Source organism: Trachinotus anak, unplaced genomic scaffold (assembly GCF_046630095.1).
Source record: "Trachinotus anak isolate AG129_WGS33_773 ecotype Australia unplaced genomic scaffold, CSIRO_AGI_Tana_v1 ptg000016l, whole genome shotgun sequence".
NCBI lineage: Eukaryota > Metazoa > Chordata > Actinopteri > Carangiformes > Carangidae > Trachinotus > Trachinotus anak.
In genome coordinates, this window is record NW_027273867.1 from 16,231,238 (window position 1) to 16,344,082 (window position 112,845).

The 112,845-nt window shown below is 40.2% G+C and overlaps 4 protein-coding genes and 7 non-coding genes across 23 annotated transcripts; 5 read left to right on the plus strand and 6 right to left on the minus strand.

The window, feature by feature from the left end:
• The first annotated feature begins 321 nt into the window (after positions 1–321).
• Positions 322–393, plus strand: trnah-gug (transfer RNA histidin (anticodon GUG)). The gene has a single exon. It is a non-coding gene; the product is annotated as a tRNA-His (tRNA).
• Positions 394–2,194: 1,801 nt separating this feature from the next.
• clptm1l (CLPTM1 like) lies at positions 2,195–10,596 on the plus strand. The gene is made up of 18 exons (XM_071500303.1): positions 2,195–2,456; positions 3,291–3,510; positions 3,699–3,793; positions 4,178–4,367; positions 4,613–4,800; positions 5,049–5,127; positions 5,463–5,580; positions 5,699–5,793; positions 5,968–6,052; positions 6,614–6,717; positions 6,979–7,044; positions 7,441–7,491; positions 7,594–7,676; positions 7,786–7,820; positions 7,925–7,980; positions 8,202–8,246; positions 8,397–8,512; positions 8,604–10,596. The coding sequence occupies exons 2-18, from the start codon at positions 3,346–3,348 to the stop codon at positions 8,686–8,688; spliced, it is 1,656 nt and encodes a 551-aa protein (XP_071356404.1). The 5' UTR covers positions 2,195–2,456; positions 3,291–3,345; the 3' UTR covers positions 8,689–10,596.
• A 686-nt stretch (positions 10,597–11,282) lies between these two features.
• On the plus strand, positions 11,283–13,981 carry rplp1 (ribosomal protein lateral stalk subunit P1). The gene is made up of 4 exons (XM_071499265.1): positions 11,283–11,493; positions 12,564–12,638; positions 13,377–13,488; positions 13,855–13,981. The coding sequence occupies exons 1-4, from the start codon at positions 11,422–11,424 to the stop codon at positions 13,935–13,937; spliced, it is 342 nt and encodes a 113-aa protein (XP_071355366.1). The 5' UTR covers positions 11,283–11,421; the 3' UTR covers positions 13,938–13,981.
• Positions 13,982–14,994: 1,013 nt separating this feature from the next.
• On the plus strand, positions 14,995–15,067 carry trnav-cac (transfer RNA valine (anticodon CAC)). The gene has a single exon. It is a non-coding gene; the product is annotated as a tRNA-Val (tRNA).
• Positions 15,068–16,637: 1,570 nt separating this feature from the next.
• ptk2aa (protein tyrosine kinase 2aa) lies at positions 16,638–81,536 on the minus strand. Of its 12 annotated transcripts, XM_071499259.1 has the most exons (36): positions 81,381–81,520; positions 63,868–63,894; positions 57,131–57,375; positions 55,370–55,539; positions 53,970–54,057; positions 53,647–53,726; positions 53,142–53,204; positions 51,026–51,080; positions 46,292–46,432; positions 45,969–46,046; positions 45,594–45,701; positions 44,165–44,282; positions 43,700–43,730; positions 41,840–41,904; positions 41,384–41,470; positions 38,731–38,748; positions 35,982–36,038; positions 34,919–34,939; positions 33,066–33,163; positions 32,610–32,694; positions 32,408–32,508; positions 32,020–32,135; positions 31,128–31,228; positions 30,543–30,632; positions 30,191–30,395; positions 29,752–29,863; positions 29,557–29,631; positions 27,409–27,516; positions 26,979–27,083; positions 22,614–22,676; positions 21,731–21,770; positions 21,046–21,149; positions 19,544–19,699; positions 19,263–19,343; positions 18,631–18,716; positions 16,638–18,541 (listed from the first exon to the last, which is right to left on the minus strand). In XM_071499259.1, exons 3-36 carry the CDS (start codon positions 57,329–57,331, stop codon positions 18,415–18,417), a joined length of 3,234 nt encoding a protein of 1,077 aa, XP_071355360.1. In that variant the 5' UTR covers positions 57,332–57,375; positions 63,868–63,894; positions 81,381–81,520; the 3' UTR covers positions 16,638–18,414. The 12 variants fall into 12 exon arrangements, with proteins under 12 accessions (XP_071355360.1, XP_071355353.1, XP_071355355.1 ...); XM_071499252.1 differs by lacking the exons at positions 63,868–63,894; positions 81,381–81,520 and adding an exon at positions 59,304–59,525; XM_071499254.1 differs by lacking the exons at positions 41,384–41,470; positions 63,868–63,894; positions 81,381–81,520 and adding an exon at positions 59,304–59,523.
• A 1,933-nt stretch (positions 81,537–83,469) lies between these two features.
• Positions 83,470–83,541, minus strand: trnah-gug (transfer RNA histidin (anticodon GUG)). The gene has a single exon. It is a non-coding gene; the product is annotated as a tRNA-His (tRNA).
• A 218-nt stretch (positions 83,542–83,759) lies between these two features.
• trnah-gug (transfer RNA histidin (anticodon GUG)) lies at positions 83,760–83,831 on the minus strand. The gene has a single exon. It is a non-coding gene; the product is annotated as a tRNA-His (tRNA).
• A 229-nt stretch (positions 83,832–84,060) lies between these two features.
• trnah-gug (transfer RNA histidin (anticodon GUG)) lies at positions 84,061–84,132 on the minus strand. Its single transcript has one exon. It is a non-coding gene; the product is annotated as a tRNA-His (tRNA).
• A 441-nt stretch (positions 84,133–84,573) lies between these two features.
• Positions 84,574–84,645, minus strand: trnah-gug (transfer RNA histidin (anticodon GUG)). The gene has a single exon. It is a non-coding gene; the product is annotated as a tRNA-His (tRNA).
• A 439-nt stretch (positions 84,646–85,084) lies between these two features.
• Positions 85,085–85,156, minus strand: trnah-gug (transfer RNA histidin (anticodon GUG)). The gene has a single exon. It is a non-coding gene; the product is annotated as a tRNA-His (tRNA).
• A 638-nt stretch (positions 85,157–85,794) lies between these two features.
• On the plus strand, positions 85,795–108,775 carry dennd3a (DENN/MADD domain containing 3a). 2 transcript variants are annotated; one of them, XM_071500268.1, is made up of 30 exons: positions 85,795–85,947; positions 88,886–88,987; positions 89,619–89,774; positions 90,000–90,135; positions 90,862–90,977; positions 91,092–91,222; positions 91,329–91,440; positions 91,581–91,700; positions 92,190–92,288; positions 92,427–92,546; positions 93,217–93,332; positions 93,915–94,070; positions 94,218–94,314; positions 94,397–94,500; positions 95,321–95,526; positions 95,610–95,769; positions 96,314–96,470; positions 96,786–97,008; positions 98,574–98,653; positions 98,925–99,104; positions 99,351–99,521; positions 100,752–100,881; positions 101,106–101,213; positions 103,591–103,688; positions 105,394–105,548; positions 106,024–106,090; positions 106,299–106,371; positions 106,506–106,624; positions 106,765–106,902; positions 107,026–108,775. In XM_071500268.1, the coding sequence occupies exons 2-30, from the start codon at positions 88,907–88,909 to the stop codon at positions 107,218–107,220; spliced, it is 3,804 nt and encodes a 1,267-aa protein (XP_071356369.1). In that variant the 5' UTR covers positions 85,795–85,947; positions 88,886–88,906; the 3' UTR covers positions 107,221–108,775. The 2 variants fall into 2 exon arrangements, with proteins under 2 accessions (XP_071356369.1, XP_071356370.1); XM_071500269.1 differs by having other exon boundaries at positions 85,809–85,947; positions 88,889–88,987; positions 107,026–107,352.
• The last annotated feature ends 4,070 nt before the right edge of the window (positions 108,776–112,845 follow it).

Sequence of the window (112,845 nt, forward strand, 5' to 3'; positions counted from 1 at the left end):
GCAGCGTGGATGCTTTGCGCTCAGAGGCACAAATGTATGAGCCAAAAGATCAAGTAAGACTTAGTAATAATAACAGACGTTCACACGGAAAAAACTAACCATGAGTAATATTTTTTATTTATTTATTTATTTTTACCGCATTTCACCTAAAGAAATCTGCACAATGAGAGAAATCTGCTCTTTTTTCTGAATTAACGAGATTATAATGATCTGTTCCTTCAGAAAAACAGAGCAGATTTTATGCACCACGCTTCCGTGCAACAGAGACTCTGTGATCTGTGAATCATATGTCGGCAGGAGCTCTGTCAGGCTGGGTGGCGAGCCGTGATCGTATAGTGGTTAGTACTCTGCGTTGTGGCCGCAGCAACCCCGGTTCGAATCCGGGTCACGGCAGTCTGTTTTGAACACCACCCGGATGATGCTGGTATTTCTGTGCAAGAAAAAGACTCATTAACAAAACTGCTACATCAAAGTGACAGCGGCTGTTGTTGACACTGGGACTCAGGTGAGTCCAGCGAGTTTAACGTCAGACTGACACAACCAGGAGCACGAATGAAACAGGTGACATCGGTGGCCTTCATAACGACCAGGCAGGGGTTTAATACCTGCGTCTCCTCATCAGTCAGTCAGATCTGAAGAAGCCTCTTTGATGAGAGGTGAAACGTGTTCAGGTATCTACAACCAAGTCCAGTTGCCCTCAATTCAACTTTTCTTGGATAACCATGACCTGGATGATTGAGAATCTCCACTGTCATCATGATTGTCCCAACCTGGCTCAAAAGGACAAGAGGGTCCATACATGCTTTGCATGCATGCAGGCTGAATGAACCAAAGGCAATGTAGAGTATATTAATCAGTAATAAGAAGACTGATTTAATCCACAAGCTTATATAACTGCCAGCAGGGGTGTTAGACCTCATACAGATACACTTCCTGCTTCACTCCCAAAACTGCAAAATGGACCGCTCACAAGGGTCAGCCCAAACCAGAGGGGAAGACGGCCATCACAGTGTCACCCAAAGATTCAGCCTCATCTGTGTTTGCTGTATTAACTGATTGGTTTGACTACCATCGCAATTAATAAATATGTTAGTTCATTCAACTTTCATTCACAGAGTGGTCCAGTCAGAGCAGTTTCACTGTCTGTTTCACAGATGCCTTGTGCACACAGAGCCACAGCAATACAGTTCTGATGAGCAGAAACCATACACTGAGACAAACACACTCACAACTTATGAACTGCAGCTAAGAGATAAGAATAAATGGTAAAAGGATAAGAGGAATTATGCTAATATTAAACACAGTTAACCCCATTGAAGATTGAATCAAGCCAAGGCAATCTTACACTTATAAAGAGATAAAAGATAAGGATAAAATATATACACTTGAACAGAAAATGGGATCTACACTTCAGTCAGGTCTCTCCAAATAGGGCGCAGTCAGCGGAGGACTCAATAAAAAATTTAAATCTGCCAAAGAAACCATCTGATCCATTTTCAGATCCTGGATGCAGTGTATTCTGTCTTGATCTTGTAGAGGAACTCTGAGTTAAAACCTGTCAAGACCTAATTTGTTTTATTTTGTGTTTATTAAATTGCTAGATTTCATTTGGTCAAGTAATTAACATAAAGATAAGATTGGATAATATAGTAGTCCATCATAGGAGAACATAAACTGCAGCTGAACATAATCTTTAGTCTTACACTAATTCTTTGATTGATTGTTTAGTGAATAAAATGTCATAAAATGTCATAACATGCCCAAACTTATTTCCCTGAAGACCAACTGAGTACTAATTTGATGTTTTGTTTGACCAACAGTGAAAACCCCAAAGATATTGAGATGACTCTAATTTAAAATTACGAAACTGACATCATCATATTTGACAAGCTGTCAAATGGTACCAGTGAGTTTAATTATAATTTCTCCTGTATTGTACTGGATGGTTTCTGGGTGCCAGGGGAAATGAAGCTACACATTCATATGCTCCTGCCTGTGTGTGTAGCCTACTTGTGTTTACCCTGTTTTTCTAACTTAAAATAAATAAATAATTAACTGTACTGAAAAGTCTGATAAATGTTAATAATTTGTATTATTCGGGCTAAATAACAATCTCTTCAAACGCAGTCCACATGAGCGTGTCTCGGTGACGTCAAGTCTCGCGTTAATACACCTAATCTCGTCCAGGGAAAACAAACCAGGAAGTGAATGGCGGAAATATAGATCCACATCACGCTTTCAGTTCACAATTTTTGGCCAGACCTGTTTTTCCCTTCAATGGAGAGGTCAGAGGAGTGAGGAGAGGAGAGGAGGCAGATGTCTTCAGGTGAAAGCGGTGGGCGGTTTTGAAGAAACGATGTCGTCCCGTTTAACTACCTGGCAGAAACGGTGAAGTGAATGGACGGATAGCCACCAGCCAAGGTCCTGTGACTAACAACCTGCAGGATTAAACACCGGTATGTTTAACTTTAAAGTCTCACTTTTACCTCTATTATATGCAACAACGTATGAAAGGAGAAACAAGGATAAAAAAAATAAAAAAAAATCCGATGACGCTGACGCTACATTGGATGAGTTGAAGACTGCAGATTTCTAGAAACATCAGAAACGACCTGCGACCCAGGAAAAGCAACCATATGGACAACTTTACCGCAGGTTTCTCAGAGTTTAAGTAACTTTGAGGACCTTTAATTGTGTCAAGCTATCAGTCACCACAAGCATCAAATAACTGGTGGCTATTTACTGTAACCTCAGGCAAATGAGTCATGAATCTGTGGTATATTAGTCTGTCTATAACTCAACCGATGTGCTCACAATAAGTCTGTTTCTTTGAAACGACAGCTGCATAAATCCATGTGAATATGATTTTTCTGTCAATGTCAGGCCTACACTCTGTATGATTAGATGTTGGGCCCTGCTGTCAATTCATCTTTCATTTTTAGCCAGTGGCCTACAGTATACCTACCTTTCTACATACCTCTGGGCTGATAATGAATAAATAAATGTACCTTTTACTGGACACCTGACACTGACAAACAGTGAAAAGGGGGTAGAAAGAGGGGTTAATGAACAAATGCTTACTCTCGCCTCCATGCTTTCATCCGAGTATGAATTTTCTTCTGTTAATTCTCCAAGCCCACGCCAGGAAACTTAAGTGATGTAATTTAGGAATTTTTCTCAACTCAGCAAATCTCGATTCGTGGCTTCGTTAAGTCATGTCAAATCATATCAGATCCCATTTAAACATCATACTACACACTAATCCTCCATCTGTGGTGCCTCATTCACAGACATATGGCCCTGCTCCTCAGCTAGCCAAGGGAGACAACGACACAGCGCAACATCATGTTTCTGAAAACATCGTTCACCTCCCTGATCGTGGGGGTGTTTGTAGTATACGTACTCCACACCTGCTGGGTGATGTACGGGATAGTGTACACCAAACCCTGCGACAGCCCCAGAGTTGACAACTGTATCACGCCCTACCTGGCAGGGAACCCGAAACTGCAGGTCAGTATCTCATCAGTTTCTGATTGATCAGTTTTGATTCCTGTTTGTCTTCTGTTCAGCTGTGCGTGTGTGGGTGGTTTGGTTTGAGTGGCGGTGGGTAGGAACAATGCTAGTTTGAATAATCATTGTAATATGTTAAAAAGATAATGTAATAATAGCTGTGATCTATCTCTCTTCGTGTTTACTAGTTGAGTATCTACACTGCACTGCGGCCCAATGGAGAGGGAGGACATACCCTGATCCACAAAGAGGAGAAATTTGATGTCGATAGCAAGTTTGAGAGGTTGGTGCAGCTCACATTGAAATTAATTGTTCCTGTCCTCAGATCTGATGTGTTAAGTGAAAAATGTTGTAACAGTGGTGTTGCCTAAATTCATTATAACAATGAGTTGTAAAACACATGCAGATCAATATTTCAGGTTTTTAAAGACACAATACAATACATAAGCATGCAGTTTATCTGAAATGACACCAGTGTAATGCATGCATAACCATAAGACATATTCTGACATGTAGTATATCCATATAAATCTTAAGATTATGCTATTTTTGCAATAGTATCACACGGGGCTTTATAGCAGCTGTCGGTCAAAGTCCATTGTAGACTAAATTATGAAACTGTTTTAAACATATTAACTTAATCTTCTTTCCTCTCTCTTTCCCCCAGGGCAGTCAATGTCTCCCTCCCTAAGAAGACCCGTAACAATGGAACTTTATATGCACTAATATTTGTCCATCAGGCTGGCATCACTCCTTGGGAGGATCAACGACAGGTCCACTTGGTGGCTAAGCTCACCACATACATGGTCCCTAAACCGCCTGAAATCTCTTTGATATCTGGAGAGGATATAACACAGGTATGTGTTACAGGTGATCAGGTTTTCTGAATAAATACATGGATGTAGAAGGAGAGCAGGACCACTTTATCTGTCAGAAAGATACCGAATATGCTTAAACACTTGCTTTCACATAGGTTATGATTGCAGTGTTTCCTTTGTTGTTTGTTAACTTTGTTCTAATCTCTTTTTGATGTTGTTCTGAGGATACTTAAGAATTTGATTACAAATCTAAACTTTTTTTTTGTATTTTCTACATGATGCAGGGTCAGAGAGAAGAAACTCAGCGGAAGAAACACGGTGATGGTAACTCTGCAGCAGAGGGTGGAGCCGCTTCCACTTCAGATCACCCAGTTGCACACTGGCGTTCCCGTCTGACACTCAACATTGTCAGCGACCACTTCCTGTTTGACAGAGAATACCTGCCAAGTGATGTCCACAGATACCTCAGAGTGTAAGATCATAAATAAACAAGCACACACACAGACACACAGTGCTCTCAAAGAATGAAAAAGCATTGGTCTGGGCATGTTTTAGGAAGTACAAGGAATGTTAAATACAATGCACACTGGTAGATTCAGTCAATTTTGGACAGAATACAGATTTGAATGACGTGGTTATACTGGGGTTTTGGTTATACTACTAATGGATTACCCAGACTCCAAAAGACATCAGAGGATGTTTTGTTTTTCTGTGTTTCAGATTCCAAAATGGGAAAAAGATGGTGTATCTACCTCTGCTGTTTGTTGATGAGCTCAGCAACCGGGTCAAGGACCTTGTGGTAAGTTTGAACTTTTAAATAAATATTATGAAATACACTGCGACAGTCTGTCCGGTAGTTTCCCAAAGGCTGGTTTTAAATTCACAGTTTTTGCCTTTCTTGTTAAACTTTATTAGAGTAATATGCAAAAACTTGTTCACTAACTCCACGATTCAAGGCTGGTATCCCAATGTGTTTTCAACGCCCTCAGCCATGAACTGCTTCCTGCCTCAGGATAATATACAGTACTTGATGAACTGTTTTGTGTGTGTGTGTGTGTGTGTATGTATGTATGTGTGTGTGTGTGTGTGTGTGTATGTGTGTGTATGTGTGTGTGTGTGTGTGTGTGTGTATAGGAGATCAACAGTACCTCCACATCGCTCCCACTGACCATCTCTTATGACTCCATCTCTCTGGGGAGACTACGCTTCTGGATCCACATGCAGGACGCTGTTTACTCTCTGCAGCAGTTTGGTATGCTGCTCGCTCTCTTTCACACACCCACACATGTACACAACACAAACATAGCTCTGTATCGGTGCCCTGGTCTCTTAATACCATGTATTTCTGTCTGTCTATGTCCATGCTGCAGGTTTCACAGAGAAGGATGCTGATGAGATTAAAGGGATCTTTGTGGATACCAACCTGTACTTCCTGGCTCTGACCTTCTTTGTTGCTGCCTTCCATGTCAGTCTGACTTCAGAGCTCTACATCACATCATGCTTAAATAGAATAACACTCAGAAAAATGCAAATATTGTAACGTTGCCCAATTTTCCAACTTGTAAAACGTTTACCCATTCAATTTACAACCTCAAAATAAAAGAAGGACAAACATGTGACCTGTCGCTTGCTTTTTCAGCTTCTCTTTGACTTCCTGGCCTTCAAGAACGACATCAGCTTCTGGAAACAGAAGAAAAGCATGGTGGGAATGTCAAGCAAAGCGGGTAGGTCACCTTGCAAAAAACACAATATAGGACAGGGAACAAAATGCTAAACAGAAACCTTATGAAAATTGTGTAAAACAAGTGACTCTACAAGAAACCAGGCATCATCTGTGTGTTGTTGTATTATCTGACTCAGTGAATCAGGGCTGCTGAGTGGCCAGATGTTGCATCCTGCATCCTTCTACTCACCTTGACAATCTCAAATGCATTAAAATCGGCAGCAGAGTAAGAGATGCTCTTGCACATTTGCTGACAGCTAAAGGCAAGAATTAGCCATCTGCAAAATGTTCTGTCTGTACTTTATGATTCTGAATAGTTTAGCCAGACTTCTCTCCTGCGCTGGAACTGTGTTATTCCACAGGTCTGGTCTTGTGAGATGCTTGATTTATGGATATTGATTGTTTTAAGTCAGGACAAGAATATTGGAATGGACAGAGTATGATACGCTGGATTAAGTGTTACCCATACAAAGTCTAGACCAAATGATTCATCAGCAATGTTTCACAAATATTGGCAAAGCCGTGACAGTATAAAACTTTGTGTTTGTGTTCTGTCTTTCAGTGCTGTGGCGATGTTTCAGCACCATAGTGATTTTCCTCTATTTGTTTGATGAGCAGACCAGCCTGCTTGTCCTTGTACCTGCTGGGATCGGCACTATCATTGAAGTAAGCGCATATATACTGGAAACACATGCTCGTAAATCTAATACTTCCATAACTACACAGAGACATTAACATTATATTGGCCTTTGCATTACTTGTGGCTGATACAGCTGAAAATTATTTTTTTTAAAAATATTTTGAATGCAGGGTTAACTACAATGAGGTCAAGTGTTTTGTGAATTGAATGCCATCTTAAACACCAAAATTAATATTTAATATTTTCCACATTAGGACAGAGCTGAATTTTGTTTTATTTTTTTGCAGGTGTGGAAAGTGAAGAAGGCCTTTAAGATTCAGGTTTTCTGGAAAGGAGGCAAACCAACATTCCTGGTAGGTCTAGCCTATGTAGTTTTCCTTCGAGGTAAATTAATTGTTATGAGGACCATCAGAGTGACACTACTTTCTATCAGTAGATTTTGTGCATTGTTCATTTACTGCAGCTGCAATAAAGCTTTCTTCTTACTTATTAGTTACTTATTACTATGGACTGAAGTAAAATCAAAGATCAGCTACAGGAAATACAGTCACAAAAAAAAACATGTTGACGTCAGTGATTGGCCTTGTTATGAATTTAAGTGGAAAATGCTACAATGGACAATGCCTCTAATTAACAGATAGTGTGTGTTATTGTCTCTGATTTTTTCCCATATCTACTGACTTCAGTTTTGCAGATTTAAAAAATGTATGTATGTAAAAGTATGTGTCCGTGTCTTTTCTGTGCAACAGTTTGGGAAATTAGATGAATCAGAGAGGAGAACGGAAGAGTACGATACTCTGGTAAGATACAGGCTCACACATGCATAGACACCTAACCATAAATAAATAATCATATAGGGCAGGCACGTAAGCTAATCACCACATGCCTTGTGATCTCTGTAGGCCATGAAGTATCTGTCATACCTCTTGTACCCACTGTGTATTGGAGGGGCTGTATATGCTCTAATATTCCTACGATATAAGAGGTAGGTGTGTGTATGTAACCAGCACAATTTTTACTAATAATGTAATAATGCCATGTGTCTTCCAGTCGTTACCTGTGACCTTGATTGTATGTCTCTCTCCCTCTCATAGCTGGTACTCATGGTTGATCAACAGTTTAGTGAATGGTAAGATAAAACTCCTTTTATCTAATCAATGAATTACTTTTTCCATTGCTTTATGTTATTTAATTATGAAGAAAATGTTAATCAATACGTTCTGTAATTTACAGGTGTATATGCCTTCGGCTTCCTCTTCATGCTTCCTCAACTGTTTGTCAACTATAAGGTCAGTTTATCAGACACTGTGTTATCCTCCATACTATTTTAAAAAGGGGTAATAGATAAAATAAACAGTCACATATGATTTCAGAGGGAGACAAAAGGATGACATTGCCAAAACAAATGCTAATGCTGGCAAAACACAACATTGTTCAGATGTTTCTTCCAATTCTTAGAAACCAAACACACGGTAAACTAACCTTTTCTTCTCTGTTCTTTATTGAACAGCTGAAATCTGTGGCCCACCTGCCCTGGAAAGCTTTTATGTACAAGGTGAGAGCAAAATTAGATTAGTTAAAGGACTGCTGAACATGTTTTTACCAGTGGCTCAGAGAGCTGCTGTTATATTGTTGACTGATGATTTTGTCACAGGTGATTGAGCAACATGTTGAATATTAATTGATGTTAACTGATCATTACCAGGCCTTCAATACCTTCATCGACGACGTGTTTGCCTTCATCATCACCATGCCAACGTCTCACAGACTGGCCTGTTTCAGAGATGATGTCGTGTTTCTCATTTACCTCTACCAGAGATGGTACATGGACTCACACACACACCAAAAGTTGCCGGCAAAATATTCCCAACAATTTTCCAGTCTAAATCTCTGCTACTGTCTCCCTCCCCAGGCTCTACCCAGTGGACAAGACAAGAGTAAATGAATATGGGGTTTCTTACGACGAAAAGCCCAAAGGAAAGACTCACAAGGACTAGAGAGGAAGGACAGGTTATTTGGCTTCCATGATGTGGTATCTGCAGGTTTTGTCTCCTGCCCAGTGGTCTCCACTGATCTCATCTGGCATCAACTGAGCTGGTTTAATGGTCCGGGTGCAAAGGGGAAAAATGTTGTTTCTGGTCAGTTAGTTGTAAATGGTCCAGGTGCATTGACATCCTTGTGGTTTGTGACTTTTTCACCCCGTCCCATAGTGCAAAGTGTTCAAAGGGAAGGTCAACAATAAGCTCAATCTATAACTCCATTTAAACTGACGCAACAACATGGAAGAAATGTGTTTGTGATTAGTGTGAGTGGCCAGCACCCTGCTCAAGACCTGAGTCTACAACAGGTCAGGCGCTGCTCAATTCTGATATGAAATAGTACACTGATAACTATAGTAACTTTACTATAGTAAATATCTGTGGCAACTTTGAGCCCTCTTGGCCATATACTCTGCTCTCAGCTTTATTCCACACATCATGTCAGCTCACAACACTAGCCACATTCCTTGTCTGTTGTAATGCCTCTTTAGAACCGCTGTAGATATTGTATTTTTAGAATTTTAATTGACTTGTCAAAAAGGGATTATTATCATTTTAAACAATTTCATGTTCATAAATTCCGGTTGACTGACAGAGTACATTTTGAGAGGAGCCTGGTTCAGACTGTTTTGAGGAACTGACACTGAAACCACTATTAACCGTACACCATAAAACAAGAGCTGCTTGGTTCATCTGAGAGGCTTAATTCATCAAAACTACATAATCCAACTGTGTGTTTTACACCAGCCAGGATGACTGAAAAGATAACTTTCATATCAACTCAACATGGGTGTAACTGCAGGGAGCTAAAAATACTGTGCTTTGACAAGTATATCCCTATTGTTTCCTTTTTCAGGCACTACCATATTATTATTCCATAAGCACCAAGTCTGATACACCAGAGCTCTCTGAAAAATCAGTTTACCAGTCCTAATTATAGCTTGGATGTTGAAGTGAGTGCTATGTGCAAATGGAAACTGGTAATTATGGTAACTCCAATATAACATGAAAACTGCATTAGGAAAAGGTGGACAGTACTGAAACATGAGTGGATGTATTGTTAGCTGAGTTAAATGCAGAATTTGAGTGTTTTCCTAGAAATTATATGAAATTGTGCTGAAATTATTTATGTTTAAATGTTGCTCACTGAAAAGGCTGTTAACGATGTGCTTCTTAGAAAGCGTCAGTGTGTAGAAATTTCAAAATTTCAAAAAGTGAGAGTATATATCTGCTTAAAAATGACTTAGGCAGGAATTAAGGGAAAAAGTCACATTTAAAAAAAAAAAAAATCACAAAAATAGTCAAAAATTTCAAATACATCCTTTGATTTTAAGATTTTTAGTAATGTACCTTCCACCTACGGACATAACATCGCTGCAGGAGAAGTACAATAGAAGATTCTGTTGCCAGGGAGAAGAATGAATTGCCTGAACATTCCAGAATCTGCTGAGTTGAGCTGTCTGTCTCTTGCTATGTCCACAAGTTGAATGACACTGACATTTATTACACTGGAGAGTACCACCGAAAGCCATACTGTCCTTTACATCCATTCTAGTTTTGTAGTTTTACCTGCTTGAGTATTTTTTTACATATCAGGGCCAAGAAATCTGTCTGTGCCAAATGTGAGAATGATTCTTTGAATTGTTTGTGAGCTTTGAAATGGTCCATCTGATGTTTTTGAATAGATACTGACATTGTGAGGGGAAACAGTAAATGGTAAGACTTGTGGAAAGTATTACTGCATCTGGATTTACACAGTCACATTTTGATTTTTCTGCCATAGTTCTAATCTTATGTTCAGCCTAATGGTTTTACCTGTTGTGATGTTTGTTTTCGATTGAGATGAAATAAAATTAACTGACTCAACATGTTATCTGCAGTGTATTTATTATTATTATTATTATTTTTTTTTGGTTTTTGAAAAATTCTTAAGTACATGATGTATTCTTCAGTTTTAATTTTAAGCGATAATAATATATAGACTGACACAGTGTCAAATTCCTAAATATATAATAACTTCATCTTGTGGTTTGATCAAGTGCACCATATGCACATGTTCTGATTTTTAATACATATTGCTGACAAGTTTTCAACTGAAAATTCATTTGTTTAGAAGAAATTTGTGTAATTTTATAATTTATAAATAAATGTATAATTTATAAACGCATTTAAAAATGTATGCACATATTGTATTTTATTATCACATTTATTCTTGTCGCTAAATCAATGATGCGAGACTAAAAAATTGTTTACATACTATTATACACACACACACACACAAAGATTAAACAAACAACTACTACAGTATTATTTGAATGAATTGGAATAATGTTTGGCCACTTCAATTATTTTTTATTTTAATTTAGTTTGTTTGTTGTTTCAATTTAACGGAAAAAATCCATTCATGTTTAGGGAAGAAGAAAGTTTGAGCTGTCAAGATTGAAAGGCGACCCTATTTCAATTTGAACTACGTCTGTCGTCACTTTGTGTGCGTACTGACGTCACAGTCACGCAGCCCTGACGCAGAGTATATTTTTCAAGCTCCCGCCCTTCCCCCTTCCTTTTCCGCTGTAAGAAGTTATCGTGCCTAAGGTGCTCGGTTCTTCATCCGAAGCTAAGGCCCACAATCCGGCGACTAGCACCGTCAAATTTAGGCATCCGACGCTACAAATATAAAACCAACCATCTACAATGGCCTCCGTGTCCGAGCTCGCCTGCATTTACTCCGCTCTGATCCTCCACGACGATGAAGTCACCGTCACCGTAAGTGTCCCGGCGTTATCCCGACAGCTCAGCCGCCATGTCTTCAGTGGCCGCAGGGGAATATTGTGCTGGTGGCGAAAGCCTAACGAAAATCCGAGACAATGAGAACTTCACTGACTGAATGGGATATCTGTTAAAATACAAGATAAATACGAGTTAAAGTGTGTAGCTGTCCACTCAGCCCTGACTACCGGCCAAAATGGCGGCGCGCTTGTTGCCAACGTTAGACCACGTTTCTGTATCGGGAGCCCTCATGTTAGTTTTATGACACATGTGTTTAAAACGTACAACATGTGGCTCAAACTTTCAATACTCGCCGCATGTCTTTAACATCCTGACTGATAGCAGAGTTTGTAGATGTGCCCTTCGCTCAGTGGCAGGTGCTAGCTAATGCTAACTCCCCAACAGCACACAATGCTTTTATTACCAGAAGAAGAAGTTCAGTGTTTTTAGATTATTCGTGTGTCTTTCCTCTGCTTCATTCATGTTAATGCTGTAGTTAGTTACCTGGTGTTATCCTGACAGGTTGGTGCATGGATGCTGCCCAACATCAGTATGAAAGTACATAGGCACACAGCGTGATGTTGTATTTTAGCAATAAATAATAGAGTAGAGCCTCAAAGATCAGTTGATTAATCATTCAACCGATGAATCAACAATTTTAAGTTATTGGTCCCCAGCCTCTCAAACGTGACAACCTGAAGCATTTCTTTGTAGGACATGACAGTAAACCTAATATCTTTGAATGTCATTTAAATATGTTACATTGGGCTGCTGGAAATTATAACAGGAAATTTTCACCATTATATTTTGTAGAGGACAGTTGAAAATTAACTGACTAGTCAGGGATTAAAATGATGATTTTAATGATTGAAGTCTTGCCCAGATATTTAGAAACCATGTGACGTTAAAAGAGCAAACGTGAATTGATGTAATGTTAGGCAAATTAATGTGAAGCATGAATTAAAAATTTGGCTTACTAGCTTCCAATATATTTTGTGTACTGATAATAAGCTTAAACATGGTACAAGCTGTATAATTTTGCAATGATTACTGTCTTCTGTCTGCAGGAGGACAAGCTGAATGCTCTGATCAAGGCTGCTGGAGTCACTGTGGAGCCCTTCTGGCCAAGTCTGTTCGCCAAGGTGAGGGATGGACAGCAATTTCACATGCTGTTGTGCCTTGATGATTAATGTTAATTAAACCAGGGATGCTGCAGGTTTTTGGAGTAGTCTCTGCTGACTCAGATTTAACAGATAACACTCCTGTATACGGTAGAATAGACAAGTCGGGACAGTGTGTCTCTTTGCAGTTATCGAGAGCAAGAGATCAGTCGTTGCACCTGTAGTAGATCATTATGTGTGGGACTTGATGACGTAATGGCTCTGTAGTGTGTGAATTTCCTACATGTTACTTATATTTACAATCTCAAGCTCCTGTCTGTCATCAGTATCAGGTTTACTGCCAAAGAGGTTTTTACATTTGAGGAATTGGCTTTGGTAGTTTGGTGCATAATATAGACAGAAGGAAAATCTAAAAGATAAAGCAAACACAAGTACAGGTCAGGTAGCTTCAAATATGAATAGAATATTTTGAAGTCACCACTTTCTGAAGTAATGTGTGCGTGAGATGGTTTTACATTCAGGTACTGGTGGCTTAAAACATTTAAAATGACACTTGAAGTACTGATGGTATGTATAGAAATGTAGGAAATTAGGTTTTCTGTGTATTTGAGTTTGTACATGGATACTGTTGACTGACAGTACTACTCTATGTAGAGTAACCACAGTATCATGCCTAAAATTATCCAGCTCTCTGCATCACTCCAAAGAACAAGCACTTATGAATAACGTGACAGTGACATGTGGATGTTTTGCTTGTAGGCTCTGTCCAGCATTGACATCGGCAGCCTGATCTGCAACGTTGGAGCCGGAGGTGGTGCTCCCGCTGGAGCCGCAGCTGCTGGAGCTGCTGCTTCTGCTGGAGACGCCCCAGGTAACTAGACATGTTCATTTAGTCAGGGTTCTCCAGGGCCTTCAAATTTTCCATAGATTGTAAGTTAAGTGATTTTTGTTACTGGAACATTAAATTATGTGCTTACAGCCTGAAAAGACTGATCAATTTGCTAACTGGTATGAGACCTTGCTTGATTCAAAGAGAAAACCTTTCAGACAGGTTTTACCATGTAGGAGCTCCCTGCATACTCTGATCTTTTTGGAGCGTTGAGGGATAACTCGTCTCACATTTTTGGTCATGTGTCTGAATTGTCAGAAATATCAGAGCTCAACTGCAAAGGCGTTTGTGTGTATTATCTACATCTTTAACTGTGTTAACCATTGATCCTTTTTCTTGCCCCTGCAGCCAAGGAGGAGGAGAAGAAAGAGGAGAAGAAGGAAGAGTCCGAGGAGTCCGATGACGACATGGGCTTCGGTCTCTTCGACTAAAACAGCTGTTTTTGTAACAAAACACAATAAAAGTACAAAAATGAGCTGACTTGTTTGTGTTCTCTGCTTTGATCATGTCTGGTAAAGGCAAGGGTCACTTTTTGTCTATGAAGAAAATTTAACATGTTACATTAAGAAAAAAAATATATATATTTTTTCAGCACATGAAACTTCAGAGTGGTGGATGAATTGAGATTATAGCAGTATTTATATTCTGTAATTGTAGGACATTGATCAGTAGGGAAGCATAATTTATGCTCAGTGAGCAGTGTCAAGATGAGGTTTGTGCCAAAGCTAAGAAAATAAAATGCACAATAAGAAGTGAGCTGAGATAATCAAAGGACAGCATATAGACTTGATGCTGGCCCAGTGTAAGATTGCGGTAGTATGTCTATAATTAGTGGATAGACAATCAGAACAATAGTATTTTGGGTTTTTGTATTTTTGTCCTTCCCTCTAAATCACAGTAACAAGAGCTGACATGTCAATTGAATGATAAAGACTGGTGACACCTTCCCGTCGGACAGGTGCACCTGGAGCTGATCCTGGGCTCAGTACTGTATGGGACGGTGTAAAATCTGGTGAAGGTGTGTGGCTCGGCTCAGCTCAGCTCAGCTCAGCTCGCAGCCGCACAAACCTCCTCCACAGAGACACCCCGAAAAAGAGCCCATGATGCAGCCATTACCACGCGTGGAAAGGCTCCTGGGGGTTGCAAACCTTTACTATCATAAACCATTGGTAACAGCCTCTACGGTCCAGCGTGACAAACACTGCTTCGTATTAGCAGGCACCGGGCTCTGGAAAGCCACCACACCGATCCTCAAAGGCCCTGGCGCCCCGAAGCCCGGCAGGTTCACCCTTTCACAGGCCAGGCCCACAGCGCCAGGGCTCTGGATGAAGATGGAGGCAACATGAGATCCCCGCTGAGAGGGAGCTAAACATTTGATCGCTAGCTTTTATTTCTTATAATACTATAGAGCAATTTGTACCCACTACAACTAGCTGATGTTAAAAGTTGACAGGATTTATTCTCTTTCTCTCCCCTATTGAAACACAGGTTTCCGTAGTGTAGTGGTTATCACGTTCGCCTCACACGCGAAAGGTCCCCGGTTCGAAACCGGGCGGAAACATGTTTTTCATTTTTATTAATTATTTTTTTCAATTCTGCTGTGAAACCAAAGAAAGAACCGGTGAAAACGCTCCATTTTCCCCTAAAGTGCTAAATGAAACCAACCGGCTGCTCATAATGTACACATTAATATTATCTGTAAATGCATGAGTCCAGCTTCTCATCACACAGCTCAATCACCACACAAACTTTTTTTTTCCTTTTTTTTTTAGAGTCAGTTTTAACCACTAAATGTGAAATTAACATACTGTCAATGAAAAACGTTTTATTAGAGCCTCTGAGTCCAGCAGGTCAAACTATGACATTACACACATTTAAAATCCCTTTACGCCGTTTTGTCTCAGAATATCTCATTTCCTTTCCGGACTTAGGAAGTATTTTTTTTTTTCTGTTCAGCTATAACCTTGACATCAGCTAAAGTCCACTTTCCAGCTTTTTCCCAAGCTTTCAACAGCTCAGCAGATGTTTGCTTGGCTGTGGGAATAGTTGAATGATCTGGATAAAGGTAGCAAGTGGACCAAGTAAGTCCAACTACTCCTGTCAAGAATGAACCTTAACACTCAAACTACTCAGTGAAGTGTCTGGCCTACCATAATATGTGCAATAGTCTTTTGTTCTGTATTAATAAATGTATTTTTAAGTCAATGAAAATAATTCCCTCCATTCAAATCATTTGAATTTGGTCACTTACAATTTAACATACAATATGCCCAGCGTGTCAATATTCAGTATAATACTATTTGTATAATACTGTTTGTTACTATGTGGCCTGTGGGTAGACAAGTCTTTGCCATGTCTAATCAGACACTGCTTAATTCTATTTAGCCAAAATCTAAATAATTGTAGTGGTAAATCAGGTTTTTTTGAATGACTGAGAATGACACCTTGGTGCTTTACCTGGATCCAGAGCAGGAGGCAGAGTCAAGAACTGTGTGGAGACGGTTTTTCCATCTTCTAGCGGTGCTTTGTTTGGAGCTCTGTCCGAAGAGTTCAGTTTTCGTCTCGACAGGAGAATCTTTTTCCTCGTACTCTCTCCTTTACTCAAAGCGGTTTTCGTCCAGCTGCTCTACCATAAAGGCCTTGATGGACAGCTGCTGAGATGGTCGTCCTTCCAGGAGGTTTTCCCATCTCTGTGACCATTTGGTTCTCGGTCATCTCCCTGACTGAGACCCTTCTTGTCCAGTTACTCATTTTGGCTTCATGGCCAACTCCGGGAAAAGGTAGATCCAAACTTCTTCTATTTTGCCACCATAGAGGCCACTGTACCACTACGTCACAGCAGCGTATGTCTTGGTTTTTGTCCTGACCTACAGTGTGAACCGAGGGCCCTTATATACACAGGTGTGTGCCTTTCTAAACCATGTCCAATCAGTTCAATTTTAAACAGGTGGGCTCCAGTCAAGTTTTAATGAAGACACACAGAATACACCTGACCACAGTCTATCTTTCGTAAAATCTACAACACAGTGTTCAAAAAGTTTAGAAATGTCTATCATCTTCACAGGGGATATAAAGGCAGACAGAGACACAGGGAGTTAAAATGCTCCAAAAAAAGATGACTGCTAGCCACATTTCTTTAAAATGATAACAGTGTTTTTATTTGCTTGGTTTAGCAACTGTACATGTGGCTCCTTCCTGAGAATACTGCTCACCTCAGGGGAGAGGAAACAGCGGAAAGGAGAGAGAATCAGAGAGGGAGGAGAGGAGGAGAGAGCAATGGCAATAGAGGAAGAAAAAGAAGAAATGCACAGTGGCAGATCAGAAGGAGAGGGAATAAAGGTATAAATAACTCCAGGGAACGATAGAGGACGACAAGAAGACTGGTGGAGGAGAGATGAAGATCAAATCATGTTGCACATAAAGATTTCCTGGTTTTGTGAAGAGTTTACGATGCAACTATTTCAATGCAGACAAAAACAAAAAATAAAATGATGTAAATGAAACTGCAACTGAAATAATAATAAAAACTAAAAGATTATTATCACTGTTGAATTCTGCTTGAAATACGAACCAAACGTTTTGTAAAGTGTTTCAAAGTTCCTGAAGATCAAATTCCTGGATCAAATAAAACTGAAGGAAATTTGACAGAGAGAGTTTCACTGAAATCTTGCACATTGTTGAGTGAACATTTATGTGAAGACAAACAGGATAAAAGGATCCAAAAAACACGACTGATGCAACAACACATTTGGCTCAAACAGACAATGCAAACAACAAAGTGACCAGTCTGAGTTTTACACTGCATTGCTGCTAAAAACAATAAACCAGAATTTTGAGTGAAATGTTCCTTTTTTCGTCAATTGCAGTTCATTTGGCACAGGGCAACCTGCTATACAGTGTAATTAGCACCTCCATGGAAACTTAAGAATGACCCTTCCTCCACCTCTCACCCCTCCATCCCCTCACTCTCCCCCCAGTTCATCCCTCCCCCTTATTCACTAACGACTCATGCCTCAGAAACGTGTTAAAAATATAGCTTCTTTGTATATTTACTATGTAGTTAACTTAAAAAGTGGCCTGTGGCAGTTTTTTTTTAAAATGTTTTTTTCCATAAAAAGACATTTAGTTTGTTCTTCAAAATTCAGCTTTCATATTTCATTTTTATGCCATATCTTGATGCCTGAGATAGAGAGAACTAGGGAGGAAGATGGAAAAAAAGAGAGATGAATTATGACTTTTATGAGCAGCTCTACTGTCATTTTTGCTCATACAAGTTTCAAGATGAAGACTGAGAAACTGACACAGATATACTGTAAGAGTCAAGGCTGAAAGTAGTAGTAGTAATAATAATAATAATTAATAATGATATAAAAGCATGTTTAAACAACAACTTTATGAAATCATCTTCATTATCCTCCTGATTCTGGCTCTTCAGTTCCAGTTGTTACATCCTGCATGTGGAGAGTGTTAATCTTGTGTTCATGTGGCAAGTTACGATGCGTCCATTCCCCAAAATATCTGTCCGGTCCTGCAAACGAGCCTCTGATCTCCTGTTTAATTCATTTTCTTCAAAGATTAAAAAGTAGTGATGAATGACTCTTGAGGATACGTGATGGGGGAGAGGAGTGTTTCTCTGGAAACAAAAGCAAGATAATGCAACAAAAGTACAAAACAACACAATATTGACCAAAACGACTGTTGCTGGAGAGAAAAGGAAGCGATCAACGGTTGAGGGAGGAGAAGAGGGAGCTGATTGTTTCAGTCAGTCGTGTCCGCTGTTCATCAGTCAATTTTTTTTATCCATCACTGATATCCATCTAAATGTTCTCTTCCTCTGCACTCTCTGTCTCCATAGCAACATAATTTCCTGGCCCCCGCCGCCATCTCCGGGCTTGATCAGATCCTGGGCTAATGCGGGCGGGTCTGGGTGATCATCTTGAGTCGCGATTGGTCGATGACGTCCAGCAGGTTTTTGGCGTCGACTGCGAGGGCGTGAGCTGCCATTAGCATCTGTTTCTTGTAGTCCTTTTGTAAACTGTGCAGAGAACAGAGAGCAACTGTGTGACCATCGCTGTGAAACCACATCATTGATCAACAGAACACATACAGTGTATTTGTACCCACCTTGTCATGACATACTGTTGGGCCAGTTTCATCTTTGCTATCAACTCTGCCAGATCTGAATTCAACAACTTCTGGGCCATCTCGATCTGTGATGATACAGACAAAACAGCAGCTTCTGAGTCACCTCAACCAATTTCAGAAATAACTACGAATAGAGAACTCTATCCTTCCTCAGTCCCTATACACTTTCTTCTCTGCGAACTACACTTCCCATAATTCAGCAGATGGAACCTTTCAAGACTGTTGCTCATGCTCACACCCACGTCAGCTGTTAGCTAAGACACAGCCATCAGGTTACATGTTTGTCTTTCACAGTTCAGACACTGTTTTGCCTTTGTAACAATATTTGGGAGCTAGAAGTGACACAAGGCTGTTTTCCACGCAGTATTTGACTTGATAGCATGAGAAACCTTTTTTTTATTTTATTCTAATTTTACTTGCTGCTCGTCGCTCTCTTGTTTTGACCCATCTGTTGCCTCTGACATATAACTAGTTTGCCTGTGAGTTTTGAAGTTGTGTACATGGACTGGATAAGCTGCAAAGCAATGACCCATCTTGGTATTCATAAAGCTGTCTGAATCTGAATCTGAGTGAGAAAAAAACTATTATTAAGTGTGTGTGTGTGTGTTTACCTCTCTGTGTGTGCTGGCTGGCAGCACAGGAATTGTCTCATCTACTGTCGCTAGGAGAGTCCTCAGAGCCAGACCCACCTCCTACCGCAAACACACACATTTTTATGTCAGTCTTCAGTTAACATGCACACACAAGGTGTTTAAATGTACCTTGTTTCTCAGTACTTTAAAAAAAGATGAATTAAACAGTGTTCGACAAAGCTCATGTTTCAGTTAGGACACAGATGCTCGTCACAGTTGCAGCTTCTTTTTCTATCTCAGAGACTGAATATGAATCCTACCTTGACCATGGGGACATACTCCTCTGGTGCTGCAGGCTGAATCCTGTTGGACATCTCTATCACAGCTTTAACCAATCCTGTCACATTCTCATACACTTTGTCGTTAGAACGGTCCAAGTTGGCGGTGGGAGGTGGGCTGATCTCTTGAGGCTGCAACTGGACCAGAGGAGAGAGATTTCATTTTTTTTGTAAATAACTTACAGTGAAAATATTTTTCTCTTTTTCAATTAATTTATTTTTCTATTTCCTCTGGTTTTTCACATTATTATTTATGACAAATTTCTGCTGACAGTGTCAATATAGGTAAGTGTAGTTACACAGACACAACACTGGGAGGCAGCATCTGACTACACAAAAACTAGAGGCACAAAGGAAGATTTACACTCTCTCAAACACACACACACACACACACACACGCACACACACACACTCCCAGATCTCACTGACCTCTGATTACTACCATCTACATGCATTTCTACCTACATACTAGATACCTCGACTTTTCTACTGTGACAGATGAGTGTCGGCTGTTAGTACAAAGTGGCCTATAACCAGTTAATGACAGGAAATAACAGCTTCCTTCTAAGGACGATGGACACACACACACTGTCCTAGAGTCAGTCTGCTGAGCATCTATTAATCTGTGCTACAACACCCACAGTTTAGCTTTATTTTTCTCCACCAGAAATGTTTCTTCAGCTTTTTCGCCAAATGATTTATCATAAAAAGATCCCCCCATATATAACCAGTAGCTCATTAGTATGTATCTGGTGATATCTTTAACTGTTAATGGGAACTGGAGGAAAACTGCAAACAATGTTTTCTTTGAATTTTTCTGAAAAGCCCAACAATGATGTTTTGTTCTATCACTGGTGAAGAAAACATAATTTTGCCTCACTGCAAAGTGATGATAACTATGAGCTAACTAACTCTACAGTGATAACAGACACACACAGATCATCTTACCCTCCACGGCTATGGGGAGGTTCAAGAGAGGAGAGAGAGGTGGGGGCAGGTGGATGGGGGTTTGACAAGGAAGAGGGAAGAGGGTGACGAGGAGTGTGCAAAAATGGGGGGGGGGGGAGTGTTTGGTGGATGGATTGGTGGATGCAGAGTAAAAAAAGAGAGAAAGAGGAGGATATGGAATAAGAACAAGGCGATGTGTGTTTAAGGAAACACAGGATGGAGGGATGTTAAGGACACAGGGGGAGAAGAAGTAAATGGGGGAGAGAAGAGGGACAGCACATTAGGCCTTAGCAAACCACAGGCAAGGCATGACATGGCACAGCATGCAACCCATCAGCACAATGCCAAATAGTTTTCAAGTCAAATCAGAAACTATACCCCAGAGTGGAACTGTCCAAACCAAGCATGCAAAATTAACACAATTCAGACTTCCACGATGAAAGAGGCTTAATAAGAGCACAGTGAAGGAATTATTTTATGTAATTATTTTAAACTGTCCCCTTTTGAGCTTCTGCATATGTAGTGTATATATATACCTTCACCCCCTCGTTGTAGCTGTCCACAGGGCACAGACTGGCCAGGTTGCCAAGGTGACAAGGAGCTCCAGGGCGGGGCGGCTTCTTAGGAGGAGCCACATGTTCTGGAAAAAACCAGTATGCTAGTATCACTGGTATGGAGTGGTCCAGCAGGCCAAGTAGGATGCATGTTAATAGGTACTTTATTCAGTATGCAGTGTTGTAAAGTATGTAACTCAAGCACTGTACTTTTAAGGTACTTGTACTTTGAGTTTCTCCATTTTATACAACTTTAAACTCCCACTTCACTGCATTTAAGTGTTATGTATTGTACTTTTAAGTGAAATATTGTAGTTTTTACAGATATACAGTAGTTAATGTGTACCTACCTATGTGATCAGTTTATTTATATGAGATTAAATTACCCAATAGTATATTAACTAGTTGAAATATGTGTACAATCAATGTCCTATAATAATAAAATGATGCTTACATGTTAAGACGTCAAGAATAATGCAATAATACAGGTCAAAGTCTAAAAGGGCAAATCTGTATAATGAGTACTTTTACTTTTGGTACATTTTACTGATGATACTTTAATTGAATGCAGGACAGTGTGTTATTACTACTTTCACTGAACTACAGAATCTGAATTCTTATTCCACCATTGCTGGTATGGAGGATTTCAGTGTGACGGTTCCCTCACCTGGTTTCCCGACAGGCTGGTAGATGTGTTGGCTTCCACCCTGTGCAGAGACAGAACCGCACAAGTTAAAGCTGGGCAACTTTTGTTTTGTAATGTAAAACTTCCAATAGCCTCTAATCATGAAATAATCAAAAACTCAGACAAAAATCCTTTAAATTTGACAACTCACGTTCTGTAATTTCGCCAACAAGTTAATAAAATACTAATTTCACATGCTGAGTTAAAGAAAACTGCATTTACAGCTTCTGTTGTGTAGCGAGCAGCCCCTCCAGCAATGGCCATAGTCAGCTGATACAGTGCAGAGAGATGATCAGGGTAAAGCTGAGAACTTGCCTTAGCTTTTGGATATAATAACCCTGCTTTGCAGTAAGATGGGACTGCAGTGCTTCTGGGTTTAAAGTTCCCATGAGCCTTCTGTGGTCATGTGGTTGGTGTGTAGGCAGTGCCCTCCCTGGCACACAGACAGAAATACTTTCCCTCCTTCTCCCAGCGTCTGTATTTCCTCTCTCCGTCTGTCTGTCAGGCTCAGAGCTTCCCTCTGCCTCCCTCCTGCACTTTTTCTTTTAGTCTTTCTCCTCTTTTGCTAAAATCTCTCCGCTAATTTGTCCGTCCTCCTTCCTCTTTTCCTTTTCTTAAGCACTCCCAACTCTACTTCACCTGATTCACCTTAGCATTCATTCTTCCATCAATATCCATGTGTTTCTGTGATTGACAAGTTAATCCATCTTCCTTACAGCTCCACGAAACCAATTCACCAGTGAATTTACTTAAAATGTGAGTACCATCAAAGCGGTCTCTCACACACACACACACACACACACACACACACACACACACACACACACACACACACACACACACACACACACACAGAGTGACTGACCGGTGCTTGTAGTGTGCCGTCCTCTCTGTCGATGCTTCCTCTGCTGTTTCTGGCCTCAGTCTTCTGCAAGGAAGAGACAGAGACACACAATTAATGGAGAGAATTAAACATAAAAAACAAGCATGTGTTTCGATAACTGTGACATTATAGTCATGTTTTTCCAGGTAGGTCCAGTTTGGCAAATCACTCAGGTAAGACAGCTTTGTTTCCAGACCATTAATGTTTCATATAAGACTCCACAAGCGAAGAGTGTGTAAGACCAAACCCAGCCAGCACAGGGTTTATCAGTCACCTGCAGCTTACCGAAATATCCTGCAGAAATAACCAGAATTTCAACAGAAAAAAGCACAATTTAACCAGCAAGATGATTTTCCAGACTTTAAACTCCACCAGTTACTATGACCTGCAGCAGCTTCTCATTTTTTCATCTACTTTGCATAAAAAAAACATCATCATTCAGCATCATCATCATCATCAAGTCAGTCAGGATGAAGAGCAGCAGATCAGCACAACCGAGGTCACATACAGATAACGTTATGACTGCAGTCTCCTCACACATTAACTCTAACAGAAAGCAACATCACAAAGTCTGCTATCTCCCCCTCCCTCTTTGTCTCTGTTTCAGTACCGTCTTGGTGAAGCACGCCTTGAAGAGATGCATCCTGGGAGAACAGTGCCTGAAGAAGATGGGAGGAGGAACGCAGAGAGCGGTGGCCATCGAAAGAAGGGCGGAGATAGGGATGGAAAGTATGAGAGAGAGAGGGAGAAAGAGAGAGATGGAAGCAAAGGAAAACTTAAGACATGAAGAGAAAGAGCGACTGAGAAATCAGAAAGGGAACAAGAAGCAGAGAAACTGCTGCAGACAGAAAACCAAGAGCGTAGAGGAATGTTTGCAGAGACTGAATGAAATGAACTGAGAAAGACAGAAAAACTGAGTCAGGGAAGAATGGAGGGTGAGGAAAAGACAGAGAGAGAAAGAGGGAAAGTTTTTCCAGAGGAGGAAAAGCTCCACTGAGCCACAGAGACAAAATCCTGGGGAGGAAAGATCCAACCGCCTCACTCTCCTCTCTGTTTCTCTCCTTCAGTCTGTTTCTCCCTCCCACTCTTTCCATCTCTCTGCATCTCCCTCTCTCCGTCTCTCCCTCTCTCTGATGGGTGACTCCTTGCTCGTTCCTCCCTCTCCATCACTCTTGCCAATCCCACTTCCTTTCTCCCTCCTTCTGTCCTCCACTTTCGTTCCTCCTCACAAATTTTCACCTCTTTCTTTTCAGGCTTTACTTTCCTTCTCCCTCTTTGCTTTCTCTTTGCACTTTTTTCATTCTCCAGTTGATCCTCCTTTCATTTATCATAAAGTTTACTTTCATATTTCCCCAGCAACGATTTACTCCTCTGCCCTATAATATTCCAACACATGCTGTGGATTAGTTAAACTCCATTTTGCTTAATCCCTCATCCCTCATTTGTCTCAAGGATAAAAATCCAACTTGTCTCTTTCCTTCCTGAAAGTGGATTTTGAGGGAAACTGAAATGAAACAAAAGCTTTCATGCGGATTTTCCTACTAAATGTGTTTTAAAAAAAGACCATGTTAGAGTCAGGACACACACAGCATAAACAGCTACTTTTTGTTATTAAAGCTCAATGACACTGAAGTTTAAGACACATTTATCACATCATAACTCACTCCTACTGAGAGCCAAGCATAGAAGTAACCTTCAGGAGTGACTCTCAAGTGATCACGATTGATCGCATGTATGCTCTGAGCAGGAACAGCCAATCAGAGGCAAGTATTTAACTTCTATCTGTCCAGTTGTTTATTTCTTTAAAGAGATCTTTGTTATTTCTGTGTATGAAATCTTGAGTGTCTTCAGGAGCAAATAACAATAATCTGATATAGTTACAGGTAGATATCAAGATTAAAGCAGCAGCAGCAGCAGCAGTCTTGTATTTCAAAACACATTACATAAATGACTTATTTTCTTAAGTTTGCAAGTAGGAGAAAAAATAAAGTATTTTCAGTCTTATCTTTCACCCAACTCTTAAATTTCATTTGGAGCAGTTTAATAAATACGAGCCCTGGACTTGACACTTGTGTTGAAAGAAACTTGGTGAGTTCAACATTTGGGTGTATTTTAAAATAAAATTATGTGTTACTTAAAACTGTTATTGCCATTACCCATCTGTGGGTTTTATAGCTGTTTATGCAAGACTTTAAGTGTTACTTAAGGGTTCATGGCGGGGACGAGGAGTTGAGGACTCTTTAAAACTAAAAACTCTAGGCCATGCATGTGAAAATACTCCATACTAATACAAACGCATGAAGATGCTCTTTGTAATATTGTCAGCACACTGACTGAGACTGTACTAGACACAAATTCCTTGACTGGAAACAGTGGGCTACAATCTACAGCTCTGTTCATAAACCACACGGCCTCATAAAATAACCCGCTCACAATTTGTCTTTGTGGTGAGATCAGCTGAGTGTCATATCTGATTGTCGGTGATAGTTTAGTCTATGGCTTCGTTTTCAGCTGCTAGAACCGTGACAGTATCAGATTAGACCAAGATTAGCAGAGACTTGAATTCACCGCACTGACTTTCTTGTTTGTATGAAAGGACTTGTGGTCTTAAATGATGGAGCATCCAGGGAAATGGAAAGAAATCCCAGAGCAGTGGTTTTCATTAGTCCCTCTAAGATGTATCAAGTGTAAGGACTGTGGTTAATGATGAGTCTTTTTGATATTTCATCAGTTCCTGTGAGGGAAGTTTCCTCTCACTGTCCATTTCTGCAGGGATCTAAGGTCAGGGTCAGCTACAACAGTGCTGCTGAAGATGCTGGTGATTTGCCACTGAGCAATTGGTGTTTTGTGTCTGAGCTGAAACAAATGGGTCTCACCATGTGTTTGTGAAGGTGGGTGCAGAGAAGAATGGGTGCATCAAGAAAACACACAAGCAAGAAAAAACAAAGCTATTCCCTTGGTTTAACAAATAACACATAAGATATTAGCGATGTTAAGTCATAAATCTGCCTTTTAAACATGGCGAACTGACTGGTACCAGATGCACCAGTAAAAAGGATCATAAATAAAGAGAGGCGACATTGCTCCCCAACATTCGTCACTCATCTATATTTTTCCCTCTTTTTATCTGTTAGCTCCCCCGCTCCTGGCTCAGAAATGAAAATGCTACATCAAGGCAAGAGGAAAAACAACCTGACCTGAAGAGAGAAGAAAAACAGGCAGTGATTTGGCTGCTTTTGTGCCTGATGAGATAAATCAAGCAACGCTGAGCCAGGTCAAAAACCTGAAAAAGATATTCATCAGCTCAACTGGCAACAATGATACACACAGAGATGCTTTACTTAGTGGAAAAAGTTCAGACCAAACCGACTTTTCATGCCTACACTTCAACATTTATTGTTTTTGTTGATTACTGATTCGGTCATGACAACTACACAGTGTGACACGTTTGCAACAGCCAGTGGACTCTGTAACTAATACATGTGATTTTCTTCCAGATGTTTTATGATATCTATTTCTCTGAAGATCTTTTTTTCAGTTGCTCTCTTTAATAAAGGAAGCCACTAACTTCTGCAAACTATAAGCAAATGACGACAACAGTACCACAGGCAGTGAACCCCACTTGGCATCAAATGTGTGTCACCTCCTTTCGTTGCCAGAAAGCTTTGGTAATGTGTGCTGTTGTTTTTCCACACACAGCGCACTTGAGATCGAGAGCGGGGATATCCCCACTTAGCCTCTCCAGCTAAACACAATCAAGACTTTAGATTTCCATCAGCCACCGACCTTAAACTGTAGAATAATTATCAATAACAGCAGCAAATTGATTTTTATGAGTTTATGCAGGATTATATTAATTATTAAGTTACTTGGTGCCGATGAAACCACACTTTTTTTCTGCTGCCAGCAGGTGGGGCTGTGCCTCACTGGCACCAAGTGATCCATCGCCCCTCGAATTACCAGTGCTGACCATTTGATAATCAGCTATTGATTTCTTGAAACTCCTTGGAAGACACTGACGTAAACACATCTTCTCTCTTTAGCTCCTGCTTCTTTAGCACACATGCTACATCATCAGCCTCACACATATAAACAAACCAGTATGTGCTGATGAATAGGCAGCAACTCATCCATAAAGCTGACAATGGAGGTGACAAAGTGCAAAGTTTGCAAGACCCATAGTCAAACTATTGAAAAAAACCCACAGTGAAAAATACCAGAATTCCCTTTAAAGTGGTCTTTTTTAGAGGAGATTTTTCTCATAATATTGCAGCAGCCCACAGACACAAAGTGTCAAGATTTGCTTGCGTATGAATATTTCTGATTGTATGTATGTACGAGTCTTACCATGAAGCTCTCCTCCTGCTCCAGCCACCGCTGGTCATCCTCCATCTGCTGCTGCTGCATCATCAGCCTCTCCTCCATCATAGCCTGTCCAACACATCCACCATCCTGTAGGAAACATGGCTGCTTCAGTTGGCATTCTTGCTGTTTTTTCTTTAAAATGTTGTCACGCTACATAATAATTATAATGTCGAAAATGCATAACAACAACTTCTCTGTATTATTTTTTTCAGTTGCAGAAATGCAACATGGAGCTTTAATATTAGGATTAAAGGTCAAAGCCAAACTGAATGTTGCAGCACCTGTGCTTCACTGATGGTCACAATATGATTCCAGTGAAAATATGAAAACGTATGCTCTAACCCATTCATTGGAAAATATCATACATGTAATTTCAGTGTGTTTTCAGTGTGAAATGAATGTGTACACCTACCTCCATGCTGGGGTTCCACAGTGCAGTGTGTTCAGGTCTGTGCTGATTCCAGGAGTCGGTTGGAGGGTAGCTGCCTCCTACTCCCCCCACACCACCATGGGCTGATGGCTGGAGGTGGACAGACAGAGAGAGGAAGAGAGGGACGGACAGTCAGAGAAAACAGCGAAAATATAATGTAATGCACAAACAGTGTAATGCTCCTTCTCTTTTACATACTTGATTTTTCTTAACAATTCTGCAACACAGAACAAGAGCAATTTGTTCTATATGACTAAGACAGAGAGATCGAATGAGCTTATAAAAAAGAAGAAATCACATTAACGGATCAATCCATGGTTCCTGCTTTCATAATGTGCATAACAAATTTAACACAACTTAATTTGAAATATTTTTGCTTTTATATGGTTTGCTTGCTGTTTTTCATCTCCAATACCACTGATGTTGATCAAATCAAATCAAATCAAGTTTTATTTATATAGTGCCAAATCACAACAGAAGTTATCTCAAGGCACTTTCCAATTGGAGGAGGTCAAGACCTTCTCTATAAAGTAGTTGATGTTTGGGATGAAAAAAACTGGATGCAATAAAAAGAGAAAATGTGCGACATACATACAAAGCTCTACCTAGTAAACAAATATAGTAACTTGAAAAAAGCAAGAACACATCAGAGAGTGTAAACTTTAATCCATTTATTCTTTTTCTGCAAGTTACTCTAATTGTTTGGTTTGGTTCTCCTCCCCTGCAGAGATTATTGTTACGACTGTGAAAATTATCTGATATTTCTGATGAGACTACATCAAATTCCTGGGTGACCATTAAACAGAGAAAAAAAGGAAAAAAAATTAAATAAATTGCTTTAGTAGTCACTTATTACACAGAGTGGGAGATACAACTTCAAACAGACACATACCAATCAAGTCATACTAGAATCAACATTATTATTATTATTAAATAATAACATTTATATTAACACTTGATACATAACAAGCCATGATTTGGCAGATTTGGCATGGGCCATCAAAGAATCTTGTGAGCACTTCAGGTGAAGTCTAGTGTGTCATATATGTTACCATAACATATGGATGTTATTCTGACACGTGATATGATGTATGACTTAAACAGCAGTTAAAATGATGCTCTCCATATAAGGTCAGGTGAGAGAGAGAGAGAGAGAGAGAGCAGCTTATTGCCATAAAAGCTGAAGAACGGCTTTGATTTGTGTGTGTGTGTGTGTGTATGTGTGTGTGTGTGTGTGTGTGTGTGTGTGTGTGTGTGTGTGTGTGCCTGTGTGTGTGAGAGAGTGGCTTTTAGCACATACAGGAAATGCCTGCTGTCGGCTCAGTTTATGAGGAAGGAGTAACTCCAAAGTCTCTGAAAGTCTCTCTCATTTTCTCTCCCTTCACATTTCTCTGTCTGACTTTGACACATGCAGCACACACTTCCTGTCTTCCAACACAGTCTTTCCTGACATGACTCACACTCAATACCGAGTCTACAGGGTTGACCTGTATTGTGATGGCAGTGTTCAACCTGGAATTTCAGAGCCCAAGATCAACTCAGATCATCTTTTTAACTACCTTAGAAAGATGTTTTATAGAAGCTGACAAGATATTTTCCCAGTAATGTGGGAGAGAAATTTATTGAGTTGTTTTTAAGATTTGTGATTAATGCATCTTTCTAAAAATGACATTCTTGATTTAATATTTTTCCTGCACTTCTTCCAGACCTTATCTTCTTTGCTGGATTTAAGGAGCTTAGTCAGTTTTTCGATGATTCCCATGCTGCCCAGTCTCTACCAGGACGCATTCTCTTTGCATCAACATGATCATTTATCTTTGCATCCAATAAAGTGGAAATGGCAGATTCTGTGTATGTCTTCAACAACAACATTCTATTCACCTCCAAACTCTTCCATTTGTTTTGCAATGGCTAACAGTGTAAAATGACCTGAATGGGACATAAACTATATAACATCAATGTCTAATGTTACTCATTCGAGGCGACACTGACTTTCCTCATCTTGCACTTATCCAACAATATATACTCGTTTCTGTGCTTAATACGATTGATCTTTCCTAAATGAGCATCAGTGGAGTGAGTGTGTGTGTGTGTGTGTGTGTGTGCGTGTCTGTGTGTGCGTGTCCGTACCGGAAAGTGGTTGTGTTGGGGGCTGGAGAAGAAGCCCTCACTGGAGCGAGGACTGGGGTAACCTGGTCTACTGGGCTGCAGACAGAAAGATAAGTGTTTGTTTGTTTACTACCAAAACACATGTACTAAAATACAAAAATAAATAAATAATGAGAATCAGCAAAGCAGGTCTTGAAGAAAGTGTCTGAGTCTTACTTTAGGTGGTGCTTCATCAGACCCTCCAGAGTCCCAGGACACAGTGACTTGTCTCCTCATCTCCATTCGAAGTCTCTCCTCTTGTTGAAGCTTCTCTTCCTCCAGTATGGTGCTGCACAAATTGTACACAACACTGATGGTCGATATTTGCATTTTATTCACAATCAAAAGTCAGGACTCCTCTTACTAAACCGACTCTTCTTAATTCATCGTATTCATCTTAGCAGGTGTATGCTCCAACATGATCTTCAGTAATATGGTAATAAGACCATAGTATTGCTACTAGATGCTGTTCGCGTGCACATTAATCAAATGTGATATGCATGTGAGCACATTTACAGTACTGCACATAGTTCATACTCAGCACTTAAAGAAATACACATTAGCACTTGTTTCCACATACCTGTATACACACACATAAACAAAAACATGTTCTTACCTGAGCTGTGTTTTGAGTTCAGTGAATCGCGGTCTCTTGCTGGGGTCATACGACCAACACTTGGTCATCAAGCTGTAGAGGGTGGGCGGGCACTGAGGAGGCATAGCCAGCCGCTCTCCGTTCTCTATCCTGCCAATCACATCATTATTCTTCACCCCCTGGAAGGGCTTGATGCCGTACATCAAGATCTCCCACATGCACACACCTACAAGGACACAGAGACAAGCAGGCAAGCCCAAAAGATATTAGCAGCTGTGGAAGAAACAGTGCAGTAAAGGATTGTTTCTCAGATGATGGACTGTAAAAACATTTTTGACAGAAAATAATGAACACACAAATGATCTCATCTTACCAAACATCCACACATCACTGGCAGAGGTGAATCTTCTGAAGTTGATGGATTCAGGTGCCATCCACTTAATGGGAAGTTTACCTTTAGAAGCTGAAACAAAGACAGATGCGAGTGACTTCAAATTCCCTGCAGAATCAAGAGTATCTATAGACTCCAGAGTAGTTTTATATCTAAAATCTGTAATTGGTTTAATGGTGAATTTTGCATCCACCAGTGAGAAGGTTAGAGATGAGAAGAGGGAACCGTTAAATTACAATGCCAAATAGGTGACTCCTTGTAGTAGCTCTATGTCACCAGTAGATGGTGATAAAGTACAAGCAACAACAAAACACTGGCAACTGCACACAACTGGAAATGTTACAGTGACTAGAGATACAGGCTGGTCTCAGGTCAGCACTGTTTCCTCCTATTAACCAACAACATGACATAGACAAGGTGTTTAGGTGATAACAGTGTGGAAAGCTGGGACATTAAAAATGATCTTGGATACATTCAGAATATTGATGAATCAATGTTCTGTCTCATAACAAAGCTGTGCACTGTTTGTGTGTGTGGGGGGTTTTTAGTGTGCAGGTGTTTCATTACCTTTGTAGTAAGAGCTGTCCTCCATGTATCGTGACAGACCAAAGTCTCCGAGCATCACACAGTCGACTGAAGAGACCAACACATTACGGGCTGCGATGTCCCTATAAAACAAATGGCTGCGGTCAGGCTCTGAATCATTGATGTCATTTGCTGTTGTTTTTTTTTTCATGCCAAATATCCACCAGATGCACTGTGAATCACCACGGCTGTGCCTGAAAAAGTGCAAATACGTGTCCTTTATGTCACTTTATTTGAATGAATTCCACATGTAAAATAAATGCAGGATATATTGCCCTCAAACATTCACACAACAGAACGATATTCTGCTTTTGATAGATGTGAAAGTTAGTTATGCAACACTCTCAGTGATGACGCACAATGATGACTGATGAGTGTCTGAAATATCAATTTACTGCTCACTACAGAGTTTAAAGTAACATCTCTCAGATGCGCTGGGATGCATCCTCAGTGATGTTCCTGGGGTCATGGGAGGTCATTGGAGGGTTTGGGTCTTTTGGGTCCCCTTGCCCAGGTGACCTAACTGGTCCTGACTTGCATCCCAGCAGATGCAAAACTATTGAGTGTCTATTATATAGTGAATAGTGAATGAGTGAACAAGGGCATGCTGTCATACCAAAGCAAAATGATATTGTTCTGCTTATTTTTACCATGGAAACCAAAATCCTTGAGCCCGCCCTGGTGGATTAGTAAAAACCTTTACATCAACTCTGGTAATAAAAATATGAAATCAGTGCAAACACATAATGTGAGCTCACAGTTATTCCTCAATCAGGGTTTATCTCATCTTTCTTGTGTGTGTGTGTGTGTGTGTGTGTGTGTGTGTGTGTGTGTGTGTGTGTGTGTGTGTGTGTGTGTATGTGAGCATGTTTACCTGTGTACAAAGCGTTTGCTCTCCAGATAGGCCAGCGCCGTACTGAGCTGGTAGGCAAACAGAATCAGAGTGGCCAGGTCCAGACTGTACTTCCTCACCTGCAGGAATGATCGCAGCTGCAGACAGAGAAAGAATAATGGACAGAAACACAGCGATGTCATATTAAGGCACTTGGTTTTGTAGAGTTTAGATAATCATACACATCCCCACACACTCACAATGGCCTATCAGCGAAACCTTGTTTCACTGAAGTATTTCAAGCATGAGGGTACAGGGATTTCTTTTCTAATTATAAGGGCTTTTTCAGCTTTTCAAAACTAACACTCAACAGCTTCCTTTGTATAATGACAAGAAGTCAAACACACTCTCTGTCACACAAAGAGCGTACCTCTCCGAGCGTACAGAGCTCCATGATGATCCACACCGGGTTCTCTGTGATCACTCCGATCAGCTTGACAATGTGAGGGTGGTCAAACTGACGCATGGTCACTGCAGAGAAGAACACATACACATTCACACATAAACCTCAGTAAGCATGAAATAAGTGATAGCTTTCTAACGTGTCGAGTGTGAGGTGTGCGTGGTCTTACATGCTTCTTGTAGGAACTTTTCTCGGACGCTGTCTGAGGTACAGTTCTTACAGGTTTTAATGGCGACAGGTAGACCTGGTTTGTCCTGCACAACACACAGTAATTTTGTTTACTTTTGTTTACAATTTGCTTGGAAAAATTAATTTAGACAACAACAACTTATGAATGACGACAAAGGATGTTCATCTCAATATGCAGTTTCAACAAACAATTAACAGTGAATTTCCCTGCCTTTATGTAGAAGGTGTATATACAGTATCGTCATAAGCAGTAGGTAATCTGATATTGTACTTGTTGTAAAGGTGTACACTTGAGAATATATATAATTTTTCATTTCAATGGTTTGTTTTAGTTGGATAATACACTGACTGTCAGATAGCAAAACTGTCTCGTTAATTATTGGTGTGCATATACAAAAAGTGTGCCTGAGCTTGAGTGTTTGTGTGCTCTACATACCGGGCTGTTATAGACTCCTTGGTGTACATCTCCAAACTGACCCTCTCCAATGCAGCGACCTAACTCTATCCTGTCCCTCTGGATCTCATAGTCCCGCGCTGAGAGAGAGGACGAGAAAAGAAAAGAGAAAAGAAGTAGAGAAAGTGAGACGGGTCCATTCACCTGCTGTTTTTCATACTCCGGAAACACTGGAAAGACCCAACACATTTTACATGCTTCTCTCTTAGACCACACAGGCGGGGCTTACCAGGACAGGACAGTTTGGATCGTATCACATAATTGTTTTAAATAACAGACAAAAACCTTTAATATACTTTGAAATGATTTTTAACTTTGTAGCAATCCATTTTTTGTCCTTTTTGGTAAACCCCATCCACTGGAAACAGAGTCGTACTAAAATAAACCCTTCATGATACGTACACATATATTTTAACCCAGGTTTGTAAATCCAGAGTAAATTCCCTTCCCCGAACACCTTTAACAACACAAACCTTGACATGACATGCACACTGCAATACAGCACTGCAAACATACCAACTTATAGTAAACCCATTTTACAAGCAAATGTAAGGTTCATAAACACTCTGCCCTCCATGCACACCAGAGTCCCGTTATCATTTCTGTTTCTGCCTGCACTGACATAGCGAGAAGAGGGAAAACACAAACAAGTACTTCTGAATGAGATCATTAATTGAGGTAAAAACCTGGAGCACTCAATACTTGTAAACATCAAGAGCCCATCTGTAAAGCAGAGAAGGCGGCCTGTTCAACACACTTATATAAACTCATTCATTGGATCAAGTGTGTTCAGTGTGGTCTTTGCTTTGAAGTATTTTTTATATTCAGTACGTCCAAAAGAATCTAAATGAACAGTTGCAACTGACATCCACATGCTTTGACATTTCACTTTGACATTTATGTGTAAATCAATATTTCCGCCTAGTCAGGAAGGTCATGAGGCCTTTCTACAGAGGTCCATTAATGTCAGCTGCCAAACAACTTTAGTAAAAATGGACTTCAAAACTGAGTTCAAGAGGTTTATGCAGGACATTGAGCATCATGAACTCATCATGTAAAAGTTTACTTCTCTGTTGGACTTAAACAAAGTCAGACTACTTAACTCAACCAGCAGATAAACACGGCAAAGTCACAAATGCCAACAGCATAACCAAAATACATTCCTTTAGAGGGAGATTTACTGCAATTAATCCATACTGCAATTCACTTGCAGGAAATTAATAACTGCTTCAAAGGAAAAGAACCCACAGAGTACAAAAAGAAAAAGAAAAACATACGACCACAATACTAAATCACAACAAAGAAATAAAAATGTCACAACCAACAAGATGGTGAAATGAGAACCAAGCCAATACACAGCACAAATATACTGTGGAGAAGTTTAGCTTGTTTTCAGTTCTGATTCAACCATTAATAAAGTAACATCTTGCACTGTTTATGGATTGGCTCTCCTTTTCATTTCCAACACTAAACCCAAATGAACTGCACTCTACAAAAACACCAACTACCACAAGTCAACAACAAACTGGACATTAGATACCTTGAGTCTTTGTATTTTTCTTTGCCAGGTACAAATGAGGAAAGAAAATATCCTCTACTGGTTCCCAAATTTTAAAAAAACAACCACAGATATCACTGATACAGTTTTGCTCATGTAAATCAGTGGGTATTTTTTGGATTAAGTGAACAAAATAAGTTCCAGCAAATTTTTTCATGGAGCAGGATAATAATAATTTGAGAAGTGCCAGGCAAAGAAAAACAACTAAAAAAAAAAAAAACTTAAAATATCAAGGCATTTTGCTAGAACAGAATGAGACAGAGACAGGCAGTTTTACCTTCAACTACTCCATAGCTCACTGTGGTGGCGATGGGAGAAAGAGGAAGAAAGAGAGATGAAGAGAGGGGGAAGAGCCAGACAGCTGCTTTAAGATTGAAAATAGCTCAGAAAACACACACACACACGCACACACACACACACATACACACTGTATACAGACAAAGACAAGTGACCCATTCAATTCTTTATCAAATGTTTAGTTAATACATAAGTTAATTAATGAAAAACTGACCTGATGCTGCCACAGAATTATTAAAAGACTCTCTGAGTTTGTTTTAGAGCCATTGAAAGTTATACAGCTTCATTTATACATGGAGCAGACAGTATGACATGAACACACAAACTCAGTCACGGAGCAGGAAAATATGTCAAAAGTCCGCTTAGAGGAAGTTTGCTTAGAGAACAACAAAAAAAAAAAAAAGCAAAGAGACATAGAAATAAAGCCTGATAAATATAGCAGGACAGCGAAAGATAGAAAAAGACTGTGGGAAGAAAGAAGAACACAGTCCATTTTCAATGTTGGCCCCCGTAATCAAATACACGAGTAAACTGCACTGGACCAAAACATCTACTTAAAAAAGTTTTGGAACAGAGGGCTACAGCCGCCATTTTTAACAGGGCTATAGTCAAACTCACCAACACAGTCAGGGATTTGACTAACATGTGAATGAATTTGACAGATGTAATATGTCTGAACCACATGTATAGCGTTGTAGCCTGTGTGACCTCCAGCCAATGTCTCCACTGTTTATATAAGACAGTGAAACTGGCCCGACTTTGATTAACCGCTACCTAACCCAATGTGCTTTAATGCAACTTCTCCTACTCCTCATGTGTGTGTGTGTGTGTGTGTTTCTTGGAAAAGATTCAGACCAAACTCATTTCATAAGATAGCAGAACGAAATTAAGGTTTGTTTGAGAGCGTAAGCGTCTGACAGAAGAAACAGTGAAACAGTGACTGTACAGTTCTCTTGTGCCAGTGCAACAGAAGCCAGTTTCTTCAGTAGAAATATTTTAGTTGGTAGATGAGGCTGAAAGACGAGATGGAATAAGTTACTTACTGGAGGGCATGGTGTATGTGTCCTCTTCATCAACTATCTCTGCATAGTCGTCAGTCTCTGTAACATCACACATATACAAACAGTGTTAACATGAGAACGATAACAGAAAACACACACTGGCATGTGTCTAAAATAACACAGATACACAAACAAAACATTGGTGCACATGTTGCTTGATTTACCGTATGTCCACTATGGTACGAAGGGTTCCTGATACAAACAGTCACACGTGTGTGCAGCGAAAAAATAAAAGTGCACAAAAAACTTCAAAATAAAGCTGCTAACTCTTAAATATGATCTCAGTTTCGTCAACTCCAGCGCAAAGCTACACCCACGTAGCTCCTCTCTCTCCCTCTCCCCCCTCTTTCTCTCTCTCTCTCTCTCTCTCTCTCTCACACACACACTTGGCGGAGAATGTCAGCTGAGCATGTGTTGTGCATATCTGTCTGTGTGAGAGCAGCTGGGGTGCAGGGAGTAGCTGTGGTGTTGATGGAAACAAAGACAGAAAGGAGAGACAGGGGGGACGAGTAGAAAACGAAAAGATAGAAAAGGGAAGGAGAAAACAGGATATAAGAGTAGGACAAAGAGGGAGAGAAACACAGAGAAGAAGAGACAGAAATGGTGTGTCTAGCTGTCATGTTAGCAGGTGCTAGCGTTTAGGGTAGACAGATAGACAGAGAGAGCAGGGGAGGGGGGTGGAGGAGAGCCAGCAGGAGAAAGAGAGGGAAAGATGGACTGAGTCTATCGTAACCAGATGGTGGTGTTTAAAATAAAATCAGTGTGCAGACTCAGCTGTTGGAAACGAGAGTCGAACATCTGCTGTCCTGAACGCTCCCCTCACAGCTCTGCTTTGGATTTATCAGGCTCTGTGGGAACGTGTCCCCAAATTCATCAGAAATCCTTTTCTAAAGCCTGAGGCAAATTTTCTCAAGACATTTCCCCACAACCTGCCATGTGGAGGACATTGAAGAAAGCCCCACAGAATGGCTGTTTAACTGTTCATGTAAAGGAGGCTGAATAAAATGCTGGATATTTGCCAATACAAAGTGCTTACTATTACATTGGTGCTTAAAGAAATCATAAATAGGGGTTAGATGAGGACTCTCATATCTGCATGCTGGATATGAGGCAACAGCCAGGAAGCAGTTAGCTTAGCTTAGCAAAAACGCTGCATACAGGAGGGGGGACAACTCGCCTGGTTCTGTCTAAAGGTAAAAAATGATCTGCTCACCAGTGTCTCTTAGGTTTTTCTCTCAAGCTACACGTTTTATCTTGTTTGTTTAATCTGTAGCCAGAGGCAGGCTAGCTGTTTCCCCCTCCTCCCAGTCTTTATGCTAAGCTAAGCTAAGTGACTGCCAACTATAGTTTCATATTTATAGGACAGACATGAGAATGGTGTCAATGTTCTCATCTACCTCTCAGCAGAGGGCAGATTTAGTGTATTTCCCTAGATATCCACCTACTCCTTAAAGGGTACGATGGATGAAATACTGTTAATTAAGGTTTTAGTCATTATTACTGCTACCGTATATATTCTTTATATGTACAATAGCCCCTTAAGAGAAGAGGCTGGAGAAAGTTTAAGGCTTTAATCAAACAGGCATGACCAAACCATTGCCTGCATGGTGAGGAAAAGCAGGCCTTTAATGTGCCTCTAAAAATATGTGCTGCTATTAAAGTGTGTTTTACTAGATAGACTGATCATAAACAACATATCATTAGTAAAAATTTTATCATTGTTTATTTGATTAAAAACATTTTAGCAACAGAAAAGCAATTGATTCTTTTTATGACGCTATATGTGCATCAATAAAATGCTTCCAGCTCACTTCAAACTATTTTCAGATGTTTTTAAATTTGTCTGTTGCCTTTATGCTTTACTTGCATATAATAAGAAATATTTTTTATTTTAGTTTGTACTGTGAGGTCCATTGTTTGCATCGCTGCGTATTCAGTCCCATGTGGTTTTGGGATACAGAATCAACTGTTTCTAAGTTTGACCGGTCTGACTCTGTCTCTTTATGCTTTCAGTGTGTGTGTGTGTGTGTGTGTGTGTGTGTGTGTGTGATCTAGTTAGCCCATTATAGCAAGGAATGCACCCGCTCTCAAATCCAGCAAACCTCTCCCTACTCCACTCAGCGTGCACGAGTGTGTGCATGAATGTATGTGAGTACACGTGGCTGTGTGTGTGTGTGTGTGTGTGTGTGTGTGTAGAGAGAAAAGTTTGGAGAAGTTCCCTTAAAGAGAAATACTGCTTAATTTACAGATTCTGCTTTTTTGTGTTCATCTTGAGGTTAATAGCAGACATATTTCAAATTTAGAGGTAATTTAGTGGTAACCCGCTTTGAAATATAATCACCAACAGACACAAACCCAAACACACAAACATCTCAAAACACAATACTAAAATAGTAGGTCACTCTAGCTATAGCTACAACAGCATCAAACCCATTAAAGCTACTGGTGATTTATTCATGTTTCCAGTCACTGAAACATGAGGAACACATTGAACTAAACAATCACTGCGTTCTAAATCATTTCATATCATTTAAATCAAACCATAATTACAATATAGAGCACATGCACACATAGAGCTATTGTTAAGGAGGGAGGAATGCATGCATAAACATCAACCCACACACACCAATACACACACGCTACCCTTTCCCAGGAGGATGCAGTGTGTTGGTGGAGCAAGACAAGAAAGAAGGAACAACAGAGAGATTGATAAACAACAGCATAACTTTACCATCCCCACTAAGATCTTCTGCAGGGTCCAGGAGAGCATGCAGGAAACGGGACAGCAGAGGAGGAGGAGGAGGAGGAGGAACGAGAGAGAGAGAGAGAGAGAGAGAGAGAAAAGCAGGAGGCAGAGTGGAGAAGAGAGAGGAGAGAGAAGAGGTTAGAGCATGAAAAGCCTTGAAACAACATGGGAGATGTTGCGGGATCTGCAAAGCCAAACACTCAGTGAGCAGTTAGTTAAGATCCAAAATATCTCCAGTGAAAAAGCAACAGTTAGTTAACAACTCTCATTAATGTTGTGCAGGTAACATGGCAGTAAAATGAATGATATGCAAGGCAGTGTTTAAACTTCAGTATGCCTCATGGAGTCTTCACCAAGTTACATTTTTAAAAATCACATAGAATTAAATTTAACACTTGTTTCACCATCGTATCAGCTATAGTATTAAAGTATAATAGAATATCTGCGCAGGCAATATGAAATACAGTTATTCATCATTATATCACATTATTTAAGTATTTCCCAGCGGTGTATAACAATAATTTCGATCCATCCAGCATCCATTAGACATCTTGATTTCTAATGATATAATTAATTACATTAATGTGACTGGGATCTGGATAAGCAACAGAAAATGGAGGGATGGATGCATTAACGAATTAAAAACAACAAAGGAAAAAATTTAAGATTTTTGTAAATAAAATTTAAACACCATCTAAGTGAGGAATGTGAATTCAATGATTTTTAAAGCTTTGTAAGACCTACAGATACCCTGTTGAAACAGTGAGCAGGGTTGGATCATCAACACTGGTTAAAGCTCAAAGTTTCTCACATGACCAGAAAATAGTTTTTTACAAAAGTAATTTCAGAATGGTCTCATATACTTTTTTCCTTGGGAATGATGAAATTGTGCAGACATTTTGTCTTGACTGGATTACTGTGATGTAATGGATTACTGTAATTCTAACCTGAACCAGGAGGAGTATTATTGTTCCTAAGAGAGACTCCAGTTCAAGTCCTTGCATTGGCTACCTGTGACCTTCACAATTAAGATGAATGCAAATACAACTTATGAACCTTCTTAAGCTCAAGGTGTTCACCAAGAGCATCATAATCTAAATGCTTTTGTATTGTAGATTAACTCCAGAATCGTTAAGATGCTTTTAGTTGTAGGAGGAACAGAAAACGACAAAGTTTAGTTCAATTTTAAGTCCATACCTTTAACATCTGTTAAGCGACATTTGGTGTAGAATGAGTGATAATGTTTGAACTGAACATAAGAAAATAAACCAACACAGAGACATGTACTCTACATAAATAAAGCAATTACTGCCAGTTCAACTAAATCACCATAGTTCACAGTAGAATTTGAGATTTTAAAAGTGGTATGTCGACCATGCCTGCGTGTCACGTTTGGAGCCTTCAGAAGGAAAAGTTTGGATCGTTTGTTCATGTTTCAACAACAAAGCAGCTGCTGTCCAGACCCACAACTCTTTCTCTGAGGAATCCTGTGAGCTGCTGATGACGGCTGCCAAAGCCACAGATGGAGACACGAGGACATGTTCTGACCCAGTTAGGACGTAAACCTTTGTGCAGGACACGCATGTAGATGGATTTAATTTTGGTAGAATAACAATGGCCCATAACGTCTGTGTGTTTATACTCTCGTGTGCACTATTTTTTCCAAAAGAGAAACAGTTTAGTTGTCATCATCCTTAGCGACAGAACAACAGTCTCGAGCTGGCGGTGATCAGTTGCTCAAAGGCACTTGAACAGGGCAGATACTCGGTGGTTGAACCCAAATCTTTTAATGGAAGAACGATCTCTAACCACTTGGCCACCCTGCCACGAATAAAGCTCTGCCTCTTTTGAATTAACTGACATAAAACACTTAAAATAATGGTTAAAAATAACCAAACTGTGACCTCAACAGCAAGGCATGCACTGAACAGAGACTTGAGAGAAACATTTTACTTTGTGTGTCTCTACAGGCTTATTTCTAACAGGAAAATGGAAAATGCCCATTATTAGTAGCCTTTGTCAGCAAGTAGACTCAAAACTGAAATCTTGTTGTCAAATGTAAAATGTGTAAAACCGGTTACTTATGGAGAAGAGACATACTGGTGCATCAAAAACACATAAAACCTCAGGTTTCACAGGAGATACTTCTCAGAGTCTTATTCATTTGTGTCCCATTTTAATGCACAACAGCTTGGTTATATGCAGCAACACACAACCTGTTATTGTAGTCAAATTGTGTTCACTCTTTTGTGTAAGGCTGAATTAGTAAAGTAACCAAGCAGCGAGGACAAAGACAGTTTAGTAGAAGAGAGGATCCTTAAAAATGATTTGATACAGTTATTAATCCACAAAACCATGAAAATATGGACAAATCTGGAAAAAGCTGCCAAAGCTGTGTCAATATTTTGAGTGGACATTATTTGAAAATTTCTGTGAACCAAATTAGTGCTACAATCAACTACAGAGGCCAAAGGAATACTTTAAACAACTTTTAAGTTGATTGTCCAGTTTTTCTAGACAGGATCTTATTGCAAAATTACCCAATAAAGATGATGATCAAATCGGGCATTTTATTCCACCACATGATAATTTTGTGGATACGCTCCTCTACTAACTGTCCAATGAGAGCCGAGGATACCATTGGGTGGCGAATCTGAACAGAAGACAAAGGGGAGGAGGAAACGCCGCGCCTTGGTTGGCTTAGGAGGTGTCGATGTCACTAGTTCTTCAGCCAATGAGGAGGGGGAAAGAGGACCAGAGTGTGAGAGGAAAAAAAAACAAAACAAGAGTGAATGGATGTGAGTGAGGGAGAGTGGTGGGGGAGATGTGAGAAAGACCGATGGGGAGAGGAGGAAGTAAACAAAAGAGAGCAGGAGCAGAGAAGATGGGATGAGGGAGAGGGAGAGGCAGTCCCAACAGAGGAGAAAACAATGAGAGATGAGAAGGAAAAAAAATGACTGAGAGAAAAAACAGATGTTGGAGGAAATGGAAAGACAGAATGAAAGACAGTAGTTGTAGCCAAAGTAGCCAACAGCCTGTGTTCATCCACTAAACCAGTCGATTTGTGAGTTTGTGTGCATGATTTTTATCTTACCTGAGACAGAGATCGCTCTTACTCCACTCCTGACCGCTTCTAACTTTTTCTCATTGTTAGACAGCCTAGAGTAGAGGAAAAAAGGACAATATGGTAAAAAATTACACATCAGTCAAAGAGTTTAACACTCAGGTAAAACAATATGAACATACCAATGCTAAGCCGAAACAGTGATTTTCAGCATCACATTTCCCATAAACAATAAACTGTGGAAGCTGTTCTTCACACTCAGAGCTCTCCAGGATGGAAAAAGAAAATACTGCTAAATTAATCTGTACTGTTTCAATTATCTCTCTACCTTTGCCGTGGTCTCTCTCTGTCTGAGTCATCTGAGCTCTACTACTATCTTTACATCACAGACCACAACGGCAGCGGGGAAAAGAAAAGCACAGAGCAAAGAGAGAGAGAGTGAGAGACCGAGAGAAAGAGGAGGAGACTACCAGAGTGTTTAAAAACCCTAAGTGGAAAATATTTGGCTCCTAAACTTATCTCCTTATTTGACCAGAGACAGACAGAGAGAGGAAGAAAAAAGAGAGAGAGATTTGAGTTGTAATGACCAAATGTAAGCAAAAAGTTTTTTTTGTTTTTTTTTTTAAATCTGAACAACTGACCGTGAAATGTGGACACACCAACGTCGAGGCTGCTACGGTCACAGATAAACAAACACAACCAGCTCTGAGTTAAAGTCATGTTTTCCCTAAAAATCTTTTGAAGGCCTGCTGGGCCACAATTCCTAAAAAGGCTGATTGTGGAGAAAAACACTGAATATATTTGGTCGCCTATTTCTGATGCAACACTCACATTAGCTTTCAGTAAAAAGGATTGGATTGAATTACGGTTAAATAGTGTTTGGGTAGTTGTGGGGCATTTTGGTTTTGATGTATTTATGCATCTACAAAATACAGAAAATCCTCATTTCCATCATAGTTCCAAGATTTAAAAGGCAAGGTAACACTTCATATATTTTTTTCCTGGAGAGAACGATGGAATTTGGTCCTGGAATTCATTGGAAGTGTAGAAATCAAGAACTATCTCCAGTTTCCCCTACAATTATTACCAAATGATATGTTTCTGTTGAGGAAAACTTTTCAGAAATCACTGATCCATAAAAATAGTGTTAGCAAACTTAGACAAAAAACATGTCACATAGAAATACACCAAAAACCCAAAATTACAAATATCTACATGAAAACACAATAAAGACATATTAATGGTTCAAGTTACATTTCATTTTTAACCTGTCACCTGAACTGACCACTAAACATCTCCTTTGTTTCTGACTGCTGAGTAAGGACTTTTGTTTTTAGGTGTCAAACCACTATACTAAGCTGAACAGGGATAAACACTGGCACAACAAGTCTCCTAATAGAAATGTCAAAGAGGCCTGTTCTGCAAACAGGAACAGAAACAACAATAGACTCTCTGGATGATCATGTCTGAACATAGTTGTTAAACCCAACACTGTCCTGAAAGTCCATGTGCCTGATTTAATGTTCTTCTTCAGCAGGGTAATAAATCAGGCCTTTTTGTTTCCAGAGGAATTCTGACATCAAGGATTTCTCTGGTAATGGAGGAGGATCAAGAACTGAAAAACTATTTACAGTCAGTGTTGGCATTTAAAGAAACAAAAAAACAAAAAAACAAAAAACAGAATACTAAATGTGTGCCAACGTGTTTTTATTCTAACTTTGAAACATCAGTTTTTTGTCTTAAAAATTTCAGAACAGTCAACACACAATGTGCATGTAGAACAGAAAGGGAAACAACAACTCTGATGAATTACAGCTCTGACAAAAGACTGTTTCTGGATTATTGTGTTCTGTTTACCATAATAATTCTGGGAATGAGTGAGGTACTTACTTTGGGATGGAGGGCAGCGCTCTCTCTCCCTCTAGAGGACAAAAGCACACATCATCCAGATCAGAATGATTATTATAAAACACAGTAAATATATAAGACCACATTCAGGATTTTGTAATAAAGAACCAAAGAACCAAATCACAGTCTCTTCTGCATACAAAATACATTCCTTATACAGCCAGAACTGGTACATTTACAATACAACTAAGATGCTCATAGTGGGGGACAAGAGCTGTAGTCCAGTGTATCATATAGTATTAATAAATAAAAAGCACTGCACTGCAAATTACAGAAATAGAGATAGCGATAGAGAAATAGAGATAAAAATATAAAGCTCACAGTTTTTCTCTGTCTAAAAAATCTTTAATACTCTGTGAGTAGTTCAGTCATGTTTATCTATAATATATTTGATGATTCTGGGGAACTGTGGAGCTGGACAAAAAGGAGGAAACTACAGCTTCATACCTTTCTGAACTCGGACGATGAAGGAATGAGTTTCCATGGAGACAAGTCGACAGTAGCCATCGATCAAGTCAGCCAAGTTTTCTGCCATGGTCAGTGATGCTGTTGTAACAGTTAAAGGCTGTACACACACACACACACACACACACACACACACACACACACACACACACACACACACACACACACACAGTGCCGGGTCTGTTACAAAGAGCCTTTATCTCAAAAAATGCAGGCATACTCACACACTTACACATAACAGCTCAGTGGGGGTTTCCCACTGCTTGTACATCAGGGGAAACTCCTCTCTCTCACATAGTGGGTGTGAGTGAGTACATCCAATACTATAAATGCCAATAAAACAGAAGAACTTTACGAAACCCTTCCTCTGTGATTAGAACAATTATATGAAACCTATGCATGGACAACCAAAAACTAATCTCTGTGTCCATCTCAGTTACACACAGAGTAAGAAGTAATAGAGCTAATACAGCTAATAGAGTCCACTAGAGGCCAGGGTGATCATTGTGACTAATATAAAATCAATACAGTTAGCTCAGGAGAGCGAGGGAACTTAGTGTACCTTCCATTCTTCTGCCTACTTCAATGAAGCCAAGATTCTGACAAACCTTTGACACCAAACTGTCAACAACTCAGAATTAGAGACTAAAGGCCTTTTTTTAGGGCGGCCACCATCTATGAACTGGTCCTTGACAGTCATAAAGGTAAATACCCATCAATAGAAACACACGTTTTCCCACCAGTATTAGCATAGTTATATCAGGGTCCAATGCACACAGCTTGCATGTTTACTAACACAGAGAGTTTATGCTGTTTTTTGCACCTCAGCACACTGACTGTTATGTCAGTACTCTCTGTCTTTTGTTGGACAAACCTATTAAACTCCACCGACACATCACATCACACTAAATATCACAGGAGACCCTCTTTTCTTTTGAATGAAGCTCAGTCTGGGTACAGTCGACATTCTCTACCTCTAAGTGAAGCAGGGTACACCACAGTAAAATGCATAAAAAGCAGCAGTGGGTGTTTTATCTGTCATACTGCAACTCTCGACATATATGGAACTACATACAAATGTCAATGATTGCTACTTTTAGTTGCTACAACTCATCATATAAGAAATTTGTTCAGTACAATGTTTTTCAAACGTGTTGCTGCCATCAAATTGAGCATATCTTTTTCATAAAACAATAATATTTCAGCATTTCAGCATTTGATATGTTGTCTTTGTTCTGTTTTCAATTAAATATGGGTTTACATGATTTGCAAATCATGCAATCATTCTGTTTTATTCACATTTTACACAGTGTCCTGACTTTTTTGGAAACAGGGTTGTAAATAAATATAGTGAATAAAGAGAAAGACACAGTTGTGCAGACAGACAGACAAACAGACAAGCTGGTAGTACCTCAGGAGCTCCAGCTACATTGAGCTGTAGCATGCCTTTCCTGTCCTTCTCCTCCATAGCAGAGTACTGGATGGACTGAACTTGGTTAAAGTTAGCTAGATGGGTAGGCTGGGGACAAAAAAAGGAAGAGAAAGAGTAGTAATGAAATCATGTTAACTATGCTAAACTTAATCCTGTTACTTCATAATCACATGAACGAGTGATTTTATCTCAGGAGTCAAGCCAGCACTTCCACTTAAACTTAATGCTACCTTTTGTGACTTGGAGAACATTTGGCTCAAATAAAATCAGGATGCAGAACATAATCAGTGGAAGCCAGCTGTGAGCTGTGATAAACCAGGGTGTGTTATACAATGTGCTGCTGAAGAAACTCACCGTGGATCCCTTGTCAGTGAGGTAGCTGATCCCTTCCTCTGGCCCGATGGCTAACTCCACCTGGATCACCCAGCTGGACTGTTAGGAGTAAAAAAGACAGAGTTGAAGAGGGAGAGAAAGAGGAAGCCACAGGAAGAGGTGGAGATAAATATGAGAAAATCATTCATTTACTCATTATAAGACACTCTCGGTGGGACACCATCACATCCTTAATACATGCAAGACCTGATGCTACCAAAAGGGGTCAACCTAACACAACTAACCAGAGTTTTCAGGCTACATGGGGGAACAGCGGAGTGGCAGCAAGAAAGGAAGAAACCTACCCCAAGGGCACATTTGAAGCACTCCTTGTCATAGCGGTAGATTGGTGCAAGTATCTCCAAGAACTTCAGGATGCACTGCTCGTCGTTGAGATTGGCTACTTGCTTAAACGTCTGCTGGATCAACTTACGAAGAGTTTTAGCCTGAAGAGAAGAAAGAAAGAGAGAAGATGAAGGAAAATAAGTTCAAAAAGTAGTTTGATTTAACTGTTATCCAGCTGGCGCAGCAGCAATTTTACAACCAAGAGAAGGAAGTGCATAATAAGATGTATGTGTGTTTTTCTGTGTGGGTGCAGAGTGAGAGACACCATGAGAGGAAGACATTGATTGACTAATAGTCCACTCTGGTCCCAATCAAACTGATCTCAGCACTTCATTCTAGGGCCACTCTCAGTTCAGATCAATGTGTTAACAGAGACACATTGGTGCTGTTAGTTACCACTCAAGTAAACATCAAAGAATCTGTCCATTCATCAACACACTTACTTAAATCTATACAACACTCTGTGCTCTTACAGATTTTCAGAGTGGCAGTTGGATTGTCCCTACATTACAATCACACTTCAGACCTGAAGTCTGTTGTGTCAGACAGATGAAAATCCATCTAGGAACATTATTCTGTCATTTACAATCCTCTCTATACCGATACAAAATACACTCACGTACTCACGTACCCATAGAACCACAAGATGCCATAGATAATCCTCAATATCTGATGTATATCTAAAAAAAACAGGATTTATGAGGATTTAAGAAAATACCTTTCTGACCCTTCCCTCCCCTCTTATGATCTCTGGCCTTTAAGTACATCTATGCACAAATATGCAGTATTAAGGATATTAAAAAGTTATATAGGCATAGACAGTTTGATCCAAAAACACACATACACACTCAGTACATAATGTGAAAATACAAATTCACACAAGCACACACACTGTATGGACAAATCCAAGCTATAAATAGCTCTCCATATAGATTAAGATAAAGATTAAAGAAGATTTAGTGCAGTAAAGACCAGGCTTAAAAAAATAAATAATAATTGCAGATTTACAGTAGACTAGTACATCATATTAAGGTCAGTCTGCACAAAATAAATGAGCAGTTACACAACTATGACTATTATCAAGAATGTATCAACTGCATTGATTTATTAACTAATTGGACACTAGCAACTCAGCTTGCAAGCAACTCAAGTCTCAGGCCTTAATGAGGCCTAAAAACACAGTGAATGCCTCAATGTCTATTCTTTATTTCTGCATTAGAGAACCCTGTTGTCAGCTGGCTACTCATTAATCCTGGAGGAATCAAAAAATTCACAACCCCACACATAAACGTAAACGTACATGCGCACACTTATCTGCAGATGTCATAACACACATGTGATTACAGAATACGTGTGTGCGCTCATGTGTGTTCTTCAAGCTCTTGATAGGATCACTGTTTTAATTCCTAGAATTCCAGCATACTCTCTCTCTCTCTGTCTCTCTCTCTCTCTCTCTCTCACACACACACACACACAGATATTGTCAGTCCCAAGTGTCCACCCTTCCTGAGAGGAAGTATGGCGAGTGGCTATCACCTCACAACAGCAGCGGGCTGACCACTTGGCTGATCAGTCATAGCACTTACGCAGTATTTTTTTTACAAATTAGAATAAGAACCATCAGTCTGTTTACAGGTGGAGAATGGTGGCTGTGTGTATTATGTCTCTATGTTTCCAAAGATGTGATGTGTACCAGCAGTGGTTGGCAGTAATTTGGACCTTTGGTTGTAGTTTTGTCTTAGCAAGTTGCTTTTGTGGCCTCACTGCAGAAATGTCCAATGCTATGTTGTGTCATAGTGATGTGTCCTCTGCTGGTGAAACATCTGCTTTATCACAGAAAAGAGACCCTTCCTCAGACACTCTTTGTGAGAGCAAGGAGAGAAGTTGCAAGAGAGAAGTTAAAAGCTTCTATTTAGTCTGGCATATTGGTTCAAATACAAAAGTTCTTATTAGGGAAGAATTAGTAAAACAAAAAACGTACTTTACTGACTTAAATGTAGACATACATTTCATTCACTATCATTACTGCTGCAGAAATGACTTACTGATCGTTAATCAGTGTTATCCTTGGATACATGCACTGTGGCATTGCTGGTTTAGTTCCTGATATGTAACCACCAACCTCCCGTTAATGAGTGACTAAATTATTATTTTCCTGTAATTGAGACAATAATCGTAATGATGCTTAGACAGAAGATTGGCATCTTATGAGAGACCAGTATTACACACAACCTAGATCCACTGTGATAAATAGTACATCAGAAAAAGCACATAACCAAATGTAAATAATTAAAAATGAAATCTCCTTATCCTGTATAAACAAACTTTCTGACCTATTTTCAAAGCATTTCATATAATAATGCATATAATACTTCAGGGTTTTGTTTAGACATTTCATTGATAATTATGCACTCAGATCCTGGTTTATACAATATATCTTTATGCCTGCAGTCATCTCCTTTCAAATATTCCTTCATTTCAAAACAAAGGTTAATTTCTAGCTAACTACGACATATGTATAGTGACCGAATGGACAATAAATGTCATTGCAGCGTTTCAATGTGTGATTGCTCTAACAAGAGAAACAGACTGTTCCACTCAAGCTGGAGCTGGTTGATCACACTCTGATCTCCAACACCACTAAGGTCAGTTTTACTAAACCTGGTGCAAAGCCTGTCAACATGAATGAACAGACTCTGCTCTTTATAACAGCTCACATCAGTCACTGTTTACTACCATAGCCATCTGCTCTGGGGTTTGTGTGTTTGTGTGTGTGTGTGTGTGTGTGTGTGGTGTGTGTGTATGTGTGTGTGCATGTGAAGTAGAGTCCATTGAGGGAGAATAATCCCATTAAATGACTACCATTCTCTTTCACCAGAGTGAACCTCAGAAACATAAATGACAGCTGTGCTCTCTCTCTCTCTCTCTCTCTCTCTCTCTCTCTTGTGCTCTCTCACACAAATTAACTCCAACACAAATGCATGTATGTGAGCAGCAGATGTGTCAGAAATGTATCATTTGCTTAACATTGCCACAGTTGCCTTTAAGAAATAATACCTGATATAAATATGCACAGAAAGAGACACACAACCACCTCATCAAGGCTGCAAACTGTTTACTGTCACATTCTTACATCTAAGAGGCAGGAAACAGCGAGTTTCTGGCATTTTTGCTGGACATATAGAGTTTATCAGAATTACTGCATCAATTAATCAAGTAATTGTGCTATTGGAAGTCACTAATACTTCTACTCATTCTCTTTTTGTATTTAAAAAATACAATAATCCAATAAGTCCAGACATCTACAATCAAATCAGATCACCCAATGTTTTGATGTTTGACTGCTCATACTCGTGTGCGATATGTGTCACTCTGCAAAAAGAGCAGAAAATGAGAGAAAGGAGAGGAGAGGAGAGGAGAGGAGGTGGTTGAGCAGCTGATGAAGGGGGAGTCAGAAGAGCTTAACAGACAAGGGTGGAGGGGGGCCCGAAGAAGACGCACAATGTTGCCTCCCCCTCCCTCCTCATTGAAACGTCATTTAAACATGACCTGAGGGTCAGACTCAGAGTTTCTCTCCCACTGCAGAGCATCTGTCTGCCCGCCTGCTGACATCAAGACCTTTTCAGGTCACGGGGCCTTTCTTACACACACACACGTACACTAAGACCCTCGCCTTAAACGCGTGCCGTAAATTTATCACTGACACAGACACTGTTCATTATGCAAGCGCACCCAGGCATCACACACAAACACATCAAAATCTGTCAAAGATTCTATTTTATTTACGTTAGCCTAGCTTACCGTAAATACCAACATCTCTAAAGCTCATTAATCGACTAATTATGTCTTATTTATTTAATATGTACAAAACATTTTGGGAGGTGTGGCAACTGCACACAACCACAAGTTGTTTTTATAGTTTTTATACTGTTTGTAAATTGTGTAATGTGAAAATCAATTCGCTTTAGAGGTGTTTTTGGAGAGATTTTTTTTCCCTTTCAGACAGAGCAAGTTTAACTGTTTCCTCCTGCTTTCATTTTTTATGCTAAGCTAAGATAAGCTAAGAGGCTGCTTGCTGTTGCCTGATATTTAATGGACAGACATGAGAGTGATGTCATTCTTCTCATCCAGCTTTCTGCAACAAAGTAAATGTGAGTATTTCTCAAAATGTCACATTGTTCCTTTTAAGGCTGAAGCTTGCAAGACAGGGATGTTGAAAACTACATTGATCACCCTCATCTATAAATAGCATGTCAGTAGGTTTTCTAGTAAAAGTATGTTATTCTCCTATTTGTTCTCTTACTAATCCTGATTCATCTTAACTGGCCAATATTTCATTTCAGTCTTGGGGAGTCTTGGACTGCTTCACATTTTGTCAGCCAGAGCAAACTGAGTCTGACAACACATCATCGTTGAAAGACTGGCTCAGAGGAGCCTTCACTTATATGAGGGAGCTGCCTATAAAAGCACACCATTTTGTTTCTTGTTGTAACTGAGTAACTCCAGCGGGGCAGATGGAGCACTCGCTATGATAGCAGCTGCTGAGTGTGGAGGTAGCATGACTTACTCACCCCACCAGGACACCAAAGTTTTGATCATAAATCCTCTTACTGAACTATTTCTTCCACATATGTTTCAAGAGGAGAAAATGAAGAAGTGAAAAATTTTCATATGAGTTTGAAATTCATTCTCACCTTGACTGAATCCAACAGGTCTTTAGGAAAAAAACGCCTCAAACCAACATCTTTCCTGTAAAGAGACACAGAGAGAGATACAGAGGCATGTTTATTATGCTGTAATTACACTGAGGAATGTTAATTGGAAAGCACTTCTGTAGTTATCTGATCTCAGCAGCTTATTTTTCCCTCTGCTGAAAAATTACTAACAACAGCTACAAACAGATACAAGTGAGGCAGACATGCAGCTGAAGACAAGCAACAGAAAACAGAAACAGAAAACTATGACTAAGTCCTGACTACAGAGCACTACTCATCTTTTCCTAAGAGACGGGGCTGAGGGAAAACAGAAATAGAGAGATAGAGAGAGGCAGGGAAGAGTACAAAGAGGGAGACCACAGAGACAAAGAGGGATGAACAGGGCTAAAACAGGAAGCTAGCTAATGACTCAAACTCCTCTGGAGAAAAGACAAGTACTGGGGGAGGAGGAGAGAAAGAGCAAAGAGAGAGTGAGGCAAAGGCTCAGGACTTACATCATCCTTTCTCCCTCTTGTTCCTCCAACATAGGTCATATATCAGTCTCAAACTATTATTATCATCACAGAGAACGAGCTCTGATAAAGGCCGGCTTTGCATTAGCTCATAAACCACGAACACTACTACCAACTACAGCCAGCTGATCGCCAACAGGAACATGTGTTTTGTGGCTGAATAAGAGGAAATAACTAGTGAGTAGTTTGTATTCCTAAAACAAACAACATTACTATATAATACATATGTGGGAAAACAAATTTAAAAAAATACCCTGTTCCTGATAATGTTCAAGAAGTTTACATAATTTAGCACTATTGACCAGGAAAAAAAAACAACAGTGTTCACTTCCAGTTTATAAATAAGTTTATAATAGCCTACAGAGTGAGCAGGCAAAATAGTATATTTGTTTACAGGCAGGCATTCAACACATATGTAAAATAAAGTTTCCAACAATGACTGAATAATGAATGAATATTTATTTTTGTTTATATCGGGTCATTCAAGCACATTTCTACTTTGAAGTAGCACCAAATTTTAAAGCTCTTTCCAGGAAATGATTTTAAGTAAGTATTTGGAAATTATGAACCCGTGAAATAAAGTGTTTACTTGTGGTCTTTTGCTATTGTAAGAAGAAGAAAAAATGGAGCTAATAAACGAGTGTTAATGACTTATTTAAGCTGAACAAACAGGTCTCTCACTGATTTCTTAAGGGCTGGCTGGAGCCAAAAGTGATGCCCAGCAGCCCCTGATGGCCAACTGTCAACTTGGTGTATCAAAACCCCGACAGCACTTTCCATCTCCTTCTCTCGTTGGTTTAAAATATGCAAGACACAACATCTTTTTCCAATCAACAGAGAGATGCAGCAAGGGAGAGAGACAAAACAAAGAGAGGAATAACACAGGAAGAAAACAGATGAAAATAGAGGATGAGAGCATACAGAAGAGAGGCAGACAGACAGGGAAGGACTGAGGGAACGAAAAAGAGAGACAAAGAGATCTCAATGAAGAGACAGTGTGCATTCTTCTCAGTTAATTGGAGAGCTCGTTAGGCTGAGGGACAGAAAGAAAGACTGCACTGGAAGAGGGCAGCTCATTAGAATCAGACCACATTAGAGCCAAGCCTCGTTAGGACCAGAGTTTGTTAATGTTCTGCATCGACATCCATCTAGCAGGGAGCTGTTAGTGGATCGACACAGGGCACAAACAAGACAGAGCATTCAGTCAAAAATGAATGAGTGTGGAACATAAATAAATTAGTGGCCATGTGAATGAATACAAATAGCAAAGTCAGGATTTAGGCAGTGATGAAAATGAAAACTGGAGCTAGACTGTAGACTTTCTTTGCACCAGTACTTGAAATGTGTTCAATCACCATTGGACTGCGACAAAGCTGAACAACTTTCAGATTTTTAAATGTTCCCAGACTTTTCTAGGAACGGCTTATAACTGTACCAAAAACTGAGATCCTGTGTCACTTTTCTGGCATTTCTGCAGGGTTATAGAACATGTTCCCATGTAGACAAAGGATGTGGCAGAAAAAGTGAGGAGCCAGATTTGGTGTGTGCTGCTGCAGCACTTTGTTCATGAAGAAAATACTTACTCCAGTAGTTCATAGTTGGATTTCTTATCCAGGGCGTTTCCTCTCATCTCTTTGAAGAACCTCCTGGAATTGAAACCAATGGGACACAGAATGAATTTATTAAAATTTATTCCCCTGTTCCCTTTGTTTGTACACAGCACTGAAGACACACTACAATTGAATTATAGCTGAAATAGAGAGCTTTTGCTTTGAATAAACACTGAGAAGTCTCGGCAAGAATTATCAGTGTAGCTGAAAGGTACACACAGATTGTTTATTATGAAACTCCACTGGTGAAGAAAACAACTCAAACTGACCCTTTAATTGCTAGATGAGACAAGAATCGCTGAAATACACCAACTCAGTAACTTTCAAAGTGACAAAAACTATTATCTGATGGGATCAAACCTTTTAGCTTTTGCTAAAAAAACATAAAATACACACCAACACGTGAAGCCGTGGACACAGTGCACTGTAAACAGAAGCACTGAACTTGTCACTGGGCACTACTGTGAGCACGTCTTACCTGATTTCTAGACAACCCAGTTTGAGAGCTACATCTTGCTCCACCTGATCCCCGATCTCTGTCATGTAGTCATTCTTCACCTGAAGGACACGAATACACATCACAAAACATGTTTATAAATGTTTTTTCTTTCTCCAAGAAACAAATAGGAAGCCATCTATCTCTCACATAAACACACACACAGTTCCACTGACCTAGATTAGCCAAAGGCAAACACACAGTCTTCTAGCAATGCCATATGTCTCGATGTTGGCTGCTGCCAGAAAATGAAATATGTTGGTGTGTTTGGGTGCCTCCGAGTGTTGGTGTGTTTGGGTGAGTACCTGGTGGTAGAAGTAGTTGAGTGTAGGTTTGTCTTCTGTAAACTGCTGCACAAAGCCCTTTGGAAGATACCGGATCCTTAATTCATACCTAGAGTGGAAAAGAAGAAGGGGAGAGTGAATATGTTATGCAGAGCTGCTCTAAAATCAAAAACTAGCTGAGACTTGCAGCTTCTATATTGCCTGGAAAATAAAATGTTGGGACAAGTCTTTTATGAGGTAAAAAAAACTGGAATGAATCAGTTTAAGGAGTTGTTGAATTTGGCAAATAGGCTTTGGACGTTTTTGGTAAAGAGCCTGAGCTACCAGCTTCATGATAAGTACTTAACACCTACAATGTGCCAGTGATTAACTTTGTAAATGAGTGAAAACATAATCCAGTTTAATGATAATATGAAAGCACAGTCAGCAGTAAGCCAGTGCCACTGAGGGCAAAGAAGAAGAGAGGAGAGGAAATGTGAATAAGGATATGATGGTGAGTAGAAGAAGAAAGAGGACTGGAGGAGGAGTGGGGAGAGACAGACATGAGGAGGAGAAGAAAAAAATGATGCCAAGAATGCAAATGACAAGACTGAGTAGGAGCAGGGACAGACAGAGTTGTTGACTTGGTTAGACAAAGAAGGCATCTGGTTCTCTCTCTCTTGATATCCACAGTTCAAAAGGTCTCCACCTCACAATAGCATTAGCACCAAGACCACCACAATAAAGGCAACATATACCAGTGCATTAACATCCAAACTGCCAAACCAACACAACCGCACTGCACCACACACAGTCTTCCCATCACCACACGACAGACGGGTCACGCTATTTTACATGACGCTGTTTGAAATAAATCACTTCTGCTACTTTGGTATACAATAGGGCAGACTGCTGCAGCTAGCTGTGTGGGGAAATGGCGGCATTGACTGAATTTACAAGGCCAAATAAATCATGTCTAGTCAGGCACCCAAGGCATATAAAGTGTAACCTCACAGTGTTTCTTCAAAAAAGTGCTTGTTGAGGACATAGAAGTACCTTCCTGAGAATCTAAATGTTCTCTAAAATCTTAGGTAAAGCTCACCTACCACACTTGCAAGTAACTTTTTGAGGCTAGCTTCTATAACTTTGTTAATCCTCAAAGGGCAAACGAGTTTGGCCACCAATTCACAGTGCCAGATAAAATTCTGTGGAGCATCTCAGCTTCGGTAAATGGCATCTTGCAACCCTCAGTTATCTATTACCTTTGATCTTTGCCTGTCGTCCCTGTTTGCTGCCTCACAACCATAGTCTGATCTGCAACTTGATTCACTGAACCCAGCATTTACGCTTCAGAAAAATCTTCAGTATCTTTCATTGGTGTTTCATAATGACGACTGAGTGTTTGATGGATGCAAACACACAAAAGCCTTGTCTTCTCTTACCTCCACTCCTCATTTGGTCGTGCCTGTTCATATTTCTCTCTGACATGGGAAACGCCCATATCAGGGTGGAGCCAGTGCACCTGGTCTTTGGACTGGCTGTTGGTGAGACGCAGGCCGAAACAAGACGTCCAGCGCACTTTGTGGATGTCCAGAATTTTCTGGATGATTCCCTGGACACAAAAAGTGAGCAATTTTATTGTGATATACTTTTTTTTAGCCACTTTCCCTGCAAAGTTACATTAAGGTAAAGTTTTAAAAATAAGAAAAGAAATAAAATGTCATTTAGAATCGGTGTAAGACTCAGCACTATGAACACTATGTAAGGATAAAAGTATACATTCTGCACTGGTGTATTAGACTAAATAAAACATGCCCAGTGGACCATAACCTCTATAAAGACGTCAGTGTGCCAACTGTGCTAATGTTTATGTCTTTTGTATCAGGTCAATGAGGGCATCAGGCTACCCATGTGTATGTGTGTGTGTGTGTGTGTGTCGGTGATTTCAAGTGATTTAATATGACATTCCCACCCAAACAAGTTGACAGACATCGTACACACATGCACGATAATGCTCAGAGAACCATGTGTGTTGCCATGTAAAACGCTAGGGGATCTGACCCAGATACTGAAGGAGAGTGAAGGGAGGAGGAGAGGAGAGGGGAGGAGAGGGATATTTGCAGTGACGCGTTCTGTATGACCACTAAAGTTTGGGCAACACTAAACAGTTTCTGCGTCATAGTAGTGGATCCAAAAACATACTGCTAACTAAACCTAGACTAGTACACATAACATAAACACAGAGATGGTGTCCTGAGGTTATTTGCATTTTCAAGCAAAATATTCTCATTGTGCTGAGTGTCCTTTATCAGAGCAGACAGCTAGGACCTTGAACTAAGGACAAACACTGAAAATCCACCTATAAAACTCCTGCCAGGGGTAAACTGCAACATATAGCAGGTGGAGAGAGCATCACGAACACTTCTATACAATGCAATAACATTTGATGCAATGGCCTTGTACGAAATACCACCATGAAGGTTAAAATGTTTAGTTGTAGAACAATATGGCAATATTCTGTATTATTCTTGTCATTATTGTCAACAAATCCCATGAAAGGAGTAAAACTTCATTGCAAAATCAACAAAGTGCAGATTTTGTAGAGGCAAGTGAGGGCACATAATTTACAATGTTTGCGCTAGAAGTCAGTGTCAGTGTGACCAAAGCCAAATGAATCTTATTCAACTGCGCCACAGACCTCAAGTGCTGTCCAAAAAACACACTAATTAACGACATTGTTGCTGTGGGTGACATCTTCCTTCTTTATCATTAACATGACCTCTGTAATTTGTTTTGAGTCGATCAAACAAACACCGTCCTGCTGTTCAAAATACTCACTAAAATACTAGATGTGGATGAAAATAGTCACCAACAAATGCACATTATCCCTGTTTGAGTAATATTTGGAAATAACTACAGCCTCTCGCTGCTTTAAAAATGAGGATGTATACCTGTAACCCATATTAAGAAATACAAATGGGCTTGGGGCTCAGACATGTACTGACAGATGGACTGACACATCAGTAGTTTTGATCCTTTCATGGGATTTGATGACAGAAAGAAACAAATAGAGAATAACACCAGTCCTCAAGATTCTTCAGATTACATTTTTGCTGCCATAGTCTGTTATGAATTGCATTTAACTGTAATATTTCTCTAATAGTTTGTCCCCTTTTACAAATACAGTGTGTGTCTCTTCTTACCCTGACATCGGTCGCATCTCCATATCTGATATTGGACGACCAGCAACTGTTTTCAGTATTGGTCTCAAAGTGATGGCAGACTTTGAGAACCCTATCCACGGAGCCAGCCATGGTTCGGTCTGACCCCCCTGCGCTCAGCCGTGACTTGGCTCCTCCCAGGAGGGTATGATTCAGGTTTGGGTCCAGGTAGGCTGTCGCCATGGTTTTCCCTGCTGACACTGCAGCTGCTAGGTGTCTGTCATATTCTGTGGGGGAGAGGAGAGAAAGTCAGAGGTTAGAGAAATGAGGAAGAATGAAGAGTTGAATCAGAAGAAAGTAAATTAGATTCTTGAACTTATAAGCCCCTCCTTTCTTAAGTAAGTTCGCAACCATTTAGTCCAGTGATTTCCAACCAGGGGTAGTTGTACCACAGAGGGTACTTCTGGAGTAACTAGTCAAATCATGTAGCATACAAGCAGCGAAGGGCTTCACCTAAAGATTGTTGTCATTATCAATTAAAGTGCCAGCTGTTTTCTTGATGACTCCATTGGCTCTTTGATCTATAATACATCAGAAACTTGTGAAAAAGGAGCGACCGGGTAGCTGAGTGGCTAGGGCACATGCCATGTGTGTGCAAATGCTCTGAGCAGCTGAGTCCCTGGTTGGACTCCCAACTGACTAGCTGGCTGGCATTCCCCTGCTCTCTGTCCCATTTCCTGTCACTTGCCACTGTCCTATAATTAAAGGCAAAATGGCCAAAAAAATAATAAAGAAAAAGGTAAGAACAAATCAGTTGCAGAGGCCAAAGACTTCTTCTTCAGAAGAAATCTTCAGATACCAAGTTTTATCCACTCAACAGTCTGAAATGATTAAACCATTGTCAAAATAGTTACTGATTCATCTACTATTGATCAACTAAATTATCAAGTAATCGCTTCTGCTATTGAGCACAGAGGCCAAACAACATAGCTAAGAAAGTGCTGGCGATATGGTTGAAACATTCAGCTTCTTGCAACTCCACTGTAGTTCAAACGCAAACTTTACCAAACCTACTTCAAAAAGATAACAAGCCTAAACATGAACAATTGTGTCATGCATTAAAAGAAATATTACAACAATATCCACCTTTATATCATTAATAACATTAACATCCAGTTTAAAATCAATTCAAATGAAAACATGTGGAAACATGATGGGTGGTGTAATTTCATCTGACAGGAAAGGTAATGTTCAATCATTCAACTATCAAAATAGTTGCAAATTAACTCTCAGCTGAAGAATGACTGAAGCTACATATTTTCCTCTCTTCCCTCTTTCATGCACTTGTAATGTTGTTGACTTCAGTCCTGCTCCTCTCATACTTGAAATAAACCTCGCACAGAAAATGTCTGTTCCTGACCCAACATATTTCGGCAAGATGAAACAAATGATGAACAAATGAGATACCAGAGAGAGAGAAAAAAAAAAGACAGAGGTGCAGTCCAGGTCAAAGCTCAGTATGTGAGAACTCGTGTCTGTAACACAAAGAAGACAATGCACCTCAGGCTGACGTTTTTCCTGAATAAAAAGTCCTGACATTGACACACTTCCTGGAATTTGATGGTAACTTCATCTGGGAATGTCCAACAAGAACTACCTCCAAGCGTGAGATGTGTGTGTGTTGCTGTGCATGACACTGTGGAGAGAAAGATACTGAGATCTCTTTTCACTCTCTATTTTTCTGCTTCCCTATCTTCCTGTGCTTCTCCTCTCTCCTCCATTAAAGGAAAATTGATATGTTCTAGCAGGTAATTACACCTGAGAGAGAGAGAGAGACAGAGAGAGAAACGGAAGAAACGCACACACGCACGCACGCACACACACACACACACACACAACTCAGAGGAAAGACTGTTAAGTTGCTGAGGGATATATCACAGTTAGATAAAAATGTGCTCCCATGTTACTTTGCCAATTTCAAGTGGTATTGACCTTTGTTGACAAGTCTGCTGGCTTTCAGCACTTAAACCTGCCTCTCTCTCTCTCTCTTTCTCTCTCTCTCTCTCACACACACACACACACACTTTCTGCAGAGCAACGGCAGCTTTGGCAGTCCACCAAGTCAGTTCCCATGGAGTCAGATGTCACTCTGTGGACGGGCTTCATGCTACTTGTGCGTGTTTCTGTGTGTGAGCAAAGGAGATTTCATTCATACCTCTGTCCCAGCACATGGGGAAGGGGCTACAGCCACTCGTCGCCATGGATACGCATGTCTGTCCAACTCTGTGTCTGTCTGTGCCGAGGACAGATAGACAGCTTGCTGCTTCACAGCCACGCATCACACACGGTGAACTTCTCTTGTACAGAAGTTACATAAATAAACACACTAAGGTCCTGACACAACTGCAAGAACACTCACACATAACCCTATACACACACTACACAAAGACACACACTCAGTCTGCAAGGTAGAAATCTTTATCTCCAACTTTTGTCAACAGCTTCGTTAGCCAAGGGTTTCTTCTTCCACAGGCAGAAATCCTCAAAAAGGCCAACTTTCTGTTCTGCTGACACTTTGTAAAGAGTGTAAAGATGCTACAGAAAACAAAACAGCAGGGAAAATGTAAAAACTTCCCATCCTTCAAAGAGTCTGCTTTGCTAAGTTTTGTCTTCTTAATCTTTCCTGTTATCCACAGTTGGAAAAATCCCCAGAGATGTAAAGTTACTCTCATCAACAAACTTCTGTCTTCTTTTTCTGTCCACTTCTGAATTACTCCTCAGCTGCACCTCTCTGATGACAACACTGTTTGCTTTTTGCCTGATGTCTGCCCCATGCCTGCACTGCGTAGTTACGCAGTTGCCGTGGAAGTGCGAAGCGACTGTCGCCCAGGAGAGGATTGGGGATCCTGCGATGGTGAGAGAGCTGCTCCTCCGGCAAAAGTTCAAATTAGTGGTCACAAAGAAGGAGAGACAATTACTGTGCTCAGTGAGAAACAAACAGAAAGTTATCTTCTTCTCTTGGAAACAGAAAGTGAGAGAAAAGACGGAGCCAGAAAAGGAAACAGAGACAGTGGGACAGAGAGAGCAAGAGAGAGAGAAATGCAGCAATTGTTTGGAGTTGAATGAGAGGAAAAGCAGGACAGAGCAGCACAACTGAAAGAGTTGAGTGGGGAAGGAGAGAGTTTGAGAGAGGGCTGCTGGAGGAGCAGGAGGAGCTAGAAGCTATTAATATGCTAATCCTGTCCCTTCCATTCATTGGAAACCCCTCCTACTTTTGTTTATGAAGCTGATCTCTAAATAGCCCTTATATTGAACGAATATTATCGTTGGTCCTTTATGCACAGACAGAACCATTTCACTCACTTTAGACCAAAGGGAAAAGTAAACAAAAATCAAAAACAAAAACAGTCATCATCATCCCTGTTACCTCCCACTGCACCCTGCACTCCACCAAACCCCACTTAAAGCTGAATATCCCACGACTGTCCACTGTTTGATAATAGGTACTCTAAGGTAAGTTGTCCCAAAACCATAAACTTAAACTCCTTACAGTCCAAATTAGATCTGTGATGATTAGTAAATTAATTGATTGATTAATCTGTGATTTTTTAAATAATTATTTAATCATTTTTGTCCTTCCTCAAGCAGAAATTCCACATATTCTCTGGTTGCAGCTTCTTCAGTCTGATGATTTAATGCTTTTATTTGCCATATATGACTGTTAACTAATTATATTTAAAATTTTAACTACTGATGAAAAAAGACAAGCCATCTGAATACATGACCTCTGTTTTGGTATAACAGGCGTTTCTCACTGTTTTTGACATAATATAGACCATATGATTAATCCATGATATAACTGATAATGAAAGTAGTTGACAGTTGCACCCCTGGTGTACATGCCCAGCCCAGATAAGATAACACATAAGTACATCCTTCTTTCTACAGCAAATGAAAAAGGAGAAGAGAGGAGAAGAGATGAGGTTTTTTTTTTTTGCCAACACAGACGTTGCTCTGACTGTGCCCAGCATGTAAACTAGCAGCTGCCAGCAATATGCAAACCAACCCACTTCCAAACCTCAAGGTCTCAATCAATCATACTCCATACTGCACATTTAACGTCATTCATATCGTACTTTGGGGGTCATACTATTTTCTATATGATCTCTCAGAGCGCTCAAGGTGCTGCATCATACCTACAATACCTTTAAGTGAGTGGCATTTACGGCTGTGAGTATTATTGCTGACCAGATGCCACCCACCATAAATCAAACAGACATTTATTTGGCTGAATAAATCCTCAACTGAAGAACTGAACAGACCACAACGACTTACTGAGTACACTAAAAAAATTGTCTAAACGCATACGGTAAAGTCACAGAAACTTGAAATCGTATTGTTTCATTGTGTTCCACATAAGCTTGCTGAACAGTGTTTTGTGTGTGCGTGTTTGCATGCGTGTGCACGTGCAGGTTTCCTATAATTTGTGCTCCATCCTAGGCATTGGCCATTGTTATGAAAATCTGGTGGGAGCAGGGGGAGTGTATGTGTGTGTGTGTGTGTGTAAGTGTGAGTGTGAATGCGCATGTGTGTAGACTATTGAAAGCCTTTTGTCAGAGGGCCGGATGCTGCCATGAATGGGAAGCGCTCTTCTGGGATCAAGCCAAGTCTCTTTCTCTATTTCTATCTTGCTGTGTGTTTTTGAACACATAATTATTTCAGCAGGGGAGGAAAACACAGCACTCACATTCGACGAAATGCAAATAACATCTGAAAGGTGCAGGTGAACCTTTGAACTGTAAGAGCTACTTTGATGCATCCTTGCATGTTTTATCAGTGAACAGTCAGTGTGTTCGCATCCATGCCTTGAAGTTTAAATCCAAAAGCTATTTGAATTACAAATGTATTTTACCTTATAAATTTAAACAGTTTTTTTTCCTGTGTGTAATCTACATCGCTCCTCACAGCAACATTACTCTTCTGCTGCTGGCTCTGTCAGGGCTAAATGTCACAATTTAAATTTTGTGTTTTTTTTGTTTTTTTTTTTACTTCCAAGTCAAAGGTAAAGCAGAAAACCACTGACATTTAGAGTTACGGCCCGATGACTACTAACAAAGCCCCCTATCAATTTGTAATACTGTGACGAAACTGTATTTAGGTCCCGTTGTTCTTAGAACACAAACTAATTTGTCAAACAGATATTAACGACTGTGCCATGTTACAGCGACCAAATCGACACACATGAATGCAGCGGTGATGATTTGCAAGGCAAGGTTCGTGTGCTGCCATTTTCTCTCTCTAGTAGATGTAATTTATGTTTCTTCCTGTGTCTGAGTCAAGTAATCGACTGTTTCACACGATCTCTGAGCTATGCACATGACATGCACTAATTACACTGCAAGCAGGCTCCCTGGCATGTTCATCAAATGAATAGAACAGATAGATAAATTGTTGTTCCAATAAGAAGTATCTGGACAAACCACATGAAAGACTAAGTAATGACTGCACTGATGAAGACACCAAGCCTGAAATGATTAACTAAGGCCTGAAGGGATGAAACATGAACTTACAAGAAAACAGTTCAATTGAGCCAACAAAACCAAAAGAAAAAAAAAACTACCACATACACACTGGTGTTACCCTTGAAACATCCTGTCAAGACAATTCCATTGTTTTGTCTTGCTTCCTCACAGCTGCCAACAGGTACTGTGAAACACTTACAGTGGATGATACAGTATGCTGCAGAGAAAGGAGGAAAACGTCTGAAGAATTCATAGTTAGAGGGAGCAAAAAGCTTTGAGAAGTGGCACTCACTTAACTGTGGGTATTCGCTAAATTTGGAGAGCAAAATTTTAGATAGTGCTCCAACTGTGTTGTGGTTTGGGTCAAAAGGTCAACAGGAATTACTGCTTGTGATATTTACAATGGCTGGCAGCTGGCTACTTAATTCATCTGCTATAACTGGTCAGAAAGGCATGCTTTCGTGGCACGGTGCCATGATACATGAATGTGCTCCCCTGCTTTATTCATCTCAGTAACACAAAGGAAAACCAATTTCCAACCTCAGGTTATAGAAGCTAAGCCAAGACTCACTGCTGTCTTGATAGGAATGTATTTTGTTTGTAGTATCCACAGTGTGAAGATTACAATTAGTCACTCACACACACTCTCGACTAGGGCGATGTTCACTCTTTCCTTCATTCCTGTCTGCACTAATGAGACTAACACACACACACACAGACAGTCCCACTATCTGTTTTCTCTCTTGTTTAATTGTCTAATGCACTCACAACTATGAGTCACATAAATATGTGCAATTAGAGGATCTCTCATTAGTACAATAACAACACAGACAACAACATAGATCCTCCGCACCCTCAAGTCCTGAGAATATTTCGGTTCCACAAGAGGATGTCAACATAAATGCAGCAACAATAAAAGCAATACACGCACACTTATTGTCAACACGCACAATTTATATGCTCTTTCCCTTCTCTTGTAATTTTGACCTTTGTTGCCATTTTACCTGCTTTCTAGGGGAACTATTACATGGACTACAGTGGGCCTGTAGCCCAGAGCATCCCAATTATTTTTCACTAAGAGCCACATCTGCTTCACTTTTTTCTTTTTCAATTCGATGAGGACCAAAACTTTCATGCTAATATTCCTCATCCAACCCTTTTGGTGACCTAACCACACCACATACAAACTGTATGAATGAATGAAGCAGCTGAACAATCCTGAATGCTGGAGCAGGTGTTTGAGGTTCAGCTACTCACCTGTGTAGTAGGCAATCCTGGAAATATCTGAAAGACAAACACAGAAATAACAGGGTAAGCTGGTTTGTTTAATTATGTGGCACTGCATAGAGAAATCAGCCATTCAGAGAAAAAATGTGAGGAAGTTTATTAAGTTAAGTCCCACAGCAGGTGTTCACAGTTCAGTTACTGAATGTGAATTACACAGGGGATGCCAGTGCCAGCTCCATGACACTTGCCAAATTAAATAGCTTGAAAATCAATCAATATCCTGTTGACATTTCAACAGGATATTGATGGATTTCTTCTAAAAATCAATATCCCATTGTAAGATAATTTACCCCGACCACTGAGAGCGGAGATGGAACTTTGGTTAAAGAGCTAATTGCAAAATGCCGAGGACCGGGTTTATTGTTTATGGATTCATGCTCAGCAGCTGTGAGATGAAGATGTTACACTGACTGGGCTTCAGGTCAGTCTGCCTTCTTGCCTTTGTTAGGTGGAAAACTACAACAGGACATGTGGTTGTTTGCTTAAAGGTTGCAAAGTTTACAGGCTCCTGGGTTTTTGAGCACAACAGCATAAAATCTACAGTTTTAATGTATTTCTTTGGCTTCTCGATGAATGTGCATCAAGGTTTTTCTGAGACGCTCACATGGCTGTTGAATGACTGCAAAATCTGAGTGACTATTCAATATATATTACTGTATACTGTAATTGAGCATAATTACACTGCATTGTAAAGGTAGTGCTCAGTTCCACCTTATTTATTATGAATCAATATGCAGGCAAGAAAACATGTTTAAGGCCAAATACATGAGCACAAAATGCTCATTGGTTTGTAAGCTGAAAGTAAACATGGCAGTCCTACTCTTTTTATTGAGTGGCTAGGTACACTACACTGTATCGGCAGTACAGCTCCCAAACTCTCACAGGAAGCCCAGGAGAAGCATTTTGAGAACCTGACACCCAGTTAGAGCAGTGATAGGGCTGTATGTAGGCAGAGGTCAGGAGGATAAGTGTCTGAGTGCTTTAGACTCCTGATGTACACACAAATACTGGGTAAGCACACACATGCACACACACACACACACACACACACACACACACACACACACACACACACACACACAGACACACACACACCGGAGGTGATTTGACAGCAGGGGATGTCAACAAAGATGATGTAATGGTAATGAGAAAACCCACACACTGAAAGGAATAAGTGCCATAAAGGTGACTCATGGCGTGTGTGTGTGTGTGTGTGTGTGTGTGTGTGTGTGTGTGTGTGAACCAGGACTTTAAGTGTGAAGTGTGTGTGTATGAATGGGGATTAATCAATACAGGAAGAAGGCTATTGACAACTCAAGAGCTTATCAACTTCCCTCTTTGCAAATGCAAAGCCTCTATAACAAGCTGAATTATGAAACAACTTTGTTTCTGTGAGAAGGGGGTGGCTTTATAATCTAATTACACTGCTGTATTTTATGTTTCAGTAGTTCTTTTAAATAACACATAATTATAGTTTACCTTTCAGGTGTTTTGTTTTAATAATATATAATCATATTATTGTATTTATGTTTCAAGTATAAGTGATGCTGCCACTAAACAGCAGTTCAAAGTGTTATTTGTCACATGCTAAGGTACAATGTACAGTAAGCAAAGCAGTGAAATGAGGGTGGGACTCGGCAGCAGGGCAGACTGTGCAAAACTGCAAATACTGCAAACTGATCATATGAAAAATACTGCATATGGTGAGAAATGTCTCAATATTCTATATTATCGAATATCGGCCCAAACCTAATCATACCTTTAATATTAAGCAAAAGATATCCATTATAATAAATGACTAACCTATGTACATTACTAAGCGGCTAAAATGGACTGTGGTAAACTGATCTGGATAATGACAGTCTGTCTTAAAGTGTCTATAATGACATCTAGATAGATCTGAAACTACAGACACCATCTGTCTCATGGATGCTCACTCTGTCTTCCCCTGTCTCTCTCATCAGTGTAGGTTAAGTGCTAAGTAGCCTGAGATCTGCAGCCATACGAGTGCTGTTGCAGTCTAGACTAAAAACCATAGGAGACTGTGGCCTGTTTTTGTCTGAGAAACAAGATTAAACAGCACCTGAGGAGCTGGAAAAAGACGGCAATCTTTATACAAATTATTAGTTAAAACACATTTTACAGACTCACATTTTCAACCTTCATTTTTCTTTATTTCTTCTTTTATAGCTGTTTCTTTGTTTTGTTTTTAATGTCATACACTTTATTGATTTAAATCATAAGCAACTCTGAGTTGAAAAGCTCACTATGTGATTTTTTTCTCTCTCCATGGAATATCCTGCAGGAACACAAGCATGGTGCTAATTACATACCAGTCTGTTTAACAGCCTCCACTGCAGGTAAATCAAAGAGGGCCATGTCCTCCATATATATACACTCACACACACACACATACGCATGCACACACATATACACACATGCATTGGCAGGCGGCCCAAAACACCTGCTCCTCAAGCTGTTGTCAAGAATGAGGAATGAGACAAGAGGAGCAGCGAGGATTCATCCCATAGATTTTTATAGAAATACATTTGTCTATAATTATCATGAGAGATGCTGAAGATAATTTCGAAGCACAATGCCCTCTCAGTCACTACAAATGTTTTCTTACTGCGAGTTCGTGACCTACTCAAGCTATTGTGAAGGCATGCTAGAAAAATAAATATAAGATCTCAGGCAGCACAAAAGCTGTCAGTCTTATGCCAGAACAATTGCCCTCAGAATCACAGCTCTCTATGCAGAAAAATAAGGAGGAAGAAGCTGGTAAACAAATGTGGATAAATGTCTCTACCACAGCTCTGAATGTTTTAGATTCAGGTTTGTGTTTTGTATCTGATAGCAGTTCATTCTGATTGCTGCATGGTGGTCTTACCAACTCACACACACACACACACACACACACAACACAAGTGTTTTCTTTCATCTCTGTGTCCCTGGCGTGGACATAATGAGCCAGTATTAGTAAAGTAAGTAAGTGGGTGTTGTTATTCTGTACACACTAAATATCCAGAAACACACCACACACACCTTTACAGACAGATACCAATCTCACACAGACACAGACACAGACACACACACACAAAAACACACCGTCTCCATGTCTGCAAGCTATGTATAATTGCATGTCAACCACGGGCTTCTGGGTAACAGTAATTAGACTGAACAATCAAGAGTCTGCTATGAAGTTGTTGGTTAAACTACTGGTCTCAGATCAGTAGATTACCAGAATCATAGTTTGAGTGAGGTCAGAGAGGTAAGTAACTGAGACAGTTAGAAATGAAAATCAAAACCTTCTCACACTGAAAGCAAGATAATTTTTTACGTGCTTAACACAATATTAGATAACAAGAAAAATCTGTGCTAAAGAAGCAAATCCCCATGACAATGAAATGACTGTGATCAGAGCAAAATTCTGTGCTTTAATATTATTACAACCAGATGGTTTTTTTTCCATTTCCATTTTCCATTGCATCTGTATATGTGTGTCTAGGAACCCTTGTTTTTACAAGTTCATGCAGTATATAGATTGTGGTGTTTTGAATTTGTGTGTATATTTAAACTGGAGTGGCTGAAGCAGCCATCATGTTGGCTTAACAGAGGTAAAAGTTAGAAGAAATAACCAAACAGTGCAGCTGGATGCAGCAGTGACAGATCAAGCTGAGGAGACACTGAGGCAGATGTTCTTTTCCCACAAAAAAATAAAGCACTTCTATAAGAATCAACTGATTCAACCTGAGGAGAGCAGTCAGCGGTTCTGACTCAATGCTCAGTGTTTAATGGTTAACTCTCCAGCTGAGCTGGCACACGCTCACATGTGTGTGTGTGTGTGTGTGTATGTGTGTGTGTGGGTGAGTGTGACTGACCCTCTGGACAATGGGGTGTTACTGGAGCGTGCAGTCTTACAATGCAACAACATAATGCCTGAGGCAGCAATCACACCTGCCAGTCTCACACGCACACACACACACACACACACACACACACACACACACACACACACACACACACACACACACACACACAGTGTATGCGTATGTGTGTGTAGAACAACACACACATAAGCAATGTTTTGTCCTTGAAAATATACTTGTGTCTGTTTTAAGCTCAGTTTTGACTTTGACTGTGACCCATAATGTGCTTTACATAATGGTGGCAGAAATAATGTTTTTATGATGGACTCAAAGACTCAATTTAGAGTGAAAAACACAAAAAACAATGCCATGGTGAGCTGTGTAGGTAATGTGTTCAAACAGAGGCACATGTGCATTTTCTCATGTCATTATTCACATTCAGATAAACATCTAGCAATTATTCAAAACCCAACACTAACAGACAATAAAATGCACAGACATGCAACCTCTCTCTCTCACACTCACGCACACACACACACACACACATAAAGATGATGCATATTCCAGATAAGTCGTGCATGGATGCAACATAATAAGGTCAGGAAACGCATGACTGCTCATACACATTTATCTGCAAAAGCACACACACTGTGACGCACACATTCACTCAAGTGTGCATAGTTCAGGTGCAGTGATAAAGCTAACTGGCTTACTGGAGCGGCATGCATGTTAAGGTATCACACTCAGACCAGACACACTATGTATAATTCAACACAACAGATTGAGAACGAATGAATGATTTTTTTTTCTTTTCTTTTATTAAACGGTACCAGTCTCTGTTTTTTAAATGAAGTGCAGTTCCGGCTGTGGGTTAAAGCATACATTTACACTTGCTTACCCACTGAAAATGTGTTTTTGAGTCAGAAGAAAATCAACTGTAACATTAAATATTGAATGCTTCTTTGATTTTGTATGAGAGCAAACACTGGGGAACAGGTTTACAAGGCTAAAAATGACTCCTCAATTCTGATTGGCCAGTGAACATAAATCCTTACTGGTTGTTGAGTAGTGCCAGACTATGTTTATGCATCTTAATATGTGTATTTCACTATGTTAACAACACAAACAAACCTTTGTACGGTGAAGCACATTTATTTAATTTTGTTTACTTTTGTGGAGTTGATCCTTATCTGGATTGTGGCTCTTAGGATAGGTGGGTGTATTATTTATAGATAGTAAAATCCTCTGAACCAAATTTGTAATTTTAGGGTATATAAATAATAGACTTGACTTCAGGTTACTTTTATAGATGCACTTTTATCTGTTGTGGCTCTTTATAACCTCTTGCCAATCACAGGATCAATATCACACTTGAGGGAGTGTCAGAGTGTCAGCTAAACTGCTTGAATGTAAGGTAAAGGTGCAGTGTCCTGTATGTGTGGATGTGTGTGTGTGTGTGTAGGAGGGTAGCTGCTCGCTCTGCTTCTTGTTTAGCAAATCTCCATCAATTATGAACCAAGATCGAAATATCAAAACGCACTGAAATATGGATGATCCAACCTAGAAACAAAACGCCGCGGGGGGATTGTTACTTCATGCTTACAATTACAGACAACACACACATGTACACATACGCAAATGTGCACAGAGCATGCAAAAATACACACTAACACCTTCACATGAAGCCACATCGGCAACGTTATACATTAAGGTGTGCACTTGTATTCAAACACTGCCTACTAATTTGACACACATATCATCTCTCTCATACATACTGCCTCCCACACACACACGCACACACACACACACAAAATTACACACGCAAGCACACACTGGCAGCGCTAACCCCCATCATCACTGCACATGCACACTTGAAGTTGAAGCCTCCTACATGCAGGCAACCCAACACTTAGATCTCCTTTTTCCTCACACACACACACACACACACACACACACACACACACACACACACACACACACACACACACATCTCCTCCACCATAACAGAGGGAGTAGAGCTTCAAATGCTCAGATAAATACTGGAATGGTTTCAGTTCGGGCTGCCAGTACCTAACTTTTATTATCGATTCATCTGCTGTTCATTTCATCAATTATCGGTTCTATAAAATGTCAGGAAATATCCAACAGCCCAAGTTTACTTCAAAATTCTTGTTTTGTTAGATCAACAATCCAAAAGTCAAATGTGTTTAATTAACAATGATATAAAACAACAAATTTCATATATTTGAGAGGCTGAAATCAAAATATGTTTGGCCTTTTGCTTAAGAAATTACAGATTTTTTCTTGATCAGATATCTAATTGTTTCAGCTCCTGTTTCGATCAATTAGAACTGTGCATGCAGGTGAGTGTATTTTACAGTTTTGCCTCCGCCTCCTCCTCTTCCTCCTCCACATCATCACTACTAGCAAAACTGCATTTATTGACAATATATTTAAATCAGTACTTTTTACACCTTCATTTGCATCATTGTCATCGTTATAGCTTCATGCTGCCTTCATCAACAACACTTGTCAATATATATTCTTCAGCTACAGTAATGACAGTCATATCTGTTTCACACAACATTACTACACCACAACTACACCTCTTCCAATACACACAGTATATCTAAAATAGAAATGCATTGCTCGCACAAATTCAAACAAGATTATGTCGAGTTTGGAGATCACAGAATGAAAACACAAGCAAGGTTTACACTCATTTTAAACACACATAATAAACAAACTCATGCATAAAGATATGTGCACACATAACATGGTTACACATACATGCAACCAACCACACACTGATGTACAACTGAATTCTTACCATGGTATAGTCCTTCCATTTAAAGTCCCAAAGAGAAGAGAAGAGAAGAGAAGAGAAGAGGGAAATGTAATGTCCCCCTGACAGACAGCTAAATTGGGAAAAGCCAAAATCCTGGGCTTCTATGGTCTAGCTTTGTGATGTACTTGTCAGCTAAAATAATCAGTAACGATGGTAAGCTCACAACCCAGCCTCCTCCTCCTCCCCCTTCCTCTACTACTACAACTACTGCTGGTACTACTCGGGCACACAGATACGCAGCAGGATGAGTGGGAGTAGAGTAAAGGAAAGAGGGAAAGGAGGGAGAGAGAGAGGAGCGCTAGCCTATGACCGTGAAAGGGGGGAGGGAGGCAAAAGAGAGAAAAGGAGGAAGGAGGTAGGAAGGGGGTGTGTGTGTGTGTGTGTGTGTGTGTGTGTGTGTGTGTGTGTGTGTGTAGGGGGGGCGTCTTTGTCTCCCTGGAGAGGGATGGAGGGGGAGAGATGGAGCCAGATGTACAAGAGACAGGGGGAAAAGAAGTGAGGAGGGAAAGACATGATAAGAGATGGAAAGAAATGATGCAACAATTGCAAGAAGAGAAGTGAGAAAGAAAAGAAAGTAAGAGTAAAAAGAGATAAGGCAAAGATGATAAAGTGAGGAGGAAAGAAAAGATGAGGAGGAGAATGACATAACAAGAGGGGGTTAAGAGTATGGGTTGAATTGTGTGTGTGTGTGAGCTGTGTTGCCTTTGGCTATTCTGCCTCTTTCACATAAATGAACCCCTGAGGAGCTACTCAATTAGTCATAATGCAGTGTTCTCAACTCATCACTGTCCCCCAGAAATCATCTATCTTCAGAACAAATGAAATAAACTATAGATGGGGGGGCATGGGGGAAAACAGTCAGTTGTGTCATTGACTTTGTTTTGTAAGGGCTGCTCATTTAATATGATTATGCTGTATTATAGAGGATCATTTACACATTGATTTCTTTTAAGACAGAAGAGTTTACTCACCATATGGCCTCAAATCATGACAACTAATTACTTAATTATTAAGTAGGACATGATGGTAAAAAAAAAACACTGTTAGCTACTGAATTATTTTTGAAGAGACTAAATGTCTACTGCCATGCATGCAGTTGTATGAGGTTGTACTTAGGCAGGTATAATATAATATGTTTAGCAGGTATAATGTTTAGCATGTTCAACATCTTGGTTGATCATGTTTACCATCTAACATTAGCTAATTAACGCTACACACCAAGTAAGCTAAAGGTGATGGAAATGTCATTAGTTTTGTTGTTATTTGGTAAAAAAAAACTAAGAATTGGATAAATTAAAATGTTGACCTGCTGGTGGTGCTTAGTTAGATTGGTTAAGTCTTTACTAAAGTAATGATAATTCCTCTTGAGGGGGCATGAATGTTTGTACCAAATTGCATGGCAATCCATTGAACAGTTGTCGAGCCATTTCACTTAAACCACAAGTCAACCTCGTCGTGGTGCTAGAGGAAAGGTCAGGGGATCACCGAAGTCGTCAGGATACATAATCCAGGAACAACAAATGTCTGCACCTGTTTTTGTGCCAATCCATTAAGCAGAAGCTAAGACATATAACTGGAAAAGTTAAAATTTTGACCTGCTGGTGGCGTCAGAGGGTCAAAACAATGGGATTCATCATCTCCAAACGCAAAAAATTTCATGGCAATCCATCCAACAGTCACAAAGCCACAAACGTTAACCTCATGATGGTGCCAGATTAAAAGCAAAGGGATCAACAAAGTCAGCAGGATTCATCCTCTGGGGAACATGTATATCTATACAAAATATGATCGTAATCCATCCCATAGTTGTTGAGATATTTCAGTCTGGACCCAACAGGCCACCTGAAAGATAGACCAAATTACACAGAATCACATGAGACTCAGTCAGTATTTGAGGAAACGAACTTCTCTGTCAGAGGAAAACAGTGGTTGGTGAATCTGAATCTAAATGAACTTTGAACTCACTGATTCCAGATATGACATTCAGTCTGTCACAGTATATTAGTTTGACTGGACACTGTGTTGAACCATTCCTGAGAGTAACACCCCCCCCCCCGTCTCATTCTGTCTGTGTGTCTCTCATGCACACATACACACAGATGAACACACATATTGTCTATTATGGCACAAATGCAGACACACACTTACACACAAGCAAACAAGCAGATAAAAAAAGACAAGAGTCGCTCAGGAGTAAGGGAGATTAATGGGCCACTGGATTAGTAGGCCAAGATGTCACACACACACACACACACACACACACACACACACACACACACATCACACACATCACATCCTCTGTCTCTCATTTAGAAGGAGGATCTAAGCTCTGCCGCTCTCTCTCCCTCTGTGAGTCCCTGCTTGGTGAGTTGAAGTGTTAACATCGCCCTCTGGTGGTGATGCATTTAGAAGCGAAGTGTCACTCAGACTTAGCCTGAGTTAAAATGATTATCTACTTCACCTGAACATCCAAAACATTAATAAAAAAATATATTTTTTAAATGGAACAATAACCTCCCGTTTCATCCATATGTCACACTTTGGGAAAGTAAACTGATGTGTCAATAATACATCAACAAATCCACCAAACACATTTAAAGTTTTACCAAAACTTTGTGTGTAACCTGGTCTTGGACTTAAAAATGCAAGCAGGAAGAAAAACACTAGCATCAGATTTCTGACATGTCTTTTATCATGTTGTTTTCATGCTGTATCTAATATTTAGATTGGAAACACATAAAGACAAAGACATCTAACAGACAAAGAGGGAAAGAGAGACAGAGGAAGACAGAGAGACAGCCTCCAGACTATTCTTCAATGAACCTTTGTTACAGGAGTGTGCCTGCCGGTGACTAATCACACAGACAGACACATATACATTGACACACAGACAGACAAACAATGTGGCATTATTCCCACATCTGACCTCAGCAACACTACTTTATGGTAACACACCAGTCTGTGAGTATGTGTGCGCGTGATGTCATACCTATGGGCCATATCCAGGTGTTTCACTGCCGATCTGGGCGTCTGTGTGTGTGTGTGTGTGTGTGTGTGCGCAATCCTTGTGATCTATTATGACTGCGTGTTTTAGTGGGTGCACAGTGTTTTTGTGTCTGTGGCTGTGCATGAATCTAGACAAGGGATGAGGTCATATGATTGGCCAAGCTGACACTGATGTCTGCTTTGGTCTCTCTCTCTCTCTCTCTCTCTCTCTCTTTCTCTCTCTCTCTCTCATAGTAAAGTACCTTTCTTGGAAAGATTTGTGTCCTCTTTTATTTTGGAAACAGTGCATAGAGCGTCAGGACTTATGACTGCGTTTGCAATGTCAGAGAAAAATGTGTCATTGTGACTGAGTAAATCTTGAGCCCTCACACAATTTATGTGACATTTTGACTTTGATTTTGAGAGTCTATGCCAAAATCTGCTGTAAAACTCCAACTCTCTGAATCAGGGTAATGGTTCACATGGGATCACTTAACATAACATAAATCTTCAAGCTTAAATGGTAGTGATACTTGCCTGCCCTGTCTGTTTTGATAGTCAGTCTCTGTCAGCTTTAGGGATGCTGTTGTGTAACTGTTCATATGCCCTTCCCAATGGAAGCAAAAGGAGAAGAAGTCCTGTATTGTTGTTTTATCATTAAAGCTTTGGATTTTGATCAGTGTTTAAGAATATAAGCTGATTGAATCTATTAGTATCAGTTTGCCAGATGTGTAACAATTTTCATATGTAAAAAATTGTGGCACAGGAAAAATCAAGCTAATCATTGTGATGTTTTAAACAATAGTACACATTTCTAAATGAGATTTTCGTTTCAAACTAGCAGCTGTCTGGGATTTCATGTTTATGAAACAAATGCCCTTTTAGAGAAACAGTCTGACATTTGGGGAAAATGCACAGTCGCTCGCTGGGGGAGAGTTTAAAGATCAATAAGACTCTCGTGTCTTTCCTCAAGTAACAAAATCTGCCTACCAACATCTCTAAGTCTCATTATTTAACACATTTTATCACAGTAAACCAGCAGAGACTCCGGGAAGTTACTGTACCCAGCCTAGAGTATGTCTGTCAAATAATTCCAATCTTTTACATGGGTTTAAAAGTGTCATTTTCACACTTTGGTTTTGTCTGTTTCCAGCCTTCATGCTAAGCTAGGCTAACCAGCTTCTTGTTGTTGCTTCATATTGACAGTGGTACCAATCTTCTCCACAAGAAAGCAATTAAGTATGTTTCCCAAGAAGTTGAACTAGTCCTTTAATTACACTAACACCAATTACTCCAATCTATAAAGTTTTATTGCTTAACCAAAGTGCATTCAGTGTCTGAGACATATCCTGAGATATTATAACTGGTGGACAGCTGATCAAATAGACACACACAGTAGGGGGCTAAAGAAACCTACCCAACAGCCACTGTGAAAATTAAACATCCTGTCTATGAAGCTAAAAGAAGAGAGCTTGAAGCTTGATATTCATATAATGGCACATTTTCACAGGTACAAAGATAATATTTAAAAATCTAGAGATATAGTACATCTTGGGACCCTTTCACACTTTTCTCTCTCTTCCCTCATCTCTCCATTTCTGTTTTTCTCTCTTTTCTCCATCCAGCTTTCTCCTCCTCCCATCTCTTTGCTCTGTGTCTATATGACAAAGCTGAACAATTACTTCTTTCTCTCTCTCCCTCTCTGACTCACTGCAATGTAATTACACTGACTGTCCTCTCAAACACGACACACACACACACACACAGAGGGTAAGGGGTAACTTATTTACAATATCTGTGGTTGCAGTTGTTTTTTTTTTTTGAAGTTCAGTCACGGCTTTGCTCCCAGTAAAATGAAGAGACAAGAGAACAGTTATTAGTTTGTAGAGTCATTTTGGTTGCGCCAAGGCGTCAGTCTTATGCATGCATGTGCGCGCGCACACACACACACACACACACACACACACACACACACACTTATACACCAGAGGGGATCACTGTGTTCCAGTTCCATTCATCACCAGCTGACATGCTGCACCAGTGACCTGAATGACCGAAGGTAGCTTGCACTAAATGCATGTACGTCATGTATGTATATGTGTGTGTGTGTGTGTGTGTGTATGTGTATCCTTGTGTGTGCTTGCCCCAAGGAGTGATAAGTCATTAGCTATGATGTAATTTCCTGCCATTGTAGCAAATTTCAGTGCACACAGAAAGCTCACTACTCTGCTCACTGGCCCATCTACACACATACACATGCTAAAACAGCTGCTGTACGCCAAGCTCAGGAAACCTGCTAAGGTACTGTCTTCCATTAAACTTTTGCAGACGTTATATAACTGTGGCTTCAGTAGAAATGCAGTACTGTAGAGTACATTGCCACCTGCTTAAAAAGAATGGTTTACAGATTGCAATAAATCCAACTACACTCACACACATAATCACTGTATTGGGGATTCAAATGCTGCAGAGGTCCAATATAATTTCCGGTTATAAAAATGAAATAGGATGCACCAATTTGGTTTATGAGGACCAATACAAATCCCAGCAGCATGCAATATTCAGCAGAAATGTCATCTCCAAAATTGCTGACCCATATATGTGCAAGCAAGGTAGGGAATTCCTTTCCAAATGCTGTGGAAAATCACACAGTGGAGAGTTTGACAGTTGGCATATAGAGTCACTACTTCTTAATACTACCAGTATTACTTCACCCAGTACAACCAATGGCTCGGAAATGGATCAGGCCACACAATCCTGCTGAGGCAACAGGTACTTATACACACATTCATTTTTAAGCAGCAACCCCCAAGACTGAAAAATGAAGCCAACATGGAAGTGCCAAAAACTGCAGTTCCTCAAATGGCCACTTCAGGCTGGCTCCAAAAGTGAGTCAATCTCCACAGACCCTCATATTAAAATGCTCAAGTTTACAGCCTGGTACAAAAAAATGGTTTTGGTCTCTATAGCTGTACGGGGGGTGAGTTTTTATATAACTCACCCATTTCAATTTTATTAAGGCTTAAAGTTAAAAAAGTTAAAAGCATAATTTAGGGCGAGTTACTTTGAGCGACAGGTGAGTGAGCGTTCGCTTGCCACAATCCAACATGCACTGAAGTTTGGGCTCTACAGGCGCCCACCTCTTTGCCCACTCATGGATTAGCTGGGAGTCTGGCAAGATGGTGACGCTAGTGTTCCCCAGTCTGAGCTTCAAAACCGCTCTTCAGGAACCTGTGGGTGACTTCAAGGAGGCTCTTTATATACAGTCTAAGATTCATTCACATTACGGCAGATAGCAGGTGCCCACCATCCAGGCATTACCGTCTTATAGTAAAATTTCACAGGCACACAAATGCAACCACAAGACCACAAGAACACACACACTGCTGCTGCTAAACCAACTTTTAGGGAGTACAAATACATTTTCCACTGACAAAACCAAGACGATGTTTATACAAGTTATCTTGAGTAAACACAGTCATTATCACAATACAGCAACACACAAACAAGCATGCACAAACTCGCCAACACACACACACACAAACACACACACACACACTGATCTTTCTACAGTAATGACGACACATGATGCATTCCACAGCCCACCACACTAATCTTAACCATCACAAATAAATAATTGCCTTATCCTAACCCTTTGAAGTTGTGAGGACCAGCCAAAATGTCCTCACAACATTGGTCTCAAACCAAAGATTTGTCTTCACAACCATTGAAAGATATATACACAAAACACACACACAGGTACACACACACACACACACACACACACACACACACACACACACACACACACGTAAACACTTAGAGGGCCCTGAGTAATGCTGCTGCTGCTGAGAGGAAGAAGGCGTTTTCCTTTCAGCTCCTGAGGGACACAGCATGTTTTAGGATGTACAGTAAGTGCTCTGTGACTGTGTGTGTGTGTATGTCTGTCTTTCTCTGTGTGTGTGTGTGTGTGTGTGTGCACGCATGGAAGGGTGTGGGGGCTACTTCCTGAACGAATCCAGAAGCAAAGGGAATGGACCTTCATTCAGCCTCCTGTCTGCAAACACACACACAAACACACATACACACACTCATTTTCCTTCACAGCTGAAACCACATGCAAGAGGATGCACAGGAATAAATTCCACAGAAGAAAGACGCTAAATTTATGGAGTCAGGACGTATATGATCACATACTTGCCAGCACTTGCACAAACACACACGCACGCATGTATACACACACACACACACACACACACACACACACACGAACACTGACACACACAATGTTAGTCATATTCTAAGTGAAGTTGCCGGGGCAGAACAAAGAACCCCAGTTGCCCGGTTCAACTGTTAATTCATGTTATTTTCCTTCCTGAGGTGAGTTTGTAAAAAGCATTCATACATTCGTGCAGGACGTGAGAAAACAGCTTAGACCTCCTCACAGCTGCATGTATTTACACAGTAGGTACGAAATGGCCAATCACTGGAGAAAAAAAAACTGCCACCGTGTTTGCTTGGAAAACAGCAAGCGACTTGTTTTAAAAAATGCTCAAACTGCAAAGAAACGAGTACAGAGTTGTTCTTTTCGCACTCAGACAAATTACTTCATTTGGTATCATGAATTCCTCATGACACACACATATTGAGGGCACACATACTCTTATTCAGGACTTCTACATACCTCAACACACACAGTATGTGTCTGAATCGATTGCTATCGCTAGTTAGAGTCATTATGAGTCACAACGCATACTGCAACCTACTGACACTAGACTGCTGGCTTTGTTACCCTCTTGACTTTCTCTGCAGTTTCTCTCTGTCTCTGTCTGCCTGTCTGCCTACAACAGACAAGAAAAACTTGATAAGTATAGATAGCACATAACTGCACAGAATATAGAAATATAAAAAAAATATAATAGATGGACCAAAACTGAGGACAACCTTGCAGGAGCGAAAAAAGAAAAAAACAGAGTACAAACAGTGGAGCTGTCTGCAACGTAATGGACTGCTCCTGCAAGATCTCTGAGTGTAGTCAAGTGTTTCTATAAATACAGGCCTCCTGCACTGCTCTGCAATTTACACACACACACACACACACACACACACACACACACACACACACACACACACACTAACGCCACGCCTGTATTAGCCTGCTGTATACCAGCCACAGTAAGAGTCGAGGCAGGAAGGTGTAGCTATTTACTGTGCTCTCTGTGAAGTGTATTCATTTCCTCCTACAAATTTCAATACTCCATTAACATTTCTACAGTCATTAAAAAAACAAAAAAAACAAAAAAAGGAATTTCCCAGAGCCATGTGATGAATGTCAGAAATTGAAGCACAGTTTTCCACTCGTTTCACACACATGCACACACACACACACACACACACACGGTAATGATATGTTTCTACTTGAGATAATAGAATACACTGCATTCATTTTGATCCTATGATGCCAAATTAGTAGACTGAGGCTTTACTTTACCAAATGGTACAAATAAACATGAATGGAATGAAGCTCAGTGTAATCAAATCAGACCATCTTCATATCTAACACGCTTAAAGGCTGAGTGCTATCATCTGTTTGTCAAAAATATCCGCACAAAGTGATCTCTTGCAAATTTGCAGTCGAAGACCACCCCTCACACTTCAATGAATCAATGCAGCCGCGGTGGAGCGAAATACAAGCATGTCAAGTGGGTAAGCTAATTAGCAGTGGGAGGGCTTGTTTGCTGGTTTGCTAATTCAGAGGCAGTGTTCACTACATTTAAATTAATAGGTGAGAAAATGTAGTTTTAAAGCGGAGAGTGTTAGGAGGGGTGTGTTTTGAACAAGCAAGCTACAGAACAAACATTAAAACTCTGGCTTGTTGTAGGGAGGGAAGTAGTGTCTGCAGGACATCATCCTGGTAAAGACGTTCTTCTCACCAGAATTGCTATTATTCAGATGACAAGAGTTTTATTGTTATGCCACCACTTTGGTGGTTACACAAAAAGAACCAAAAAGAAGTATGACGACATACTTCTTTCTTTTTATAATGTCTATTTATTATTACATACTGTTTTACAAAACGGGCAATATTTAAGCATCTTATTGCATGTATTATGTCTCAGAGCGTTTGTAGTCTATTTTATTTTTTGTCAGTACTTTCTGTTTTGTCAGTGTTGTTTTAAGGTGTTTCAACTTCATGTATTACACTATTGCCCAAGGCATATTATCCCTTGGGGACTGTAAAGTATATCTTGTGTTATCTCATGTTAAATTTAGCTTGTTTCAGTAAACCAGAGTGTGTATGAATTTAGGATAACTCGATCAAATAGTAAATAACTGTCTGTGAACACACAATGCACACACAATACAATGCACTGATGCGTGACAGTGATACGCAGGTGGATCTAAAATTCAAACCATGGCCTTAAAGAAACTTTGTATTTCTAGATTCACACAAACTACTGCTTTAGGTCTAGCTTGTCCACAGAACTGTAAATAAAGTGTGCATAATAGCACTGCTGTTAGTATACTCTAGGTCTGAAGCCTCAGTGCCCTCAGGATACTGCAATTCATTAGCATTTTCTTGCATCTGGAATATGAAGTAGAGGCAAATCAGGCTCAGCACCACAGCCCCTTACGCAGTTGGGCAAAAGCAGAACACAGAGCACTCTGTGTCTGTGAGGACTCAGTTGTATTTGACAACCACATTGAACTACTGAGTGTCTACTAATCTTAATATGTGCCTTTTGTTTACAGTAAGAGATTAAGGCTAAAACGTTTTTGAAACCGAACCTCTTTTTATGACAAGACATGAAAATGCTTCAACATGCAAGGAAATATGAAACAGTTTCAGGGTTGTCTATGCTGTCATAGGCAGGAGGGTGTGTTTTCCATGGATTCAATTCATCAAATAATTGTTTACTTATTAACGAAGTTCCTGGAGCCTAATGTAATGTCTTGTGTTGTCTAACCAAAACCCCAAAACAATCAATTATTAATTGAATAAAAAAGCAGCAAATCCTGGCCTCAAACAGCTGGAAGCAGGAAATATCTGGCACTTTTGCTTGATTAAACACCGGAATAGTTGAATAAATAAGTTGCTGATTGGCTAATTGATTATCACATGAATTGTTTAGGGCCTAATTTGAAAGACTTTATGTGTGGATGGTCACTTCTGCGGAACTAATACGCACCTGATGATCTATAGTCGCCTATGAAAGGGGAGTAAAGGCGCCATGGCATACACCAAACTAATCAACACATAACTGGGTCCATTAGTTAGGTTTATGAAAGCTTTCACATTAAAATGAAAAGAGGATATGAAACATAACCGGCCCATTAAGACGGAAAGCAAGAGTTCAGTAAGTACAGGTGGCCGCACAGTCTTGAGGACGTGGGGCAGGGAACAAACCGACACTTCAGGCAGAGATTTCGGGGTAAAAAAGTAGGTTAATCCGGTGCACTCATCTACCGTGGGTTAGGGTTAACGTTAGTCCACATTCACTCCATGTGACTGTGGCGACGAGTTTGGTGGCAGCGGGTCTCTCCTCTTTCCAACTGCTCCAAGTTACTCAAAGGCAAACCACGACCTAGTTACGGTGCCGTAAACCTAAACTAACTTATCGGGTTATTTCCCAACTGGGGTGAAGTGAATAAATGATGAATTACTTCAAATATCTGAGAGGGGAAACAGCTAACGCCAGCCAGGACGAACGTTAAACCAACCGCATCCCATAATTTCTTTTAGCTCCTGGAATAATCCCGAAAACACAAACATCACTCACGTTGACTTGTTCCAGGGGACGTCCGAGAGGTTTGCGCTGACTTTACCGGCGGGAAAAGCTGTTAACAGTCGGTAAATAATCCGTTATTTCTGTCGTGGAGCTGGCAGTAGTCGCAGATAGTGTTTTTTCGCTCCCGTCTATCTCCCCGCGTCTCCCCCTCTCTCCCTCTCGTCGCCTGTTCCTGCTTCCCCTCCACATCCAGCATTCCAATATGGCTGCTGCAGGGAGCGACACACACACACACACACACACACACACAGAGAGGAAGGGAGGGGGGAATCAAACTACTCCCTGTGAGGAAATCCTTGCTGCAGGCAACCCATGAATGAATGGATGTGTAGATACTTTATATGTAATTGTTCGGTAATTACACTATAGTAAGAGAAGTAGTACTGTTCATTGTATTCTGTCTTGATTATACAAACACTTTAAGTATTGCAAGTAATTTTACTAAATTAACCCTATAATGCCAAATGCATCAAATTTGATACAAGCATTTCTGAGACCTATTGCATCACCTTATGGTAAAAACTTCACTCAAAACCCTCTTGTATCCAATCTGATGCTTGTCTTCCAACCCCTGGTGGATCCCTTTATCACTACAACAATTCAAACACAGTACATGGGACAATCCAAGTTGGCCACCTTCAGATAGTTCCCAACTCACTGGATCAAGGTCAAGAAAATTGCGATTTTTACGATTTTCCAGTGAAATTTTCTTTGAAAACTTTAGTAATATTCTAACATGAACACTTAATCTGTTGAAGCAAGTTATAATTACATCATTTTTTGCATTTTGGTATGTAGTAAAATCGTGTATAAAATTTGGAAAAACCTAAATGCAAATAATTTTTTGTAATTTTTTTTTTTCAAATTTTGTGAAAGGGCCAAATAAAGGTTCCAGATTCAAGAAATCAGAATTTTCTGTCCATTATTTCCGGGGTCAGGCATTACAGGGTTAAAGTACAAAAACAATACCATCAAAATAAAGAACTAAAAGTAAAAGCACTCGTTATGCAGGGTGACCCGTTTCAGAATGATGTGTATTATTTTAATTATTGATACATTAATGTGTTAATAATAACTGCTTTACAGACTGCTGGACAGTTTGTGAATTTCCTCACGGGGATCAATGCAAAATATAAATTTCAATATTAATGTAGAGAAAATGGAAAGTACAAGTACCTTGAAGATTTACCTAAGTGCCTTGGAAGTTACTTTCCAACACGGTTAGTTATTTGCAAGCAAACTGATAAGACAAAACTTTATCTGGGAATATAAACGCAATATAAACTAAAATAATGAAGGTGAAACTTTTTTGACACAAGGCTGGATCGTAATAAAGGGCCAATGTTGGCTGATGTTGTGCTTTAAAATCCTTTAGTTTGAAATTAACTCCAAAATTGATATGGCTTCGGGGTCCCTGGTATTTGCCTGTATATCCATGTATATCCATGACTGACAATATCCTCTGCATGGCAAAGATTTTCATGCCAAAGCTCAATGAATTATAAATGTCCCTCGCCTTTAGTCTGCACCCTCATGTACTAATGCTACTGCCAGGTACCCTTTTGCAAAGGAATACAGTTAATATAGGCTACTATGTGCTCCTCCCCTCTGTACACAGGTTCGAAGGCGACATCTGGTGGTCATTAGTTGTAATCACAGTATATTTAGGTTGCCTGAGGGTAGGAATTTTCATACCGACAACCTTGCATTGGGCTTTTTTTTCCTGGTCCCTTGTGGATGATTTCGAATTGTTTTTAGTTTAGATTCCCCTACTTTTCCATGAGACCAACACCCCCAAAACAATACCGATATTTAGATTTTTGGTCCCTCAGGGGCTGGGAGTGAGTTAGACACACACGGCTGCAGACGGCACAGAACAAGTGCAAAGTTTGCACAGTTGTGTAGAGAAATCCAATTACATTTGAACGCTTAAAATCATGTTACAGTGCTGATCTTTTAACGAGAAGCTCAAACCACTGAGTGAAGGAGCCAGACGGGAAACCTGTTGTTTTGGATGAGTCTTATAATGCTTTATGTTGTTATTATTATTACTTACTGTGCCCTCTCGTTTAAAACGAGTTGCCGTGACCCGGATTCGAACCGGGGTTGCTGCGGCCACAACGCAGAGTACTAACCACTATACGATCACGGCTCGCCATTCACTCTTCTATATGCATGTGAAAAAACGCCATATCGTACAGACTATATAGTGTTTTGAGCAAAATTATTTTACTTATTATCATAATTATTTTTAGCTAAATTATAAAAACTGGTGTGATGCGGTTGGGTTAGGGTAACACTGATGATGGGGAATCAAATGTCTCCCATAACTAATCTTGCTGTTGCTGGGCCCTCTGTATTAAAATAACCTGCCGTGACCCGGATTCGAACCGGGGTTGCTGCGGCCACAACGCAGAGTACTAACCACTATACGATCACGGCTCGACGAACACCCTCACATGGGTATATTAAAAAAAACATCTTACAGATTTTGTAGTGTGCTGAATAAAGTGAATTTATGAGCAACACAGCAAAGTTATTAAAGCCGCTATGTAGCTAAGAGAGTTTAGGCCTTAACTTCAAAGCTTAAGCTGTCAACACTGATGATGGGGAGTCAAATGACCCCCATAACTTACCTTTCTGTTGGTGGGCTCTGTGTTTTAAAAGAACCTGCCGTGACCCGGATTCGAACCGGGGTTGTTGCGGCCACAACGCAAAGTACTAACCACTATACGATCACGGCTAACTTTACACATGTTGGATACATGATGCTCTTATGACATGGACTACATTATGTCGTCATAGTTTTGGAATGCAGCCTCTTCGAGAATGGAACCCTGCTGGTTGTGACGTCAGCACAGAGTTCGGCGGCGTGGTGTTGAACTCCACTGTGTGATATAGACACGTATTTCTGCTGTGGTGTAGTCGTGCAATAACATTGAGCAGCTGCACAAACTACATCCTCCAGAGTGACCATATGAGTCAACATCTGTCCAAAAAAAAACCAAAAAAAAAACAACCCCTAACAATTACGTTGTTGAGGATGGAACTTGGCGTGAGACCGGAGTTTTAGCAAGATGTGCCTAATGATCTGACCACCGAGTGTAAGCAAATGCACCTTTTGGTTCCCTCGTTTCTAGTTCCAAGTGATAATGATGAGGGAGGTCTCCCTCTGGAGAAAAGCTGCCGTGACCCGGATTCGAACCGGGGTTGCTGCGGCCACAACGCAGAGTACTAACCACTATACGATCACGGCTGACGGTCTGCTTGCTGTCAGCGCAGTGACACAAATCCAGTAAATGAAACTCTCATAAACTTTGACTGGGATAAGTGTGGAGAATATGGATATGAATATACTTAACAACAGTTTTCCATTACAGCATGGAACCTTGTTGGGATGGTAAGGTCGCAGAGGAGGTCATTAAATACCCCTTAAGCACGGTGCCAGTGATATTGGGAGAGAGCAAAGTCAGCATGTTTCATTGAAGTTACACTTCCTCATAATCGTCTGTGATTGAACCTGAACCCAAGGTCAAGCCGGCGGGGACAACGTCATCATTTTTTTCTTTTGTGTCTGTCTCTGTCTATATAACAGTCCCTTTTAAAAGAGGGGACTGAATGATCTGACCATTTCGGTTACCTCGTTTCTATTTCTAAGTGATAATGATGAGGGAGGTCTCCCTCTGGAGAAAAGCTGCCGTGACCCGGATTCGAACCGGGGTTGCTGCGGCCACAACGCAGAGTACTAACCACTATACGATCACGGCACTCATGTGTGACCCCCACAGCTATAACAACCCACTCACCCTGTGGTTTTCACCGAGCAGCTCTATGAAATAACGTCTGGAGTGCATCTACATCAGTCTCGATTGCACACATCTAACTTCTGCTTTATTTGTCCTTGTCAATAGACGCTCTTGCATGGTGGCACATGGAGTGGTAGGAAAGAGTGTATGAACCCTTTTTCTGCATTAATCGGTCGTGAAATGTGACGTGATCTTCATATTAGGGGACAAACAAGGCGTTACTCATCTAATGTCACAAATACTATTATAACAGATCAATTAAACATGCACAGTGCTGGTGGAAAAATTAAATGGACTGCAACCCTGACCACTCTTAAACAAGCATGACCCGGAGTCGAACCCACAACACAGCGTATTAACCACTGTACGACCTTATTTACGATGCAACACAATAACAAACAAACAAGGCAAAACTTTTTAGCCTTTTACTTTTACCTACAGTAGATGGCGCAATTACAACTCTTAATGCAGCTTCCTGAACCACACACAAAAAAAAGTTTTATTTTGAAATTTGCAACACAGGAAGTCCAAGTTAACGTGGCGCTGCGTCCAGTTTGACAGTGTGTGTGTGTGTGTGTGTGTGTGTGTGTGTGTGTATTTGTGTTTCGGTAACCGTTGAATCACAGCATACTGTAGATGTTCGCGCTTGTGTTAAGGCCATGACTGTTTCATTTAGGAAACTCAACAGATACATGACAGCGACAGTGTAACTTCACCTCCCACCAGTGGAAATGGAAATCGAGTGATTTAAGGTCAGTCTTTTATTTTTAACTTTTGCTCGACTAAACCTAGCGAGTCGGTCCCGTGCACTTCAACGTGTTTACGCCGATATCCGCTGTTGATAGGAAATTCAACGTTATCTGCTGTGGGGACAGTCTGCTCACATCTAGAGTTACTGTCATGTTAACTCAGGGAAAAGGGGGAAGAGCTGCATAATTGTTAAGAAAAAAAAAAAAAAAATGCTGACTCAGTTTTCACTTTCCAGGCAACACTGAAGATTTAAGAGACATTTTTAGTGCAGAGTTTCACAAACTGGGTGAAGAAAATTTAAAAAATCAAAATATTTTATTTTAAGGACGAGTATGCCACACTCATTTCCTACTGCGTGCCTTCCCTTATTTTGTCAGCTGGTTCAGGTCATGAATGCTTGGACCTAGTAAATGTTGTCTGGTGCCTATTAAAGGGGGGACATCACCCGTTTTAAGAGTTCACCCTCTTCCTGTGTCCCAGGACAGCTCAGTAAAAACTCCAAACATGCACAGTAAATGAGAGAGGCTGTCTCATTTATAATGAAGAGGCACCTGGTTTTGCAGAGCAGCATGCAAAATATAGTGTGTAGTCCTTTGTTCACAAAGTCTGGCATTGCTAACTGGTGTCAGTCAAGAACTTTAAACCTCATTTGAACATCAGAAATTGCAAAGTGCCAATTTACAAATGCATAAATCCGTCCGATTTCTAATTGTGGGATATTGATGCAGAACAACTGCTTCAGGGCTCAGAATTTACACATATCAATTCCTGAAATTACTCTATTCACTCTTGTGATATATCTCCTAACCACTTCTATTTTGCAAGCAGCCTTCTTCCATATGTCTTTTCAGTTCTGTAAAATACTCCCTTGCCAGCAACTGCTGTCTGCCATTGTTGCCGACTTCATCAAAGCAGCTTCCCCTCTGAGATATGAAGCCAAACTTGTTTGTTAAAGGTCCTGCGCAGCCCCTGGATGTATGCATTTCGCAGCATGGGGTTACCTTATCAAAGCTACTCTCCCTGCTCAAATCCCAACTATATTATTATTAGGTATAGTGATGGTAGAGTCGTTCCACTCAGTGCTGTTTTTCTTATCTTCTTTTTGCGGAATCTCTGCACAATGGCGTGGAATGAAGTTTAAGTGCTGATTGTATTCAGAAAAACAGAGCTTCTTGATGCACTACCTCTGCTTTGCTCTGTCTGTCTATCTCAGTCTCACGTTCATGACACCTTCATTTTATTAAGCATTTCAGTGCGTGTGTGTCTTTCTGCAAAAGACTGTCCTGCCACTTTCTGTGTGTAAGGTAGTTCTAAAAACTGCTATAATGTAGGACTTTTTTGAGTTTATGAGCAGCATAAACACACACACTCGCCCCCACACGGTTTACAAAATTAGGGGTTTTCAGGGAATAGATGACTTATGTGTGTGTGTGTGACACAGCAGGGTAGTTAGTCAGAGGCCGGAATGGCCCGAAGACTGAGAGAAAGAAAGCAAGCAAGTCCAAGGTGAAGAAAGAAGAGAAAATGGCTAAACAAAGAAAGGGACAAAAAGAGAGAACAAATAGGATGAAGAAGTAGGTGAAAAGTAGAAAAAAAGGGGAAAGGCATGAGGAGGTGTGATGAGAAGTGGTAGAGAGAAGACCAAAGGAAAGTTGAAAGATGTTAGAGAAAGTTTGAGAAAAATATGAGGACAGAACAGCGCTGCTGCTTTGGGTTTAGCCTGTAGCTGCAACTAATGCAAGTCAGATGTTTATTATTGGATCTGCTTCAGCCAGATCGACAGATGGGAAGGTAGATGGGATAAAGCAGTGCTCTACATTGATGATACCTGAGCATGGGTATGTTCTGCAGTTACCAGGGGCGACATGGAAAGACTGGGGCTTTCTCTGGCTTAGCTCAGTTTGAATTCGAACGTTGAGTGCGAATGTCAACTCCACCAAACCTACTTGGGGAAAAAACATCTAAAAAATAAACCTGACCTAAACATCCGCAATGACAGGACCACTTTGTTTTAAAATGAAATAACAATGTCCACTTTTATATGATTATTTATTTTAAATAAGCCAGTTAACTGAATAGTCCTGCTAAAGAAAATGAATCTAAGGTTGTTTTTCAAGTAAATAAATGAAATGGTTTTCTCAGTGTTCTTTGATAGTACATTGAATATTTTTGGGGTATATGACTGTTGGTCAGTAGTAATTTTAAGCTGTAAGCTTGGCCTGCCGTAAAATGAACACATTTGCAGTCTGATAGCTGTGCCGATGAAGAAGCACTTAAGCTCATCTGGCAGGGCTGTTAGTTATACTGAAGATGGTAACCAAATTCAGTGTGAGTTAGTTTTCAACAGAGAAAAAAAAAGCTTTAGCGTTTTCCTCTTTGTTCACTTTCAGGCACAGTTGATGCTCTTGACAAAACTGGTTAACTGCACTGGTGACCAAACCCTAACATCTGCTGTGTGTGTGTGTGTCTCTTAGTGTGCCCACAGGAGTGTGAGAGAGTGTGTACATGTGTTGACATACATCTGGAGGAAGTTGTGGGAAGAGAGATTTGTCTATGTGTGCGTTTGTGTATGCGTGTCGGGTGTAATGCCTTACAGTAAGTTAGGAACCAAGACTCTGCTGGCTTTTATGTAGTCACTGCTTGAACTTGCAGTAAGATTGCTCAAGCTCTAGCTTTGTCAGTTGTTAAATTTGAACTCAGATGAGGTCAGCATCTGTTTTGGGAATCTGTTGTGATTCATCTTTAAAACATGAAATATCATAAACTTTGCCACCGGCTCTCCTGCCATTGTCGTTATTCATCAGGTTGTCTTATTTTACAAGTGGCTCTCTGTAACAACTGTTGACACATTTTTTTATTGTCTTATGATATTTCATTGTATAGCTTAAACTTATCATGATATCTCATCTAAATGCACATTGTGTGTGTGTGTGTTCCTAGCAGCGTGTGTGCTCGGATGTGATGGCAGAGCTCCCGTCTGGACTGCTGGAGGCATGTGTAGTGGTTGGGGCCCCCAATGATAAGCTGCGAGACATATACCAGGTCTGAATATGCATACACAAAGACTGAAGCAAAATAATGTGCACAATGTCAAATTAAAATAGTCACACAAAGTAAACAGACGAACAGATGTTGGCAGCATTTACACTTTGATGTCAACATAGACTCTAGATCTGGATTATTGTTATTTTAGCAGTGTGAGGTGAATCACTCCTCCATAACGTAGCTCCGCTGTATTTCAGTAAATACCTACACATCATAATTTCTAGGAAGCAAACATAATTGTTGCTTTTCTGTAAGTCATCACAAAAAACGGGTGGACATGTTCACAAAATGTCACCTAACTTCACAACATTGGAGACTACTGCTATTAGATTACTCTTGAACAGACCTTTTGCACCTGGGAAGTTTATCTCCATTATAAGAACCGCAGGAGCTTGTTACTGCAAGTTGTAACTGTATTCAACAGATGTCACACCTTTGCTGAAATAGCTAAGCTAACGGTATGAGGTTTAAGTTAACAACAGGTCGTCCCAAATACACAAAACTACAATTTCTTCTACTCATACCCATTTTATAGTACAGTTCTAAATACAAATTATGAAGACATTTGGGTATTAATGTATACAGTCATTCCTGCGTAACAAAAAAAATTTTCCATACTGTGTCGCAGCTTCATCAGCAGAGTAAGTTAAACGAACACCCCCTGCTGGAAGCGGAGGTACTGCAGGTCCATGCCCCCCCTTTTGTTTCCAAGGAGACCAACTCCAGCCAGGCGATTGGTCCAGCTTTCAGTCGTGTCCAAAGGAGGAGGAGCTTCATCAAGAAGGTATACTTTTTTGTTTTTATATAAACTATTACATTAATGGGCAGTTTGAGACAGATTTTGTAAAGTTCTAGTTTTTGGAAAATAATTTTCTTTCTGTTTTGTAACTCGTCATCCCATCACCTTACATGTGAATGCAAGTTTGGGTAAATTTAGTATATTTGTGTACACACTGATTGATGAATAAAACACATAAATAATACATAACCTTTTTTTTTCTTATTGCAGAAGAGGCGTGATCGTGCTGCAGAGTCATTATCTAATGGAGATACAGCCAGTCGTGCTGACGTGTCGTCAGCGACAGAGGACATCAGTGTCCCAAAGGATCTGGACCTCATCGCCTTGCCGCAGCTCTGTTTCCCTGGTATAGTGTGTTTCATCTGTGACATTACTTTATCATTAACATGTTTTGAATTACTTTATTAAAATGACAACCTCGCTGTTTCTGTGGTTGCAAGTTCTCAATTTCCATGTAAAAAAAAAAAACACTGCAAGAGCTACATTTCAACACCTGTCATTGAAGCCAGAAGCCTGGAACTGTTAAACATCGCGGTCATGTCTATGTATCAAGTGCATCTAGCATGACTGGACATTATCATCTACAAAGCAGTATTTGCATATTGGCATTTTCAGTGGAAGGCATGTCAGCTCCACCCCTCTCACTCTCTCTAGGAGCAGAGTGGTATTTTGGTATGTGTTTAATGCTGCTTTCATGTCTTATGCAGAGTAACCATGGCAAAGATTCCCATGTAAACATCCACCAGACAGCTCAAGTATCATTGCAGAGTTGGTCTTGTGAGGGTTAGAAGTACTGTGCATTGACAACATATATTTGTTAAGTTTGGGCTGAATTATTTTGAGTGATAGATTTTAGCTGATGTGAGGCATCCAAATGTTTTGTTTGTGTTGTCTGGCGCTTTCTAAGTGAGATATATCAGCACTACTCCAAAAATCCCAGTTATTAATTTCAACTCGGATGTTGACATGAATGCTATTTGTAAGTCATTAACCACAAACTCTCACGCTATGTGAATATGACATACGGATCTGCTCTGCTCTGCTCAGTGGCATATCTTCTTGATTTTCATAGGTGGCCTTCACTTAGCCAATGAGCAGAGGGAAGACAGTTATCACTTCCTGGTTTTTACCGACTTGTTTGGGAACCGAACCCATGGAGTTGTTGTGCAGCACTACAGAGCTGTACAGGTACAAACACACCCACTCACACCGTGATCAAAACTTTTGATGGTCCTCTAATACTGTAGAAAAAACACGTTGAATCCAGTGAATGCAGACACCTGTTTCTCCTTGCTCTGTCAGGCCTGTCAGGAAGGTGTTGTCCAGAATGGCCACAGGTGGAATTCATCAAAGACCCGTCTCTACACACCCTTTGCTGTGTGTGTCATCTCCAAGTTCCCCTACTACAATGCTCTAAGAGATTGCTTATCATGGTAATAATGTCTATTAAATGATGATGTGGTTAAGCGTTCACTAATACAGACAAGTGTAACCCCTTCTCTGTATCTCCTACATTGTCTCCCACCTCTACCCTCTCAGTCTCCTGGTCCAGTTGCGGCCTGCAAGACAAGCTGACTTTGAGGAGACAATCAAGGAGTTTTCAGCCAAGCTGTCACTGGTCCCTTTACCACCTCCTGGACAGCTACATGTGGTCAGAAAACACTGCTTTCTTCTCTTGTTTCTTCTTCCTCTATTAAGCCATTTCACTCTGTCTGTCTTTGTCTGTCCTGTTTGCCAGATCTTTTCAGTAACGTGTGTGTGTGTGTTAATGTGTGTGTGTTTGTGTTTCAGTCCTTCAGCCTCCGTCCTCTTCAGGTGGTTCTTCCATCCAGCGATGATCAAGACAGCCCAGTTATCGACATCGACTTGCATCTCCCTTTCCTCTGTTTCACACACACAACCCTCCTCCAGGTAATTCACAACACAGAGCCTGGTTCTGTATATATTATTGTGCAAGAAGAAGTCTTTAAGTGATTCAGTGATTAGTGGTACAAAGGTGAAGAGAGGAATCAATCAAATAGTGGATCCTATGAAAATGGATCAATAGTTTAAATCAGATGACAAGCCATTAAATATCCTTTGGATATGGACTGTTACTTGGACAGAACAAACAATTAAAAAACATTAACTTGGGCGTTGGGAAATTTTTCACAATTTGCTGTCATTTTACAGAGTAAATGATTCACTGAAGAAGTACTTAACAGTTTAATCGATTATGGATCAGTTATGGATCATCATTAGTGGCAGCCCAAGTCCTGACCATACTGTAATACTGTCCCTTTGCTATGCCTATAGATTTCGTGGATTTACTGTAGCACACAACATTAAGTGCAGTCTAATTATTAAAGCAGGAAAAAAAAACAAAGTCTAGTTGACGCTCCGAGGCTTTCCCCTCTCCAGGTGCTGTCCTGCCTCCTTCAAGAGCAGAGGCTGGTCTTCTTCTCATCCGACTGGGCTAGACTCACCCTGGTTGCAGAGAGTCTGCTGTTGTACCTGCAGGTCAGCGTGAGAGGAACATAGTGTCTCTTTAATAGTAACAGCGGCAGTAAATTTACTTTAACTTTGGAGAAATATTCTAAAACTCTCTGCAGTGTACCTTCATCCATCTTTTTATCTGTCTCCTGTTATTTCTTTCAGCCTCTGTCCTGGCAGCAGCCCTATGTTCCTGTCTTGGCGAGAGGAATGTTGGACTTCCTCATGGCTCCTACTGCCTTCCTGATGGGCTGTCACATCAGTCACTTTGAGGAGGTTGCTGCCGTGAGTACAAGAGTATCACTGTCAATTGTTTTTTTAGGTTTTTTTTTATCATCATCAAGGATTAAAGTTTTGGCTTCCTCTGGAACTCCGGTTGTTTTGAATGTGTTTTATTTAATTTGTTGCTTTTGGTCAAGTCATGTTGGTAACTCCTGCTAATCCGACTTTTCTTGCGTCAGACTTAAGTGTTGGCTTAAGTCGACATCAAGTTAACATCCAAACTGTTGTTCCTCTCTATGCTAGGCAGGAAACATTAAGATAGTGCTGTTGGTTTAACAGAAAGGATTGTTTTACACATTAAGCTATAGTCAGAGCCAGTGGGATTATTAGATAAACAAATATTGCTGTAACTCTGCCCTACAACGTCCTGGTTATTACAGAGAGCTACAAATAATGTTTAAATGAGTAGTGTGTGAGTCAAGCAACCAATTTTTCAATTGTTTTGGTCGAGCTCACGTAACGTATTTAACAATAGGTGTTTATTCTCCGATGCATTCATCTTTATTCAGAGCCTTACAGAAACTCATTTCACGTATTTAACAGTAGCTTTCTGTTAGTCGAACAGAGCAGAGCTCAGTCAGACTGTGTAGAAATGAACTGTATCCATTGTGCCTACAGTAATTGTGTGTGTGTGTGTGTGTGTGTGTGTGTGTGTGTGTATGCTCATGTACAGGAGACCGAAGACCTAATCCTGGTAAATGTTGATGATGGTGTCATTCAGTCGTCATGGTCTGAAACCATTGACCTACCAGCCATCCCATTGGCAGCAGCTGAGAGCTTTATATCAAGGTGACACACACACACACACACACACACACACACACATACATACATACATACATACATACATACATACATACACACTGCACTGTAAAAGCTGCTGGCTTTAATTTCCATTGTCATGCTTACTTGTGTTATATGCTATTTATAGTTTGTGGCAGTAGTTTCATCTTGTATATTATATTATTTTTGTTTTGTTGTTGTGAATATTTGGACAAGTGTATATATGGAAGTTATTTTATGACAAAACCAAACCAATTTCTGTTGATTTTTCTTTTGTTGAGTGATATTTTGGAATAAACCACTTAAATACTCTAATACCCAGAAACAGTCCAGTCCATGTTTAACCGTATAAAAACACTCTACTATGCAGAATCTATATTAAAGTGAAGTCACCGTGGCACTAGAACCTGATCCTCACCTTGGATCAAAGCTGGAACAGATTTGGAGCGAAAACTAAATCTACCCCTCTAAATACCTACTAAATCAAATTACAAGAGGAACACAGTTTGAAATGCTGAGTTCACGGAAACTCATTTAAAGCCATACTAGACTGCATAATTCTTACATACTTGTTGGGTGTTTGTCCAGGGCAGAGTGTCTCCAGCTTCATTACGACTTGGAGCTGTGTCACCTCGGAGCAGGCACCGATGCCAATGCCCTGCGGTGCCAACGCAGAGACTGGCAGAGACGACTGAACACACAGATACAAAACATCGCCCTTGAGCTAGTGGTGAACATTTTCAGGTAGGGCTCTGTGAGTGTCCTCTGGTCACCAGGTTAACGGGCCTGTAAGATTTGAAGTGATTCAGAATAAACTAGTTTTCGTCACACCGCCTCTTATTTTGTTTAAATGTACCTTTGTCTGTCTGTTGTTCTTTGTCGCTCTGTCAGAGGCGTCCAGGACTTTCTAAACCATGAGCACAGAGTTTTTAACAGTGAGGAGTTTCTGAGGACCAGGGAGCCAGCAGACCAGTCCTTTTACAAGAAGGTACACATACTGATTTACACAGACACACACACACACATACACTAACAAACCCTGACTGTCCGGGCTGCATGTTTCTCCTCAGGTATTAGAAACCCATATCTTCCACTCATTCCTGCGAGACAGGCTGAACAGGAAACGCGACTCCTTCAGCCGCATGGAGCAGAGCACACGTAACAATGCACACAGGTATGAGGCAGGTATTCACTGAGGGACAATGGTAATCAGGCAACACTGAGGGCATAAAGGTGCATTCTACATAAAATATGAGCTGTTTGTTGCACAATTAAAACAGGTCTTTTGACATGAATGTTAATGAAATCCCAGGTAGGTGTCCACTGTCTTAGTGTGGATTTACATGTGAATCATCAGTTGGCCTCTTCCTGTCCTCCATCCTCTCACACACTTAAGGAGGATACTTTTCATAGGCTGCCACTGATTCCAGGACTGCCCTAAAGCTGTTTCACCAGCTTAACCAGGTAGATTAGTCGATTAATCAATTTTCTGGTTTCAGATTCTCAAAAGCAAATATTTTGCTTGAATAACGAGACATTTAAATATCACATTGGGTTTCGTAGACTTAATGAGGGTATTTTCAATTATTTGAAAAAAAAAATAAGTGGAAGGTTAATTTATAAAAAATTATAGTTGCAGCCAAATCCAAACAAAACACATCTTTCATTTTATTATTACATTTCCATCTGTATGTGTTGAGAGGGTGAGAAAAGCACAGTGTGGTAGAGTGAATGAAACATAACGGCAGCTATCAAAAGTCAAGTTTGCCTTGACGACGTCCTCACAGCTATGTAAATGCAATAAAAATGTATCATCTGAGTGCATTGTGCAACATTCCCCCATTGAATTAAAATTATGCCTACATTATTGCCTACATGTCACAACACAAATATTAACAAGGACCATAATTGATTCTACTTAAACCTGCTGTGACCCCTGCATTGTCAACGCCAACCTTGACCTCAACATCTGTACTCCCATCCTCTTTCTGCAGGACTCGTGCAATGACAGAGTCTCCTCGGCGTCCTCTCATGTGTGGACTGTCCAGGACTGGCTACAGCAGCTACGCCAGCCCTGAAAACAGACTGAGCAAGAGGCTGGGAGCCAGCCTGCCAAACCTGGAGCAACCTGCCAGTGACACTGTGACTGCCATCAGCTGCAGCAGGCCAGCCTCCCTCAGAAAGATGACTCCTGACATTGGTCAGTGCCAGTGGAGGAAAAGGGGATGCGCAGAGAGTTGATTAAGAGTTAATTAACTTTTAGCTTTGTTTGTCTTGTTCCAGGATTGAAGTCGCCTCAGAAAGCTGTGAAGGTTTTCCGTCTCCCAGAGTTCCCCCCTCCTTTGGCCTATCATTATATACAGAACTATTATTCTGACATGGTGGCTTCACTGGGGAAGGCTATTAACACCACACCACCTGACGAGTCTGCTCTGCTGGCCAGGTACTGTGAGGAGAGGGTAAAGAAATAAAGAAAGCTAGAATCTTTGATGATAAGCAGAATCTAAAGTTAAAAAAAAAATGCTGTGAAAAAATAATGTGCAGGATTTGCTCCTTGCAGTTTGCTCTTGTTTGCTTTAGTTTGTGTCTAAGCTACAAATCTGTTTCTGCAAACTACTGCAAATCTGAGACGACAGTGTAGAAAATGGTAAATTTGACTTTCAGCTTTTCTGTCAGATTTCCTGCCGTGCCATTGTTTTCTGAGGGAAACTAGAAAAACAGGTTATTAATATTGAACATCATCATCATTTTTCATACTGTGATGATTGATGATGATGAATAATTTTGAAGTTAATTTGACAGTTGCACTAAGTAATGATTGACAGTATTAAAATGACCTAAATTTTCCGGTGTTCTTTGATGCAGACCAGAGAAGTCTATAAATAATGTTCTGCACAGATTACATAAACCAACCGACTTCTACACAATAACATGAACCTTTTACTTTGTCAGACATCTAACCCAGTCCAAATGTCTCCTTTTTCCAGGTACCACTACCTGCGTGGTTTGGTAAACACTGTGTCCAACAGGCGTCTGGATGCATTGGAGGACTTCCAGAGTCTCTACAAGACAGACTCAGATATCTTCCCCTCTCAGATGGTGAAGTCGCTGGTTGACTCCCTGCCCGAAGGTGAACGGTTGCAGGTCAGTCCAGGCCATCATGAATGAGGACGCTGTGTTGTATTGAACTGTCAGCTGCAGTTGTGGTAATCTATTAGAATTTAAGTCATTTCTAAAACAAAAGTACCATCTTCTGTCTCCTGTTTCTCAAATGTGAGAATTTTCTGCTTTTCTTTCTGCTTTCTGTCATTTTAAAGAAAACGTCTTTAAGTTATGGAGAGTTCATTAGACAAAGCAAGCAGTCTACAACAGAAAAAAAACTGTCAGATTGATTATTATGTTATTAAAATAATCATTTTTACAGCCCTAGTAGTAGTAATTGTTAAAACCCCTCCACAGACAGACAGACGTCCAGAGCTCAAACGACTCATCAGCCGGGTTAAGAGGGACCAGGAGCGGGAACGTGCGCGCCATAGCAACGGGCATGAGGAAGGTGCCGTGAAGCACTTCCAGCTGCCAAAAAAATACATGCAACTGGAGGAGTTTGTGAAATGTGTCCAGGAGTCTGGGATTGTTAAAGACCAAGGAACCATACACAGGCTCTTTGATGCTCTGACTGTTGGTAAGGACTTCAGTATGCTGCATCTACACACAGGTGTACAGGTGTGCTTGTCTCTGTGCATACTGTACCTAGTCTCCGGTCCAATACATTATGGAATACAGGTTGCCTGGTGAAGCTTTTCGCACAAACTTTCACGGTCTCAGCACACCCACACACACACTCATGCATATAAGTATTCAGCTATACCCCTCCTTCCTCCTTTTTCCAGGCAAACCTCTTGTAACCTCGGGTTAATCATTACCTCACTGCTTCTTGGAGAAAGAGAGTTTGTCCTGGAAGCCTGTTTGGTGTCGTGGGTGTAACCAGGGCTCCATTTCCTGGCACTTAGTTGGTGATTAGTGGTAATATTGAGTTATATACCATGATGAAAATACCTACATACCTGAGCCTTTTTGTTGTTTTTTCTGTGAGGTGTCTATGCTTTCACCGTTGGGATTGAAATGAGCTTCGGTTCAGACATTACAAACATTACGAGCAGCAAGTTATAAGTAGTGACAGCCACTGTGAGAGCTGCAGTGACCAACAACATTCCTGTGAACTCAGATTGATTGTTTTAGCAAGGAGTCAAGGAAAAGATACGTGAGCTGTGATGAGTAATGAGGGATATTTTGTTTTTAATTCAGATAACAACTTAGCAGAGGAAGGGACTCTGTAGAAGTTAAGCTTAGGTACTTTTCCAGAAGCTGAAGTTTTAGCCAAATTTGTGTCCTGAAAAGCAGAATGGAGCGCTGGAGTGAGAGCTTATCTCGTTCTACACATTATGTTATTGGAAAAAACCTTTTACATCCTGTAGGATATAACTGGATATTTTGTTTCCTCTTCTGACCTGCACTGGAGAAAGGTACACAGACTCTAGTATCTCTATTATTCTGTATTTGTTTGGAGAGGTAAAGACCAAGACAGAGGTGACCAGAGATTTTGCTGAAGTCCTCTTCTTTAGTGTTTTCTTTAAGCCAGAATGAAACAGCATTTTGAGTGCCCTTTAATGCTGTAATTTATCTTCATTATTATTTCCTGTTGAAACAGTGGTAGATCATTTAAAATAGGATTGATCAGACAGTTAAAAAACTGCTACAAAGAAAAAATACTGTATTTTTTATTTTAATGATATTTTTTATATTATAATTATATTATTATTATTAACTCAAAAGGAGAAAAGACATTTCTCCTCTAAATAGTGACTTTATTACTTCTCAGTGGCCATTAACAGAGGGCTGTGTCTGTATGGGATGCTGGTCGAGCGTGGGCGAGCGCACGGACTTTGCACTGTGTGTAGTCATTGTTGTAATACAGTAAGGACCTCAACCCCCAACCACTCGCTATGCAGGCATATTGACAGATTGGACTGTGTGGAATGAGAAAAAGAGTTGGCTTTGTAACCTACCACCACCTGTTTGTGTGTGTGTGTGAAGCAGTTCATTTCCATAAAGCTGCTCAGTCAACCATTTCTGGGTAAATGACGATGAAAATAAAGTTTTAAATGTGGTGTAAGTGTGTTCTGGCTCTGGTGACACAGATGAATATCAAATTCCCCTAATTTGGAAGTTTGTGTGTGTTTGATGCAGGTCATCAGAAGCAGATTGGTCCAGACTTGTTCAGGGTGTTTTACACCATCTGGAAGGAGACTGAGGCTGAAGCACAGGAGGTCTGTATGTATGTTTTGCTTGTAAAACACAGTGTAACAGCCCAAAGCGACCATATACTCATAATAATACCGATAACGACCCATAATAAAAAGCTGTTCACTTGACTTGACACCGCTCTGATTAATGAAATCCGCTGGGGTTTGGTTGAATTGAAAACCAGCATCCACGTACAGTAGCTCTCAGTGGCACGTGGTTGGACACCATGGCAGAGGATGAATCGGCAGAAAGTAAAGCTTTTAGACTGCTGACTCATATTTGCCTGATTTTCAGGTGTGCCTGCCTGCATCTGTGTTGGAGCACATCGAATCAGGCGAGTGCGTCTTTAAGCTGTCCTCCTCGGTCAAGACCAGCCGTGGCGTGGGGAAGATCGCCATGACTCAACGACGTCTCTTCCTGCTGACCGAAGGACGACCCGGGTACGTGGAGGTGGCACAGTACCGAGATTTAGAGGTGAGACCAAAGGAAATATGAAGATGGAGTGGTCAGCAGGGTGGCCTTTTCATGGGGGGGGGTTCTTTTTGTGTAGGATCCTGTATTTACAAATACAATTAAAGTAAGTGAAAGAAAGGTTTGTGCTTTTATCAGCGCTAAAAGCTTGAAAAAATGCAAAATATGCTGCCAGAGACCCAGGATCAGCCTGAGTATGTTGATCCTGTTACATGGATCTAGATCTTGTCTTTGTCTCTTTCCCTTCAGGAAGTGAAGGTGTCATCAGCTCCCTTCCTGCTCCTGCGAATCCCCAGCCTGAAGCTGCGTGTTCGGGGCAGGAAGGAGGCGTTCGAGGCCAATCTAAAAACTGAGACTGAACTCTGGAACCTGATGGTCAAGGAGATGTGGGCCGGACGCAACATGGCTGACCAACACAAGGTAAAACTGTAACTGAAAGGTGTGTGTGTGTGTGTGTGTATATGTACAATATGAGGGTATAAGTGTGTATAAGTGTGTGGGAGAAGGGGAGAATCACAATCACAGAGGAAAAAACGCATGAGTAAAGACGGTAATTTGGTGGGTTATTATGTGTCTTTATTACTCATACTTCACTTCCTGAAGGGAAAGAGATAAAGACAAAATCTAGATCCATGCTATTACTCAAACTGTTTTCATCAAGGTCTCAGTTACTATATGTGTGTATGTCTGTGTGTGAACCTGTATTAGTGTGGTCGAAATTTCATCATGCGTACATAACCATTAAATACACATCTGGTTTCACAAATTTCCTTTGTGAAACCAGATGATGTAACTGTCTCACACTCCTGTCCCCTTTTCTTTCACGTTGTTCTCTCTCGTTTCTCTCATTTACATTTTCTACAGTCTCTCAATTCCCCTCAGTTTCTGTCTGTACAGTCATCCAGTCTATTATAGATGTTTATTTATATCCCACTTATCTGAGAGGGTGGAGAAGCGTCAGAGTTTGGCAGCGTTGCTTGTACTTCTTTAACATGCAGCATGCTTTTTAAGGCCTCAATAGTTCAAATAAGTATTAGTGTTAAACTCCTAAATTATACATCCATATACTTCTTTTACAAGTAGTTTGACAGTAGCTATTTTAATTGTTGTTTTTATTACAGAGACAGTTAGTTGATTAATTGATGAACAGAAAATTAATCTGCAAGTATTTTTGTAATCATTTGAGTTATTTTCCAAGCACCAATATGCAACATTTCATTGTTTCAGCTTCTTAAATGTGAGTATTTGATGCTTTGTCATATATTGTATTAACTGAATACAGTTGAGTTTTGTACTGTTGGTTGCATAGAAGTTACTTCTTTGGGAAATTTTGATGAATATTTTTCGCAGTCTGACATTCTATAAACTAACAATGAATTTATACGTCAGGAAATTAATTAAAATGAAAATAAACGTTGGTTGCAGCCTTATTTATTTGTTTATTTATTTTTATTAATTAAAAATATTATATTTATTTATTTAAGAATTGGTATATTTTGATCTCACAGAGCCTACATGTTTTTTAATTTTTGAATTTTCTTTGTAAATTCTCCTTTTTTTTTTTTTTTGCCTTTTTGTGAAGCATTTCTAATATTTGCAATGTGCTACATATTAAATGTATTGTAACTGTAAAGGGATATTTCTCTCCAGGACCCCCAGTACATGCAGCAGGCTCTGACCAATGCCTTGTTAATGGATGCAGTAGTGGGCAGCCTTCAGAGCAGTAAAGCCATCTACGCTGCTTCGAAGCTGGCTCACTTTGACCGCATCAAGATGGAAGGTAGCGGAAGATGCTGATCATCACGAATGTCGTTGTTTTACTAGTTTGCTTTAATCTCGCCATCAGCAGTGCTACTAAGCCTGTCACCTGTCATCATTTTGAAGCTTGTGTGTCCCTAAATGACTCATCAGAAGTTGTGTGCTGATTTTTATTGCTGTTTGGGTCTTTTTTTGAGTGTTCACCACCTAGTAAAGGGCACTGACTTTTCTTTTCTGTGCCTCTAGTCCCGATGATGGTCCCCAAGACAACTGCAGAGACGCTAAAGCATAAAATTAACCCCTCGCTGGAACTCGCTGAACCTCAGCCTGTGGATGTGCTTTTATACACACCAGGTACACACAAACACAAGCACACATATATTGTAACCAAGTAACCAAGAAGTGTCAGGTTCCTCTCTCTCTCTGTCTCTCTCTCTCTGGTTGCTCAGTGTCAGAGTCTGTATTTGATTGGCTGTTTTTATTGGAGCAGCACATCATTTTCACAATCCAGAGGTTAAACTGTGACACCAGCACACAGTCATTGACATATTGACCAGCTGATTTATACACACACAGGCGACCTTTGCTTTGCCATCGTCTCTCCCTTTATTCAGTCTGTTTCATTCAAACAGAGAATGACAGACCATCATAGGAAAACTATGTAAGGAAGTCAGCTCGAAATTTAGAAATATACAGGGAGGGGCGCCTTTCCTCAGCATTCAAGAGTCATGAAGAGACAATTTGGCCTTTCTCAAGTGGGAGGATCCCATCTGATAGAAGGCGATAGTCAACATGTCAGTATCATGTTATGCTGTTCCTCTCCGGGCAAAACAATAATAACTACACAAAACTTTGGGCCAAGTTTTATATGGGATTTTTACAATACCACAGTAAAAAAAATAGAAGAACAGAGGGTTCAAAACAAGTTCATTTCATTTGGAAAAAATAGCTTCCCAAAAAAAAACAAAAAAAACCTCAGGAACGTGGAATCACTTTACCCCTCTTTTGTGCTGACAAACCTCCCTGCCAATGTCTCTGCAATTTATGAAGCAGTGTTGATGGAGAACCTACAAAATTTACAAACTTCAGAATTTGTACAGATAGAGTGCAGAGAGTAAATGTAGTTGTAGAGTTTTAGTGTAGGCAAGCTCTTCAGCAGGTTTTTTGGTAGTCTTATCAGGAGTAAAGTGTCCAAAGTCCTGAGGGTGAATGCAGTTTAAAGAGGACTAACCCGTATACCCTGAGAGCAAAAGAGCAATAAGTGTGTAAGTAGTTGAAGTGATTTAATTTAGGGGAGTTAAAGGATTTTGTTGTTGGTTATAAACTGTTAAAAACACAGCTCTACTTGTTGCTTATATTAACTGTACAGACTGGAGACAAAGTAAGAACAGCCCAAATAAAAGAGCAGAGAAAACAGCCCACCTTGCAAACCTTCCGCAGATGGCATGAGGGGCCGCTGAATGGTTTGATGAGCGCTGCATATGTAAATGATGTGAACCATTTGCTTTGGCTTTCACAGTTACTGAATTGAACACCTATGGAAGCTCTGAATCAGCCTGTTGACGTGAGCCGATGTCACTGAAACACCAAATGAGCAAAGTGTCATTCCTCCAGTAGAGCTTCAGAGATGTGTATAGGCTCTATGTCACCAAGCTTTACAGCACCTCATATTGGTTTTCCCCTCCAATCTGCCACCCTGCTAGAAATCCCAGTCATCACGTCTGACCTGTTTACTGCTGTTTTGCTTTTGTGTCCATTCCTCTGATTTATTATGGGGGGGGGGGGGGGCAGACACACTGTCACATTATGTGGCAGGAAGACGGATAAGAAACAGCTTAAAAACAACTACAAAGCCTTGTCCTTCAGTGGACAGACCATCTGGGGCCACTTACATGCCCGGCTGGTGGCAAACTGACCCCCCCAGCACTAACACACTCATGCACACTCATTCCCAGTGGTCCACACATATACAGACACTGCTCAGTTCTTGTATAGCAGTCAGCTCTTTGGGATGTGTGTTGGGAAAAAAGAACAAATCTGGCTATTCAGTCCTCCCTCCCTGCCTCTCCCTGCCTCTCTCTCACTCTCTAGTGTGAATATAGGTCACTGAATTGAATTCCTGGCACATGGCCACCTCACTCCTCCTTTTCTCTTTCTCCTCTCCATTCCCTTTTTCTCTCTCTATTTCTTCCACTTTCTACATCAAGCTTCTTCTGAAGTCTAACCTTTCTCTCATGTCCAATCAACCCTCTCTGTTTCTGCTATGAAATACAGGATGTTACGTTCTTTGTTTCTGCTAGTGCGGCTTTTAAATAGCGATGAATACGTTAGAGGAAATCTGACCGTTAGGTGAAGCCTGGGTGGAGTCAGGCTGCAGAAAAATAGTTTTGGACATGAAATGTTTCCCTTCAAACTGCTGGATCGTCACTCTGGGAAAACTCCTGAGCAGTTCCTGATATTTCAAAATTACAAGTCATGGAGTTGTTTCTTAGTGCTAACATGTAAAATTATAACGCAAGTTGTTACAAAAGTGATTTTCTATATAATTTATGTAATATTTATATGACTGTAACTGTATATAACCTGATTTACTAGCAATGTTTAATTTCTTTGCTTCCTGAAAGAGTAAACACCAGCAGCTGTAGGTAGCAACTCTGTGATAAGGTATTGAGAAATAACTGTGTGTGTGTGTGTGTGTGTGTGTGTGTGTGTGTGTGTGTGTGTGTTTCAGGTCAGCTGTGGGTGTCTGTGAGTGGAGGGAAGGTGATGGTGTTTGATGCCTCCAGCTGGTCCCTCACACACACCTGTCATGTTGGGAATGCGAGACTGGTAAGAAAACACACATCATGTACAGGCCTACAATGCACACGTGCTCTTGAGTTAAGACAAAAGTAACTCTGATTTATCCAGCAAATACCTCTCTGAGTCAGTGAGTTTATTGAGGTAAAATGAGTTTCTCCTCAGGTATTTCAATTTGTGTCACTTTTTTTTTTTGACTGTATTTGATTTAAGCAAAGTTACTGTCAGTGTAATATTAAACACGGATGCATTGGAGAACTTTGGCTTATTTGTTTAAAGGGAACCTGCTTATTTTCCTCACAGTAAGGTAGCAGGAGAAGTAAGGATAGTCAAAGCTGCTTGAGCTCGATGTTTTCATGTAAGCTCGCCATGGTTAAATGAAAACACTTGGCCAGATGTGCGACTTCTTCACATCACTGGATGGAATCAGCAGATAAGCAGCACATGCATTCCACTGACATCAGATACACATAAAACTGTTTTCCTCAGATTTACTTTCTGCTCCTGTTGCTTCATTTCAAACGTGCCAGTGTTATCTTAAACTTGCAAGCACATGTTTTGGGGGGTATACGGTTTGTTTTGAATACCTTTCATTTTCTGTGCAAACGAATAAGAAAATAAAAACAAGTGGAAGTAGGCAGGAGTGCCTTAACGGTCCTTGGGGAGAACGTTCTGGGTAAAATGAGGTTAAGGACGAGTGTGAACTTCTGCAGGCTGTGCTAATCACTGACCTGCACTCCAAGCGTGCATGTCACAGTCACATGAAATAAGTTAACCTATGTGTGAAGGGAGCGAGATAGAGTGTGCTTTCTCTACATTCAGCCATAATATTTGCATTTGGACGGAGCCCTTACTTCTGAGGGCTGATAAAAGTAGCAACTGATAAGAAAATGACAGTTTGGGGACAAGCAAATTAACATTTCTTTTCTGCTCGATTTTCTTTTTAATTTGTGTTTAATATTATTGGAAACCTCTACATTTTCTACATAGTTTTGTGTTGTTTAACTTGAGAATAAATGCAGACTTTTATATTGGATGTGAAGTTGTTGAGCGGACAGCGTCTTTGCAGCATGTACTGCAATTTATTAGAACAATGTTACCACCTAGTGGAAAAGTGAGATATTGCACAATGAGCTTCTTTTGTCACTACAATCTTTTCCTACGTTGTGGTGCATTCACTATCAAAAATGTTTGTCAAAGTTGCCTAAAGCCGCAGGCGTGAAGTAATCACTTCAGGGTCATATAAGACAAAGAAAAGCAGAAACTCTGTAGCTGGTAAACGTTTTTGCTTGAAAAATATCTTGAACAATTAATTGATTATCAGAACAGTTGCAAATACATTTTCTGCCGATCAACTAATGAATGGTCTGAGCAAGTGTTTCAGCTTTTAGTTACTTATTTACTTTTTCTTTATATGCAAAGAGAAATTTATCTGTACAAACAGTCCTTGCTCCAGCTAATCCCTTATTGTAGCTTGTTCTAAAGGAAACTAGTGTCACTAAAATTTATGCAGCTGAAAATACTACATGTAAACCTCTATGTTTCCTCCTCTCAGCAGATTATGTTCTCCATTTTGAAATAATCTCAGATTTTCTATTATTCATCCAGAAATTGGCCCCGGATGTTTCTGTATTTGGTATTAAAACCACTACTTTTCTCGCATCTGTAGACACATCTGTAGGCACTTCCCTGCAGCTGTGTGCCTCCTGATCCATGACTTGTCTCTCTATTTCAGAATTGCATGCTGGGTGTTGACAAGGATCAGTTGTGGATGGGCTCTGAGGACTCAGTTATCTACATCATCAGCATGGTGGCCATGGTGTGTAACAGAGAGCTGACTGAGCACAGGGCGGAGGTCACCGGTTTGGCACTTGACACAGACAAATACAGGTAACACACACATACACATACACACAGTAGAATCACCCTGACGGCCAAAAATATGAATCATATTCTTTAATGAAACGTAGGTATGAATGAACCTGATGTTGACATGCAGTATTTTACCATGTTCACTCTATAATTTGAACCATAAACTGTATAAAAACCTTATATATGATTGGACAGTATGATTGACTGTTTTTTCTTGGGTGAGTAGCCATTGCTTGTGCGCTATAATAGACCCCAAGGAGTCCTGATACTGTGCAGAAAATAATGCACTCCATGGAGGGAATGCCTCTGCTTTGTTTTTCAGGACACCTCATCATGCATCACTGCCATAAAAGTAAATTACATGTTGGGTGTAGATGATTTGTGTGATTTAAATGCTGCAAGTGATGTATGTGTCCATTAATTCTGGATCAAAGGGACATGTAAAGTGTTCAAAAGTAAAAAAAAAATCTTACCAGTGTACTTTGTTCTTCAGCCAGAAGGTGGCGTACTCCTGCAGTGCAGAGGGAAGCGTGATGGTGTGGGACGTATCAACACTGCAGGTCAGTTTCAAACCAACAATTTGTTAGAGTGGGGACGGTGTGAAGCAGCATGCTATTTACAGCCACAGAAGTCATTTAGTTTGGGTAATTTAAATATCAAATTGTCACACTGGTTGGAGCTGATGCTCACTGACTCTTTACCCCTTTCTTCTCACAGTTATATCAAACTTTGCAAACTTATTTTTCATAAATTTTGATTTCTGATCAGGTGAAGAGGCACTTTCGCCTCTCCTGCGATTGTCTGCAGTCTGTCAAAAGCTGGAACGGCACGCTGTGGTGCTGTAAGTTTCACACATTTACACAAGGGTTAAACTGGGAAGCTGAGAGTTTAGAGTAGAAACCAATTAATCTCCCTCTCTGTTTCTCTGTCTCTCTCTCTCTCTCTCTATCACACTCTCTCTCTCTCTCTCTCTAGGCTCCAGGGACAGTATAATGGAGGTGTGGAGGAACGGGTCATTGAAACATCGTCTGCATCTACCAGAGCAACAGAGAGGATCCATAGTCACATTTAGCTCTATACTGCTGTTACCTGAGGTACCACGCACACACCTCTTCACTATATTAATCTTTACCTTTCACCGTGTCTGTATTGGTATGTTTTTTTTTTCTTTTTTTAAGCATGTGTGACTGATATCTGAATGTGACCCTTTTCTGTTTTCGGTTGTGTGTGTCAGAGAGAGGAGCTGTGGAGTGTGTGTGTAGACTCAGGAGAGGTGTGTATTTGGCATATTAAGGACTCTGCCAAACCGCTGGACCGCGTGACACTGCAGGACTGCACCGGATGTTACTGCATGATTAAAGTTAAAAATCAGGTTATTACACACTGCTCATGCACCAACACAGAATACAAATGATCAAATACATGAATCACCGACAAATGCGTTATGATATTGGCAGTGACATGAAATAAAACCTCCTACTTTGTTTCCCTCCAGGTGTGGGTCGGTGGTGTGGGCCGCAGTTCTACCAAAGGGAAGATTTACATCCTGGACACAGAACGCCACCAGGTCCTGAAGGAGCTTCACGGCCACAACGACAAGGTGACGGCGCTGTGCTCTGCCGAGGATCGCTATGTCCTCAGTGGCGCTGGCAAACATGATGGAAAGATCGCCATCTGGAAAGTGGAGTAGAGGGGTTTACTGACCGGAAATGGACAAAGTAACTCTGAAACTATTCCAGGAGGAGCCCAGGTTTGGATACCGTGGGAGAAAGAATGAAGTAAAGGGAGGGGAAATAAATTCACAGACTCACGGAGAGATGAAGGAATCACGTCAGTCATGTGAAGCAACAAGTTTACATAACTTATACTGCCATGAAATGGTGATTTGCAGTTCAAAATAGTGACTTTTCGGGAATATGAAGACCAAATGAAGACTGAAAAAAGAAAAGTGGGAGCCAGTTCTGCTGGATATTTTTTTTTAAACCAAAGTTCTTCCCTTTACTGAAGGTTTTTTAGTATTTATAGTATAGTCATACTAAGCCTTATGTAACGCCGTAGCCTGTTTATTGTTAGTTTAGTGTTATGTGAGAACATCATGTGACTGAGCCTTGCCTCCAACTGTGTATTTGAGATGAATCTCTACAGCTCAAACTACCCTGAAAACAAAACTCCTGTTGCTGGGGAGTTCACCGTCGCTGTGGGAGAGACCTGAGGAGAGTTTGTTTTGATGGAAGTTGTGCTTTAATGGACAACATGCAGTGGACAGTGATGGGAAATGTGGTGAAAGAAGACACACAGTTGGGAGCTGGACTCAAACTCTGACTTACCACTCACATGTTTCACAGCAGCTCAAGAAAGTCCTGCAACAACTGGAATTTTTCAGCAAATAAAAATAAAACAAGGACTAACACCACAGTACTTAAAAGCCAAATACTTACCTCAAGCTTTTTTATGTTTCTCTTTATTTATTTCTTTATGAGTATAGTTTTATCTTTGTTACAGACCAGTTGGTTTTAACAGGGAAGTATTGTGTTATCATGCACAAACGGATGGTCCTAATCAAGAAAACCAACCCACAAGCAAGTTCCTGGCTACAACATGCCTTATGCATGTTCAGGATTCAGTTATTTATAATTTAGAGCCAAAAGACCAAGCCATAAAATACCCCACATATGTTAAAAATGTGTTTATAATCTTTAGGCTTTTGTGTTCTGTACATTTTTAAAGGATATTTTTATAATAGTGTTATTTGTTTTAACGAACATACAATACAGACTGATGTTATTGATTCTTCACACGTGGAGAACATTACATTTTCTTACCTTTACTTTTCCAGTCTTTTACAACATTCACTCTCCGGTGTCAACTTCTTGTGACTCAAGTCAAGATGAAGGTGCAAGTATTTTTTATTTTTTTTTTCATTTTTAACAAATCATCATCATCAGTGGGATCAATACAACAAAATAATATTAAGGAGACAAAGTCACCTGATGTTCAAGTCAAAGGTTCAACTCATCTTTTATTAATGTATTTATACAGTGTATATAACTGGTGAATATGAATATGATACACATTTCCTTTAAACTAAAGTCATTACAATGCAACAACACAACTATTGTATTTATGTTTTTTTTCACTGGCTTTTTGTAAGACTTCAAAGTTAACTGCTCAATATATTATCTCTAAGATTGTTGACAAGATTTTTTGACCAACAGTGAACAAATTCAATACAGTTTTTAAAGGAAGTCTCGAGTTTGTCTTTAATTTCAACCTCAGAAAGTTTCAAGTTGCTCTCTGTGCCCGTGGTTTTCAACCCAGAGTCACGAAACAACTCTAAGGACAGGACAGAAGAAAATTATTTCAACGACAAATTCTAAATATGTATTCGCATGTTCCTCTGATCTTTGCTTTTATTCTTGTGAATTACCAGAACATTTCACCTCACTAGAAATTATTCACATAAAACTGAAAAAAGTTGTATATTCTGCATACATTTTTACTGTGTCCATCCCAGAATGATTGTGATGACCACACAACTATTGTTGCAGAAATCTTTAAGATCACCACAAGAGGGCACTGTTTGATATCAAGACAAGTTAGAGTGGGGGCAAGCTTGACACCAGAGTTGATGAGGTTCAGTTTTACAAGTCACAACTCATAATATCAATATTATAAGACTGCAACTAACAATTATTTTCATTATCAAATAATCCGCTAATTTTACTCTTCACTGTTCTGTCAGTCAGATGTTAGAAAATAGTGAGGAATGCCCAATATAATTCTCAAGAGTGCTTGTTGTCGGACCATCAAATCAAAACCCATCGAGTATTTCACGAAATATTCATATGTAACCAAGAAAAGCAGCAAACCAGCTCATTTAAAAAGCTGAAACATGTTTGCTGGTGATTATCTGTTAATTAACCAACCATCAAGTAATCAACTAGTTAATTTAGCTCCGCAATATAAAAGTAACTCCATGCTTTTGAACTCCTGGTTTCTCTGCTTGGGCAGCAGAGTGATACAGTGGTGATGAAGACAAAACATAAAGCTGGAACAGACTGGGTCCTTAACGTCCTTGAGAAGGACACTGAATCCCTGCAGGGATGCTGCTGTGTGAATGACCTCTGACCTCCCAGTGAAGCCAGTCAAGGCACTTTTACATCAAAGCTCCAGTGAAACTCCCTTCTTGTGCATCAAATATTGTGCGTGTGGATGTGAACTTGTGCGCTGTTGTATTTGCGCAAATGTCTATGTGCGTCTTGTGTACTGGACATTGTTTTGTTTACATAAAGCCATAAGCGGCTGTTAATCTGTCAGCGTGCAGGTCCACTCGTGCCTCGGCTGCAGTGGAAGATAAGTTGTTTTCTGTCTCCCCTGCAGCTCTTAATCAGTTTCCTCTAATCCACAAACTTTTACTTACAGGAAGCGAGGGCTAGATTTAAGGGGAAAAAACACAGTTGCTGTTTGTGCTGCAACTTTGCAAAACCAGGCCTGAAGAACTCAGCAGTGTCAGAACAGTAGCTCTAGTTAAAGAAGTGCAATGCAATGAGTAGAAACTGAATTCCTCTTATCTTAGCACAGTAGCAGCGAGTGCAGCCTGTGGTGCTTTAGTTCTATTTCTGAATCTTTCTGGTGGCTGAAAAAACAACAAAAGATGAGGGTGTGTTTTGGTTGTCAGGAGGATACAGCCTTCAACGTGACATGACTTTATACCGATGGAGAACAGCTGTGTTATTAAAGGACAATGCTGATGTTTTCTTATTTATGTAATTTCAACAGATCTCATGAAAATATCAAAACCATTCATTTGCTTTGCAGTTTCAAAAAATTGTGAGTTTTTAAGCAAACATTACTCATTAGAGAGAAGATAACAGGACATTTGTTGGGAACTATTTTCAGTGGTGGATTAATACACATTGGTGAGTATTTATGGCAGCAGGATGGTGTATGGGGGATTAGGTTTGGCCAATCAAATTCATGCAAACGCACATGACCGGTTGATCATTGTGTGACGTGAACCCTGCATTTCTGCTGTTTACGCAGTGAAAGATAAAATAATTGCATTGAGCTGTAAAATCGTGTTGTGTATTACTAACCACTATGCAGTGTTTTGGTGTGTAAGAAATTAAACAACAGACACTGTCACTCAAACTGGACTTCCTGGATTTTATTTCATGTCTCAACATGCCCACACCAGCACAGGCCATTTTTTGTTGTTTTAATGTCCACGAAGTCAAAATATACTATACCGCCCATGTCCATTGTAATGAAGATCACTCATTGGCTCATTTATGCAGATGCAGATAATACAGATTTGTCCTGTTGAGGAGTTATTGACAAATGTGCATAGATTTAGTGTTTTATAATGCTTTTAATGGTTTTGTGTTCATGTTGGTTAAAAAAAACACACACAACCACCTGCAGGACAAGACAAACAACAGAGAGCATTAAATTTGCAACGTTTAGAGTTGCACATCAGTCATGTCGAAGATGAGGATGGTGATTTTGTATGTTTGTATTTTAAGTCTGCCTCCATACATTCAGAAAAACAGCTGTGTCTAGGTTATTGTTAGCAATTCTACACCTCCCTTGATGAATACACTGCTCTGCCACCTCCTAGAATAGCCACCATCTTTTCCCTAACACGATGGCACAAGCTGTATTTGCATCTTCTCAGCTGACTGACACTGAGTTATTTTTTACCACACCAGGAAACACTGTCTGTCATTCTCTGTCACTTCTCACATCACCTATCACTTATTTTGTCTCTTCACGTTTCTGTCTGTCCTCTGGTATCACTTCCTCCTCAAATGAAGCCTCAGAAGCTAAACCATGTCATCACCCCTCAGTTATCAAATCTTTAACAGAGGTTTTTCCACATCTGTGGCATCTTTTTCTTATTAACCTGATGCTGTATGCAGTAACTATAGCTATTACATTTTTCAAGACCTGGCCTGCAGTGAAACTCACTCGGGAAAACAAGTTGGGTGTGTTTTTGCACTTGGAGGCGGGGAACATCACCTAGAGTTATGCACCCAACAAAAGTGCATAGCAGTAGTAGTAAAGGTTTCTTTCAGCATTGAATCTGGATTACTGCACAGGACTGGAATGAACTCAAGTTTCAACACAACATCGACAAACCACAAATTGTTTTATACCCCTGACCTCCCAACATACACACAAATTTCTCTCTTGCCTTCTACAGAGAATCAGTAGTATTGAAATTAATGGCTAGCTGAAATGTCAGGATTTAACATTTGACCAAAACAAAAACTAAGAGTAGCAACAAGTAATTTTCACAATAAAAGAATTAAAAGTTATGCCTTTTGAACATTTTGATTGGAGTCAAGAGTTTAGGACCCAAAAATGCCCAAAGGAAAGTATTTGAATGATTTAATGAGCTGCTATTGTTGAGTGATGTTTTCTTTATATGCTCCTGCATTATCACATGTTGCAAGCTTTTAATTTGGTACTTGTTGGAACCTGGAGGTATTGATTCATTGGAAAAATAATTGATGGATTTTAATAATTGCATAATAATTGCAGCCTTAATTGATTGTTAGGTTTCAGTCATTTCTACAATCTCTGCCTGACATTTATTTATTTATTTGAAAATTAGTTTGGTAATAATGTGCGCTCCAGCAAAGCACAGGATGAACAGAAGCTACATGGGGCTGTATGTAATAACTTAGGTATTACATCATCTTGAGAACCCGTCTTACAGAGAAACCCTGGGTTACAATCTAGTTTTAAGGCCTTTGTTTTCATTATGCTTACTTGGTGAATATAGTTGAATTCCTTTGTGCTTAACAAACATACAACAAACTACTTCCTATTTTTTAGTAATACAGATAAAATGCACAGAAAGTTGGAGAGACAGGTGTCAACGTGGAATCACAGCTCATTTTTACCACTGGGCCTCCAGTTTGTGTTGATTATGTTATTGAAATGAATTAAAAGATAAAGATTTAAAGATAGATTAAAGTCAGTAAAGTAAGACCTAAAACATAAGCATGTGACTATGTTCACTGTTATGAAAGTAATACAAATGTTATCACTGGAAACTGTGCAGTCCCATAATGATATCATATTCAATACTTTGCAAAGGTTTTATGCACTTCAGATGTTTAGATTCTTATTTATTACACAACACCATTTATTCCGCTGCATGACAATGACTCCAAACTACCAGAGTCATGAAGAACTGTCTTTGGAGGCAAAAAGATAAAGGAGTCCTGCATCAGATGGTCTGGCCCCAACAGAGCCCTGATCACAATGTCATGGAGTCAGTCTGAGATTACATGAAGAGACAGAA

Bases quoted from the DNA above. Each gene is read 5' to 3' on its own strand.
- clptm1l (XM_071500303.1), top strand. From the start codon at position 3,346: ATGTTTCTGAAAACATCGTTCACCTCCCTGATCGTGGGGGTGTTTGTA. The intron at 5,581-5,698 runs GTATGCTGCTCG...TCCATGCTGCAG, and splicing joins TTACTCTCTGCAGCAGTTTG to GTTTCACAGAGAAGGATGCT. The intron at 6,053-6,613 runs GTAGGTCACCTT...TCTGTCTTTCAG, and splicing joins GGGAATGTCAAGCAAAGCGG to TGCTGTGGCGATGTTTCAGC.
- dennd3a (XM_071500268.1), top strand. From the start codon at position 88,907: ATGGCAGAGCTCCCGTCTGGACTGCTGGAGGCATGTGTAGTGGTTGGG. The intron at 88,988-89,618 runs GTCTGAATATGC...ACTGTGTCGCAG, and splicing joins AGCTGCGAGACATATACCAG to CTTCATCAGCAGAGTAAGTT. The intron at 90,978-91,091 runs GTACAAACACAC...TTGCTCTGTCAG, and splicing joins AGCACTACAGAGCTGTACAG to GCCTGTCAGGAAGGTGTTGT.
- rplp1 (XM_071499265.1), top strand. From the start codon at position 11,422: ATGGCCTCCGTGTCCGAGCTCGCCTGCATTTACTCCGCTCTGATCCTC. The intron at 11,494-12,563 runs GTAAGTGTCCCG...TTCTGTCTGCAG, and splicing joins ACGATGAAGTCACCGTCACC to GAGGACAAGCTGAATGCTCT. The intron at 12,639-13,376 runs GTGAGGGATGGA...TTTTGCTTGTAG, and splicing joins GGCCAAGTCTGTTCGCCAAG to GCTCTGTCCAGCATTGACAT.
- ptk2aa (XM_071499252.1), bottom strand. From the start codon at position 59,427: ATGCGTGGCTGTGAAGCAGCAAGCTGTCTATCTGTCCTCGGCACAGAC. The intron at 44,283-45,593 runs GTACTACCAGCT...GTGTGTGTACAG, and splicing joins ATGTAGCTGGAGCTCCTGAG to CCTTTAACTGTTACAACAGC. The intron at 27,517-29,556 runs GTACGGACACGC...GTCCACCTCCAG, and splicing joins CCCAACACAACCACTTTCCG to CCATCAGCCCATGGTGGTGT.